The following is a 143401-nucleotide window of genomic DNA, read 5'->3' on the forward strand; positions in this document are numbered from 1 at the left end:
ACAAACCTGATTGTTTTTTTTCCCAACCCCCAGATTTCTTATTCTATATATGGGTCACTGATGGAGAGTGCCTCCTTTAGTTTTCAGGGGCAAAAAAAAAGATAAAAAAGGCAGTAGATTTCTGCAGACTCCAGATCTTTCAGCACTTAATGATTTCATTTCAGCTTCTTTCCTTTGGACAATTCAAAATTTCTGGAGTGGGTCAGAGCAGAATTCCCTAATGGGAATTTAAATTATAAGATTTCATGTTGGCCTTCTATTTATTTCAGCTTTCCAAGGGGGGTTTATTGTTTTCTGGGTTGTTTTTTTTTCTTTGTTTGCTTTGTGGTTTTTTCTTTATCCTTTACATCACAAGGAACACAAACTCTTCATATGCATATGCAAATATTTACTTCTAATTTGGTGACCTGATCCCTTAAGATGAATATTTTATAGTGATCTTTTCCCATATACAGACCTATGAGAAATGACCCATCACCGGATAAGGTTACTCATAGCCCACACTGCACATGCCGTTACTTACTCACCAATTAGTGGATGACCACCAACCTCTTAGTGAAACCACAGGCACTGTTAAACTTGTCAGCTTCCTATTTATAGCTTGTGACTTTTGCATCCTCTTGGGAAATGAGGTTCTTGCTAAATGTGCCACCTCACCAATAACTCAGGCACTGGTGTTGCTACATAAAAAGCACGACAATGCCGCTGGGGGGAATGCCACAATCTTGAACTGCAAGAGGAGGCTTTTTCAGTGTGGCAACAAGATCCCTGGTGTCAAACCACTGAAAGAGGATGTAGCTTTTGCCTGAGTTGACTTCTCCCCCACCATGGGTCTTCTTTGCTATCTGTCTTTATACAGAATGATGAGCAAGTGGATGAAGAGCCATGGGGGACTTGAGGTCTGGTCTCCCTGGAAATGCACCAAGCATATAAGAAGAGAGAGGGGAAGTGAGTCTCCTTGCTTTATTCTGGCTTTATTGATATCAATATCTTCAGAGAGATGCTATGTGCCCCAAATGTATTCATGCTCACTTACGTGTCGTAAACCTGCTTGCAGGCACTGTTGCTGGAAATCTGAAACTGGACCAGTGGGTAACTTCTGTGCACATCACAATGCTGTTATGCTGCTCATTCTGCTGGGTTCACACTGCTTCCCTTCCTCCATGTGCTTCAGAGCATTTTGAAGCAATGATGACTGGCACTGTGCAGATTTACAGCATTTAGAGAGAAGTAACCCTTTGCCATGCAGAATGAATGTTCCTGAATGAGAGGGAATAAGCAATTGGGGAAGATGCAGGGTCTCCTTTCCTTCTCAAATGTGGGATCACCTCTGTCCAACCACCCCCAGAATCCCCAGTACCCTCCAGCAGTCACTTTCAGGCTTTCTCTACTTTCCTTGCTCTTCCCCCAGAGCAGCGAGATCTCAAGCTCGTGTGCTTGCCTGCTCTCATGTGTCGTTGGAGATTCCTAGGGAGACAGGATACCAGATCCCCATTGCTCTTCAGCCCAACTACAAGCAAAGAGGGGTCATCCCCAGGGCAGGAGAGGATATTTGGGAGCCAGGAGAGGGGCAAAACCAGGAGAAGGGAGGAATGGACCTTCTTAAATACCCTTGGCTGCAGTTTAATCCCTAGAGCATGGTGAAATGTTTTTTTCCCTTCATTTTTGCAGATCCCATTTTGGTATTTGAAAGTTGCCCTCTGTCCCTGCAGACTGTGGCTATGAAACCTCCTTTGTAGAAGAGTGGAGGCTGCATTTGTTTTCAGCTGGCTTCATCATAACTTGTCTGCTTTGTGCACACCAAAAGCATGACAGGCTTTCCCACAGAGCTGGAGGCAAACACAGGAAGATCCCTAACGCTTGCCTACAGTGAGCAGCAGCCACATCACCCATCCGTGGCTGCTGTTTCCCTTTAAATTCTCTAAAAGCCATTCAAGTGTTGGGTTGCTCACTGAAATTTAATGTGGAGGCTGGCCAAGCGGTGGCAGCCTGCCAGAGGTTTCCATGTCTACCAAGAATGTTTTGCAGTGCACCTTGGGAGAGGAACATTACTTCCTTGATTCTTCTTTTTTTCCCTTCCCTCCCCTTAAAGTGAGTAAATAAAGAAGCTGAAAAGTTAGAGCAGGGAGTTTTCATCACCAGCTCCCCTTTCCATTCACATGGCTGCATATCCTGGCTGACAGCTCAACCCATGGTAAGATGGACTTTTTGCTCAGGCGGGGCTCAGCTGCTGGGAAATGCTGCTAAACTGCTGTTGAAGCGGTCTTGTGACAGACTGTGGTCCTATGGCAAAAGATTGTGTTCTGTGCCTAATGAAGATCAGGCAGTTATGGCTTTGGAAACAGAGTCATATTCAGTGTGTGACAGTGTCTCTCACCAAAGTTTATTGCTTGATTATTTTGTAGGGTTAGAGAAGGATGCATCTATGTTTAAGATGCAGGACAGTTCGGGGAGGCTGTGAGTTCAGCATAATACTACCATCTGTGCCTCTGTAAAACAGGAATGTTGCTCATTTCCTTGCATCGAGGCAAATATTCACAAATCTTTACTGGTGCTGATACTGCATATGCTGCGGGAGTGGGGTGTAATGGTGAGATTCACCATAATGCTGTGGGACAAGGTGTTTTTGTTTCTCCAGCACCATGTCTCCAGGCGCCTGGGCTCTTCATGTAGCCAACGTGCCTTGAGGTTGCAGGTGGCTTCGAGCCCAGTGGTACAGGGTTTTGCTATCCCCATTTAGCTGCTGAAGGGAGAGATTGGACACATCCAGTGTGATGCTGTGGGAAGGTGGCTCAAAGGCAAGGAGAGGGCCACCAATCTCATGTGGCTGCAAAAAGAAGGTATTCTTCTCCTGATGTGCTCTGTCTCCAAGAACACTGCTGTATCCACTCATTGCTGCTTTTACAGCACAGTTCTATGCCGCTATCCCAGCTGGGGATTTGGGAACTGGGAGGGTCAGGAATAGGGGGAAGACTGGGCCAAAACTTGCTCTGCTCTTCAGAGTTGCTCATGTGCTGGTTGGCCCTTGTCATTTTCTCCCAGTTTGAGGAGAACACTGCCTGTGTTTGAGGAGAACCTTTCCCAGCCCTCTCAAATCAAATGGTGTCTTTCTCAGGAAGTATCCATAAAACTTATCTGGCTGATGGGGGGAAACTGGTCTTGGCCACAAGAAATGTCTCATGCACTAAGAAAGGAAATGTAGTTGATTCCTGCTCTCTGCCCTCCTTAAGTGAGTCTCTGGCCTTCCTGTAGCTTCCCTTTCTTCTCTTTCATACCTCCACATGCCAGATGCCTCTGGCTATCAGATTGCTGTTATCCCCTGCCAGGATGCTTCTGGCACAGCTTCCTAAGGAATGAGAAGAAGGCCCCAGCACTGAAGCTGGGGTTGTGCCACCCTGCTTGAGCATTTGAAAGAGCCCTGGTAAAAGTCACTGTCCTCCTGCTTGAGTCAACCATGGCAGACCTTTGGGTCATTCTCCAGCTGGGCTGCTTTGCAGCCCAAAAGACTCAGGCAATTAAGTACCTGTTTATCTCACAGGTAACACTTCTCTGCTCCAACTCAGACAAATTTTCATGTTGTTTTCAGAGCCAGAAGAGTTGCAATCTTTCTGCTACAATGAAAGAACACCTTTCAATTATTATTATGCAGTTTTCTGGAGCTTATCCATCCAGCTAACCACCAAAAGGCTCAAGGTTTCAGGTAACTTTGCATAGAGCAAAGTTCTGAGCTAAAAGATGACAGCTTGGTACTAACATAGCAAAGTAAATTCCTTTTTGTCTGGATTTCTGACCCTCTGCATGTTATAGCATTTCCTATGGAATCAGGACAGACTGCCAGAGGCATTTTCCTCTTATCAAGTCTTCAGAGTAAGAATTAGAATTGCTTTACTGAGCAGTAAGAGTATTAGTCGTGTAACACCATGTGTTATGGTGTTCCAGATGAGCTTCTCTTTGATGTGGGACTTGATGTGATTGCAGTGGTGTTGGCATCTTCCCCAAGTGTTTGTAAACCACCTGTACTTTCCAAAGTTCAGAGAGCAATGCAGCACCCTGACTGCTGGATGGCAGCTATGGCCAGATGGGTGGGCATCCTGACTTGTTTCTCTGCCCTCAGAGCAGAAGCAAGTACCACAGGTCATATGGAGGGGGACATACCTTGAAATGGTGACAGTCCCCACCATGACCATCTAACTCTCCTGTCTTGGCATCCTAATCTTCTGTGCCGTGTAGGACAGGGGGAGGATGGGACCAGTTGGTGCAGCTCATGATGCAGTTTCAGCACCACCTTGTTGCTGCTGGTGTTTGTCCAACAGGCTAAGAAACTGGTACAGCTTGACTAACAGGCAGAAGGAGACATGTTACTTTTGAGTACTTTTTGGTCCTTGGATCAGGACCAATGTTTGGTTCCTTATGCTGATGGCCAGTGTATTCCTGTTTGGTTTTGTCCCTTTCCAGCCATTCCTTACTCTAAAGAGGACCAGGTGCTACCTGGTGAAGGCCGTCAGCCAACAGCTACTGTCTGTCCAAGGTCTTGTCAATGCCTTAGATGTCCTTGCACTTCTGTAACTTCAAAGCCATACCAAATCCCTGCTGATGATGGATGTTTGGCAGCACTGGTGCTAAGAACTGGGTCTACCATCGACCAGGTACTGCATGGACATGTCATTGTAGACACACCAGCATCAACTCTTGTCTAACAGAGGAGAGTGTGAGTGGAGTGGACTTGCCAAAGGTCATGTGAGCAGCTGGGGAAATGGTATCTAGATCATCTGGCTGCTCAGCTAAGGCTGAAATGTCTAGACTGTGCACACTTCATAGAATCATAAATTGTTTGGATTGAAAAGAGACCTTTACGATCATTGAGTCCAAGCATTAACCCAGCACTGCCAAGTCCACCACTAAACCATGTCACTAAATGCCACACCTACACATCTTTTAAATCCCTTCAGGGATCCAGGGATGATGATACCCCCTTCCCTGGACAGCCTGTTCCACTGCTTGGCAACCCTTTGGGGGAATAATTTATTTTTCCTGATACCCAATCTAACCTTCCCCTGGTGAAACTTGAGGCCATTTCCTCTTGTCCTATTGCTTGTTACCTGGGAGAAGAGACTGGCTCCCACTTCACTACAACCTTGTTTCAGGTAGTTATAGAGAGTGATAAAGTCTCCCCTGAACCTTCTTTTCTCCAGGCTCTACTCCTCCAGTTCCCTTAACCATTCCCTGTCAGACTTGTGCTCAGACCCTTCACCAGCTTTGTTGCTCTTTTCTAGACATGATCCAGCAACTCAATGTGTTTCTTGTAGTAAGGAGCCTAAAACTGAACACAGGATTCAAGGTGTGGCCTCATCAGTGCTAAGCACAGGGGACAATCACTTTCCTCATCCTGCTGGCCAAACTTTTTCTGATACAAGACCAGATTCTATTGTCCTTTTTGTCAGTGCTGTGACATTTAGTTTGCATCTGAGCTCTCTGATACTGAAACTGGAGATTGTAGGAAGTGTCAGTCTCTTAGCTTTCTATGGGGCTTTCCTTCACAAGGGATACCATGTGGTAAGGAAAGATGTTAAGCACATATTATTATCTGTTTCTATGCCTTTTCTCCTGTGCTTGCCCTGTGTCTGCCCTGCTTGTGGCCATTCTTATGCTTCAATCTGTCCCTGGTCTTGTCTGACTGTCATCTCTATCTGTCATGGACAGAAATACAGACACATGACTGTTTGCAAAGCCTGTTAACTAATTCTTCTGTGCATCCTAACATGAGTGTGGAGAAGTTCTAGAATTGTTTTATTTCTGTACTGGTTTACTACTGAATGGTAGCTCAGATGAAGAAAACATGCCTGTACCCATTGTTGATCTCAGTTTCTCATTCCTTGTTTTCTAATCACTCCTGCCTTGCATGCCTCTCTTACCCTTTAGGGTAAAAGCTTGTGTTGCCTCAGTGAAAAGAATCAGGACAAATTTGATTATCAAGAAGATTGTGAAACTTCTTTTGCATGAGATATGAATAATTGCACACTTAGCCCCTGTTTCCATGCATAGTTTCCCAATGGCACGCACAAACACCATGCTTCTGGGCTTGCAGGGCACTCGAGTTAAAGTACTTGTCTGGATCAACCATCCACCTCTATGTTAAGAGTCTCCTGCATAAGTGAATCTGAGTACTTGTTGCTCCTGTCTGGGGTGGGTGATGTGTCAGATCTTTAGCTGGCAAAAACATAACAGATTCAGTGAGGTTCCAGCTGCTATGACTGCCCTATCCCTTTCCAAAGCCTTATTTTTTTGAGGAAAAAAAATATATTTTTCTCACATCTTCGAACAGCCTCTCCCTGTGGGTAAGCAGGAGTCAAGGTTTCTCTGGGCAAGGTTTTAGGAATGAGAATCTGTTGACTGTTTGCTGCTGCTCTTGGGCATGCTTCAGTAACACTGTATAGGAGCTGGCATAGTCATGGTTATTCTTATAACTGAGTCATAAAGCAGTTATTTCCAGAATGGTTGGTTCTTGTTACATGGGGTGGTGTTGCTCTGGTGATAGAAAGATGTGCTGGCCAAGAGAGGTGACTTGGCATTACTGGCCCCAGAACTCAAGATTTTGCCTGGGACCTAGTTTCAGTAAAGGAACATGGACTATAAAGAGGCTTTGGTTAGAAAAACCAAAACAAATACTCCTTGATGGAAAAGGCAACTTGATTTGGGGAAGCTGTATTTGAAAGAAATTATGAAGGCGGTGAAACACTCTGCAGTGAGGGTACTGAGGCACTGGAAGAGGTTACCCAGAGAAACTGGAGATGCCCCATCCCTGGCAGTGTTCAAGGGCAGGCTGGACAGGGCTTGGAGCACCCTGATCTAGTGGAAGGTGTCCCTGCCCATGGTAGAGGGAGTGGAGCTAGATGATCTTTTAAAGTCCCTTCCAACCCATAGAAACACAGAATGGTTTGAAAATGAACATTTTCTCATGAGGTACAAGTTAGGGTGAGATTTGGTGGAGGCTTCTCTTCTCAGGTCTAAAACCCCTAAGTGGGAGGAGCAAGGTGAGCTCCTTCTCTTGATGTTTTCTTGATTATACCTTCTTTGGATTTCTAGACGGGTAAATGCTTTTACAGATAGTAAGCAACAGTTTTGTTAATAATGAATTTCAGGTAATGAGAGACCTAGAGTGACAAGGAAGATTTCCAAAGGCTTCTGTAGAAAACCACTGTGTTTATTTAATAAAAACTGTTAGTAGAAGAAACTTAGTTCTGACAAAACTCCAGGCATGAACTCCTTAATTCAAAAAGAAAAGCTCCATCTATCAATGTGTCCTGATTTTTTTGTTGCTATTGTTGTTTATTTTTTTTACAACTGAAGGTCTCTCAAGTCTCACTTTCTTATTTTAATTCTAACTCTGAAACCAACAAAAGTTCCCAAGTTAAAAACAGGACTTTTTGTCTTCAGGACAGTCAGGACCAAAACTTAGTTATTTGCAAAACATGCCTTTGGGTATGTTCTCTCCCATCCCCAAATCAAAGCAGGGTAGGGAAACAACTACAATATTATGTTTACAAGATAAGAAGAGTGTCTCATACACAGCCTTGGATGCTCTTCAAACATGTGTCCTCACCACTGTCCTGTCTACTGCAGGATTTTTTTGGACAGCAGAGCACTATTGACACTTAAAAATTTTATCAGCCTTTATCTTAAGAAATACTGTCTGATACAATACAATACAATATGGGTGATGGATCTTGCTGTTTCTCACCCTTAATATCCAGCACAGACCTAATCTGGTCTTAAAGGCTGGATGTCAAGGGATGTCAAGTAGCAGCAAATCACTGTCATCTTTTTGCCCAGTATTTTAAGGTAAAGCAACAAAAATTCATGCTGTAACCTGTGGCAATCTGCTAGCTGTTGCACAATTGAGCTGCCCATGCAATGGAGACAGGTTAGAGGATGGTGGTAAATAGCATGGTCTGGAAGCCGGAGGTCCTATCTCTATCGAGGACAACATGCAGGGGACAGGAATGTGAAGCTGTTCAGAGGAAGATGAAGTGAATTCCTGTCTATCTGGTTTGCTGCTGTGGGGCATCCAAAGGAGCAAGGGTTATTAGAACTGGGGAGAAGCTGAGAAAAAGAAAACCAGCAAATGAACAGTTGCATACGTGAGAAATGGGTTGCATGGATCATGATTTGCCTTGTCCACATCCAGAAGGAATGTTTCTGATCTGAAATGCAGAGGTGCAAACATCATGACTTGGGGCTTCTTCTGCTGCTCATTTGGGTTAAAGCTGAGAAGCAGCCTGGAGGTCTTAGTCCAAACATGATACTTGTGCAAATTCTGAGTATTTCAGGAAAACTAGCTGAGTGACTGGAAACAGAATTCTGAAGAGGAAACACAAGCAAAAGATGTGTCCCCAAACAAACTGTGTGCCAGCACAGTTTTAACACAGCTTTACCACACTGGAGTTAAAAAGAATAGTGTGTGTGGGGGGAAACATGAATCTGAAACGTGCACAAAAAGCCACTTTACTAAAACTGCACAGAAATAAAGCACAAAGCTGAGATTGAGGCCCAGACCCAAATGCACTCTGTAGGTTGAACCGGAAGACATTAGATGTTCCAGTATTTAAAGGGTGGCTACAAAGAAAATGGAGACTCCCTTTTTACAAGGAATAATATGGAAAAGACAAAGGGTAATGGGCACAAGTTACTCCTGGGGGGATTCTGACTGGATACAAGAGCAAAATTTTTCACAATGAGGACAATCAGCCATTTGGAGTAATCTCCTCAAGGAAGTGGTGGACTCCACAGTGTTGGAACACTGAAGATTCATCTGGACCGCATACTGGGTCATCTAGTCTAGGTCATGCTTTACCTGGAAATATTGGACCAGACTATTTTTGAGGTCCCCTCCAACCCACGGTTCTATGATTCTATAAAATGTAGTGTTAATCAGCATGGAGCAGAGTTCATAGGCCATTCATGCAATGCCAAAGGGGAGCTGGTGATCCCCAAAACTTTGTGTGTAATAAGAAAATGCTCAGCAGTAGAATCTCTGAAACCTCCTCTTTCTGAACGGTAGGCACTCTCATAAGTTGTGCCAAGGAGCAATCACCATCAGAGTTTGGAGCCTGGAAAGTTCTGGGATCAAGCACCTATGCAAAGACTTTGAAAAGACTTGAGGCATGTGTCAACCATCTAGTCCCTTGTGAGGAGAGCGCTTTCTCAGAATGTGGAAAATCCAATTTTATTCTGAATGTTGGACTGAAAGAAAAAGGACTGTAATTGTGCCAACATCCTAATCACCATCTCTTTGACTTCACAGCTTGCAGAGCAGGTAGGAGGCCAGCAGTGAGCTCATTGCGTACTCACCCTTTCCCTTCCCTGGCTGCATCCTTTCCTGGTATTGTTCCCTGCTTTGTAAAGGGTTGCTGCTCTGCCTGCTTGTGTAGTATAAACCATTATGCTAAGGCAGAGAGTGAGCACATCCTTCTCTGAAAAGACCCCAGGAGTCCAGGAAAGCGGGAAGGAAGTCAACACAACAGAAGAACTCCAAACAAAAGGTGATTGAGGCATCTTGTCTCCTGTTACACCCTGAGCATCCTCACTATAAAATGGACTTATCTTGATCCCTCAGGCTGCAGTAAGTTCCAGTAGTTTGTGAAAGTTGATTAAATTGTACAGCTGGGGAGGAGGAAGGCTGCTGAGCTGTAACATGTCAGAGAGCCTGGAAAAGAATGGGGCTTTGTTAGTTCACTTCAGCATGCATTGAAGCAGAAGGGGAGGGCATGGAGCTTTTATTGGGCAGCATATCTACTTTTTCTGGTGTGGAGAGTGAGCACATGGTGATGGCTGCTGCTTTGACAGAATGTCTGTGTCAGTTTGCTGTAACTGACCATCAACTGGAAGAATGCTTCTGTGCTTTAGGAGGTGGGGTGGTGGGTGAGCTCCAGTAGATGGGTGAGGGAGGATGCCAGGCCCTCCTGATAAATGGACTTGGGGGTTTGGGGTTTGCTTTTAATCTTTTTTTAGAAGGAAAGGAAATGGTTACTGCTGGCTGAAGTGTAGAAGAGGACAGACTTTGCATGCATGACGTGCAGGCTGTCACACGCTTCCAGCAGCAGGCTCTGAATAGGAGGAAATGTCCCATTTCCCAGGGTTTTTGTATGTGAGCTATGGCAAGTGCAGAAGTCCCACAAGAGGAGAGACTGGCAGAACAAGGAGAAAAAGCACAGGACCTTCATTTGGCAAACTGCTATGGGCATGAACTGTAGGTGAAAAGGGATTAGAGCTGAGAAATGCCACTGCAGAAAGGCAAACACATCCTGCCCTTTTTCTTTTCAGTTTGCTGTATTTTAAGTTTTCCTGACACACAAGCTGCAAGAGCAAAGATCGCAGAATTTCTTATCCTTTTAGAAAAGGCAAATAACAAGCAAATGCTTTAGAAATCCTATTTGCATGGGTTTCGTAACTGTCTCTCCAGGCTCTGTGGGTGTCTCATCTAATGAACAGGCCCAGATCTGTGTTGCAGCAAACGAGGCGGCCAGACGTGGGAGGGAAAGGTGGGAGGGGAGACCGGTAGCTCCGGGAGCTCTGAGTATTTCAAGACTCAGAAGCTCAGAGGAGCTGCTGCATAGCATTTACTACTGGAGAATTCTAATTGGCTGCCTTATGCAAGGTACGTTGCTCTACACGATGGTTATTTTTTGGGTTTCATGACCAGTGTTTGCTGGTTGGTTGTTTTCCCATTGACCTGAGGCTTGTTTTTATGCTTAGCTGCGTACAAGAGGGTTGTAAGATCAGCTTTAGCAGGCTAAAGGGATTACTGAAGGTAATATGCTATCAGTAAACATCCTAAAGTTTCTGAGTGTTTTCTACCGGTAGAAATTCTACCTGTGCAAGTGAGCAAAGGTGTGGAGTGCATTTTCCTGGAGCGTAACATGCACTAGTATGCACTGCTGTATTTATCTACTTTATTGAGACAGCACACTGGCCTTGCATAAAAAGGTACCTTGACTTCAAGGTATTTAATTTACAGTAAGGTCTATACTTGAGGCATTAAATCCTTTGCTTACTTTCACCTTGGGTTTTTCAGAAAAAGGATGCTGGAGAAACATGTGCGTGCGTGGTCCCTCTCCTGCAGGCAGCTGCCTGATCCTGGGTGTGTTGAGGCTTGCTCCTGTGTCAAGGGAGGGATTTTCCACCCGTGCCAGGCAAGCAGGCAGCCTCACCTGGTAACACAAGCCTGATGAAGTAAGGCTGGAAACTGCATTTGTGCTGGGGCTGTACAGCTTGCCTGGTGGAGTAAAGAAACCAATACTAATTAGTCAGGGTGAGAGAAGCTGATAAGCTCATTAGGGTTTTTGTAAGGGAGGGAAGTGGTCAAACGCTTGCAGATGTCTTAGGTGTTGAGTGAAAAGTCTGGGTCAAAGGCCCAATTATAGGGGAACTGTAACATACTTAAGACTCTGAAAAAGTAACAAACAACTAGATGTTTTGAGCCAGAGGAGGAGGAGCTTCAGTTCAAAGGAGGGACTCTTAAACTTTAGCTTAGTTTAATTTGGGCCTGAACCAAAGCTGTGTCTCTTTGTGGAAATTTCCTATGTCCTGAAAGCTTCCTAGACCTTGCAGCAACACTCCGAACTTCATAGTTTCATTACTGCTACTGCAATGACTTCAATTCCCAATGAGATGAAAGGTATTTGAAGAGCTGCAAGGAAATGAGGCATAATTGTCCTTCAAGATCCTAGCTTCAATTTAGTAATGCTCTTTGGAGGCAAGCAATACAATCAAGTTCAAGAGGAACAAGATAAATTGAGAGACAACAGGTCCATACTAGGAATAGGGTTGTATCTTTTGAGATCCCTCAACAGTTGGTTGTTGAGTGAATACAAGAGGAACGAACCTCAAAAAGTGGCTAAGCTTATGTTTGTTCTCTAAATAACAGCTCTTATTCTTACTGCCAGACTATCTGGACCACTGGCCTGACTGGGCTGGGTATTGTTTACATTCCTCTTGAATTGGAAAGGGCTCATGCAAAGTACTTCAGGCTGAACAAACAGGAATTTTCTTGTGAAACATTTTTGTCATAGATTCCGGGCAGCTCTTCAGGTCATCAGAAGTCCTGAGTTTTAGCACTCAGCGCACCTCAGTGAACTGTGGTGACTTGGAATGATGATCAGAGGTTAGGAAGCACCAGCAACTCTTTGAAAGTCTGTCTTGTCTCCAGTGGCTTATAATTTGTCTTCCAAGAGCATCTAAAGGTTTTGATGTGATGCAAGAAGCTTCCTGCTATACTCAGTCTTTTGTAAAGTCCTTGGGGACTAGAAGAAAGAGGAGTTAAAATTTGGCAGTTCTTCATTTAGGGTGATTGTCGATGTCCTGGATGTGAGTTTAAGGGACCCAAATGGAAAGGAAAGGAAGGCTAGGTGCTGGGATTAAACTGATCCAAGCAACTCTGTCTTTTTTTTTCCTCCATTCCTGTTCCTTTGTACATTCTTCAGTCTAGCTTTATTTCTGGCAGGTATTGGGAATGCTGTGAAGTGCCTAGGATTAGCATGGGTCACTTGATAGGGCAGCTCTGGGAAGTTTTGTAGTAGTATGTTGTTAGCTTTAGGCCTTGCCTCTAGTATTAGTGAATATTTGTGAGATGAGAGGAAAGGTAAGTAGTGGTGTTGAAGGCAGCTGGAGAATGGATCCAGAACTTCATTTCTGAATATGTGGTGGAGCCAGCCATCTCAAAAGTGGCTGTTGTCACCGTTCTGTGGTGATTTTCTGTCTTTTAGAACTTGACCCCATCTGTAAAGCAGTTCTTCTACCACCACTCCTGTTGTCCCAAGGGACACTCCTCTGATAGTGTTTGTGCATCTGGGTTTGTTTCTAGACTGTAATTTAGACTCTGATACTGAGGGTCTGGCTGAAATCTGCTTTGTTGTAGATGGTGACACATTTTCTAAATGCCGAATTTGTAGCTCTCTGTCTCTTTTCTTGTTTGGGTTTGGGTTTTTTTTTGAGGCTATGCTGAAATCCCATTTGCTTTAGAAAAGCAGAGTAAGCATATTGAGAGTATGAGGTCAAGGGAGAGGAGCTTCTGCTCTCAAAACTGGTACCAGAACTGGGACACAAAAATTGTCCCTAGCTGTTATCTTTTTTCCATATTTCTACTCCAATGGAAAATAAATAATGAGTTCTCTCTTCTCATGATATCCTTTCCTTTGCTGCCTCAATACAACCTGTGGTTGTTTCATTTTTGGCTTGGAGTTTCACCTAGTAACCCCAAGTTATTCTGTGTTGTTATCAAAATTACTGGGTCAGAATAGTTATGCTTCTGCATGCATAAGCTGCTTGTAAGTGATAACACTAATGGGAGCTACAAGGACATGGGGGATTAAACAGCTAAGTAAACATCGTCTCATCTGTGGGCCTTATCACACTTGTCTTGCGATTTGTAAAGACTGAATAATATCCTTAATCGTGGTGAGAGTGATTTTTCATTAGCCTTAGTTGTCAACAAGTAAAGGATCTTATTTGAGCTATTTAATTCTGTATCTCCTGAGAGAGACCAGGTATTCCCAAAGGTCTGCTCATCTCATTAAGGCTGGCTTAAATTGGTTACAAAGGGTGTCTGGGGTAAGTAGTTGTCCTGATTTCAGTTTGGATAAAGTAATATATTATTATATCAGCCTTCAGACACCCAGAAAAGGCAGATAGATTTTGTCCTTTTGAAATCAGCTAGAGGCTTATGTTTGTTTTTATTGTGCTCAGAGGTGAACTTCTTAAAGAAGGGGCATGTGCTTCCCGTTTGAGTTTGGGGAAGAAAGAGAAAAGCTGGGTCAAATAAGGTTTGTGTAAAGCCTCTGCATTCCCAGTTTCTGCAAAATAAAGGAGGAAAACACACTCCCCTCCCCCCATATAGCTTCCTGTTTGTCTGTGTTGAAGGTGGACAAAAAGACTGGGAGAAAAAAAGTTCTTTTGAGCTGAAAAACCAATGACTGCAACTTCAGTGCTTTCTGAGCAGAGCACTGAATGCTTGTTTGACCCTTTGTAAGCTCCCGGCCACATACTACTATCCTAAATTTGTTGAGATTTTAATGTGGTTGGCATTTTGACAGCCTTGCATTGTCTCTTCTTTCAGTGTTTGGGGTCCTGCCATGCAAGTGACCAACAATTTTGAATGGTGCCTAAAGTCAGCAATAAAAGCCAGGATATCCTACCTCTTATAATACAGAACATGCCTGGAGAAGACCACCACAAAAAGTGGAAAATGTTGTAGTAATACTTTGTCCATATTTGCTTTTTGCCTCCTCAGGGACTTCCTGAGGTGGAGCTGATGTTTGTTTGGGTTTTTTTTTTTTTGCCTATTTTCATTGTTGTCCAAGTAAAGAAAATATTGAGCCATACCCTGCCTACTTCATGTGGCTGGCATTGGCACACTCTCTGTATCCCATACTAAAGCTTAATCCAAGTAACTGCTACCTCTGTTCTTCTCTTCCACCTTTTTATGCTGCTAAAGGCTGTTTTGGGATTTGCAGTTTTATTGTCTTCCTGCTCTCTTTATTCCAAATTACCTCTTAACTCACACATTGTGTGTCTAGCTGCTTATGAGGTTGTTCCAGTAAGTTGAACTCTAATTCATCCCGAGTCGTGACCAACTGAGGCTTGATAAGAGCAGAGTCTGAATGAGTGAATTTGCTCCAGCGTGTTGGTGTTGGTTAAACAAAGTCTGGAATTGTTTTTCCACATGACAGAATGGTCTTTGTACCAGCCTGAATGCAGACTCAGCTGGAGCATGACATGTGAGGGAAGGGATATCGGCTGGGAATACAGTTACAATGCATGAGGATACTTGGCCCTAAGAGAAAAACAACAAAGGTTGGGACAGAAAGAGGAGCAATGCCTTGCCATTGGCCACCAGTTTGCCCCTGTGGCCTAAATTGCTCCTGAGTGTAGGGACTCTGAGCTGGTACTAACTGAATGAGGAGATCCCACCCTGCTCCTGGGCATGTTTAAGTAATGGTACCTTAAACTATGCTGGGGAAGGATTCAGGATAAAAAGTAATCTGGCAAAGAAAGCTAGGGTCCTTGGTCCATGCTCAGATAATCTTTCCCTTTATACCTCTTAAGACCAACTCTTAATGCAAATCAATCTCCCCCTCAGTCTAACAATGAATTTTTAACAAGTTCACCTTCTAATTTCCATGGGAGAAACTCCCTACTGGCAGATTTTGCTCAGAGTTGTGTGTTTTTCTGCCTGGTACCATGCATCCATTACAGCTACACACCTGCTTGGGGAAAGACATAATGCTCATTCAGAGGGTGAGTGAGTGATTAAGAGCAAGGGAGGAATTTGGGGCATCTAGAAGATTTCAAATGTTTTAGGCTGCTGCAAAATGTAGGGGCTTTTCCCAGTCCAAATCTAAGTGCCCAAGCTGTATATTGCATTCTTAGACAGCTTTAGATGGTTTAGTTAGAAGCAACACCATCACTGGCATGAGAGAAAGTGAAACACAATATATGAGGAGGAGTTTCAAATTTCTCCTGACAAAGATATATCTGTAATACCTCTTGGCTTCCATTTGGAATGCTTTTATTTACTTCTGAACCAGAGCTTGAAATAAAGCAGTTTTATCCTTGCTGCTGCAAAGATGATGTACTTACTTGATATGGGCTATCTATAGTAGGAAGGTACCTCTTCAGCTGCATGGCAGCAATAAATTGACAGCCTTTCAAAAGGCAGGGAAGGGAAAACTTGGCCTGTTTGAAGACTGTGTGTAATAGAGTGATGGACTGGTCCTATTTCTGAAGCAGTTAGTAGTATATAGAATATTAACTGCAAATATGGAGGAGACTGGAAGGGCTGCAAAAGCACAATGCCTTTTAGGGTGAATGATGCAGAGAAAGGGAAAAGTTTAAGGAGGGGAGGGGCTACAGCAAATGTGGTTGCAGCACATAACATAGAATCATAGAATCATAGAATAGTCAGGGTTGGAAAGGACCTTAAGATCATCTAGTTCCAACCCCCTGATTGAGTTAAAATGCCCTAAACACTTCCTAGATTAGGCATAGTTTGTGACAGTTTTCTTCCCTCTGATAAGTGTTTTTGTTGGCTGGTAATCTTAACTTTAGCACAGAGGGGGATTCACAAGAGGAAGATGGAGAATGAATAGTCATTCTATGGATTCCAGTTTGTTCCTTAATATACAGGAGCTGATAAGATTGTTTGACTAGACGTGTTTCCATGAGAAACCTTGTGTCACATCCAAAATATATGGGGCTTTCCAGATATTTTCCTGGTGGAACATCTGCCTCAGAGCTCCAGACTCCAAAGCAGAAAGGGGTTCTATACAAAGGTGACACTGAGCCTCAGCATTCCACCAGAATGTCTCTTTGCTTGGTTTCCTATCTGTTCCAAATACCCTTCTAACAGTTTTCTGAAACTGGGTATAACAACCCGATATGATTCCTTGCAACATGTATTTTCTTGCTGAAATGTTCATTTAGCAGCTGAGAACCTTTTGAGGATGAATGTACCTCTCGATGACCCAGGCTCCTCACATCCGTTGGATACTGAGCAACCACTTCAGCTGGTGTTAGCTGCTGCATCACCATTTTACCATTTTTGCTTCCCTCATTGCCATGCTGGCAGAAAGGCCAAGAATGTGATAAGCCACAGAGATCTGGTGACTCCTACGGAAGTTGTTTCTCAAGGTCTTTTTCCTGTTTTACATAAATACCATTTATGTGTGTTAGAGGTCCCTTCTGTAATTAAGGACCTGTGCTGTATGGCTTTCTTGTACCTTCATTTAAGGAGTATAAACAGATGTGTCTGATACTTTGGAAAATGTTTTGCTAAGGAGATCTCATTTTTCATGGCACCCTGAAGCAGGCTGGTGGTGGCTGTTTTGGTTTGCCAGTGGAAGCCTCTTGGGGCATCTTCAAGGCTGTAGACTTTCAGATTATGCACATAAGCCAGGTGCTGTCATGCAGTGTGCAGCTAGCAGACCCTTCATTGGAGGTGCACCTCCTTCAGTTCTGGCCATCAGGTGTGCACCATCCTCAAAGGTCTTTACTCTCTAGCGACAGAGCCGTGCATGAAGAGCAAAATAAAACCTTGTGAATAGGCTTCAGAGTGGCTGTGCTCAAGCTTGCCCTGCTCTGCATGGGGCAAATACAGAATTGCAAAACCCTTGGGTCACATGAGTGCTGTGTTCAAGCTAAGGGAAGCCAGCACATAACAGCCCCAGGTTGCTGTTCAGTGTTCCCATCACTCAGCAGCACTGCAGTTTGCATTCAGTTTTTCACACATGTGAATGTACAGCATGACCTCCACATGCCCTTGCACGTTCCCAATTGTTTCCTTTGCCCTCTGTGGCTGACCCAGTGTTGGGTTTGTTCTCTAGTTGATGAACTCTAATTTTTTTTCTCCTGACTGGGCTAGAATATAAATGTGCAAATACTGTTCTTGCAGAATTGATGGGGAAATGCTGGAAATGCTATCTGAAAGTTGTGTTTTCCTTATTGGGTGATGTGAATGTGGCAACTTACGTCTTTTTGTGGTACTGGAAGGGCTGTTTTGAAAGCTGACTGGTGCTTCTCATCCATTCAGTAACTGACCCCTAACTGTTGTGTTCAGGCTGGAAGTAGCCTAAAGATTTTCACAGAAAGGGAGAGAGCATGGTAGCTAAAAAGAAAAAAAAACAACACCAAACCTGAGTTAAATTTGTATCAGGTTATATTGGAAAAGAGTATCCAAATGCTTCTGGTTTTTGCTGAGTTGGCTTAGGTGTCTGTTCAGTATTGCTGCTGCAGTGGTTCCTCAGCCCATGTCCTGCAATCAAAGAGTCCTTTGTGGTTGTCCTGTAAGGTTTGAGCTGAAGTCTTCGTGGGTAATAGACCCTCAATGAATGAGGATTGTAGATAGGCAGGAAGCAGAGCATGGGGCTAGCTGACCAGTTGGGACCAGTTGGAAGGGGCGGTCCACATCAGTAGGTCCATTTTGGACATACATAGTTCTTCTTCCAGGTGGCCATTACAGAAGTAGCCAAATAGTACTTAGCTGGGGCAGTGATACTTCTACGGTGTTTGGCATGTGTTCTTCAGCCCTGAAGAGGCTACTGAGCCTTCTGTCTCTGCCCATGGACTTTTGTGGTCCTGTGGAGCAAAGCTGTGGGTACTTATGCCCTTGGTTTGAGTCATTCAGTTTACATTAATCTGCATGTAATGATTGTTGGGCTTCTCTGGTTGTGTTGATAAGAGTTTGGGAGCCTGGCATCTAGTACCCATTCTTTTTGTTTACCATAGGATAAAACATTTTTTTGCAGAATTAAATAAGGACCAGGTGGAGACACCCTCTTGTATTGGAGCCATCTGAAATAATGGTATCATCTTCCCTGTTTCCCTAAAACCAGACAAACCAGCCAGCCTCAAAAGATATAAACAAATCCACCGGACTGTTACTCAGTGAGCCTAATACGACCACAATGACTACCTGAGGGTCTGCTGAGCCAATTGAAAATTAAATGCTGCCACACATCCAGCCCAATTTTACTCACTGATTGAGCAAGCTACTTACGCTGAAAAATTTCTAAGAAGCTTGAATGCTCTCTAGGATCTCTGAGGAATAACTTTATCTTTGTGTCTAAAAGACAGCAGAGTAAGTGGTGGCAAAAAAACACAAACCCCTTTTAGATCTGTCCTGTCCTCTTGATACTTGGGTGAGAGATGCCTGGCTGCTGTTTGTTTTGCTGTTCCCCTGGCCCTGTTGCCTTCACTAGGAGCAGCCAGGAGGAGTTTGGATTCCAGCTTTTTGACCTGTTCGCATGCCTACAACTTTCCTCTGGGGCATATTGCGGTGTTCCTGCAAAAAGTAACCTTATGGTCATGCAGACCTTGATGTATGAAAATTTGCAAACTGATGAGATTATGGATTTTTTTTTTTAATGCTTCCTATTTTTCAGACAAGTGAAATATAAGATGCAGTGGTTACTAAGGAGAAAACATTGTCATTCATCTGCAGTCAGTTTTGTCTGGTTCTGAACAACCACTTAAAACCACACCAGCTGTTAAACTGCAAAGTGTTCCTTGCTCTAAGACATAGTTTCAGCCCAAACTCCAGGATGACCTGGAGAGGAAATCCCTAAGCAGAATTTGGTGGCTTTAGGGAGGTCAATCTCTTATTTAGCAAGGAATCCACCCACATGTGAAGCTTAAAAATGAGACGTTCCCACCCAACTTAGTCACCCCACCCAGGTGACCTTTTGATAGTTCATACTAAGATGCTTGAGGTATTTCTTCCCGTAAAGTACAAAGTACAAAGGCTTCTACGTCTAACTTCCCAAAATCTCAACTTAAGGAGAATGAATCTCACCTATTGTTTGTAGCAGTTGGGGTAGAGGTTCAAGATGTCTTAGAGTATACCACAACTAGATAGCTTCAGTTCAGCTCTTCCTGAAAACAATCTAAAGACTATAGTTACATCTTCATTAGTAAATAAATGCAGTCTATCCCATAGCTAAGTAGTCATTGCATAAGCTATACATAGCAAACTTCTCCTTACCTCCCAAACCAGCACGACTACGTGTAAGCTACCTGTTTCAAATGGTCCCTGGAAATTCTGGGAGAGGCACAGTTGGCACACAGCAAAACTGTGGCAAACTCTCTGCCGCTAATTTAGTAATGTAAATCTTTGTGTCATATCCTTGTTTGCTTACTATTGTGAATGTAGCCTTAAAGTGTGCACTACAAACAGGGTAAAGAGAGGATAAATGTGGACAAACCATACTCAGTCACTTAAGTTTTCTGGTTTGCTTCACAAAGTTAAAAGAATCTGAGTTTTGTATGCTTATCACCATTAGTAATGGTTATAATTCAGAATCAGAATAAACTGATTCTGCCCATTGTATCTCCACCACTTGGTCTTTTTCCAGAGCAGTGCTTTATAATGCGTTTTTAGCTGGCTGTGTTAATTTCCTCTGATAAATCTCTTTTAGGAGGCAGGGCTGCGAAGGAGGAAGCTACTGGAGTTTGCTCACTTGGGTTTGCTGGCTTTGTTGTTAAATGCTGCCAACTTCCACTTTAGGCTAGCTTTCCTTGTTGACGCAACACTTGTGACATATAACCAGCAGTGCAGTGTCTTGGAAAGAAGTAACACCAGACCCCTGTTCCTCTGGCAGATTGGATGTGTGGGCATGGCTGGCACAGCTCTACAGCTCCGTACTATAGCTTGTAGTGCCAAAAAATGTGGACAGAGGCACTGGAGAATAAAACTGGTGAGAGATATGGGAAGAGATGCTCTGCTTCATCCTTTGCTGACTTGTACTTCAGGGATTATTGTCTTTTTTCTGGGAGAAGGCATCTGGCACTGAGCAGCATTAACACATATAAGAAATGTAGGGCCTTTTCCAGTCATGTGGAAGAGATGATATGGACCACCTGAGAAGATCTTCAGTTTGGGGCATCAGGAAAATGGGCTGTTGCCTCTGTTGTCTTCCATGACACTGGCTTGTGTTGAGCTGTTTGATATCTGTATCCTCTTTCAACATTTTCAAATGCTTTGGTGACAGCAATTACACCTGTCTGTGCTGTCAAGAGCAGGAAAGGCTGGTTGTTTGCAATGAGCACTGAAGCCTTGTTAAATGGATTCTCCTGCTAGGGAGTTTATGTGTATTTTCTGTGTTGTGTCCAGGACATGTGCACAGCTGAAGCAACTGCATCTCTGCTCCAAGTGGAAGAAACCTTCTCAGCATGCCTGGCACGGATAGATGCTCTCATCCTCAAGCCTCTACTCCAGGCAGGTAGGTCAGAGAAGACTACTTTTTTGTCTATAGTCCTAGCCTTGAGTCATTGGCACAGCTATGAAGGGATTTGTAATTAAAACTCAGTGGCTGAGGACTTGCTAGAGGCTGTTTTACTAGAGTGAGTGGTATGTAAAGATATTTAATTTAAGATGATGAGCTCTTAAGGACAGCTATGGCCTTTCATTTAAGCTTAGGACCATGGCTCCTGTTTATTTAGAGGTTGATCCAGATTCTAACCAGTATCAACCTGCTGTTAGGCTTGTTTCCAGCATGGTACGCAAAAATCCAAACTGCATCTCACATATGCCACCCCTCATCCATGCCTATTCTGCTTCCCTGCTCTTGGTCCATGGTCATGCCTGTCTTTGAAGGTAAAACTTGTGGGTGCAGTTTCTGAGCTGGCAGTAAATCAGAGCAGCTCTACTGAAATAACAAACTCATATAAATATTCACAAGCCTGTCTGGCCAAAAGTGGTGTGACTGGATTAGGCCCATAGCGTGATTCCCTCTTATGTCACTGCCTTTTTGGTGTAAGCCTCCAAGGGGATTCGGAACAGTCCTTCAGGCCAGGGGCAGAAAATTTTCTGCTGGCACTCATATCTGAGCCTCTTGGGCTGCCCAGACCACGTGCCCCACAAGAATGTGGAGGACAAAGCCTTAGCATGTGTAGCCTATGCAATTACTCATAGGGACACAACCCTAAATAATCTTCATCTCCTTCCTCCCTGTCATTATTTTCCTACAAGAATGTATGTCCTTTACACTGAAAAATTGAAATGAATATTAGATGTAGGCAATGTTTTCCACATGATTTCTTGGAGTCAGGGGTTTCTGAGAGCCTTTTTCTTCCATCTTTTCATCAAAGAGCCTACTGATCAGAAGGGAAAGGAGAACTTAAAGCTCTTCCTGCTCCTCAATGACCAATTTCAAGCTCTCTGGAACCTCACAGAAGAAAACTACCGGATTCTGAAACAGAAATGTAGCACCTCTGAGTCATTCTGCATCCAGGACATTTACACTGTCTGGAAAGGAGACCTGTTTCTAAACCTCTACATCCAGTAAGTACAGAAGCATTTTCAGTAGCTGAAGGGACCAAATTATCAAATTTATCAACTTGTAGGTTGGTGCAATTAATTTGTACATTTAATTTATTCAGTCTTGTCCACTAGTGTTCAGTCATTAGGTCAGTGAAGTGGTTACATTCACTGCTCATGACAAGTGCTGTGCAGACAGCATAGTAAGTAGCCCTTTTTGTAGCTGTGAGAATGCTTGAAACCAGGGCAATGCTTGTAAGAGAATATTTTCTTACAAGTATAGGGTTTTTTAATGCATCTTAAAAGTGGAGAGAGGATAGGGGATAGAATTTGGCACAGTTCCTATTTTGTGTTTGTGCCACAGTTTTACGCTTTTGGGAAGGAAATTATGTGTATGAGCAAGTGATGGATGTAGTGTGGTGAGAAAAACATACTGCCCCATTGCTTTTTCTATAATTAACTACATCTGCTTCCCATCTGTCTGTAATGCAAAATAAAATGTTTACCAAAAGCACTGCAGTGTATATAACCTGTGTTGATGTCCTAGAGAGAGCTATCATTTGTGGACATCTGAGATGACATAAAAATCAGACAGTATTCAGTCCTTCATTCATCATGTTGATCATAAATGTGGCCAAGCCAACAGATGGGCTTGTACTGTCTGTGCAGTTTGGCACCCACACAGGGGAGATGGGCATACTGACTTCTGGGTGTTGTTCGTCTAGTATTGGTTTTAATGGTTTTATGCATGTGGAGGGAGGAGGAAGGATGGACTGCTTTATATTTTATTTTTACTTCGCATCATTTAAAAAAAGTGGTGTACAACAAGTTTTGCCTTTGTGTGAATGGGGTTTGGAGCAGTGTGTGTTGCTCATTTGGGAACTGACAGTGAATTAAAACAGATTTGCTTTAGGCATGTGAAAGATGAAAACTTGTGCTGAGCTTTCAGATGATATAAAGGAAAGTTTATCTTAAGATCTAATTTCCCCTCACTTCAAAATTAAAACCTGTTTTTGTTGTGTGTCATGCAAAGAAAAAGCTGGTTCCTACCCACCTCTGCTGACTCACTCTGTGAAATACTGATCCTAACAATGTCTCCTACTTCTTGGAGTAATATAGAACAAAGCAGAGGTGATGCTTATGGGCCTGAAAATCAGCAACAAATGCATGTCCCTGAAAAATGTAAATAGTGATAATTAGTCTGGACATTTTCGTAACTTACCTGGAAACAATACTGGGAGAAAGTGTATTTGCTGACAAAATGTGGCTAGATCTCCCCCTAGTGTGAGATGACATACATTGATGTGGGACACCTTGACTTTGCTATTAGTAATACAGGCCTGCTGCTTTTACTTCAGCCAGTGGAAATTCATACATCTGATGCTGATCTTAAGCTCAGCCTCTGTAGGTTAGCTTTCCAGGACAGTTGTGTAAGCTTACTTCTGCTTCTGCTAAATTCCAGGATGATTTAAACTTCCTGTATTGCAAAAATCAGCCAGGCAGTTACAGCAAGGAGCTGGTAAAGGAGACAAAAGGGGACTCAGCCAAAGTGAAAAGTACAGTAGCTATGTCTCTCTCTACCTTCCTTGGAAAGGTGGACCTGACATGATGTTTTCAAATTAGCTTCTTCCATTTATCATTTAAACCTTTTAGCTAATGTGCACCTCTAACTCAACTCATGTTTCTGTGTGTTTGTTTTTTTTTTCTTGCCAACAGATATTTTGTCACTTTCGCAAACTACGTTGTAGTCCATGGCTTTGAACATGCCACAAAGAGCAAAAGGTCAGTGGGATGGAAAATGCTTGTTGAAGGGGCTGATAGGAATACAATGATATTGTAAGGTTAAGACAATTGTAAGGTTAAACCAGAGCAAGCAGCACCTTGCACAGCACCTCGCAGTGATCTCTCTTCATGGTTCAGTGCCTCTGTTCTGAACTGGCCTTACTGGTTACTTCTGCCATCTTCTGAGACCATGGCAGTAGCTGTCTGAAGGCTTCCTGTATGTATCTGTCCCCATCTCTTTCTAACCATGCCCAACTCCTTTTGTAGGTGAGGAAACCTGTAAATGTGGAATTTGGAGGATTCAGATAAGGGGTGGGACCTGAGAAAGGGTGATATGGGAATCTGGAAGATTTCCACTGCTTGTCCCAGATGTTGTCAGATTCTCATGAAAATAGCAAATGAAAATATGAATGCTAGATGTGGGCAGATTCACAGCTGCTTTATCTATGTCACCCTTTCGGTGTGCAAACTATTGTGAAAGTCATGGTATATTCTGTATACCTGCAAGGGTGGTTCCTATTTGCAGAGACAGCTGGGCCAGAGGCAGGATGGATGGTGCTCAGTTGCCTCATTTCAGTGTGTTTGGTGTACAGATATATTTGCACTATGTTACCTCCTTCTCTCTCAGACCTTTCTATACCCTCTCTGGGGGTGAGGTGGCATATAAAGTTAGGGAGGTAGAGGAGTGGGAATTCACAGAAAAAATATTCAATGAACCTTTGTCTTAATTCACTATCTTGCAGTGAAGCCTGGAAGCATCATAAGACAGTGCTGAAACAATTCCTCACAGACTTCACCTCCGAGACCTCCATGTCACTGGCCTTATACACTGTTCTTCATAAACCTATCCGAGATCATATAATGCAATATATACTGCTCCTTACCAAGCTGAATGAGGTTCTCAAAGAGGTAGGAAGCTTCTACATGATGTTACTTGACTGGGTAATGCTAACACTTATGCTCGTGGGGCTCGGTGGGGCTTGCTGGTGGTGTCAGTGTAGGCTAGAAGGAAACTTATTTCCAGTGGACATCCGCAGTGGTAGTAACCAGGACCGGTAGAGTGCAGCCCACCTGAAGGTCTTAAAGCAATGTAGAGTGGCTGCTCCAGCATAGTACAAGCTACTCATCATATAAAGAAGCTGCAGAGGGTCAAGTAACTGGACTAAGGTTGCAGACTTCTGCTGGTCGCAAAGATAATGGTAGGTTTGGGAGGCTTTCCTAGGCTAGGTTTGGGAGAGGGTTGGACAAAAAATTCTCATTAGCCCCTTGGATTCAGAGCTGTTGAAATTGTTCTGCATCCATAGCCCAGAAAGTAATGTCCTGCACAGCTGTGCCTGAAGCATTGTTCAAGCCCTGCCTTCCTTTATCAGGGCTCTGAAAAGGACGTGGTTACCAGTGCCATCAAGGAATACATGAAGCTTGAGTCTTTCGTCAGCCAAGTCCTGGATGAAGCTTGTTTTACTAAGTCCTTATGGAAATCCTTGGGCTACAAATTCACAGTGAGTTGTGGATGTAGAAAGTGGCTTGATGGGGAGCATATTTAGACGTCCTACACTTCTACTTACCCATGGAGAAAATTTAATATGGATCAAGAATTTGAGGCTTGGTTTGAAGCCAACAGAGCAGGGCAGTGTGGAAGCCTTGGAGAAACCTTATGGTCACTGAGTGCTCTAGATGTTGAGTGCTGTGTCTAGTTATGTTGTTACAGTCAGCTTGTACCACCAATCAGATGACTTCTGCAGAAGCTGTTGGCTTGATTTGTCCTTTCCCAAATCCTGATGTTTCCTGATGCTTTTGGTCCTTCATCTTGACCTCTGCGGTTCTCTCTGCAGGACATGCTCTGTGTACCTGAAAGGAGGCTGCTGGAAGATAGCAAAAATCTTCCCATCTCTGCCAGCACAAATCGATCAGACCGCATCTTGCTCTTTGATGATGTCCTTGTGCTGATTCAGGCAAGTCTGCAGTCTTTCAAAGGGATTGGAAGGGCAGTGCAGATAAATGACACTAAAATTCATGTTTCTTTGATGCTGAAAATGAAACATAGCTTGGCTGTTGGCAAAACCTTGTCTCAGATCCATGCACATGTGGTTTGCACTGAAGAATAAAAGAAAGCATAATGAAGAAGGACTAGGGGAATGTCCACATTATTTTTTTTCCCTGGTAAATGTATGCTATCCAGCCCCCACAGGCACTTTTCTAGTAACCCAAGCCCATGCCTGCCTGCGAATCAGTCGATTTCTGTTCTTGTTTATGCAAAGGGGGGCTGATGATCAAATATATATATTGTAAGCACTCTTGCATGGGAATAAACATGACCTTTCATTGTTGACTCTTCTAGTGGCACATGAGCAGAAGTTGCAGGTGTTCTTGGGGCTAGTTCAGGGATTTGGGGCCTGGGTGTGAGGCAGACAGGGAGTGTCTACAGTCATGGATAGCTAGATGAATAACATGTGCTCAAAGCTGTTCTGCAGCATGTTAAGTAAGTTCAGCTTGGCTTGCTCTGATTGATAGCACCCATAATCTAGCAGGGCTTTTTTTATGTGCACCTCTCTCTGCCTGCTCTTTAGTCATGTGCCAGCGCCTTGGGCATCCAAACATGACTGTCTTGTGAACTGATACATCTTATGGGCTTCTCCAAACACGAGCCTTTGTGATAACGCTGGGCAGTCCTACTCAGCTTGCAGGGCCTAGGCCTGAGGAAATAGGGTGGTGATTATCTCATCCAACTTTACATTGTGTAGCACAGTCACGATCTGTGAGCAAGTGCCCCCAGGCTCCCTTTATAGTCAGGGGAAAGAAACATGCACTGCCTGGGTGTGTTTTATCTGACCTATTTCAGATGCCCAAATTAGGATGAGTTGAATCATGTCCTCAACTCCGTTGACTAGGAAGAGAGCACAGGACAACTAGCTCAAACAGATACTGACATTGTAGACATCTCTGTTCAGTCAATGGTTGTAAATCACTATGTCCTGTCTGCTGCTATGAGTGTTATTGAGGCTTGGGGAGATATAACTGGGATGGGATTAAACTGGTTAGCTTGGGCTGATAGCAGGGGTCTGATGATAAGGGTTCTGGTGCTGGGAATCTGAACCTTCTCTCTTTGCTGTTCCCCCAAATCTGCTACACACGTCAGTGATTAACTGTGGTGAATTCCATAGTGCTAGTCCTAGAATCATAGAATCTTAGAATGACTTGGGTTGAAAGGGACCTTAAAGATCATTCAGTTGCACGTCCTGCTGCCACAGGCAGGGACATCTTCCACCAGACCAGGTTGCTCAAATCCCCATCCCAACCTGCCCTTGAACCCTGCCAGAGATGGGGCAGCCACAGCTTCTCTGGGCACCCTCACAGGGAAGAACTTCTTCCTCTGATCTCATCTAAATCTCCCTTCTGTCATTTGAAAGCCATTCCCCTTTGTCTTATCATGGCATGCACTTGTTGAAAGTTCCTCTCCAGATTTCTTGTGGGCCCCCTTTAGGTACTGGAAGGCTGCTAGAAAGTCTAGTACCTAACCCTGGCCAAGTACATCATTACAGACAGCAAATCTGTAGTGTGGGCATGGGAACTTTACACAGAGAAGAGAGATGTAATATTAAATGCAGCCTTTAAGCAGCATTTCAATCATTTTAGTTTCTTCTTTTTGATGTACTATTGATCAAAATAGTGACTTCTTAAATGTACTTATGGGCCATTGTTGGCTGTGCCATCTGGAGTCCAAATCCTAGATAGATCATAAGCAAAACTGGGGCATGCTGGGTGCCAGTGGTGGTTTGGAGGTGTTGACATGTGATAGGGAAGATACTCCTGTAGTGCTATCTTCGAAGGTCTGCTACTGTTAGTTGTAGCCATGGCGTTATGGAACACCACTTACAAATGTTAAACTAAGAACTTTCGTCCTTCTCTTAACTTTCTTCAGCCTCTAATGTCTGTCGTTGTAGTGTGGGATAGATGTGGACACCAAAAGAGGGAATTTACAGTTCTGATAGTCTTGCTCTGCTGCTCAATGGGGCAAAGTGTGATGTTTACATCAATAACGGGAACATCTTCTGACTTCTGTTCCAGGGAAACAGCTTTCAGAGTTTTGATCTGAAGCTTGTGTGGGTAGATGAAAACTGCAGGAATAAATCAGCTCCAGGACTGTAAGTGAAATTTTCCACTTGGAGATTTGAAAAAAAAAAAAAAAGTGTTCAACTTGATTGTGAAACAAAGAAAATTATTCAAAACTTTGTCTCATCTCTTTTCTACCTAACAGGATTGGTTCTGGGCTATGGGCAATTGCAGCACCTCTTAGATGGGATCACAGCAGCTTGGAATTGGGTTGCTTACCTTTGCTGCCATATAGAAATCAGTAATAAAATTGTTTTGTCTCCAGACTTAGAGAACAAAGATGAGTTAACTAGATGAGTCAACTTCTTGAGAAGGAAAAACCCCCTGCAAAAGAGCTACTAGTTCCTAAAGAGGAATGGGAAGAGCAGGAACTGCTGTTTAACTGAGGATTTTGTGGTCTGTAATGTCTTTTTCTTCACAGGTATGGACTCCGCATTGTAACCCCAGAAGAAACATTCTTTCTCTCTGCTAAGGACCCACAGATGAAGGTTAGCAGTGGGCAGGGTGTTTCTATTCCACCTGAAATACAGCACACTAAGTTTTGAAATAGGGGAATAGTATGGAGAGGATGGCAGCTCTGTAGTAGAGGTAACTACTGAGTGGAAGTTGAAATCCTTTTAAGCGTCAGGATTTTAGCTTCCTGATCAGAAGACAGATTAGTGTGCTCTGTAACTGCTTAAATGCAACTGAGGTCTTTCCTCTTTGATTTTTGGTTTGTTTGTTTGTTTTTTTAATTTTTATTTATTATTTAAAGCAGAATAATAAGCAGTGTAGGGTTTGTTGGTTTGTTGTTGGCTTGGTTTTTTTTCCCTCTCTGTTGAACCAATACGGGATTAGATGGCCAGAGGTGGCCTAGACAGCTGATGGTAGATGAAGAATACCCAGTGATCTGGAAGTGATCTGCCCTAGGCAGTAGTGTATGCTACAGTCTCAACAGCATGGTTTTGTGTCAAGGCAAATTGGTGGTGAGAGTCAGCCTTAAATGGCATGGATGTGTGCATTGGTGCAGTATCCAACTTGTGTAATCCAAGATAACACCTCCTTTTGATGCTGTAGATGGGCCACAACTCACCAGCTGGGCCAGCTGAATGGCACAGAATCAATGGGAACCGAACAGCTTCTTGCAGCCTCTCCTGAAGTATCTCTTGTTGGAAGCTATTGCACTTTCTTCACTTGTTAGTCCAGCATTCTTCTTCCTCTGCCCACAGGCTGTTTGGCAATGGAAGCTGAACCAGGCTGTCCGCCAAGCACTGAATGGGAAACGAGACTTCCCGTTGTGGGGCAAGACTGGTGAAGGCACTGAGCCCCCATCCTGCCGCTTCTTCACCTATGTCTTCAAGCTGGAGGGCAAGTTCAAGAGTGCAACCTATGAAGGCGAGTGGCACTGGGGAAAGCCGCATGGCAAGTAAGGAGCTTTTATTGCCTCTTTCCTAAACAAGAACCTGCAAGGATTGTCCTGTCTTTGTGTAGCACTGCCTGGATCTATTGGTTGTACAGGTAGAGGTATAGATGTCACAGAATGCCTGTGGACATGAAGTGGTCCATCCCATGCTGAGGATCTGGACCACAGACTCTGGACTGGTGATCTCCCAGGGCATGTCAGGCTCTCTAGTTACTGCCTTACTTGTTTCCAGCGGGAAATCTGGTATTGAGGACAGATTCAGGGGGCATTTGGGACACATTTGCTAGATTTCAGGGCTTAGTCAAAGCACAAGTCCTAGCACATGATCTGTTGTATTGTAGATGTCTCACTAGTGATACTGTTTCATGCAGTATATTGTAAAGACTGCCCCTAATAATGTCATAATGATCACATAGAAGGCACTGCACTGGTTTATGCCTGTAATTAGGACTTAGACTTGAGCTAATGTTTATTTTCAAGATCTTTGCCTAAGGCATAAAATCTTAACAGCATCATTACAACAAAAAAACCCATCAAAACTTCAGTAAAAAGCCTTTGCTTGTGAAAGAGCCATTTTTTTTATCCTATGCTACCAAAATCTATTTTAACGTCCAAATTATTATCAATGGAATTAAACAAACAAATAACAAAAAGAGTCTCAAATGCATTTTTTTGAGAACATGAGAACTGCTCAGTAAATCCAACTGAAGTTTAAGAGCAAACTCTGCCAAAAGGGAATGGTCTGTAAATCAAACGTTAAATCTCCCCAACCAAAATCTTTTTGATACAGGATAGAACACAGTTTCTGTGTTTTGTGAAAACACATGAAATATAAGCAACCTCCTCAGACATGAAAACATCCTGGTTTGAAAGATTTATGCTTCCTGAGTTTTACACAGTTTGTTTATAGTTATTATTGACTGGAGCACCTCCCATATGAAGACAGGCTGAGAAAGTTGGGGCTGTTCAGCCTGGAGAAGAGAAGGCTGCGTGGAGACCTCATAGCAGCCTTGCAGTACCTGAAGGGGGTCTACAGGGATGCTGGGGAGGGACTCTTCATTAGGGACTGTAGTGACAGGACAAGGGGTAATGGGTCGAAACTTAAACAAGGGAGGTATAGACTGGATATAAGGAAGAAATTCTTTACTGTTAGGGTGGTGAGGTACTGGAATGGGTTGCCCAGGGAGGTAGTGAATGCTCCATCCTGCCAGTGTTCAAGACCAGGTTGGATGAAGCCTTGGGTGATATGGTTTAGTGTGAGGTGTCCCTGCCCATGGCAGGGGGGTTGGAACTAGATGATCTTGAGGTCCTTTCCAATCCTAACTATTCTATGATTCTATGAAAAAGGGTCTAGTGATTTGGTTTGAGAGAGTTAAAATAATGAGACTATCCCAAATCAAAAGTTTAATCCTGAATCTTTTGTGGAAAAGGTTGTGCCTTGCCCCAGAATAGCATCAGATAGGTGTTTAGAGGAGAGCTATGCCTGACTCAGTCCTTTACAGCATCTCCACTTCCCCAGCACCTGCACTCCTATTAGAGATCTGAAAACCACTGTGTGCACAGAGGGACAAAGACCTCCCCTAGCTCATTGTGTCCTGTTTTAGGGTTGAGGAAATGCAATTAATATCTCTGCTGCTTCAGATTAAGTCACTTGACTGGGAGATCCCAGCAAATCTGTGACAGAATTAGGTGATTTCAGGTGCTTTTAATACCTGAGGTTTTAATTGCTGAATTTCTAAGCCTTCTTTCCCACTCCTGAAACTATTCTTCTAGGTGACTTGCTACTAATAAAAGGTTACAGATCAGCAAAGCTGGCCTTGGTGGCTTGTCCACCTCCAAGGAGAGGCTGGCATGGCAAAGCATATAAGCAGAAAGCTGCAGCAGTGTGAATCAGGGCTCTTCAACAAAAGCATCAGCATTTTTCACTGGTCTGTCCCAGAACTGATGACCTTGTGCAAAAGAGGGAGATACTCCCAATGAGAAATACCTTAAACCATCCCTATGGCTGAAGCAGGCATTCTCTTTGGCTTTGTCAGCATTCATACTAGCAAAGCTAAAGGAGATACGATACATTTAGAATCCATTTAAAATTAGTCTGACCCTTTCCTTCTAAATATCAGGGAAAGACCCAGTCTCACGTGGGTGTTCTTACAGCAGCAACCTCGGTGAAAGTCAAACAAATGTGTCATGGTTTTGGTACTGCACAATCTTCTGTAGTCTCTGTTTGGAGAATGTGTAGGGAGCAGATTGTGTCTGGGGTGATGAAAGAATTAAAACAGTGAGTGGGTGTAGGTGGAGTAGAAGACTGGAAGCGAGGTACTTTGGCCATCATATTGACCGTTCCAGTCTCATTTTGCATCATTACCTTGTGTAGTCGTTCCTACAACTCCACAAACAAAACAGATAGATAGGATACTTTTAGGCCAGTGCTTGTCTCTTTCGTTTTCATAGCACTCAATATAATGAAGTTTTGGACTCTGGTGTCATTATGTTGTCTGAGGATGTGCCATGTTGGAACTTCGGCTGGCTTCATCACATGCTGCACTATAATTACAAAAGAATCATGTGCAAGGTCCTAAATGGATGACCCAGCAACTCTGCAAAATCTTCTTGAGATTAGAGAACTCGGAAGCTGATTCTCTCCAGTCATGCCAGGGCATGAAAACATTGAGGTATTAAAGCCTTAAAGTGCAAACCGAAGTCCCAGAGGTGCCTGGAGAACTGTGTCTCCATCCCCTGAGAAAGTGTTTTGGTGTTAGCCATTTTGGGGTTGCTTCTTGATACCTTCTGTTGCAGCTGTGAGTGTTGCTGGTGATGTCCTTTGTATAACACTTGCTTTGAATTGCAGGGGGACACTGAAATGGCGCGATGGACGAAACCATGTTGGAGATTTCAAAGAGGGCTTGGAGCATGGGTAAGCCTTGAAAACCAGGGAGTTTCTTGCTTTCAAAACAGGCTGAGAAATGGTTCCTCCCAGGGTTATAAGGACAGTGGTGTCTTGTAGGACTCTATTTACTATAGACCAATTCATCTGACCTATTCTAGACACCTGACTTAACCTGAGGTGAGTATGTTGACAGTGACCACAGTAAAAGAATTGTGGAAAGATGACCAATTCAGATGCAGATATTTCCATTCAGCTGGATGAACATGAGCCCTGATCCCTAAATCTACATGAATTTGTTCACATGAAATGCCTTGAAAAATCTATTTTTAGATATCTTTAAAAACCTCTTTTAAATGAAGAATGTTTGGGGCAAAGAAAATGTACAATGAAAAAACAATATTATTTTTCAAAATTTTTTTTAAAAGTAAGACTTTTAGATTTCTCATTTGTACATGAGTTCAGAATAGGTTAGGCTTTTAAAGGGAAAAATCTAAATACTTTGTGTCAGGATTAAGAAAACATTTTGTCTGGACCAAAGCAATTGCTTTTGTAGTCTATCTCTGCCCCTAAAATGAGGAAAGGGTAGAGAGGGGGCAAAACCAACAACACTGGAAGTGGCTCTGTAGAAGAAGCGATAAGAGACTGTGACTGCAGCTCACAAGGAGACGAGCTTTTCCTTGGACCGATTTCATTGACACCTAGAGATAGTGTCAGAGGTAGAGCTGATCCCAACCATGTAAATCAGCCTGGGAATCTGGAAAGTCCTTAGTTTTTAATCTTCATCCAGTACAACAGACCTGTCTTTTGTCGTGCTAACCTCTGCCATACGCATTTTGTAGGTTTGGAATATGTCTTGTTCCACGCCGTTCTGAAGACCGATATGACTGTTATAAGTGTCACTGGTACAAGGGCAAGATGAGAGGCTATGGAATCTGTGAGTAAGTAAAACCCAAAGACACATCTGGGCAAAAAGGGGACTCCATATATTTTAAGGGTGAAATGTTCCCACCTCACTGTGGAAGGCTCACAGTGTTAAAACCCAGGGTAATTCAGGTGCCAGAAGATTTTGCTTTGGAGATGGGCAGTATGGCTTCTTCACAAGCCCTGAGTCTCCTGGACATCAGAATAGTAAGAGCTTCTCTGCAAGCTGTGACTGTTGTACCTACCTGACATAGCATCCTCTGTGTGCTATATGTGAGGATATAATCTTGTATTCATTCTTGCAATTGCAGAGCAGGGAGAGACTTGATGGAGCACACAGCTCACTCTGTGTCCCCTGGCCATGCTGCCTGAGTTAAATCTTGTGTAGACTAGGTTCCTTAATGACGGATGGAGTTGTTGGTCTGGGAGTCAACTGTTACACTGAACTACTGAAGGGAGTTGGTTCCTTCAGTTGGCTCACTCGAATTCTGAGCTTAAACACAGAGCTTAATTTAACAAATAGAGTCTGAGATTTTCTTATTTGTTCATCAGAATGCTTCTTGAAACAGTCATTTGTACACCTGTGTTTCAAAGTGCTGCTGGGAATTTGGATGGATCCTGGTCTCTACTGTCCCAGCCTTACTCACCACCTACCTTCCATTTAGAAAGCTAGAAATGGCAGTGGAGGCCTACCCAGGTAGTAGGTATAAACTGGTTTCATTTGCAGCCTAGGGGATAAGTAGACAGGACCAGCTTGATTCATTTATCTAGCACTGAGCACAACAGTATCCCCATCTTTGCTTAGGTCACATGTGGATTGTGGCCAAATGGGCTGGCAAGTGTGAAGACTGGACTGCCTGCTGTTACTGCATGTTCTTGCCCCTGCCTTGATTGCACCAAGTGTGACAGAGGAAAGCACACAGCCCAGCTTTCCAGCTGCTTACTGTGGGATAGGCCATCTTCCTTCCTGCAGCCTGCATGTTCTGCTTCTTATTTATGAATCAAACTCAGAAATGCAGAAATCTGTGGGGAACTTGGAGCCATCTGAGCAGTGTTGTGCCCGTATCTTAGGTGTCAAATGTTAGAGCACATTCATAATTACATGACAGCTCTGCTTAGAATGTTTTCACTGTTGCAGCAGTGAAGATCTGCTGGCCAACATGGGCAGCGCTGAGAGAAGCTCTTCTCAGCAGGATGATCCCAAGAAAAGGGGGGGTTGTCAAGCAAAGAAAGGGATTCCTGCTTCCAGGGGTGGGGCATCCACAACTTCTTTTGGCAACCTGTTCCAATGTCTCACCACCCTCACAGTGAGGAACTTCCTCTTCATATCTCATTTAAATCCCTACTATTTCAGCTTAAAGCTATTCCTCCTTGTCCTATCACCTACATGCCCTTGTTGATCTGATCTGCTCCAACCCTGGATTAACCAGTGGTCACCGTGACTTGGCTGGTGAGAGGTCAAGGACTGAGTAGCCTCTCCCAGACTGGAAGCCTAAGTGTTTTGTCCTTGGGTAATATTACTGTGGAGTGATTAGCTTGGGTGGTGCACATTCCTTATAGTAAACAACTACCAGCTCCAGAGTTGTCAGTCAGATATTTAGAATGTTTAGCCAGCAGATGAGTCTAATCTATTTACTTTCCTGGCCTCCTACTCCAACAGTAGCTATTAAACAGTCACTGTCTTAACTTCTGTCTATCTGTCTCCATGCAGGTATGGGAATGATATGGTCTACAAAGGTTACTTCAAAGACAATGTGCGTCAAGGGTTTGGGATACTGGAAAATTGTTCAGCTGAGCATCCATTTAAATACACAGGACAGTGGGAAAATGACAAGAAGAATGGATATGGAGTCTGGGAAGACAAAGATAGGTAAAGGTGGTATGGATCAGAGCAGGCTTTAGGGGCCTGACAGATTTTTCCCCTCTATTGGCAGGGGTGAAACCTAATGTTTTGATGAGGAGACTTGGGGATGAAGGGGTGGTGTGTTCAACCTTTGCTATAAGGCTTCAGCTCCTGGGAAAGCATTATATGAACTGAGTTTGTGCAGTACGTCTGGCACTTGTGCTGCATAGAGCATTATATCAGGCAAAACTAGCACCAGTAAGTTAAACATAAAATCGACTTAAGATCTAAAAAAACAGGGGAAAAAATATTTTGTTTTCCGTTGCATTCCAGAGGAGAGAGATACATAGGGACATGGCTCGATGATCACAAACATGGTCAAGGCATTGTAGTAACCCAGTCGGGTGTCTGCTATCAGAGGACTTTTCATGCTGATAAAATGGTGGTGAGTACATACTTTCAGTAGACTCTGAATCAGTGGAATGTGGAATTCTCCATCAAGGGCAAGATAAAGATTTCACATCATAATTAATCTTTGAGGGAAAATGCAAAGCAAGAAAATATCAGCAGCGATGTTTTACCATGAAAATGTTTTTGAAGAACAAGACCTAGATTAAGTCTTGTTTCTTATCACTTTCCTAAGGTGCAGGTAGAAGCTAGATGTGGGACTGCTGCTTCTCCTTGCTCAACCTAAGACCACTTGTAGGTCTGGCTTTTAAACTGACCATCAGGACTCACATGTGAACTGCTCACATGTGAACTGCTGCACAGTTGTATATGATAATACATCTGTCTTGGAGACCAGTCTTTACGTTCCCAGTGTGAGCTTACCTATAACAAGTTGGCTGTCCAGTTCATTGAAAGTTTAGGTGTTGGCAGGGAAAGCAGAAGGGATTGGCATCACTAGAATTGGCTTGGAAGTAAAAACATTTCTTCTAACGAAAAATACATGCTTAAAAAAACAAACAACCCCTTCCCCACTCACCAAATTAGGACAAAATGTTTAGCATGGAAACTTTGTCGGAAGGACTTTCCATAAAACCTCCATCTGTGGGGAACCAAAATAAAGCTGTCTTTTGGTTTGCCAGCTGCCAAAGGCTTCTTTAACTTCACAAGGCTTCCGGGTGGGGAGCAATCACTTCAATTTTCCTAGTGGAAAATTGGTATGGCCAAGAAGCTTCCCTTGGAAACCTTTTATTTTTGCCAGGAAGGGTGCTTTCCATCAAGAAAATCATTCCAACGGAAAATGTGTTACAGCTCTAAAACTGACCACATTTTCTGGCTAGTATTGGTACATGTAAACCTTTGGGTCCAAACCATGGACTAAGCCCCACCAAGAAGACTCTTTCCCCATATAAATTGTCCTGTGTCTGTTCTGCATCTTGGTGCTCCTTCTCTGAAACGTGTGCTACTGTAGGCAGCCATGGGAGTTTGAGGGGTAATAGAACAAAGTCATTTAATGAATGCTTAGAAGAAGCTCATTAAAGTCCTGTTGACTGCACAGCAAGGGACAAAGCTAATTCTACATAGCAGCTGCCTTCCTCTTTTAATCATTTTGCAAAGAATGACTACAACCACCTAAAAGTCATAAGATCAGAAGGACCATGAGTTTGACCCCTATGACAGTTCCTGATGACCATTCTTAGTACAGAAGTCTGTCTTTTGTTCCTTCTTCTACAGAAATGAAAGCAATAGTACTGTTGTTTAAAACCTCCTGACTATTCTGGAACTTCTCTGTGCAGTGATTCCTAATGGGTTATCTCTAGAACACCTCCCATGGTTTTGTCTTGAGCACTGCAATGTATGTTGGGCTTCCAAAAAGGTTCTCAGAATCTACAGCCCATAAACAGTCCAAGCCAGTGTCTCTTTCTAGCTGAATGTAAGCAGATAGAAAATCAGTGTCATGTATTCACTACTTCTGCTTTGAAATGAAGGGTTCTGGGATTCTGCTCTTGGAGGATGACTACGTCTACGAAGGGAACTTCACAGAAGATCTAACATTTGTTGGAAAGGTGAGCACTTCCTTCATCTCAGCCTTTCTATACAGTAGCAGCTTTCCAGAGGGCTGAGAGATTAATCTTTAAAGTTCACAATATCCTACTCCACTTCGCCCCCAGGAAACAAGAAAAAATATTCCCTTCTTTTTTTTTTTGTTTGGTTTTCCCTCCCCCTCTCCCCCCCCCCCCCAATTACTAGTCTCATCCACAGAAGGAAAGCTGCAGCTGAGAGACTTCCAGTAGCTGCAGGCTTTGCGCATTGTTTTGTTTTTTTTAACATTTTGTTTATGTTGAGGGGTTTGGTTGTTTTGCTGTTGTTTTTTTTTTTTGGGGGGGGGGTGTTTATTGGTGGAGTATTCCTGGCTGTGCTTTGCAGCTGTAGTTGCGACGGTTTTGTATTCTTAGAACAAATATTTAAGCCTTTGTAGTGGTTGGGAACACAGGAAATGTTGCATAAACCAAGTGGAGTTGCAGTACCAGCACTAGAATGATGTAACTGAGATATGAACATAGCTAAGGGACCTTGGAAACTTAATTTTGCAATCTGGACACTGCATTGACATGTTCAATGTTTTGTGGTTGATCTTTAACAGAAATATCTGCTCAAAGTGTTCATAAAGTGCCCTGCTGCAGGGAAAACCAGCCCTCCAGCTTGTTACAGAAATCAGTGATGAGTCTAACAGGAAGTATGTGGTTATATCAGAACTGAGCGGATGTCAAAATGGACACTTAATAATGACTGCAAATGAGCCCTGTCATTTACTGACTTGTCATGGGAGGAAAAGGTGTCATCATCTTCTTCAGCCAGAAGACTTGGGGTGGATTTTGCAGAGACTGATTATATTGCTTAGATAATTCTTCCAAGATGAATGCTTAGTTTTAGTGGTTAGTCTTAAAAAATCTGTTCTTTATCTAAAGATGGTGTGCCTCCTGCTATTAGCAATGAAGATTTTAGGTTTGAGTTCAAAGTCGGACTAGTTACAATATTGTTTGGATTTGGATTTGATATAATTAACCTCTAAACCTCTAAATTTGAGTCAAGCTACTGTGTATCTTCTGTATTTGCCTCAGAGAATTTCAGGTTTGTCTTATAGCAGCAAACACTTTCAAAGTGTTTATGGTGAATATCATCTGAAGCCCCTACCTGTGAGGCCAAACATGCCTACAACTTTAATAAGCAGAGATAAAACAGGGGCGAAATAAAAGTTTCATGTGTTCACTCTAACTTAGAAATAGCTATTGTCAAATTTAAGCCATAAAAATTTATAACTCAAAGAAGATATTGGCTGTTTGTAATGCATAATTCAAGTATTTTACTCTGTGACTGTGGTGGTCTTTCTGCTTCAGAATCCTACGTGTGTCATTCAATAGTGAGGACCTGTTGTCTCCAGTGACTGCCATCTTAATGACACTATTGCTTTGGATGCTAAAATTCTGCACCTCTGCCCTGGAAGTTTTTCTGAGTCATCACTTCAGGAGCTGGCTCTGTAGAAAAGAGAATCTGTGATCTCAGTCCAGCTTGTTTCCTCTCTATAATGAGATGTTGGCAGAATAACCCTTTTTCTCCATTACAGGGAAAGCTGTCATTTGCCAATGGCTTCATTTTGGAGGGAACCTTTACTAACAAATCAGGCCAAGGCCTTCAGACGCATGGTGTCCTGAACACATCAAATGAGCAGCTGGATGACCGAATAACCAAAGCGTGAGCAACAAGAGCTTACTTCTTGGGTCATGGCTTGTGTTTTGACCCTACCTAGATAAGTACTGGATCAGTCCCTGCAGGGATCAAGGCAGCCATTGCTGAAAGAAAGACATGGATCTGTTGGAGCAAGTCCAAAGGAAGGCCATGAAGATGCTCTGAGAGCTGGAGCACCTCTGCTATGGAGACAGGCTGAGAGAGCTGGGCTTGTTCAGCCTGGAGAAGACTCCAGGGAGACCATAGAGCAGACTTTGAGTACCTAAAAGGGGCATATAAGAAAGATGGTTTCATGGTTTAATGGGGATAGACATTTTACTAAGACCTGTAGTGATAGGATGAGGAAGAATTACTTCAAACTGACAGAGGGGAGATTTGGATTAGGTATTAGAAAGAAGCTCTTTTGTGTGAGGGTGGTGAGGCCCTGGCACAGGTTGCCCAGAGAGGCTGTGGTTGCCCCATCCCTGTCAGTGTTCAAGGCCAGGTTGGATGGGGCTTTGACCAACCTGGTCTAGTGGAAGGTGTCCCTGCCCTTGGCAGAGGGGTTGCACTGGATGAGTTCCCTTCAAACGAAAACCTTTCTATGATTCTGTGATGATGATCTGAAAACTAGTTTATATGCAGTGAAAGAAAGAGCACAGTTTGTTATTTAATGTTAATGCCACATGGGAAGCAGAGAACAAACGCTCTACGCCCATTCTGCCACCATCCACCCAGAGATACTCCCATCCTCAGACTGAATAGAGTTTTGGAGGCTTAACATTTTCAGTGATTGGTACATGTGTGTGCATGTACACATGTTGCGCAGGTTGGGTTGGCCAAGGAAGTTGTGAATGCTCCATCCCTGGCAGTGTTCATGTCCAGGTTGGACAGAGCCTTGGGTGACATGATTTAGTGTGAGGTGTCCCTGCCCATGGCAGAGGGGGTGGAATTAGATGATCTTAAGGTCCTTTCCAACCCTAACTATTCTATGATGCTATATTTCTGTGTATACAGACAGATGGGTCTGAAGCTATGCAGAAAAAGGTGGGCAGCTAAAATGCATCACTTGCTCCTTTCCTGTCCTTCTGTGCAACTACATGGATATTATTACCACCTGATATTGTAGAGGTGGGAAAAAAAAAAAAGATGTGAAGCACACCACATGAAGCTCTGAAGAGCTTGAGTTGGATAGTGCTCTATGTAGAGGAAGGCTGTGGTGCCAGGATCATTCATGGGGTGCTGATGCTGCTTTGGCAGGCAACAGCGCAATTGCAGGGCAGGAGTAACTGATCTGAAGCTATCTGGCCACACTTTCTGATACAGACTCTTATCCTCAGGACTGAACCCTGCAAAGAGATGCTCTGGTTGCCAGGCTGTAGGGCCTGGGTTTAGTCAGTTTAAATGAAATGAGGGAGCTCCAGTGGGAAACACAGGTGCTATCCTCCGAGGTTAAATCCTCTCATAAAACCCAGTTCAGTTTCATCTCCTGTTTCCTGTGCTTTTCAGGCAGCAACAGCTACTGGTTGTGGTTGCTCAGCCATCTTGTTGCTGTAAGTCTTCAGGCTCTCAGCTGACATTATAGTCTATATTTAGAATGATCCATAAGTGGAGCAGAAAGCCTGTGATCAATTCACCTCAATTCACTTGCAGAGATTCAGATTACTGATCCACATTCCACCAGGATTTTTTTCTTCACCCAAAGTACCTTGTTGTTAGGACAATAGACTTGAGTTGCTTTTTGTTGAATCTGGTTTTTTTTTTCTTCAGTTAGGCACTGCCATCTTCATGGCTTCAATAATTATTGTGTTAAAACTGGACCCTGGAGAACCTTCCATATTTGAAAATGAAGTCTGAAATAATTGAGGGAGGTAGAAAAGCATAATGCCACATTGTGTTTTGCAGTCAGCTGGGCCTCAAGGAGTTTCCTGTGGAGAAGAGGTGGAAGGGAATCTATGATCAGTTCCTGGAGTTCATCCACTCTGGCTGCAAAGAAGAAACAGAGGAGTCTTTCATGGGGTTCCACATACAAACAAGCAAGGAGCTGCGGAAGTCTCAGGAGTACCTATTTTGCCAAAGGTATGAGTATTGCATGCCTTTATTGCAACAGAGGAACCCATTTGTATAGAGAGGATGGTGGTTTACATTAGGGTCTGCCATGTGTTAAAGTTACGAACCCAAGCGCTATCCATTTGTTCCTGTCTGTGAGACAGGAGGATGAATTTTATGCCTAAATTTATGGTTGTGCTATTGAGATTCATTCTTATACACAAAAATTTGGATGGGATTAATTTGATTAAATGTATGCATCTGCACATGACTCATTCATCACTGACTCCTCTTGTATTTGAAGGAAAACTAGCTGACATCATAAGCTGATCCAGAGTAAATCCATCTCTCCTTAAGAAAATACCTAAAATATTTCTGACAAGCATGTGCAGGATGCAGCTCAGGCTGGTTGTGAGATGAAATTGAGTTTAGAGAATCACAGGTACCATAAGCCAGTCGAGCAATTACACTGAAAAGGACAGAGAAAAATTAATTTCTAATAGTCTTATTGCCCCCTTGGAATCTACCCACAATACCAATTTGGATTTATCCCAGTGCTTCATTGTGTGTTTTTTACTTCCTCAACTCTCATCTTTTCAGGGGGACTGAGGACGTATCCTGGAGGACAGAAGATATTCTTGAAGAGCTTGTCCAGCACCAGGGGCTGGAGTCACTACCAAGTTATTTAGAGAAGGTAAAGTTTTAAACCATAGTGATCCATGTCTGTCCACTAGACCACAGACATGGATCGTAGCAATTTTCTATTGCTTTCTTTTAGCACATACAACTTTGCCAGTGATTTCAAGAATCTTCTCTAAATTAAGTGTAAATATATGTTTGTAAATAGGAGGGTTGTTCTTCATGCTTTTTGCACACTCATTTTATGTACAGTTATGCAGGCCAGGAAGTGATAATTAAGCTTCACTCTTGATTCTCAAACTGTGTCAGGGAATAACCAGGAGCTTGAAGTGATAAATAAACCTCCATGAATTCCCAGTGATTGTTTTTCACTCAACTAGCCTTTCCCCGAAGCACTCTTTGCTCTCTCTTATCTCATCTCATCAGAACAGCAATTCTGCTAAGCGTATTTTTGCCAAATAATGGGAAGAGAATGAGCTTGTGCCAGCAAAAATAGACTAAAATTATAGTTGATGACTTCTAGGCTTGTTCTTCTTTCCTGACAAGAGAAAGGGTGGCCTTTCCATGTTATCCTCTACTAATGGCAAGGGCTGACTTGCAAAATTTAATTTTCCTCTATCATGCAGGCATTGAAGTCTTCCCTGCACCCACTGGGAAAGCTGCTGAAGGCCTTGACAATAGCTTTTCAGGCAACATATTCTGGGATTGGGGCCAACAAACACTTGCTGACTATGGCACAAGAGGAAATCAAGTACTACGCAAAGAAAATATGGGAGTTTTACCAGTAAGTCAAGCACGTTGAGTCCTTCCAATGGGTATGAGCATAGAGGGCTTTGCAGTGTAGGCCACTGGGGTAACTTTTTTCAGGCGACAGTGTTGCTTTATTTTGCAGCATATTTCTTGGGAAAGTTGCTTCATAATGGTGCTATATAAAGAGTTATTTGCAATAACTGAGGTCATATAGACCTTGAAAACCTTTATTATCCCCATTGCTCAGTACACGAACCAGGGGCTTTAATGTTACCAAATCTCAATGAGCTGTTGCTCATAAGAAGGTTTAATTTAGATAAGCACAAATATGAGCAAGAAATCACACTACGTAATGACGGCACCAAAGTATATCAGAGCACACAACAGTGATGTTCAATGTATCTGTTTGAATAAAAAATAGCATAAGCTCAACATGCCTCAACTCAATGGGAGTTAAGAACATGCAGTGTAAGCATATTGGCTCGGCTGGTGTGGGTAGTGACTCTAAAATGAGGTTGCTCAGTTGTGTGGTTCTGCTTTTGGGTAATTAAAGATTGGATCAAATGCTTGATTGGGTTCTGTTGCTGTTTGAGCATCATTTGGGAGAAGATATGAGAAATGCTACAGTAGGCAGAGGTGAGGAACTCTGCCTCTAGCTGCACTCAGGGTGGTATTGCCTTAAAAATAAGAGGTTGGATAAAAGCTGTCATTATCAGTGTAGCCTTGTGTGCTTGAGGAAGGCTGCCAGCTTCCTCAGGCATGAGGGGTTGTCTGTCCTGGAGCAGTCTGGGAACAGCAGCAGAGCTGATGGGAACAAGTCAGATTTGATTCAGTTCATCTGAACTATGTTCATGAACAGTACATCAGATCTGACAACCTGAGTATTGGTTCATGTAAAAGTGCTTCTGAGCTTAGTGCAGACCTTGGAAAGTTTGCTTCATGTCTCAAGAACTTTCACATGCAGGGTGGGGAGGGAGACCTACTTTGCTCTGCTGTGCCCTTGGCTAAGTTTCCTAGGCCAATACTGCTACACCAAGAAAGACAACCTTTCCCTAATCCTCATTTTAAGATGATGAAGTTTTGGCTTGGAAATATCAAGACAAACCCAAGCCACTTTTTCAGAGTATGAACATCCACCAGTGTTCGTGGATGGATTAAAGAACTGGTTGGTATGGCAGGTCCTGAAACCTCATGCCCTACCCTTGAGTAACAATACAAAGAGATGGTGCTCAATACACAGCATCTTCAGAATGACCATTCTACTCTTCAGAAGCTATGGAGATTTTTAAATGCTTAGTCATTCCTGGAAGCTTCTGCTGGTAATGAAAAAAGCCCTGAAATAATGAAACAACACTGCAAAGATTACAGAGAACTTTACTAACAGCTCACTTGATGTTGGGACAGCTGATCTCCTCACTTGTGAATAACAAATTACACTTTAAAAAATGAGAGAGGGAATTAAACCTCAGTTTACAGAACCTCAGTTCTGCTGCTCTTGTAGGGGTTTGCTCCGCCTGGCACTGGAACAGAAAGGCCAACTGCCTGCAAAGCATGTGGAGGGGGATATAAGGTATGTATCACCACTGGTTGTTTAATTTTAAGATGTTCGGACATATGGGGTGTCTTCTAAAATACAGTGAGTGTTGAACTGATTATATTTGTCCATTTGGGTCAGGTTTAGTATCCACACTTCTCTCTGAGTGCAAAGCTTTCAGTTGTTATACTTGAAGTATAAGCACGATTTATTAATGTTCTGCAGCAGAACAGAGGTGAGTTGGAGGTGTGTGTGGTACACAGCCTGGCAAGATTACCCACACCAGCTACTGTGCAACAGCATGGTTGTGTGTGAGACAGCAGTCCTAGCGCCACCATGTGCTTTGCATTAGTCACAGGAACTTGTTCAGGGATGGTGACTTCCATATCTTTCCTGACAGAAAGGCAGGCCTGGAAATAGGGAGTACAGCATGGGAAATGTGAAAAAGGAGGTAGAAGACATGATATTCCTAGAATAATAAGGTAGGAATAATTGTGGGAGGCCCAGGTTTATGGTTTTTGTGGGTGAGAAGAAGCAGCTCTGTCTAGCTGTCCCCATTTTATTTGAATTTCTCTTTGCTGTAATCTGGAGCTATCCCCATACAGGCTGAATGAAGCCAGAAGATTGGTGGAATTGTAAGGAGCTAGAAAAAGGCTTTATCTGAATTTATTTGGTTTTTGTCCCTTAAGAAATAATAGGTCCTCTACTGAAACAGCTCAGAAAGAACAGCTTGACATAGGTCTCTAGTGCTCCATGTTTCTTTGTGATTAAAGAAACAATGGAGAAACCGTTATCTGTCCTGTCCTACAGCATAAAATACACTTGCATCTCCAGCTTGTGGACACATGCATGAGGGTGTTGTATAGGTCACTACTGTCCAACTGTGACATTGAACAAAAAGGTGGAAGAAGGCTGGGAGAGCAAGAACACCTTGCAGGCTCGGAAGCTGTATCTTCCATTGTGTTCCATGGGGCTTTTGGTAATATCAAGGTTATGGATCTCACTGTAGGACTCTGCTTTTCTCTGCCACAGTGATCAGAAGGCATGCAGCATGGTCCTGCCACTGATCTTGCCCTGCTTCTACCCTGAGCTTTTCATGCTCTACATGCTCTACCATGAAAGAGAAGATGACCTCTACTGCCAAGGGATTATGGACCTAAGTCTGTTTCCTGACATTAAGCTGCTAGAGTTTCTGGATGTGCAGAAGTAAGTGAAGTTTCTTCATACCAGAATGTAACCCCATGATACCAGTTGGGAAAGCAGCAGCCAGGGAAACCTCTGAGAGGTCAGGAAGAAAGGACGTGCAACCTTTTCCTGGCTCCATCATTGGCTGTAGTATGGAAGTTTTCCTAGGCTTCCAGAGGAAGTCCTGTCTGGAATGCCTGCAATACTGTCTGGAAGGACAGCATTGACTAACAGAAAGCTGCTACTAGCTCTATTAATGTTAATATTGTGCAGCAAAAATTTTATCTTCTAGCTTACCAAACAAATGGCTTCCTCCAGCTCAGGACCAATCAAACTGAGTTTATAAATGTGCCTTAGACAGGGCTGTAGTCCGTTCAATGGCATTTACCTTAACAATGTAGGGACAGAGTCTCAAGACAGTGAAAAGGCTGTGGAGACAGATGTTTCCTTCATCCATTCTTGCAGTTAGATCCATCTTTGGAAGTGATACCTGAGGATCAATGATATCTCAGACCCAAGAGGCACATGAGCGTTTCTAACACAACATCATCTGCAGCTCAAGGATTTGGCAGGGTAACAGGAGACCCGGAGTCTCAATCTGGCAGTTTAATTCAGTCTGAACTCGTGAGAGGAATCGATTCTGAAAGTGCCAAAACTCTCAACTGATTATTACAGGAGCACCTGTGAATAAAATGAATCCTGTACTCAGGTTAATGAGTCCAAGTTATTAATTATTCCTGTAGCAGAGTGAAGAGACAAGCAAACAGCCTCATTCACCTACAAGAGTGCATGAGTAGCATGCACTTATCATGCATTTAGTAGCATCACCTTGAATAAGGAGATGAAAGTAGTCAAAATTGACTAAGAGTGAACATATGGAGACTGGCATTCTAAATCTTTTCTCTGTTATCTCGTTTCAGACACCTCTGGCCTCTGAAAGATCTCACCCTGACAACCAACCAGGTAGGAAATAATGCTAACAGCTAGCTTTGGTGAGTTAGTGAACTGGCATCAGGCTACATGTTGGTGCTGGCTAATAATGGAGCTTCACCTAAATAATCACAGGGCAGAAACTGTACTCAGAAATCAGAGCTACATAATGTATGTTGATTAGTTATGATTTGTAGCTACTGGGTATGATTTTCCATGGATGGGAATGTGAACTCTGAATAAGATTGCTTTGTAATATTCTGCTTGGTGGTGTTTCAAAGATATCTGTTTCAGAGTGGCACTTCAGACATCTCAGTGCACTCAGAGTGGCATTGACTACAACAGCTTTATTTTGCCCTCTTTTATGGGCAGCAAACATGTTTATTTTGGGTCCAGTGATGAGGAGCCATGGGGTGGCTTTTCTAGGAGATACTGTTACAGAGGCACAACTCTTTGTCTCCCTTTCAGAGGAGGTCCCTTATAAAAGACAAGTGTTTCCTGTCTGCCACAGAATGTTTGCAGAAGCTCATGTAAGTCACTGCCCGTAACCTCTGACTGTTAACCAGGAATTTTCTGTTTTCTGAGAAGTGCCATACATTTGACATGGCTGTATTCATACTGACAGCACCACAGTGGATCCCCGCGAAAAGCTGGTGATCCTCCAGAAGACATACGAGGAGATTGAGAGCACAGTGTCCCGGGTGGTGGAGAAGGACTACAAGCTTCCCATGGATGACCTGTTGCCTCTGCTGATGTATGTTGTATCCCGAGCAAAGTAAGTGTAAGCTTTTCATTTCCTGGTGTTGCTGTTGTGTGATACCTTAATTGGAGAAAGAACAACCAAATTTCCAAGCAAAATAATTTACATTAAAAGCTAGGGCTTGTGTTTTGTACATGCTTTTACCTGAGCTGTACTGGGGTTTCTGTGTGCTACTGTCTGCCAGGTGTGGTGTGATGGTGTTGGCCATGATATGTGAAGTGGCTAGGGACCTCCTGAGTGTACATCTCTTAACTGAGAGGGTAATTCAGGGTTGTCATTGGAAATGTAGTCTTATGTGCATGTCAGATTACAGTACAAACTAGGAACATGAAGCCTTTGAAGGCCAATTGTTAATGCCTTCCAGGCATCATCTGTATACCATGCATCTTCTGTTTTCCATTCTCAATGGGGCACGGTGATCCATTTTGAAGACTAGGAAGGTCCTGAACACCGATCATCTAGTTATTAGACTTTCCCTGTGTAGGAATGACTTTGGCAGAAATGTATCACATTTACAGAAGCTCTGTGCTGCCTCAGTGTAACTGCAGGGACCCACTTACATCCAGCAGAATGAAACTGTATATATTTATTTCCTGGTAAATTTGAGTGAAAATCTCTCACTGGCTTCCTGGATATGTTTTGGTCACCCTTTTTTTCAAAAAAAGGTGAAATACTTGAACATGTGTCCACAAAATCCAGAAGCTCCCCCTGCTGCTGTCATGTTGGATGATACAGTTTTGTTTGCTAGGCAGTTTTCTTGACTGCAGGTGAGACAGGAGGGGAATAAGAGGCTGTAAATAATGAGTTTAAATTCTCATATGATTGAGTATCTTTACTGAGATCCAGTCATGTCAGATACCTCAAGGACTCAGCCTCCAGAAGGTCAAGGTGATACATAAGGAATCAGAAGTGGACTTGCAGATATGTGCTTCCTTCTCTCCATAATCTGATTTGAAGTACATGCCCACAAACACCAGATGCCCAGAGATTTGTTCTAGTTGTGATTTGTTTTTCCCCCTAGAATACAGCATCTGGGAGCTGAAATCCATCTGATTAGAGACTTGATGGACCCTACCAATCAAGGAGGACTGTACGACTTCCTGTTAACTGCCCTGGAGGTAAGGAAATGTTTTCAGCAGTTGCAAACTGCATTAACCTGTGTTGAATAGTAACAATACTGATGTGCTATATCCTTAATTTTAGGGGGCTGCTTATATGCCTAGCACATGAAGTTATTTTACTTCTAGTCTAGAGAATATGCCTAACATTCATTTGTAATGTGCAGATCTAATCCTGCTTTTGGGGGCAGTGTAGCTTTGCTTTGTGTGCAGGAGACCAGAATTTAGGATGAAGTTCCAAAACTTCTTAAAGGATTTCTCTGTTCCTTTCCCAGTCTTGCTATGAACACATACAGAGGATGAGGCTCCACCAGAGAGAGACCTGCCATGTAACTCACAGCTCCTGAGTCTGGGGACCAAAAGGGAGCCTCCTCTCTGCTGCACTTTTTGACCAAACACAGTTGGATGAAGAAGCAATTATGTCCCTTCTGTTCTGGCTGCTTTTTAAAAGGGAAGAATGATTATGTATCAGATGAGGGTTTCTTGCTGGGTTTTCTCTTAGACTAGCTGTGATTGTAAAGCACAGACATACAGATGCTGTGGACTAAAAGCCTTCAAGATAAAACTTCAGCTTGTGTTTGGGAATGTCTTTGCAGAAAGTGGCCAAGGTTTCTTTCTCCCTGTAGTTTTATTTCCCTTTCTTGCAAATAGTAACCTGCCTTGAAACCTCATTTAAATGTTCTTTTAGACACTGTGTTTGTTTTGCACTGGTGAACTGAGAGGTTATTTACAGAAAGCAGTCAAATTAAACCATAGGCAACTATTTTGGTGGGACTGTTTCTGGTTGGCAGAAATGTGGCATGGACAGGAGAGGCCATAGCCACCCTCCTAAGCAACCTGCTCCTGGAGTAAGGTGGCTTTTCCTGCATCCCTAAGAGGAAGGTTTTTTCTATTCCTCTTCCTACCTATGACAAATTAAGTACCTCTCCATTGCATTGTAAAGCTGCTATTGACTAACTTCCTTGTTTTATACTTACAAGTGTATATGTACACTCTGCAAACTCCTGTTAAATCTCAGGGATATCACACTTGCACCTTGAACATATTAATGCTGCTTTGTAATTCTGCAGGGGTTTGTGTGCCGAAGAGAAAGAACATGCATTGTTCTGGGGTAAGAAATCTCAAATCCTGGTGACAGAAAACAAAAACCACCTGGCTTTTTGCACTGACATTGCTGCAAAACCACTGGTTTTCTAAGGTTCAGAGATTTTGCTGACAGACCACCCACTAATGCCAGTGGGGTACAAATCAGATTAGAACTGGGCTGGGTTTTATGCTGCCTTAATGAAAGGCAAACAGATATTTGGTATCCTGCTACTCTCAGATAAAAGCAGTAATGTTGCAGTTGCCTGTTTAGAGCAAAAGCTCCTCTGAACTAGATTTTAACCTGCCCTTTTTCTAGTTTTTTTAAAGTTCGACTTGAAAGCCCACGTTTGTGACTTAAGGAAAACATAACAAAACTTCACAGGCAGCTTCCTCCTGTTTATCACAAGTATTATACTTTAATAAATAGTACATAGATTACAATAGTTAATATATTGGTATGATAAGACCCTAATGTATGTTTCACAGTAACTTTGTATTTAAATAAAACTTTAATTTTTAAGACTCCAGGCTCGCATATTTCTTATTCTGATCTTGTTGCTGTTTTCAGGCATTTGAGAATTTGCTTTCCTCTCTTTATCTTTAGAAAATACACGGCTCCCTCACTGCTTTGATCATTCACGGAAATGGAGAATTTGAACTACAAATTAGTTTCCCAATGTAATTCTAGCAGACTGAATGCATAATTTGTTCCCTGCCAACTCAGTAAGGAGGACATGGCTTAAACTTTTAACACAATTTCCTGCAATTAAATTACCATTTTTTTTTCCCACCATTGTCTTGCACTAAGTTTTAGCAGGCCTTATGAAGGAGGGCTCTTACACCTCTTTGGAGCTGAAGATGCTGTGGTGTAGAGACAGCTCAGGTAAAGATAGAATAAGTAGTTGAGACCCACCTTCCTTTACTTGAATGCCTCTTCATTCACCCTGTTTTCTTCCTTCTTTGACTACTTTCTACGGGGAAGAGGAATTAACTTGCAGAAATAATGCCTCTTCCCTGAGAAGTGATGCCTGGATTTTTACATTACAGCAAACTCATGCCATCCATCCAAATGAGGCTGTAGTCAGGTGGATATTACAGTGTCTAAACAGACCCTGGGGAATTTGAGATACTAGGTTCTTGGTGTAAAAGCTGGATTTGTATTTTTGCTGGTTTCACACAGCAAATCCAAGCAGTTCCAGCTTTGCAGGATGTGAAATGAAAAGTACTGTTGATCTAAGCAAGCCCTTGATAAAATTGCAGTGTTTAAAGGGGTTGGTGCCTATACCACTTGCACAGCATGCAGTGAGACAGCGGAATACAAGACCAAAACCATGCTTTCCAACCATTACACTGATTATCAGCTTTAAACCATTGTTCCTCACCTCTATGAAATCTCACCTGATTCATACAAGGAAGAAAGCTGCAGCTGCCTGTCCTTGAGAATGTAAACAGACATAAGTAACAGCTGTGAACTTTTAATTTCAGAGCTGCTTGAAACTGGCAGTTTTCCAGTCTAAAGAAACACCCTGCCAGAAGGTTGAATCACTGAGATGTAGTCACAGCTGTTTAAAGAAAAAAAGAGTTTGTTTTTTCCATATTGCATTTATCCATGCTCTGGGTATTGGTTTTATTTTCAGGTACCACTTCCCTACTCAAAATGCAAAAATTCTACTAGAAAATAAGACATGCGAAATGCATGCATGTACAAAGTCTACAGCATTATCTAGAAAACAGTGATTTTTCAACCTACTAAAGATTTCTACTATTGCACTAAACATACAATTAGTTGCTCTTACTAGTCATCTGGTTGAAAATTGAGGAAGTTCTTGAGCAGTAATTCAAGTGAGCCCTAAAGGGGCAACTAAGGTAACAGTGTGCAGCCATTTGTGCTTCTAGGCTTTCTTACCAGCCAGTAAAAGCAAGAGGGATGCTTCACTAGAAATACTCCTTGAGCCCAAGGGTTGCAAATTGTGCTAAGTAACCATGCAGTAGTGTTATTTGGTGTGGTAACAGCATGGCTTTTTTAGGAGATAATACGAGGCTACTTGCTTGCTCCCCTGATTAATCAAATCTCTGCTTGATAAAATACTGTGCCTTGAAATAGCATGTAGAAATGTGAGAGTACATTCAAGTTCCTTCTTTAGAGCTTGGGTGGAGCACATGCTTAAATTATCAGTGGCAGATTTGCTGTCTGCACTAGTATGCAACCAGGACTTGAGCTTCCTGATTATTATGTTAAATTTAAACCTGCAGGCCCTTGGAGCCTTATGAAGACTGACCTTGTCTGAGACTTGCAGCTTTAGAGAGATGCCACTTTACAGGACACTGGTACAGTCAGCTCTTCCACATCCAAGGTACAGCTGTTGAGCCAGTTCAGGCTTCAATGGAATCTAACTAACTATGGTCTCCTAAAAAAAACCCAAACCCATAAAAAAAGGCTGAGCTGTACCTGGAAGCACGACAGGTCTTACAGTAATTTAGCTGTGAACAGACAAAGCAGAGCTTAACTGTTGGAGTCTGCAATGCAGGTCTGCTGTCTGTATGCAGTGCTCTCAGTAGTAGGAGTATGGTGCAGACCACTGCAACATCAGTGTTTAGTCCTGACAGACCTAAGCTTGATCCACAGAAAATTTCTATTCCCTCTTCCCTGCAGGCACACTCATCAGCAGGGTTCAAAATATAATATTAACATGATTTGGATTTTTCTTTTATCTGAGGATTTTTTTTCCCTGCCCCATTACTCTAGGTATGCGAGTGGCGTAAACTTAAAAAGGATATGAATGTACTCTCTCCCCACTCTACATTAAGGCTCTCTATACTTCAACTGCAAGAGCTATTAAACAGGGGAAAGTCAGTCTTCTACAAACATTTTGCAAAAGGTGTTTTTTACAAAGAATGGAATAAATAGGAAGTTAGAGTAGTGCTGTATCTATTGCTGCTTTCAAGTGGTGGAGCAATGCCTCCGGAGGTGGAGAAAGTGACGTCAGGTCTAGTTTCTTGAAATCTTCATTAGCACTCAATGATGTTAACACCTTCACAGTCCTCTTTAAATCAAACACTGCATGGAGCATGCCCAAAGTAGAAATGGCAGCCTTTGGAGTGTTTTTTGCTGAAGCTTCATCATCGAGGCCGTTTTCCAAGACAGAAATTCTGTTCTCTGCAATAACTTTGAGGAAGTTATAGAACTCCTTGTAGTCTATACCAGTGCAAGACTTCATGATCAACTAGGTTCAAAACAAAACAAAACAACACACCACTGAAATGAAAACAACTCTTTTCTTTATAGTAAGAATAATAAAAACATTTTATCAAGCTAGTAATGAGCTGGAATCATAAGTCACTATGCTTAATCATATTTTTTGTAATTCCACAATGGCACTAAAATTCTTTACCTTACTTGAAATGTCACTAGACCCCAAAGCAACATTCCTGCTAAATGGCTGTGTTATTTGAAACACTTTTTGAAGGATATCAACCTACCAGCAATAACAGCCTCAAAAAATAAGCTTTACGTTTGTTTCATGCTTAAGATTTTGGAAGCATACAAGATACAAAACCCTGCTCAGTACAGCCAGATGTTCTGAAAGCATCACTCTGCAGATACAGAAACCTCCTGCCACCTTTACCTTAATTTTGCTTGTTTCAGATTCACTCTTTAATCATGAATGGTCTTCAAACCAGTTATTCTGTGTGGGGTCAGTCTTGTCAGATCTTCTGTTTACATGAAAAGCACTTATATTTTATAAAGGGGAATGTAAATACTACATAAAAGATTGATCTGGCTGCTAATACTAAGCTTGAAGAGCAGTTGAAGCAGCAGTTTTCCAGACAACATCCTAACCTCCCTGATACAGCAAATATGCACTGGCATAAGCATTCCCTATCTTAACAAAGTGATATTTCATTCCTACCACCCAGAGGTACCTGGACAGGCTTGAGAGTTGGGCTTGTATAAATCTTATGAAGTTAAACAAGACCAAGTGCAAGGTCCTGCACCTGAGTCAAGGTAATTTCAAACACAAAAACAGGCTGGGCAGAAACTGGACTGAGAGTAGCACTAAGAACTTTGGGGTGCTGCCTGACAAGCTCAAAATGACCTGGCAGTGTGTGGTTGCAGCCCAGAAGCCAACCATGTCTTGAGTTAGATCAACAGTAGTAGAAACAGTAGATCAGGGGAGGGGATTATCCCCCTCTGCTCCACTCTGCTGAGACACCCCCCTCCAGTCCTGTGCTTAGCTCTGGAGCTCTCAGCATAAGAAGGATGAGGAGTAGTTGGAGCAAGTCCAGAGAAGGCCACAAAGATGCTCTGAGGGCTGGAGCACCTCCACAATGGAGACAGGCTGAGAGAGCTCAGCTTGTTCATCCTGGAGAAGGCTCCAGGGAGACCTTAGAGCAGTTTCCAGTGCCTAAAGGGGCCAACAAGAAATCTAGAGAGGAGTTTTTTTAGAAGGACATGTGATGACAGGGCAAGGGGGAATGGATTTAAACTGACAGGGAAGATTAAGATTAGATCTGAGGTTGATGTTCTTTCCTATGAGGGTGGTGAGACACTGGCACAAGTTGCCCAGAGAAGCTGTTGCTGCCCCATCCCTGACAGTGGACGGGGATGGACGGGGTTGGCCAGGTTGGACGGGGCTTTGAGAAACCTGCTCTAGTGGAAGGTGTCCCTGCCTGTGGCAGGTGGGTTGGAACTAGGTGAGCTTTAAGGTTCAACCCAAGCCATTCTAGGGTTCTGTGATTTCCTGCAAAATGAAGTTTTCATCAAGAAGTAGGAACTGGGGACATGTACTAATTCCAGGTATGAGGTTAAGGACTTTTGTGTCTTAGAGCTCTAATAAGGTGGTGCAAAGCATCCCTGAAATATATGATTCCCTAACAAGAGTCATGCAGCCAGCATCGCATTGTTATACCTGGCATTGTAGGTGCCAATCATCCATAGGGTCTTTCCATTCATTAATTTCCCGCTGGACAGCTGCTAATTCATCCTGTAGGAAGCACCACATTATAGCCACATTGCAGCCATTCACCCAGTTGTGGTTAATGGAAATGGTATCCTCCTGAAAGAATAATTTAAATGGTTATTAGGCTCTATGAAGGAAAATGAGAAAAAGCAGCTGTATCATCACTGAGTTTGCAAAATATAAAACCATATTCCTCAGCAAGGGAAATGCTTCTTTGGCATCACTATGCTGAGGGACTGTCTCTTTCTAATGTCTCTGAGCAACCAAATCTTGTTTCACTCTGTAACTTGGCAAACATCTTGACTTCCTCTGTCTAAGCATAATTTTCAAGAGCACAAATGTAGGAGAAGGCAGTGGGGAGAAAGGAGTTAGGTTTTTAATTTTGGTTTGTAATCATGAAGACCAATTTGTTAGCATTTTCCATTATTAAATTACAATCTACGGTTAGAAACCAAGATTAACAGCCTCACCATAGGTCCATCTCATCTAGCACCCCATTTCTCAGTGACTAGTAGTAGAATCTAATGATGAAAAGTGTAAGAAAAGAGGGTGCAGACATCTTCTTCAGTGAATCAAGGAGCTTATGAACTCAGGCTTGCTTTTAGCCATCATCTTGAGTGGTGACCAATAGACCTTTCCTCTGTGAGTCTCTCTAAGCTTTTTGCAGCCCAGTTAAACTTTTGGCTTAAACCCACAGCATACTGCAGCAACAAAGGTTTGAACTGATTCAAGCCTGCTGGCTGATGATCAATCTGCGTGATGAAAATGACAGCATCAGTTACCTTACCAGATTGTAAACTTGATGATGCCATCCGCTGGGGATGAAGACTATCTCCCCTGCTTCCTGCACAATCTCAACAGGGGGTTGACTTTGGTTGTAGCGAGGGTAAACACTCCTGTCCTGAAGGCCAGGTGCAGTCACATCAAAGGGCAAGTTGCCGTGGCGGTCTTTCAGGTACTCCTCCTGTCCTGCAGGGTACAACAGCCATTTCTTTCTCCCACATATATTGGCTGACCAGCTATAGGAACGGAAGACATCAGCATGGAATGGAGTCCTACAGGGCAAATCAGATGTTTAAGTGAAGACAATGCTTAAAAGCTGTTAGATGAATTAAAATCTCTGAGAATTAAACACACAGAAATCAACCTTTACTATGTAAACCTGATCCAAACCTGTCATCCTTTAAATTTTGATTGTTTTATACATTAAAAGGCAACTATATCTACATAGTATTTCAGCTTTTTATACCCCATGTTTCTCCATCAGTTAGTTTTGAACCTGATTCACAAACACCTCAATGGCATAAGATTCTGTGATGTGAACTGATGAGACTACTCTAAAGACAACTTTATCACCAACACGAGACTTAATTTTTCACCTGCAAAATATGTGAACAACTCATCAGCACTGCTCCATGGCTTCTGCCAACTTTGCAAATCACAAGTGCTGGATGAATCCCAGGGAGTTTCTGCTCTGAAACTTTATGCAAGCTAGCTCATCTTGTGGGTACAATTCAGGGCTTTCTGACGCACAAAAAACCTCTAGCTGGCTGCAAAAGGACAGCTCAAACCCAGAACCACAGGAGCTGTGCTTGAGAAACAAGACTGCCTGGGTTCAGGTACAGCACTAAGCAGTAAGGCAACACTCCCTCTGCAGCATGATGCTATCCTCAAGAACAATGTGAAACCCCCTGCAATATTAATTAAAAAAAAACAGAATGTAAGAATGACAGAAACCACACTGGCTTACCATGAACCTTTAGGTCCCATGTAGACAAACCGGTAATCATCCACAGCTATAGCATCCCAGTATTCATTCAGCCAGTCAGATGAGAAATACACAGGGGTTGTATAAACATCTTGCTCAGGGAAAGCTCTTAAAAAGATGATGTGTTGGAAATGGGTCTCAGAAAAATGAAACATTTCTCTTTTTTACTTCAGTTTTCAAAACCCAGTTGCAAAGACCAAACAGGTCTCTAACAGGCCATTAATGCTTAGCTGCATCTCCTTCACATTATTTGTTGCAGTGTATCCAGAAGAGGCCATGAAGATGCTCCAGGAGCTGGAGCACCTCAGCTATGGAGACAGGCTCAGAGAGTTAGGCTTGATCAGCCTGGAGAAGAGAAGGCTTTAGGGAGACATTAGAGCAGCTTCCAGTGCCTAAAGGGCCGACAAGAAAGCTGGAGAGGGGCTTTTGACAAGGACGGGAAGGGACAGGACAAGGGGGAATGGCTTTAAACTGGCAGACAGGAGATTTACATGAGATCTGAGGAAGAAGTTGTTCCCTGTGATGGTTCTTCCCTGGCAAAAGTTGCTCAGAGAAGCTGTGGCTGCCCCATCCCTGGCAGTGTTCAAGGCCAGGTTGGATGGGGCTTGAAGCAACCTGGTCTGTGGAAGGCATCCCTGTCTGTGGCAGTAGGTTGGAACTGGATGAGCTTTAAGGTCTCTTCCAACCCAAACCATTCTATGTTTCTATGACAACATTGAGTTGTGTGTAAAATTAATGCAAAAGTGCTTTTCTGCCCCTCAGGAAAGCTGTGAAGGTAAACTGCTATTTGAGAGACTCTTAGTTATGGCAAAAACAGTTTCTAATAAACAAACTATTTGCCTCCAACTGGTTGACAGGCTGGAGGTGTGAAAGTTAGGAGAGAAGCCAGGCTATAGCATTTTTGACAAATGTGTGGCCTTTTCACACAGGATATGCTGCCCCTTTCCAACTGTAGGCTGCATGTCCAGGTTTTCTGTAGCAAGCCATGAAACCAAGAAAGCAGATGAACAGGGAGGCAGAGACTGACAGATTTCCTCTATTGTAAGTCACTGGCACAAAAACTGTAACAAGAGCTCATCACAAGAATGTTGGATTACGAGCAGGACATGTTTAAAGAAGAAAAGAGTTGAGTGAAAAGACATTTAAGTCCTACACCGACATGAGAAACAGACAATGTATCCATCTCACAAGCAGCAGGCTGGAGAAGTCAGGCAGAATACTGGGAAGAGAACTTTTAATGACTGGGAAGGTTAGCAGAAAAGAAAATGGGTAATAAAGGATTATAACTCACACATGCTCACTGAATCTTTTTTCTAACACAGAAATGTCCCCCTTCTTTTTAAGAAGGTTTGCACCGTAGAAGTCATACAAAGCCAAATGCTCCAGCCACATGGTTTCCACAGGGATAACATAGTCATTTAAAACATAGATGAAAAGGAAAGCACTCAAGAATGTCAGCCTCTTTCAGAAAACAATGGCCTATTTAAGGACCTTGCCATGTGAAATACCCCAAGAACAGTGCAGCATAAGGCAGGTATTTTGGCAGGAGGGCTCTAACAAACAGCACTGGTGGCATTTAAACTCTCACGTATACGAAGATGAGCGCTAAGGCTCTGTGGCAGCTGTTTGCTGTGAGTGGCATGCAGGGTTTTCCACAGCACTCTCTTACCTGCTCAAGTGCCAGTCCTTTAGATAAAGACATCCTCGGGATGAACGGTAGCCATTTTTAATGTACTCTTTCCAGTACTTGATATACTCCTTGAAGGGGAGCTGCTCCTTTGGGTTAGAATTGTACTCCTTGACATCACAGTTGGCAACAGGTACTACAGCCTCTCCTGAAATATAAACTACTTCAGCCCTGGTGGGGACAGATTCAATGATGCTAAAACTGAGCTTCCTTACAATATCAACTGCAGAGGCCTCTAATTTCTGGGCCCTATAATGTAATGCTAAGTACAGTACAAGTACATAAAGCCTAGCTCTCACTCCCAACACCATCATTCCAGGCAAACATGATTCAGATCAGAAGTTATTTATTTAATGTGACCTGAATTTTCCTCTTAAACTATATTAGGATTGGGGTATTAGTTCCTACTAAATATACTAAAATTTTAGCACCTGAAAAGATATTTCACTGTAACTACAAGGTATTTTCTCCTTGTCTGAGAAAAGTATCAGGCTGCTCCTCTGGTTAATGTTAAGCAGGTGTATACATTGGTATGGTTAAATTATAGAACACCATTTCATTGTGGGAATAAATTCAAGATTGAAAGCTGCAAAACATAAAGTATAGAAAATTAACGTATTCACTTGGAAAACAGTCTGAAGAATTTCTAGGTTTTGTTCTAGCTGTTCTATTCCTAAAATTAAAAATAAACTGTCATTTAGCATACAAAATTTTATTAAGTATTAACAATGCCATGACTTACCAAACTTCTGCAGCAGATAATCAAAGTTAGGCTTTCCATCCCAAGTCACCCAACTTCTCCTGCTGCCCCAGTCTTCAGTGAATTTAGCTGAGAAAATACAGGGATGGTTGGGAATCAAATAATCCCGGAAAAAGTCTGAGTAAGTGAACGATTCTACTTTTTCAATAAAGTCAACATGTCCTCCGGGGAGGCAGAATGCACCCTGAGATGAACTGCTATAGTCACGAAAAAAGGCAGTGGAACAGGCAAATGTTGCCCTGTCCATGCAGGCTGGATATCCTTCCTGGCTTAGCCAAGACAGCTTTGAACAGACGCTATCCCGTTATGCTACAGCAAACAAACTGCTTTAAAACATGGCTTGAGTCTTTAAATCCATGAAAATTCACAGGAAAATATAAACGGCTGGAGGTAAAACAAGAAGTCATGCAGGAACATCCCACCATGTTTGGCTAATTAGGATATTTCATAGTTTATAAAGTTTAAGGCTGATGGGATATTTGACAAGACCCTATGGATGGTGAAGATGTCACTTTTTCCTCATCACCTTCTTGACAAGGTGACCAGGCTGTCTGGGTTCCTTCCTGTAACAACAGAAATGTTACTTTCAGCGGGATATCCCTGTTAAACGAATTAATTTCAAGGCTGGAGAAAAGGAAACCTCCTAGACATCTAAGGCACTGGAAAACCACAGCAGCTCAGTGGCAGTACTGAGGCTCACCCTTCTGTCAGGTGTAAACTCTGGCACGCCCCCCCCCCCCCCCCCCCCCCCCCCAAACCTTTCTCTATGGGCAAGGCAGGAATTATAGGCTTAAAATACAACAACCAAAAAGGTAAATAATAGTGAATAAAAGGGAGGTGTCCAGGAAGGCAGGGGAAACGGAGCACGAAGTGGGGGAGAGGAGGCCCAAGGAGAAATAAGGTCATATAACCTGCAGGGATGGGCTTCAGGAGCGGGGCAACATCGAGGGTGAAGGGGAAGAAGAGACCCCTGTGCTTAGAGCGTGAAATGGGGCGGCCATGAGGCGGTTCCCCCTTACGGAGCTCCAGGGAGGGGACCCGGAACCCACACAGCATCGTACACGCCATCCCCAAGTTGGGCTCTCGGTCCACCCGCGCAGCCCACGTCCCACAGAAGCTTAGAGGACACCGGAGAATGTATACTCACCTCCAGCCCCCTCGGGGCAGCACCCCGGGGCGAGCGGTGAGACAGGATCCCGCGCCCGCTCACGGAACCTCAGAGCTCGGCAGGCGGGGCCCGAGGGGGGTGAGAAGGGGAGAGCACCGACACGCGGCTCAGCCAATAGGAGCGGGCTGCTGGCGCAGGCGCAGAGTGTCAATGCGGGGATCGCAGCACTGTGGGAGGTGAGTACGGGGTTGGTCTGGCGTTGGGGGGTTTCTGATGGGGTTCGGAGGTAAAGGGGGAGGTTGGTAGTTTCTGAGTAAGGGTGTAGGAAGAGCGGTTTGGTCTGAGCGTGGGAGGAGGGTGAAGATGGAGGGGTTGGGGTTTGACCTAGGGGAAGGGTTGGGGGTCTGGCTCAAAGTGGGAGGTGTGTTTATGGGAACCAGGACTTACAGGTAAGGGAAGGATAGACAGTAAGGGGAAAGTAGGTCTGGCCTTGGGGAAGGTGTGTGGGGGTTATCTTAGAGCTGTGGCAGAGGTGAGGATTGCAGTTGATCCTGGCCTAGCAGTGAAGGAGAGAAGAGGGTTTTGAGTGGCTTTCGCTAGTAGGGCTAGGGAAAGAATGGTGTCCCTTATGATATGGACAGGGACTGGGTAAATATCTTGTTGTGTTTGGGATGAGGAAGAGGAAGGCTATCTTTGGACTTGGGGAAAAAAGAAAAGAAATGGATGGAAATGCTTTTCAGGAGGGGGAGAGTGCTATCTTGGGGTAAGGAAATAGTCTTGGGGTTAGCATTGGGGAAGGAGAAGGTAGGGAGAGAAGGGGTGCAGAAGTGGGGCAGGGAATCGAGGTTTTGGAAGTGTACATATGTCTGTATTTTGGGTTGGAGAAGTTGAGACAGGGTTGAGATTAAAAGGAAAGCTGATGAAGTTTAACCTGGATGCTGTAAGGGGCTGGTGTGAGTTAAAGGATGAGAACTGAAGCAGTCCCATCCTTTAATGTGTTTAGCAGAGGCAGATGGTCTTCTGTTAAATTGCTTTGTATCAGAAGTGGGGTGGGATCAAAATGGCTTTTCCACAGAAAGATGAAAGTATGTTGATGTGGAGAAGCACCTCAAAGTAACTGATCTTTTGGGGGGGTCTGTTGTAATCTGTAAATGAGTGGAGCTGAGTTTTTCTGTGTACCATAGTAAGCATACTGTGTGTCTTTGCCTGCTGCACCTCTCGAAGGGTCATCCCTGAGTACTGTGTACCTTGTAGCATCATTTGGAGAAATGTAGAGTTAGAAACCTGGTGAAATTGTGTCTCAGGCCTTTGGGTAAAAAAGGTGGGAGAGCCACAGATTCCTAAAATCCCAGGTTGGAAGGGACCTCAGCCTTTCTAGGCAAAGCATGACCTAGGCTGGATGTCCCAGCACCCTATCCAGCCTAATCTTAACAGTGTCCAATGATGTGGAGTCCACCACTTCCCTGGAGAGATATTACAGTGGCTGACTGTGCTCCTTGTGTGCCCCTGGGGTAATTAGTGATGCTTACATTTCATTGAATGATCTCAAGTACTTCACAAGAGAGGGTGAGTCACCTCCTTTTTATAGAAGCAGCCACTCAGCTGTGTGTTAGCTAAAGAATTTCTACAATGTTGTGGTGATGCAGCCGGAAATGTAATCCTCATCTGTATGCTGCTAATCCTAGTTCTTGTGCTGCGTTGCTGTGTGTAGCTTTGTGTGGTGCTGCACTCAGTTTGGGGTGGCAGATGTATCATAAGGATGAAGTGTTTGCTTAAAAAAAAGAGGTGGATAGTGTCTTGGTGTTGTGAAGCCCAGGTTGTGAGAGGAGACGTGTCATCCAGTCTGTAGACACACGTGTAGGGAAAAGATATGTTTCTTAAATATGGGAGACCTTACTGTGAAATCACTTCGGGGTCTCCTTCCACTGCATAAAGGGAAGCAGTTTAAGGACTGTTAGTCATTCAAGTTTATAAACCTATTGTTGATTGTATTTACATGTACTTGAAAGCCGTATGTTTATTTAATTTTCAGTTTTCCTACCAACCTAGTCCTTTATATGATATTCTAATCTGCCCATTGTTTTTGGTATTTTATTTAATTTGTTTGGAGGTGGGTTTTTTTTTTGTTTGTTTGTTTGTTTTTTCTGGTGGGAATATTGGAAAGGGATGTTTTATTGCTGGTACGCCTTTTTTTCTGTGTGTTTTACAAAGCTATGAATATTGTGTCTTTTTGAGTAACTTTTAGCCGTACTAGTAGGAATAGAATGGGAGTTGACATAATGCTGAAAAAATGATTAAAGTCATGGGAGGAGGAGATACCCTGAATTTCAGGCAATCGTAGAATCACAGAATGGTTTGTTTTGGAATGGACCTTAAAGCTCATCCAGTTCCAAACCCCTTGCTGTGGACAGAGACACCTTGCATACACCAGGTTGTTCAAACCCTGTTGAACTTGGCCTTGAACAGTGCCAGGGATGGGGCAACCGTAGCTGTTCTGGGTAACCTATGTCAGGGCCTTACACTACCCTCACAGGTAAAAAACCTTCTTCCTTATATTTAATCTAAACCTACCATCTTTCAGTTTAAAGCTATTCAAACAGTTCCTTGTAATTAACCAGCTGTGCAAGTAGTAGAAGGACTATAGCTTGGTGGTTTTTGAAATGTGATTATTAAAACTTTAGGAAATACAGGGGGGGAAAGTCTTTTCATTTGAAGGACAGTGGCTATAATGATGAGCTCGCTGTTTACGTTAGAGATGATGTTGGTGTATTTAACTTTGTTTTTAATTTCATGTCTTAAGTATGATGAGGTGTCCTCCATTTAGGTGCTGTTAGAGCTAACAAGAGTTAAAGTTTTATTTTATAAAAGGCAAAGTGCTGCCAGTAGGCGAGACTGAGAAGTTTTTGTAATATTGACTCAAAGAGAGCAGAGTTGCAAAAGTAATAGGATGATGTTTTCTACCTGCTTTGAAACCATCGTCACAGGTTAATAGCCATTAGCGAATTATATGACAGAGTGTATAAATGTGTTGTGTACTTTTAAAGTATACGTGGTACATATACTACATGGGGATGTACATATTTAATACCTGTCTTGAGCTAACTTCAAATGATTGTGACTGTTCCTGCTCTAGTTTAACACTAGTGAAATTTCTTACGTGTTTTAATCCAACTCTTTGATGTCTGGTATTAAATTACAGTATGGTGTTGAATGTTCATAAATGATAGCTGTGTTCTTGGTGACTGTTTTCACTGGTGAATAAAATCAATCTTGGTTATCCTTGCGTACCTCTGTATTTCTGCAAGGTATGAATCCCTTCTATGTGAAAGGGAAAAAATAAAGTGCAGGTGTGATGGTAATGAAAGTGTCATTATACTGGGGAAAAAAATGTGTTGGAACAGCAAATGGATTTAATTACCAAATGGGGTTTTGCTTGGAAATTCTGGCCTTGGGCACAGAGAGGAGCTGACTGTCAGGCAAAGCTGTCAGGTGAGTCAAAAGTCATAAGACCCCAGGCATGTGTGCATATATATACACAGGTGAAGTTACTGCTTCATTTCTTCTGGACTTGGAGGACTTGCTTTACTTTTAGATCCAGGGTTAAATATACATTACCTATTATTTATATATTTTTCTTTTTGATAGTGGGCATAATAGGATTTTTTGCTGTAGTGTCTGTTTTTTTTACTTGCTGTTTTGGATTTTGAAGAGAAAGAAATACTGGGTGAAAAAATTCTAACTACAGATGGACAGCTCTGTAAAGGCAGCAGCCCACAAAAGGCTGTCTGAGAATTCTGCGTCTACAAACAGAGGTAAGGAGCTTGAAGTATAGTTTAGGAAGGTCTTTTTTTTTTTTTTTAATGACCCAGTGTTCAGACTGCATCAGATATTGATATTTCCACAGCCTTAATGGTAGAGTGTTGGCTTGAGAGGAAAAACGCTGTCTTGAGGAGGGGGTTAGTGGTAGTCATACGTAGTTTGTGGAATGCTTAGCATGTGTAAATGAACTCTAGGCTGAGATTTTACAAAACTTGGAGTCATTTAGTTATTTACAGTTTCTCCTTGTCTCCCTAGTATGGCTGTGCCAGGCTGAAGGTGGCTGTTGCTGTTAGCAAGATCTAGGAGTTATTTGTAGGTGACATGTTCTGTGGGTGCCTTTTCCAGCAGCGAGCACTGGGAAACCTGCATTTGGTTCCAGGTTTCCCTTGTGATGTTCTGCAAGGCATATAATCTTTCGGTGTCTTGGTTTCATCATTATTTATATACATTATTTATAAACTAATATCTCAGAGCAACAGCTTGTGAGCAGCATGTTAGTTGTTGAGCTTTTCAGAAGCTAGTGTAAGTAGCAAAGACACATGCAGGGTGGAGGAAGAGAATGTCAGTACTTCATGGGGGTTGGGATTTGCTGCTTTCCTGAATGTTTTGATAAATTGAGAGACTGCTGATTCATTCTAGTTTTTTATTTCTTCCCCTCACCACCCTCCCACCCCAGGTCTGATTGGAGCTCTTTCAGTAAACATCATTTGCCTCTGCAATATGTTTACGCTTCAGGGAGCTTGAGGATGTAATACATGATAGTTATTATTGCTTTTCTTCTGTTCATACTGAATTTACTTCATATCTAGGCAGTGTCAAAAAGTTACTCTTAATTTGGATTTGAAATTTATCAATCCTAATTAAGAGAAAACATTATTTAATTTCAATTGTCATTGATTTCAGCACGAACATAATTTACATTATTGTGATGTAAGAACACTTTGTTGTTTAACTTGACATAGTTGTCAGTTACAATAACAAAAAATCTACTTTATTAGCATAAAGCAGCACACAGCATTAACTGTGTATCCCTATTAGAAACATTTTCCACTTAAAGCCTCCTCTGAAAGCTCCTGTTCTGATGATGACTGTTGTGGAATCCCCCTGGCCGATTTGATTGTTTTTAGGACAGCTTTTCTTTTTGCTATTTCTTTGTGTATGACGGAAAGAAAATAACCTTTATTTAGAAATTATAATAATTACCTACACACAAAACCCAATAAACCTCTGGGGAAAAAAAATCCATCTGTCTGATCTAACCTTGTTGTATTCAAGGAACTACCTTCTTTTTCTAGATGGAGGAATCAAGGCCAGAGGTTTTAGCTTTCTCTCCAAATTACAGATATTTTATAGCAAAAGTCAATAAAATAATAATATTTCCTAGAACTTGTAATTGTTTTGTTAGCTATAGTTACTCATAGAAATCAGACTTCTGTGGGCGTTTTTCCTCTCTCTTTGGCCCAAAGTACAGTGTGAAGTTGTCACTCTACCATTGTGGTTTCATTAGGCCCAAACAGAATGAGAATTTTCACTTTGAAATCTAGCTTATTGGTGAACTTATGCCATGGTGGAGTTTGGTGGTGGTTTGTTTTTGTGTTCAGATTTTCATCACTAAAATTCGTAATGACACAAAATAAGGCACAAAACCATAGTACAGAAATACAGTTTTTTTGTGGAATATGGCAATCCATGAAGAGTCATTATTTCAGGAATACAGAAGTTTTAATATATTTAATAAAGGCATTGCAACTGAACTCTGAAGCAAAGCCCTCTAAAAGCCTGGCCTCACCGCCAGTGTGACTAACAGGTAGAGGGAGGCAATTCTTGCCCTTACTCTGCTCTCATGAGACATCCCCACCACACACCTTGCAGTCCTGTGTCCAGCTCTAGGGCCCCAACATAAGAAGCACATGGAGCTGTTGGAGGAAGTCCAGAGGACACCATGAAGATAATCAGAGGGCTGAGGGACCTTTCCTATGGGAACAGGTTGAGAGAGATGGGTTTGTTCAGCCTGGAGAAGACAAAGCTCCAGGGAGACCTCAGAGCAGCTTCCAATGCCTAAAGGGGCTGATAGGAAAGCTGGAGAGGGGCTTTTGGCAAGGGCAGGTAGCGACAGGACATGGGGAAATGGTTTTACGCTGAAAAAGGGGAGATTTAGATGAGATCTGAGGAATAAGTTCTTCCTTGTGAGGGTGGTGAGGCCCTGGCACAGGTTGTCCCAAAAAACTGTGGCCACCCCGTCCCTGTCAGTATTCAAGACCAGGTTGGACAGGGCTTTGACCAACCTGGTCTAGTGGAAGGTGTCCCTGCCTGTGTGTGTGGGGGGGGGTAGGCAGAGGATAGGGTGAGGCTCTAGATGATCTTTAAGGTCTCTTCCAACCAAACCCCTTCTATGATCCTGTGATTTAAGAGATATTACTGATGCAGCAACCTGAAAGCACTAGGACATCTTTAGTGTGTATTATCGGAATTCACACCAGCACTACCTGATAAAAGGTCTATTAGCTTTTTATTTGTATGAGGATTCCTAGACATTTCTTTAAGGGGAACAGATTGTATTGACGTCAAAAGGTGTAATTACTGTCAGTGTCAACTGAACTGGGGACTTTGTAGTGGAGATCTAATTTATTTTACCGCACAAGTAGTTGAACATCTTGAGGTAATGTGATGGTACTAATTTATAAATTGTGCCATCAAACATGAAAGATTTTGAGAAGATAATGAAAATATATGTAATTACCATTACTTAATGGGTGTTCACAAAGTAGTTGTGGAGCATAATTGGGTTTTGGTGTTCATGCTGAAAATGGTAACAGCGTGAAGGATAAATTACAGGAAACAGTCTAACCCATGGATATGAGGACACTCTTTGGGCTTGTGGAGAGGTGCTACTCCTGACATGTTTCATTGGATTTACTATTCCAAATCTGAGATTGTTTTGATGTGAGTAAACCAGGCCTGAGGCATATGACAGCTGTTTGTTTCCTTGTTGGGATTGCAGATACCAATGAGCAAGTATTACAGGATTAATATTATGTCATCAAATAGCATCACGGTCTCCCAGGAGAACAGAGCCTGTCATAGAGGTGCAATGAAATCACCAGTCCCTGAACCCCGTGTTCCTCACACTAAGTGAACAGTCAGTTCTGCTTGCTCCACTATCACCCTTGTGGAACTGCTCTGCAGCAGGCTAGCAGCACCTCTTCCGATAAATACAGTTGATGTTTTTCTAGTCTTAACTTCCACGTGGGTCAGTCAGGATTTTCCCAGCAGTGCTGATAAGCTGTTTACAGTTCTTCCCGAGCTCCTGTTTCCAAACATCTTTAATAGTAGCTAAGCAACAATGAATATTTTACAGAACAAATACCACAGATTTGAGGTGTTTATTTTGGCTGTGTTATTCTACCAGAAGTTCTAATATCTATTTGAGTTTTGTAAGGTAGATATTTTGTTAGGTTTCTCCTGAGACCAAGAGTGATGGTCTGAGGTAGTGACAATGTTTGAAGAGTATCCATTTGTGGCTGGGTGTTTCTGTTTTTTAATGGCTGTGAGTTCTGGTCAGTGGTGTTTTTGTTTTCACCTGCACTGTTTGGTGTGTTGGATAGACATTCTGGGTGTCTTAATATACCTCGATGTTGAAATATCAGTGTGGAAGGGGAAGGAGCAGTTCTTTCTTGTGATTGCTGTAGATAGGTATCAATGAACTTGCATTTGGTATGTTCTGGTTTTTCGTCAGTACCTATTCGTCTATGGGAAGCTGCTTCTGATGTTGCAGTAGGGAATGGAAAAATTTTTATGTGGTCAGTTTTCAGGAAAACTACATATGTGAAAGGCTCAGAAAACTTTTTCAGAATTCTGTTTTTTGTAGGTTCCTGTCCACCCAAAAATATGAACGTATGCGTGTGAACATGTAAGACTAATCAAATTATAAAGCATCTCCCCTGAGCAAGACAGCACAGTGCTTACTAAATATCCAGGACATTAATACAACAGTCATTTGAAGTTTGTGCTGTTGTAAGTCATGTGCTGATACATGATGAGAACGTTATAAAACAGAGGGGCAGTGCTGTTATGGAGTGGGCAGTAATATTGACAGTCGTGTTTAGAAAGTCCTGAGCCTTTCTGAATTAAATACTCTGATGGTTAGAAATGGTTACCAAATTTTGTAACCCATCCACAGCTATTTCCAAATCTATCAGGTATGTACCTGAAAGGTTACCAGGCAAGTGCTGGAAGCCAGCTCTGCGTAGGATTAGTTAGTTATGAGTGTGTTTTAATGTCAGCTTTTATAAGTAGCTAAGGATTCTTGCTTTATTTCCTTTCTCTTTTATGCTAGTTTCTCCTTCTGACTTTGAGAGTATTGCTCTTGACGGGGATCTGAACAGCGAGCTGATGAGCGAAGACATACGTATCCATAGCTGGCCTTGTTCTTACTACTTAGACACCAGCAAACAATGGGTCTCTGGCAGACTCTCACTGACTCCTGTTGCGATCAGATTCACAGCTGGCAAGACTGGGGAACTTTTGGTGAACTTCCATCTTTCTAGTATCAGTGAAATCAAGAAGGAATCTTCAAATTTAATCTTCAGCTCACTTACCATCTTAGAGAAGAACACGAAGCACTGGTTTAGTTCTCTGCAGCCCAACAGAAATGTGGTATTCAACATCCTTGAGCATTTCTGGAGGGAGCAGTTGCTGTCAAGTCAAGGAGCAGAAGCAGCAGCTTTGCAAACAACAAAGGGAAAAGAACTGACGGGATTACTGACTGGCTCACAAAAGCGGCTGGAGGACACAGCAAAAGTGCTGCACTATCAGGGCGAGCAGTTTGATAACATCATGAGAGGACTCAACAAGATTGAAGGGGATATGGATGTAGCAGACAGGTATGGTAATGGAGCATCCTCTGAGCTAAGCAGTACTTGTGGGATTGCATTGCTTATGCCCAAATTTTATGGGGCAGATCCGTGGAAGTCTTCAGAATCATAGAATGGTTTGGGTTGGAAGGGAACTTAAAGCTATCGACCTCCAACCCCTGCCATGGGCAGGGGCACGTCCCACTAGACCGGGTTGCTCCAAGCCCTTCCAACCTGGCCTTGAGCACTGTCAGGAATGGGGTAGCCACAGCTTCTCTGGGCAACCTGTGCCAGGGCATCACCACCCTCACTGGGAAGAACTTCTTCCTCAGATCTCATCTAAATATTCCCTCTTTCAGTGTAAAACCATTTTCCCTTGTCCTGTCCCTACCTGTCCTTGCCAAAAGCCCCTCTCCAGCTTTCCTGTCAGCCCTTTTAGACATTGGAAGCTGCTCTGGGGTCTCCCTGTATCCTTAACTTCTCCAGGCTGAACAAGCCCATCTCTCTCAGCCTGTCTCCATAAAAGAGGTGCCTCAGTGCTCTGAGTGTCGTCATGGCCTCTGGACTCACTCAAATGGGTCCATATCCTTATATTGGGATAAACTGTTGATTTTACCTGAAAGTTTAAGCTCACAGTGGTCTGTTGTGGATCTAGTTCTTGTTACAAGATGTGTCTATTTCTTTCCTCCCTTCTGTGTGGCGTTTTTTTCATACTTCTCTTTGTGCATATATACCTGTCCTCTTTTTCAAATAACTTTTCAAACCCTTACAAGTTTGATCCACAACTGGCAGAAATGGTAGGGATCTCCAAAATATGAACAATGTGTAAGTTCTAAGAGAACAGGCAACATTAGGTGAAGGAGGTGACAATTCATGTCCCCACGGAAGGATCAGGTGTGTCATTGACATTTTTATTAGATGTCTTTGAATATGTATAAATGAAAAATACTGTCTTTGGTTAATTTTGTGGAGCAGCCTGTTTTGTTGTTCCACAGCAAACATAACCACAGTTCTGCTTTTCTAGTTCTTCTCAAAGGAAATTTTGAAGATAACAGGTAGGCTGCTGACTTGGAGGCAATTTTCTGCCGTTATTGGGAGACAGCTGCCAGTTAATTCTTAGGTAGATTGTACTTCTTTCTCATGCATGAAAGCCAGCTCTTGAAGCTGCTTTTTGCATACATTGGGTAGTTGAGGGCTTTATATTTGTCCTTTCCTTCACATGAACTTACTTCCCAGCTACACGTAGCAGCGAGTATTTGGTCTGGTGTAGATGTAGTCAAGGAAATAGCTGTAGAAACAGTGCTCCCTCATTTGTGATATAAAACTGTACTACTTTGAACCTTACATGGAATATTCTCTGCCTTTAGGTCTAGGTGGAATAAAAGTTTTGAGGAAAAAACAAGCAGTGTGAGCTGCTCTGAACTGCTTTGTCTGCAGTGGGGCGGTGCAAGAATGGGAGAGACAGTACCAGACTATTTGTAGTAATATCAGTTGAGCACTTAAGCCAGTGTAGTCATTAAACTTAGACACTCAAGTGCTGCCTTTAGACAACTGAAGTAAGGAATTTGGAGCACATTTGAGGTTGCTTAACAAAGTTTTGCAGAACTCAATGTGAGTAGTAAAATGGTTGGTGTCTTGATCAGAATATTATGGCTTTAATTCACTTTGAATGCTAATCATTATTCTGTGTTGTTTTGTATGCTGCAGGTTTGATTTGATAGCAGTCCAAAAGAGGCAGTAAGGTAGACAGTAGTGTTGTAATATGTAGCTATGATGGCTTTTGTTGAAGCTCTGACAGTTGCATGAAAAAACAAACGCAGTATAGTTCAAACCAGTTGTTTTTGGAAGAAGCATCTGTTTTTAGACAGATATCATGTCTAAAAGAAAGTGTTGATTTTACAATGGTTCGGTGGATATTCTGCATACTCTTTAATGGAAAGCCAAGATAATTGAAATCTTCAGCAATAGCTTTTAAAGTTCTATAGCAATAAACAATGAGTAGGAAAATAAATACCTGCTCATTGTTTTTGGAAGAGAGTTTTGTTTTGGGTTAAGATGCACTGGGAGGTATTATTTGTCCTCATGAATCTGAAGAACTAGATGCTTTGATTTAAAAATGGAAAAATAAAGGAAGGCATTGACCAAATGTTAGCTGTTTTATCTGTAGTACAAAGAGTTTGGACAGCTTGCAGGATAAAATGTAGCCCAGAATCCATTAGGGAAAAGGTTTTAATCACCCTGTGCTTTTCTAACACTTAGTTTTCTAGTGTAGTTTGTGTGTAGTTTTTCTTGTGGAGATGCTTCTCAGCCAAAAGTCTTCTCTTAAACTGATGGCATCTCTCTTCTCCTGTCCTTAACCAGTGTAGGAAATGGGGAAGACCATGAATCCAGACTATTAACATAAATGGCCTCATGTCTGTAAGGCTCTTTGATTGTTGTTTTCCATAGAAGCTTGCTGAAAAGTAACTGCATGGGTAATACCATGCAGGACTATTTTCCATGTGTAGCAGATTCTGTGCAGAAGGAAACTTTGGTAACAAACTTCTGTGTCTGCTAGTTCAACAGCGCCAGTTTGATGGTATTGTCTATCATAAAAAGAACTAGGCCCCTTTATCTCCTTTTGTATGTTTAAAATTTTGATTAACTTTATCTTGCCTGTGTGTGTGGGCTTTTTTTGATTATTAATTCTGTTGTGTATGCATGGGTATATACAGCTGCTGTCAGTGAACCTGTGTTCAGATAAGCAGAGCAGAGTGTGATGTTCCAGCAGATGTTTAAAGACCAAAAATAAACAGAAACTCAGATTGGCTGTTTCCTTTTTAATATATTGCTATTAGATGACAAGGTACTTTGGTTGCAAATTTTCATTTGTGTACATGGACCGGTGGTATAGTTTGTTTATACAGAGGGGTGACTTCCCTGTAGAAGACTGGAGAAGTTGGCTGGAACCTTTGTTAGGGCTGTGCAGCAGAAAAGCTGTGACTGTAAATCAGACATTGCACAGCTAGGATGTCAGTCCCTGGGGAAAGAAGAGAGGAGGCAGGAGAGTGAAGAGATGAAGTGATAAAAATTAAGGTTCAAAGCTATCCAGAGTAAGTTGCCACAGTGTAAACAGAGGGTTAGGCTTGTCACGTTGCAGCTGCTTTTCAGAAAGTCCCTGAACACAATGAATGTGATGAAGTGACATAGGCATAAGCTGTCATTGCCCTGAAATAACTTTTTGTAACTCTTTCTGCTTTTAAGAGGACGGAAAAAGTGCTTTGTGTTCTGTAGAAATGAGATGAGGTTGTTTGTCTCTGCTTAGTTACAGTGGGTAGGTTAGAGCATAGCTTTAAATTTGGAAGATGTGTGCTAGTAGAGCCTGGAGCTTTAGTTTCAGAATTCATCCCTAAATCTATGGTACTATGCCATTTTAAATTCTGTTATGTAGAACTTTGTATATGTCCTTTGGTCTGCCTTCCTTATGCCTCACCCCTTTTTTAAGGAATGTTGCAGCATTTCCAGAGGGCAGTGGTGGGCTTCAGAACTGATACTCGTATTGCATTCTATCTACAGAAGTATCTGATCATGCTTTAGCTGGGAGTAGATTCTTGGAACAATTAATTCTACTTCTTCTATTCAAGAATTCAGTGGTTGACTCCCAGTATGACATTTTCTGCTCTTCCTAAAAGATGAGTTTATTTAAGTTGATGTGTTTTGAAGCCAGTGCAGAGCTTTGATGGCTAGTAAACAAAGCATGTTCAGTCAGAGCTTCCTCTTTCAGATTAGACTTTGTCTGCAGCCAAATTAAACAGGGTTTTAAAATCGCAGTCTTCTGTGTGTAGGCACACTCTAATTCTCATGGAAAATAAATCACTACAAAAGATCTTTAGAGCAGCATTGTTGTGATGCATATTTGATCAGGGAGTACCTTTCTAGGATAAACTTAAAAGTAAATTAAATCAAGCTGACTTTCCAAAATAGCAGTAAAGCAGTAGTAGTTTGTGTTTTGGTTTCAGAAGCCTTGCATCTCTAAGATTTAAGTTAGTGAATAGTCTTTTGTAGTAAGATGGCATTTTTTCATGAAAGATTTTACTATGTGTAGGCTGGCTTCTTAGAAGCATCTACTACAACTGCTGTGCCAGTGGCATATATCTGATCACTGGATAGTCTTTAAGATATTGGTGGAGATGAGAGAGCACACAATTCTGATCTGGATTGAACTTCCTTATAGCTAATATTTTTTTAGTTGATTTAAACATAACCTACTCCATCCCATTAGTTAATTGAAAATTCCTTTGTGCCTCCAGAGGCTGCTTTCCTGTCCTGCTCAGTGGCCAAGGAGTGGACTGAAAAATCTCTGTTTAAAACATCCTGATCTGGCTAATTGTCTGCAGGCTAGTTTAGTTTGTAGGATGCTTCCAGCCAGTTCAGCGCTTTTTTTCAGTGGGAGCAGGGTAGGGTTTGGACAGTCAATGATTCCCAGAGGGTTAATTTGCCTCTTCCTATGCCTGGGACTGGAGATGAGTCACTTTGGCTCAGATGTGACGTGTGTGCGTGTCAGAGGCTGCTGGTGGGTGAGAGAGGAGGTGACTGTTTACACTGCGGGAGGGAAAGGGGGATATGAAGTTTGTGTTAGCTGTGTGTGGAGACGTTGTTGGTCCCAAAATTTCTTTCCAGCAACTGAAGTGGAGTCATCTTGAAATACACAGTCCTCTGCTTGCAGGATGGGCCTGGGTGATACAGGCAGGGGATGAGAGGAAAGTGGGAGAAATGGAGCATCATTGGTGCTGACTGTGGCTCTGCCACCAACTCCTGTCTAGACGTGGAGAGGGATAATAACAGACAGGAGCACACCATGTGAAAAATCAAATCAAAACCATCCCTTTTCCTCTTATTCCCTCAAAGAGTAGTGGTCAGGCTTAGACCCAAATATCTGCAGTCATCATCCTTTCTTGGGAGATGACCCAGAAAACGGGAATGGGCTATGCTGATAAAAAAATATAACAGGAGGATTGTGTTTTCTATGTATCTATCTATCTATTTATTTATCTATTATCTATCATTGATTCTTTCTAACAGTGTTACATCTTTCTTGTTTGTAGCTGGTAAACTTGGGTGCCTGCTTAGGTACATGTTCTTGCTTAGGAGTAAGGGGCTTGACTCTTATTATTTCTGGCTATACAGTGGTTTTTCTAGGGAGCAGTTGCTTAATTGTTCCATAAAATCAGTCTGGTTACCTTAAGCTAAAACACCAGTTTGCCAGCAAGAAGGCCTGTGTCCTTCAGGAGCTATACCAACACTGATGGTGAGGCAGACTCTGGATGCCTGTGGCAGTCTCTGCTGGGCTTTTCAGCCTTAACATTGAACTCTTAGAGTTTTAACGAGAATTTGTGAGTGGAGGCAGAGCAAAAGGTGGCATCAGACTGTGGGGCTGTAGAATAAAGGAGCAGAAGAAGGCAGTGGTGCAGATGGCCAAGTGTGGGAATATTGAGGTAAATGGCAGTATTAGCTGAAGAACAGCTGAAGAACTGGCCTGATTAAGTCCAGATAAAAGTTGGATTTCTTGTGTCAGATCAGTGAGATTCTGGGTCCCTTTCCAGTGTGTTAGCAAATAAAGGAAAACTGCTTTTTAAAACAGATGGATCCTGGTAAGCTGTGGATATGTTTGAGGAACAAAATAAGAGGGCTGGATTCAGTATTAAAAAATCTTTGTCTGCTGTAATTTGGTTTGAACTGGAGGGGTAGCATGACCTCCCTGCTGGCTTTGACTCTGCTAACACTCTTTTCTCTGCTAGGTTGTTGACTGAGCTCGAATCTCCTTCTTGGTGGCCGTTTAGCAGCAAGCTCTGGAAAGCACCATTAGAAACCAAGCCAAAGGAAACTGCCACAGTTTCCGATTCGAAGAACCAGGAAGGAATCATAATTAGAATTCCAGTTATTATCACCCACAGAACAGACTCAAATGTCAAGCCAGGAAAACTCACGCTCTTTGCTTCTGGTCTGGAAATCAGTGACTGCAATTCTCAGGTCATTCACCGTTTTGAATCAAAGGATGTAGATGATATCAGAGTTCATACACCATATGAAATAAGTGTCCGTCAGAGATTTATCGGGAAGCCAGACACCTCTTACCGGCTCTTGTCAGCAAAGATGCCAGAAGTAATCCCTATCTTGGAGATGCAATTTAGCAAGAAGATACAGTTTCTAGAAGATGCCCTAGGTTTTGCTGGTGCCAGGAAGTCTCCTCAGGTAGATCTGGGGACCTCCATTTGGCAAGCAGGTATGTGACAAAGCAATCCATCTATAAGAGTAACAGTAGCATCAGAAATTTCTAGGTGGTTTTCAAACTCAAAAGTGTATAGTAGTTACAAGTCAAATTTTCTTCTCTTTGCCCCAGTGTGAGACAGTGTTGATGGTAAAATGAAAGAAATAACTGATAGGTGACCTTAGACCCTATTGCCAAGAGGGAGAGGGCAGAAATGACAGAAATGTGTGTCCCTGCTTTAGGTTAGTTGGATTTTCTTTCTCATGGCTACATTAACAGAACCTGTGACTGCAGATGCTGAAGCTGAGTGTCCCTCAGGAGCCTAGCAGCTGGGTTGCACCAAGCTCTCTTTAACATGGTGCTCTTAGCTGGTATTGACACTAACTCCATGCCACTTTGTGAAAGGATTAACTTTGAGTTTCAACTACTGGCCTGTGTTTTAACTACAGTGTTACTCTTTTTCCAGTGGTCACCAATTTGCTTTTGTGCCACTCTGTGGGGAAGGCATTAGAAATCAGTTTTCCTGATTGCATGCTTCACAGTCCCCTGTTGTTGTTTTTGCTTTGTAAGTTTGTAGCTGAAAATATATTAAATCTGTCATTCAGTTAACTGTAGAAAATTTAAAATATATTTCCAGTCCAGCAGGTTTTTAAAATAACATCTGGAATAAATATCACATTAATATTCTTCATATCTTAAAAAATACAATTTTATTATTTCAGAAGTTTAGTTTGGATTTAGATTTTAGGTCTCAGGTTAGGTTAATACATAGGTGAAGGAACACAAAGTGGAGATTGAAACCCTTTCACAGTAATAAGAATGACATTACTTAATACTGTTATGTCCGTTAAAATTCTGGGGAGGGTTGTTTTTTATGTTGTGTTTTTTTTGTAATCCAACCCTGGATTCCTTTGGAGAGCTGTTGAATTCTTGTCTGTTAGGAATTTAATTCTATCAAAATGTCTGAATCCTCCTTTTTTTCTTAATCATTAGTGACATAAGAGCAAATTGTATGGATTTATTGACAGTACATTAAAAACAAGTAGAAAAATTATACAGTAAAGCAATAGTTGAACCTACTTCTGTGCACTGAGCTAAAACTGGAGTTCAGCAGGGAGGATAATATCCTCTTGTTGAAGAGTCATTGAGGGCCATAGCTTGGAAAAGCTTGTTAATTTTTAAGGAAGTAAGTCTTGGGCATCTGGCACTAAAATGTCAGCACAACAACTTAGAGGAAAAACAACCTGCTGGTTTCTTAAGCACTGAGTTATTCCAGCAAATTGGTGTTCAGTTCCTGATGGTCTTAAGGCTGGTTACATAAAATAATTGGTTATACAGCCCTAGTGTGCTTAATTTCCCACTGCTCTGCTCTGTTTGCATCTGAGTCAGTGAGTCAAGGATATTGCTCTCCTACCCCCACCTGCATTTCGACTGTTTAATTTGGAAATGTCAGTAAAGAAAACTGGAGGTTATGGAAATCTTGACTTCTCCAGCTCCACCAAAAACCCTTGTTTGTTCCTTCCCTGGGGTCTAGCACTGTCTGTCTTCTGTCGCAAGATGGCAGTCACGGACTGTGTTTTAACCTCAGGGTTTTTTCCGTGGTTGTTCACATGGTGGAAATACTGATTTTTTTTTTAATTATTATTTTTATTTTTTTTCCTCCTCTAAAAGCAGGCAAAAAAAGTGTGTGTTATGCATCACTGTCTCTGCACACATAAAATATGTGTCAATTTTCAGATAGCGAATGTTGATTCGGAAACTTAGAGAAGTATCCTTGCAGCAGACGTACATCTGTCTCTGTGAACTGGCTCATTGCATTCTGTGCCCTCAGTGGTGAGATCTGAACATTTCCACCACTGTCATAATCTCATCTGGAGCTTGTCTACTTATACTAGTCCTGCCTTAAAGTTGTGCATATTGCATGTTTGTATGAGTAAATACAAAAAACCTCATCTTCCCTAAGAGTTTTGGCTTGATGCCACCTAGAAGAGGAATTTGTGAAGACTTTTGTACACACCAGATTATCTGAAAGTATTTTTAGCTGCTTTGCATGTTTTTTTTTCTGACTGTATGTGCTTGGACCAAGCCACATGGGTATTTAAATGCTTAGGACGGAGCAGTGAGGTTTGTTTGTAACAAAGGTGTTTCTGTGCTGTATCAAGACAGTACTCTCCTAGCCAATGTAATCCTCAATAGTGGCTGATAACAGATACCAAGCATTAAAAAGTGCAAGAAGTCCTACAGTGCCTGTGCCATATAGCAGTCTGGGGCAATGCTACCTCAATCCTGTAGCTGAAGACTGGTATTCGCTGTTTATCTTTTTTGAGACTGCTGAATTTTTCCTGTCTACCCCTGTGACCGAATGTTCTTATTATTGAGTTTCCAGCACTTTGTTCAGTGGTTTTGTACCTTCTCATCCTCACATGGTGGCAGTGAGTCCCACAGTCTAACTGGGTGTGACACAGAACAAAATTGCTTTTTAAACGTTCCTGACTTTCTATTCAATTCTGGGAAATGCCAAATCTTCTTCTTCATCCATTGTTTTTGTTCAGCTTTGTCACATCCTCCTTCTATTCTTTTCCTCAGTGAGATTAATGGAGTGAAACGGATAGATTTCTTGGTTTTAATGAAATAATTAGTATATGGTGACAGTCAGCTGATAAGAAACACAAAGAATCTCTTCTGGCTATTTGTTGCCATAGGAAGGACTGTCATTCCCTCCCCACTTTGCCCTCCGAGAGAGACCATGGCAGCGAGTTACCACAAGCAGCATTTTTCTGTGGGTTGTTTTTAGACCATCTGATTACAAGGAGCACTTGCACAGGGTAACACTGGTACAGTGAATTACTTGCTTGTCTTAAATCCTGATGGTGTCTGAGTCCAGTGACTCTCAGGCTGATAACTGAATAATTCCAGGGATTATGAGTTTGCAGTAATTCCTTGAGAGAGATTTAGGATTTAGTACTTTTGGTTTAGTTTTTGTCTTCTTTTTCATGGGGAGGTAATGCTGTCTAGAGCAGTTGGGTATACATTGTCAGCTGGGCACCAGCTCCTTGACCTGGCAATGAGCTCTGGCATCTGGCACCCTTTCTGTCCTGAGGTACATATGAGTTTTTGTCGTCATCCTGTGATGGGTCAGGCCATGTGCTCACAGGTGGCAGCAGCAGAATTAGCTTCTTTTGTGGTGCCTCTTTAAATGGGAGAGCTTCATAGATCCTTGAAGTGCCTCTAGGAGCCAAGATGTGTGTCTCGGGTGTTTAGCACCCATCTGCATCAGAAATAACAGCCTTGCCTTGCTGCATATCCCTGCTACCCTACTGGGTAGTATCAGATACTGCAATAAGAGCCGATGCTTTAAATAAAGGACAAGTGGCATGTTACATGAGGGGCTGCATCCACACTACTTAGCTGGGGGTGACTGTTAGCGTCAGTGTTGACCTTCTGTTTCAGGGGTTTGCTGACTTGACTCTGTCCCAAATCCATCACTTCCAAATTCTTTAATTAAAAAGATTAAAGAGAGAAGAAACAGCAGGTGGAGAATCCTCATTTATCTGATTGGAAGTGTGTTGCTGCTGCTTCGTGCTCAGTTCAGATGAATCCCCACAGCTCAAAATGAACCCATTCTCCAGATGCTGCCCTTAATAATAAGTCATCTCTCAGCAGCTTGGTCACTTTCAGGTTAGGTATTGTACAGAATACAGCTCAAATCTTTTCTAGAAGAAAAGTCCCCTTGAAAACTGCTATGGAGAAAAGCATAGAATCCCAGAATGGTTTGGGTTGGAAGGGATCTTAAAGATCATCCATTTCCACCCCCCTGCCATGTGTAGGGACACCTTCCACTAGACCAGGTTGCTCCAAGCCCTGTCCAACCTTGCCTTGAACACTTCCAGGGATGGGGCAGGCACAGCTTCTTGGGACAACTTGTGCCAGGGCCTCACCGCCTTCACAGGAACTCCTTTCTAAGATCTCATTTATATCTCCCCTCTGTCAGTTTAAAGCCATTCCCCTTGTACTGTCCCTACCTGCCCTTGTCAGCCCCTTTATGCACTGGAAGCTATTCTAAGGTCTCCCTGGAGCCTTATCCAGACAGAGGAAGGGAAGGGAGGATTGGGGGGAGAGAGAGAAAAAAGCAGGGGTCAGCCAATTCTCTGGTTCTCTCCATTGGTACAGGAAATGGCAGTCTGACCATGGGAATTTCTTTTGCAGCCACGGGACTCCTGGGAGGAGTGGTGCAGCCCAGCTCTCCAGTAGGAGGCAGAGAAGGAATGGACAGTGACCATGTCCAGCTGCAAAAGCAAGAGAAGATCTCTCAGGAAGAAGCAAAAGAGCTTAAACAGGTATAAATTGACATAACTTCAATAAGAATTGTTTCACTGCCTCTGATTTACTCATAAGATACATTTTCCTCATCAGAAACCTAGTCGTTGTCCTTAACAGAATATTCCTCAGAAAATTCCTGAAATTAAATGGGTATATTTTAAAAATCAGCTAATCAAGCCTGTGATTAAAATACACTGCTAACTTCATCGTTTTATTTTGGTTTGGTTTTTTTTTACTTATTTTGAACAAATCAAGGGTTATCACTAAAATATAGGATTATAACCCAAGAAAATTCCTTAACTGTAACCTGTTTTTCTGAAGATTAAGCACCTTAACAATTAAATAATTTTTAGCTCTTTTGTGTTTTCTCTATGCCATCTTATTCCTTTTAGTAAGTAGTAGCAGCTCTCTTTCAGAAGCATCCACAAAACTGAACAAAATGTTTTATAAACACACAGAAATTGTATCTGGGAAACACATATGCTGTCTAGCATATTAATAAAGAAAATATTTTCCTAAAAAAGAAACTGCATTTAAAGTAATCTAGTCTGATATTATTCATCTGAATGGCTTTTTAAGGAATTTCTCTTATAGTTGATGTTCAGGACTCTTAGTAAAGAATCCACCTTTGTAATAGATGGTTGATCTGAAGCAGTGAACAAGCTGGAAAAGCAAATGAGAGTGGTTTGAGAGGTTTTTCCATTAAAATAGATTTACTGGTGATGATCACAGCCATATCAGAAGATGTGACTGAAGATTAATTTTCATATTGCTTATTTTCCTCCCTCTAGCATTTTATTTTTTTTTATATTCCAGGCATATCTTGGTGATGGCATCATGTGAAGTCTGTCCTAATTCCATGTTTCTTAGCCAAGCCTGAAGGCTTCCAGCCCCCTTCTTTTATTTTGTAGTTGGGAATTAGAATACAGCAACTTCTGTTAGCCTGAGTGCATTTGAGAGTCTCAATCACTTAGTAGGGTCTTGAGTGGTAAAAGAGCTTCTTACATAAAAAATCTATTTATTAACTAAAAAGCAGTTGAGTAAGTGAGAGTTTAAACTTTGCTGAAGATTAATTTCAGAAACTTCTGATACTCTCTGTGCTGGATAGTAGGCTAGGAAAAGTGTTATATGGCCAGTGTGATTTAAAACAGAACACTTTCAAGATGAACTAGAGCTCAAAAGACAAATTTTGTATTTATTTATACCTCATGAAACCAAGAATTTTTAAGCCAGTTGATTATTGGGGGGAGTTTGTGGGGGAGTGTGGATAAGGAGAGGATCTGAATTCCAAACTTACAGGCCATGAATTGGCCTGATTTTTCTCCAGTAATTGCTGTACACCTGTTCCGTGAGAGCCAGACCTCTTTAATCATCATTCCAGCCATTAATAATGTTAAGGTATATGTTTTAATTCCTATAGAAATCCTGTTCCTTTTCCTTGCTAGGAGTCACCACGTAAATACACAGCCCTAGATCATAACTTGCTTCTGTAACCAAAATATAGGTAATATCTTTTGTTTGAAGTTTCTTATTTGGGTTTTTTTCAAAAACAAACCTGACTAGTCACCATTTAGTGATTCTCCCTTCTGATCTTTTAAAGAGCTTATCTCCATGATCTATTATTTTATCAAAAAATAACCATTTTCTGAAGCAGCATTGACCTTTTGGAGGATTGTAAGGGAGAGTATTTCTCAGTCATAGTTGTACAAATAGCAGCAATCTGTTCTTCATGCAGGCATGTGCTTTGTATGGCTGTTATGTATTCAGGAGGGCCAGTTGGTCCTTCCTTAAATGACAGCTTTTCAGCACTATAATTCTGATTTGTAGCCAGACCCAAAAAAGCTAAACACACTATGAGGGGTTGTTGGTCATGGACTACTAATGAAGGCACATTTTGATACACCTTGCAAAAAAAGCTTTTCACGAATTGCTTCCCCTCCTCATTACTTGTGATGTGGGTAACTCCAGGAGAACTTGTGAAGGCTGGAGAAGAGGAATTTGTGATGAACACAGGTAGTTGTCACTCTTTGTCTCTCCTCAAAAACAAAGTACTTGCAGTAATAACAATAGACGTTTTGCAGGAGAAATTGTTGAATGATACTAATTTCTTCCATTAGACCTGAAAGTCTTAAGTATCTGAAGTTGTGATTGGATGACTGAGTAAAGGACCTCACCAGGACTTCATGAGGGGACATTTGTGTCAATGTTTGTGGCAGTGTGAGCTGTGTTCTTTAGCTATGCTATACAGATGGAGAAAGAAGTCTCTGAAGTTACTGTGGTCTCTGGCTGAACTTCTGCCTCCCGCCTCGCTGTGGCTGACATAATGGCACTGGGTGTGGGAGGGGATGTGATAATAATTAGCTTAAGGGCTGTGGTCAAAGGGGGGCAGTTTACTAAATTTGAAATTATTTTGCCAAGCCGGTACTTTCTAATTTCTCAAATTGTTTCTGCCAAAGAACTGTCCTTATATTTACTGACTGGTGATCGCATACGCCATGAAGACAGGAACAGTATTAAAGAAGTTAATTCTTTAACATCTGGGGAAAGCCCTCATCCCAGTGTATATCTTTGGCATTTCCTTTTCATTGTCTTCTCAGGTCAAGGTTGTTCCATTTCAGTCCTTTGCTACTTTCAAAGTCTCTTCAGTGTTTATTCACCCTTTTATCGTACCTTCATCTCAGGAAATTACAACTGTTAGAAAAAGCATTTTGTTGAGGAACTGTTAATTCCAAATGCTAAATAGCAAATTTGCTCACAGGATAGCCTGCTTCTGTGGCCTATAGCGGTCAACAGACAACTGATCTTAAGACCCGTGAAATGACTATGCCTTAAGTTTATTTTTTGGGAGGCACAATGGAGGGAGAACTGAGGTTCTGACAACTAATGCTTTGTATTTGCTTTTGTGTAACTTAAGTATTTAATGACATGAAATTAAAAGGTGATAGTTAAGCCTGTGGAGCTGCTTGAGTATTTTTTTCCAGACAAGGCCAGCAGAATGTTAATGTCACCATGAGTGCTCCTTGAGAAAGGAAATAAGATCAGAGTTCCATATCAGGCCAAGAAGAAATAATGGGAGAAATCAGCCACTATGAATAAGATAGAAAACAATGATTCTTCCATACTGTCTGAATAGCCACTGCCTCAGAAGAGCTGATGCTTTAAAATTTGTCTGCTTTTGTGTGCTTCAGATACAGGAGACCTGCTGTCCTCTCAAACACGTCTATTCTTGTGTTATCTGTGCTCAGATGATCTGTTCCACAAGAGACAGCCTGATTTTCTAGAGCAGGCAGAAGCCCTTTTGCTATTGGGTGGTGTAGAACTTGGGTATTTGTACACTAAATGCAATTCTGCATATAGCAGAAGGAACCTCTGTGCTTTCACAGCTACAGGCAAGTACTGATAGTGGCAGTCCCAAACAGAAAACATATTCAAATAGAATATATTAAAATAGATAGGTTTTTGTTATGGCAAGTTGCACTTGCCTCTTGAGGCATTAACGAATGTTCTCTAGTAAATTGTGTTGTGGTAGTTGAAGATATTTCTGTGCTCTGATGTCTCCCTCCCCATTTCCAAGTGCAACAGAAGAAGATGGGGACAGGACCCTTAATATTTCTGGTGCAAGATCATAGAGTCATAGAATAGTTCGGGTTGGAAAGGACCTCAAGATCATCTAGTTCCAACCCCCCTGCCACGGGCAGGGACACCTCACACTAAACCATATCACCCAAGGCTTCATCCAACCTGGTCTTGAACACTGCCAGGGATGGAGCATTCACAACTTCCCTGGGCAACCCATTCCAGTGCCTCACTACCCTCACAGTAAAGAATTTCTTCCATATGTCCAGCCTAAACTTTCCCTGTTTAAGTTTCAACCCATTACCCCTTGTCCTATCACTACAGTCCCTCCCCAGCATTCCTGTAGGTCCCCTTCAGATACTGGAAGGCTGCTATGAGGTCTCCATGCAGCCTTCTCTTCTCCAGGCTGAGCAGCCCCAACTTTCTCAGCCTGTCTTCATATGGGAGGTGCTCCAGTCCCCTCATCATCCTCGTGGCCGTCCTCTGGACTTGTTCCAACAGTTCCATGTCCTTTTTATGTTGAGGACACCAGAACTGCATGCAATACTCCAAGTGAGGTATCACAAGAGCAGAGTAGAGCGGCAGGATCACCTCCTTCGACCTGCTGGTCACGCTCCTTTTGATGCAGCCCAGGATACAATTGGCTTTCTGGGCTGCGAGCACACACTGAAGCTGGCTCATGTACATTTTCTCATCAACCAACACCCTGAAATCCTTTGCAGGACTACTGTGAATTTCCTTTTTGCGCAACCTGTAGCTGTGCCTGGGATTGCTCCCACCCAGGTGTAGGACCTTGCACTTGTCATGGTTAAGCTTCATGAGGTTGGCATCAGCCCACCTCACAAGTGTGTCAAGGTCCCTCTGGATGGCATTCCTTCCCTCTAGCGTATCAACCGAACCACACAGCTTGGTGTCATCGGCAAACTCGCTGAGGGCACACTCAATCCCACTGTTCATGTCACTGACAAAGATGTTGAACAGGACATGTCCCAACACCAATTCCTGAGGGATACCACTTGTTACTGGTCTCCAGCTGGACACTGAGCCATTGACCACAGCTCTTTGTGTGCAGCCATCCAGCCAGTTCTTTACCCACCAAATGGTCCACCTATCAAACTGATATGTCTCCAATTTAGAGACAAGAATGTCACTTGGGACAGTGTCAAACACTTTGCAGAATTCCAGGCTGATGGCATCAACTGCTCTGCCCCTGTCCATCAGTTTCATAGCCCCATCTTAGAAGGCCAGCTAATTGGTCAGGCAGGATTTCCCCTTAGTGAAGCCATGCTGGCTGTCACCAAGCACCTTTTTGTTTATCATGTGCCTTAGCATGCCTTCCAGTGCAGTTCCTGTTGTGGGTTTGAGTTTATAATGGGAGTATGAATTGGAATATTTTACATGTTTTTTCCCTTTCTTGCTCACCTGCAGTGTGTTCAGCACAGAGGTGAAGCACCATATTAAATTGTGACAAGTTACCACTGTCAAAACCTCCATTTGCACCCCATTTCTGAGTACTGTGAATGACAGCTTTGTATTAACAGGTGAATTTGGCTGCATTCAAGAATCATTTCTGGTTTTATGTGTTCTGCTTTAGTTTTCAGATCTGTTGGACAGTAATGATAGTGTGATTCTCAGGGAGAATTTAATGGAGTTCAAGCTTCAATTGTCAATACTTCCTGCACAGTGACATTTTCTGTATCTTATTTTTACTGCTGGATACTCGCTGTATCTTATTTCTTAAGCTTCAGCTAAATTTCGTTGTTATGATGGCATTTCAGGCCCCAAACCAAATTGAGGTCTCCATTGTAAGATCTTTGGGATACAGTCTCTGTTTCTACAATGCCTAGCACTTAGAATTTACATCCTCAGGTGGTGTGGCAAAATGATAAAGTCACAGGGCTAAGTACTGAACAGGTTCACAGGCTTGGAGTCCTCTCCCATCATTTTGTTTGTGTCTGTGTTGTGACTCTCCTGCTTGGCTCTCAATTAAGCCAAAACAGAGAAGTGGGCAGCTCTTGAACAACTCATCAAGCAGGTACATAAAACAGAGCAGAAGAACTATGATCTAAACTGCAGTGTACTGATTGGGTCCCCATAGTCTGTGCAAGAACTTGGGATACGTAGCTTGGATAGACACCTCTTCCACCAAGGCCTGAGTCTGCTGCAGTTGAACACTTGACACAGGGCAGATTTGGAGAGCAGTGACAAATTTTCTTCCTTGTTTTGTAGAGTGAGAGCTCTGTGTAGGAATATTAGGTATTGCCTGAAGCTGCACAGAAAATCTGTGGCAGATCCATGAGGATTAATCAGACTTTCCAAATTATAATCCGGTGGCATAAATCTTAAGTTGTCTCACTGCCTGAGGAAATGTGCCTTTAAAATGTGTCTTTGATGGGCTCACACCTGCTGTTTGGTTTTGTGTAACATAGTTTCACACTGAATTTTCGTGTCTTGATTCACTGTCCAAATTGCATACTGGCACAGCAAGCTCTGCTACTTCGAGCAGTTGACAGAACTGGAGCAGTGATAACTAGGCATCTTGCCATCATTTTGCTTTGCAAAACTATTGACCAGCTTTGGCCAGACTTCACCTTCCAGTAACTCTTTCCAGCAAGCTCTGTGGGCTCTTCTGAAAGCTCAGTCTTAACCATTCCATGTGCCATTAGATTGAGTGGCAGTACTCAGTTGGAACAGATGAAGATGCTGCAGACAAAGGGTTAAGGGATTTATTACCAGACTTTCTGAGGCAAAGAGAATTAACAAATGAAAGTGAGCCGCTTGCTTTTTATTTTTGTGTGTGAGTAACCGCATCATCATCAACTGCTGTGTTTCAAGGCAGAGCCTAATTGGCAGGTGAACTGAGCAGAGCCCTGTAGCTGACTATGTTTCCATTTTACTGCTTTCGTATTTTAAAAGCTTTTCTGTTCTCAACAATTGTGTCTTTTTCTGTATTTTAAATGTCAAGTATGCTCTAATGAATGCAAAGCCCATCAAAAGTAATCTGTTTTGAAACTAAAAATAAACTACTTTCCGTGGCAAACCTGGGCCTTTTTGGCACAATTTTGATTTACAAATAAATTGGGTTCCTCTTGGAGAGGTAGGGAAGGAATGTTTCTGCTTCCTTTCTGCATACTCTCGTGCCAGCCTCTGCTTTGCTATATAGCAGTCTTGGAGGCTTGCTGCATATCACCACATTTACCTGATATACTTGCCTCTGCCTAGATGTGCTGGGTGAGGAGGTGGCTCAGGAAACCTGAAATTACCACACTATGAAGGGTGCTTAGTGGTAAGCCTGTGTCTGGCAGCAGCGGGAGGTGGAGGTGTTGGAGGACCAGAGGAACCATTCTGGAGCATGTGTTGTTCCATGATCTAGAAATCTGCTTTTCTTCTTCTGTTCTGGAAAACAAATTTTGGTATGATCTTGGGTAATCCTTTTTAGTAAACTTGCTGAGAAAATATTACTATGAACCATCTTTAAATCATCTTCAAATGATGAGACATGCTTCTTTTGCTGCCATCCTTTAGGATCTATGGAAGGAGTGAAGTTTCTTCTCTCTTAAACTGGTATAAAGAATTTAAACTTTATTGGAGCAGAGGCTGAAACCCTGTAATCTCTCAGGTGAACACTGAAGACAGCCCTGCTTTTAGTTGGATGGAGTGGACCAGAAGACCTTCAGAGGTCTTTTTCTAAATACACTGTGACTTTATGAATAGTAGGAGTCATTTCATGTAGTACTGCCTACTTTATTTTATGTATTTATATGTATGTTCTATATATGATACAAGCAGAAGAAGCTCAAATGAAAGACTGAGAAAAAGCCACCTCTGAACTTCCCATTTTCAAGTATGATTCTGAATTATACACATGATATATCTGCTATGTTTTCTTTTTGGTGCGTATTGTGAACATATCTACCACCTCCAGTTTGGGGAATTCACCCTTGCTTTCCTGTTACAGTGAAAGATCCTGAAATGTTCCATTTGAGATAGAAACAGAGGGTGGTTTAGCTTGTAGTTTTGGTAAGAACAGACAAAGGTAGATACAGCTTGGTCCATGGTTTGATTTGTTTTTTTTTGCTTGGGGTTTTTCTTTTTCCTTTGGCAGCCAAACTGCAAAATCATTTTTTTTTGCACAGCTCTGTTTCTAGCTGTTTGTGATTTAAGGGAAGTGCTGAGAAATATCTCATAGCAGCCATACAAGATCTGAAGGTGACCTACAACAATGCTGGAGAGAACTCTTCATCAGGGACTGTAGTGGTAGGACAAGGGCAGTGGGTTTAAACTTAAAAAGGGGGTGTTCAGGTTAGATATAAGGAAGAAATTCTTTACTGTGGGAGTAGTGAGACACTGGAACAGGTTGCCCAAGGAAGCTGTGAATGCTCCATGCCTGTAAGTGTTCAAGACTAGGAACACGGATGGATGGTTGGATGGTACGTTGAACAATCTGGTCTAGTGAAAGGTGTCTGTGCCTGTAGCAGGGGGGTTGGAACTATATGATCTTTAAGGTCCTTTCCAACCCAAACCATTCTATGATTCTATATGTTATGAGATAAATCTCACTACCATGACAATAAAATTAAATGTGTTTAGAGTACAATTCTTTTCCCCTGTTTTACTAAAAGCCACAGATTTATGCTGTTGGGCTGCAGTTCTAGTATCTTCTGTAGCATCACCTGGATGCTCACGTGGCACAGCAGGTGATGTTGTGGGATAGTGCTTGGGTAATTTGCTTTCTTGGAGACTTACTGCGATTGATTGGATAAACTACTCATATTAAGCAGGCAATGCAAGGATATCCTCATGGACCTCGCTAGGGATGCCTAAGGAAGTAGATCATTTAGGCCAGCAGAGGCCTTATGATCTGAAGTAACTTGGAAGCTGGATGTCCAATCAGTATGATACAGTGCTTCCAAATTTCCCTCTGATATATCTGAGAGAAGGCAGCTGAGGCTTGCCCATCAGGCAGGTGCTTTCAGTTCATGCATCCAGGCTTATTAAGGGAGTAGCCACAAGAGGGAAGAAAAAGCAATTGTATAACTCAGTCCTTGGTCTGCTGCTAAAAGGAGCCAATGTTACAGGGTGAGGAGTTAAGACAGATTTTTCTTGTGTAGTTTGGATCGCTGTGCATGGATGTGGTTGTATGAACTGATGAAAATGAAAGTTGAGTAGGCTTCATAACTCAGTGTATGGTATTGTTATGGATGGCTCAGCCTTGAGAATATATAAGCTTGGCTTTCTTCTTCCATTTTAGAGTCTTCTGCCCTGTTTGGACCAATATCTGTATGTGTTTTCAGACTACATGGTCCCCTCACAATTTTGGAGTAGCTGAGGGTGTTAGCTTGCAGTTCCACATATGAACAGTAATTTGCTAAATGTAGTGTAAACAGGTTAATATGTAATACAGTGCTTACAGCCTGGAGTAGAGCTGTAGCCAGTGCATCTGTTATCTCTCATCTCAGGTACAGCCTGAGCCTCCTGCCTTGATGTCTGTTCATACCGCAACACCCTCTAGTCCCTTGAAAATTATTTGCTTGGTTGCCTAATTTTCACTTTTCCCATCTGCTCCAACCACTGACACTTCTTTAGTGGGCTGTAGCAAAAGAACAGTTTCTGTCCTTTGACCTTGTCAGTGCCTAACATTACTATTGCCTTCAGCCATGTGATCCCCTTCTGGCTTTCTACCAGCTGTGCTTGCTTCCCCTATCAGCTCTCAACGTGCACATAATCTCAGTACAAGCTACTGCTCTGGAATGCAGACATACCAAGGAAATAATAACAGAGCCAACAAACAACAAATTAAGCTTAAATTATTTTATTTCTAAATTATTCTCTTCCCTCCCCTCTAACCAGTTCAGATTTGAATTTTCTGGTCTTTAGTTTCTTGTTTCATTCATTTCAATTTAGTTTATCAGAGTAAGAAATTTCTTTTCACTAGTATACCTCAGAGCAGACTCCAATAAATGAAATAAAATTACAACAATGAAATAACTAGTTGCCATGGGTCTGTTACATTTCTCAAAGCACCAGCTGGTCGATTGCTGAAAGTGCTCAATCTTTTCTTCTGACAGATACTAAAGAAGCTGAAGGGCCTTGCCTTGGAGACAGAAGCCGAGCTGGAGAGACAGGATGAAGCTCTTGATTCCATCACTACCTCTGTAGACCGTGCAACGCTGAATATTGACAAGCAGAACCGCAGAATGAAGAAACTAACGTAGCGTCTACAGGAACCAGTGGGGATGGTATCATGAGGAAGAGGAAGATCGGAGAACTGTATTTATCAAGACTGTTTCTTTAATAGACACTTTGTGTGGGAGCTGTTTGCAATATTGTCTGGAGTACAGTGCTGCTTTTACTGAGTTCCTGTGGGTTTTGAAAATGTTTCCAGACTTAGATGATGTTTGAAGGCTGTTTTAGGATTAAAAAGGCCAAGATTTTTAATTGCGGTGGAACAATGATAGTGGCTTCTTTACTACAGAAAATCTGTAAATATGAAAGGATGTGATATAATCTGAATCAACTTTTATGTGCTTTTTTTATGTTGCTGCTTTTGAAAGGTTCGTTTTTTTTTACTGCAATGAAGAAGTGAAGGAGAAATGAACTGCATATGAGACTACTTTAGATGATTACAGCTTATTAATTCTCTCTCAAGGTCTTTCTTTAAAAAAGTTAATAGCTGAACTAAAGACCAGATGTCCAACTGCAAGTCATTGAGGCTTTTGTTTGTAACTTAATGCTGAGGTGAGCAAATGATGGTGATAAAACCTTGTGTTCCCTAAGCAAATGTTTTTAATAGGTTTCAATTGTGCTTTTAATGTACCTAGAAATTTTATAAGAATCATGAAGACTTAGTGGCCACAGCTGTCTGTTGCCACATCCTGGAAAATGGAGAAGGTGGTTAGTTAATGTGCATGTATTGGTAGAGATATCTGCTCATTGAGCAGGTTTGGGGTTTTTTTTGCCATTTGATGAATGTTTTGCTGACTTAAGTCACTTATAAAAAGTATCAAAGTTGAATACGTTCACTTTCCAAAAGGAAATGCTGATCATTGATGATCATGTACACATTTTTGTGTGTTTATTTTCCCCTTTTAAACTGCATACGTAGTGAAGGAGTTGATTTTGGAGCGGAGAAAGTATTGTGGATGAATCTATGCAGTTCTTGGAGTTCATTGTTTGTACCCCTCACTTGCACAGAGTGGTTTTAGATTTTTGGTAATAGTCTGACATGGGATGTAGTGTCCTCAGGGCATCATGAGCACAATGTTTACTTAGTGTGGTCCCTAAATACCATGGTGGCGCTAGGCTGCCAGATCTCTGACGAGTGTCAGTGCAAGGTCTCTTGTCCTTTTGCTTCTCTGGACTTCATTTTCCAAGAATCTCTCTACTGTTCATTTCTGACTCCAAATGGGAACTTCATGAGTCATGTAGAGCATCATGCGGTTTTTGTGTGTCTCCCTCAGACTCACAGACTGAAGGGCCTGTTGCTGGAGCTGTAGGCATCTGTATAATATTTGGCAGTTATGGTACATCCATTAATTTCATGGCTTTTGTTTATTTGTACTAAATGGTGGTGAAACTTTTCAAGACTTCTCATAGACCTGTATTTCTGACAGAAAAGGGATTACCGCAAATTTGTTGCCTAATAAGTTTTGCTGAGTTCACAGTTGGCTTCATGGAGACCACAGGACAGTGAGACCTTTTCACCTCCTAACCTGCTTGATACTGCATAGGAGAGATTCCAGGTAATCCATGTAGTGTAGAATCATAGAATGGTTTGGGTTGGAAGGGACTTTAAAGATCCTTCAGTTCCATCATCCTGCACAAGCAGGGACACCTTCCACTAGACCAGGTTGCTCAAAGTCCCATCTAAACTGGCCTTGAACACTGACAGGATGGGCCAGCCACAGCTTCTCAGGACAGCCTGTTCCAGTGCCTCGCCATCTGCACAGGGAAGAACTTCTTCCTCATATCTAATCCGTCAGTTTAAAGACATTCCCCCTTGTCCTGTCACTACCTGCCCTTGCCAAAAGCCTCTCTCCATCTTTCTTGTGGGTCCCTTTATGCACTGGAAGCTGCTCTGAGGTCCCTCTGGAGCCTTCTCTTCTCCAGGCTGAACAAGCCCAGCTCTCTCAGCCTGTCTCCGTAGCAGAAGTGCTTCAGCCCTTGGATCAGCTTGGTGGCCTCCTTTGGATCTGCTCAAGATGGATATTTCTATCTTGAAATCTAGAATGAAACATTTAGAAAGAGCAAGCTGCTCATCATGATACTGGTGATGCAGCCCAGGGCACAATTGGCTTTCTGGGCTGTGAGCGCTCATGTCTGTCATCTGTGGCAGAGAACACTAATTTCTTCAGTTTCTACAGTTCAGCAGCTATTTTAGTTCAAAGTAGCTGTTGTAATATGTGTGTGTGTGGGAGGGAAGAGGGTTTGTTTGTTGTTTTGTTTTTTTTAAGTGTCCATATTAGAAAATTCTTCTTTTACTGCTTTCAAATACAACAATTTTGGTGCAATATTTTTAACTAATGAAGCTTTGAACTGTTTATTCCACTAATGGTTGATGTGAAAATTTCCTGTGTCAGGGTATTTCAGCTTACCTATTAAACAATGGTACAGTAAATCACATAGCATATGTTAATTTTTAAGATCTTACTCTGCCTTGTTTTATATTACTTCATGTTAGTTTGTTAGATTTGAGTACTACACTGCAAGTTCTCAATTTAACACTGCAAGTTGTTACTGGCATGCACTTTACTTACTTGCTGGATATGGCAATTACATGTACATTCACTGTGTGCAGTGAAATAAAATACAGTCTGGGGTTCTCTTGTTTGTTTCCGATCCCAAAATCACTGTTATTTTACTGTGAAAGGAAGATATGTTTGCACAACTAATTATTTAATGAATTTCAAAGTATACTTTGCACAAAATGCATGTGAACTGAACCTGGTGCTGACGCTGACTGGGAACAAATATCTGAACTGAATTAGTGCAAACCAGGATTGCCAAAAGTAAATCCTAATGACATCATTTAGTTTAGCATTCTTGGTGCCATGCTTGTATTGGTGTGGTTTTTAGCACTAGCTATTGCATCTTACTCAGTATTTTGTGGTTTGTATTAGTCCAACATTTCCATGATAAAACAAAAAATTGTAGTATTGTTTGTAAGAAGTGACACATTCTAGAGCTGTGTATTAGGTGAATTTCATGTGCCCGGAGGACTTCTTATTAAACATCTTTGAAAAATTATCTACTCCCTTTTATTCATTTGGCTGTGTAGTTGCAGTAAAAATACTCTATCCACCCCCTTGTCATACTGTGGAGCAGAATTTAATGTAGCATTTCTGTAGGACTGGTCTTTAGGATAGGAGGTTTTTCATTATTATTAAAAAAAAGGGAGGGACTGTTAACTGATGGAATGTTATCAGTGTGAATGTTTACTGTTAGCAGCTGAAAAATGAAATGGGTACACCGCACAGTGTACCTGGTGGCTGAAGACTGTGGCACAGGAGCTGCTCCTGCTCTTGGACAGTGGACTAAGATTCACAGAATCTTAGAATGTTTTGCGTTGGAAGGGATCTTAAAGATCATCCATTTCCAAACCTTGCCATGGGCAGGGACACCGTCCACTAGACCAGGTTGCTCCAAGCCCTGTCCAACCTGGCCTTGAACATTGCCAGGGATGGGGCAGGCACAGCTTCTCGGGGCAAACTTTCAGGGCCTCACCACCCTCACAGGGAAGAGCTTCTTCATGTCTCATCTAAATCTGCCTTCTGCCAGTTCAAAGCCATTCCTCCTTGTTCTGTCCCTACCTGCCCTTGTCAAAAGCCCCTCTCCAGCTTTCTTGTGGACTCCTTTAGGCACTGGAAGGAACCTTCTCCAGGCTGAACAAGCCCAGCTCTCTCAGCCTGCCTCCATTGCAGAGGTGCTCCAGCCCTTGGAGCATCTTTGTGGCCTCCTCTGGACTCAGTCCAACAGAACTCCAAGAACTGCCTGGACATGTTACTATTTGAACAGTGGTACAGAAGTATAAAGACTTTACTCACACCAAAGTTTCAATTTTATGTCATAATACAGCTTGTGTTGTTACCGAAATTGCTTAGAGCCTCCAAAGTTTCCTTCTACACTGAACCCAAGTGCTTTTATTAATGTCACAGATCTGGATTGATGCTTCATGGGGGAAGATGCAGCAGGTAATGTGCCAAACATTATTCTTGTGTTTTGTTCTTCACTGACATGTTAACAACATGAAGCTTAGAGACATACCTTAGAATAATTTTTGCCTTTTATATGCAGTTTGTTAGTTCTTTGTAGGTCTTTACTACAATGTGAAAAGTATGGGGCTTTGTCATTAAGAGACACAAGGAAAAACCTAATAAAAGACCTAAAAAAACCTAATAAAAGCATAAAATTAAAAGGTATCAATTGGCCAGGCTTTTCAGATCTTGCAAAGTGGAACTAGATTGTGTTGTATCATAGGCTAGGTTTTATAAACCAATATGTGTTCATGGAGGTGATGAGTCAGCCTGAAATGACTGGAACTAGATATATTTCTGCATAGGAGTCTGAGTTTCTCCTCTGGAATTATTGAAATGATGGTGATGAATGTAGCACTTTCTGGCCCTCAGACAAGTGGTGTAGGGAGCTTTTTTCAGGCAATTAATTGATTTAACCAAAGACTCATGATAGCTGTCTCTGTTTCCCAAACCATTGCTTTGAAACCACTGGTATGTTCTTCACAGAAGGAAATGAAGCAAAGCAGCTTGCAACCATCAAAACCTATCTCTGGATAGAGTTTTGGGGAGAAATTGGCTGTATTTACTCTCTAATATGACAAACCATGGCAGCGGTATCCCTTGCCTCTGTTATGCATGAGCAATGTCAAGCCTCTGCCTAGTAGAGGGAAAAAATAAATTTGTAATGGTCCTAGTCATAGGTTTAAGAGCTGGGCTTTGCAGAGCAAACAGTGCTCGGCTTACCTACTGTGCTTGGCCTGTGTGTTTGCGGCTTGGCACAAGGCTCCTGATGGACTGCCCATTGTGGACCTGGTGGGAAGTGTGCTGGCTCAGGTTTTGCCCACCAGTCTCATCCCTGTGCTGGTGGTGCAGCATGCACTCGTCCCACCCTGGTGAGTCCGTACTGTCATGGGCGAGGGTAAATATGCTGTGTGGGGGCACTTGTGTGTGAGCCAGGGTGCTCTGAAGACAAAACAAGTACCCTGGATTCAAGCTGCCTCCTGTTTGAAGTAGAGAAGTGTTTGCTTAATGTTGTGAAAGTCCAGCCTAGCTTCTGTCAAGTGGTTTAATTTTAAACCAGCAGATTTGAACCCTTTTATGGTTTGGCAGCAGAGGGGTTAAAGTAGTGCAAGACCAAAATTAAGAAGCCTGAGTTCAGGCTTCTGATGTTTTTTGTTTCTTAAGAGTTCAGTTGTAGAATCCCAGAATGGTTTTGATGATGGTATAATAAATGTTCACCTTTTAGCAGTTGGTATACCTTGAGCATACCAGGCTGATACAGCTCCTAGTTAGTATGTTAGTAGTTAGTATGTAGTTAAGCTTTAAGCTTTCTGGTTTCCAAAAGGTGCCTGCCTGGATGTTAACCTCATCCTCTGATGCTCTCAGCTTTCCTGCTTAGCACTGTGGAGAAAAGCATGGAGCTAAAACTGCCCTGACCAATTTAGGTGACCACTGAGCCATAAGGATACTCATGAGACAGTAATAAGAAAGATGGAGATCAATGGTGCTTTTGCCCCTCTAGAGGGTGGTGTAGATTTTGGTTTACACCCTGGTTGAGAATTTATTTAGGAACTGACAGTAAAGAATGAGCTGTAGAGGAAAGGGTTATATGAGGATGGAGTGGGGAAACAGTGCTTCCAGCGACACCTGGAAGAGGAAATTTGCTGTGCTGTGTGAGATGGCTTCAGAGAGGAGAAAGAGACTTGGGGTAGGAGAACTGCCTTAGTGTGACCATGTTTCATTTCTGGCACTGCTACCAGCTGTCAGTGTGCACGTTGCTTCAGATTTAAGTCAGATCATTTGCTTTGTACAGTGGTGAATATTGTTTACAGCCATGAGGACGAAACAGAGGCAGGAGAGGGTAATTGCAGGTACTCAGCAATGCCAAAGGCTCCCTCCCATGATGGCATCTCCATTCAGCCCTCCCTGTGTTGCCAAGCTACTGAGTGCCAGAGGCTGGACAAGGAATCCATGTTCAGTGAAATGGTTTCCAGTACTTGGATTCTTCAGGAAATGAACCTCTTGGGCTGCCTCCATTCTTTTCCTTGTAACTGCTGCATGAGATGCAAACCACACAGCAGGCTGGTTTTTTTTAATCTAAAACACAGTCGTAATTGTGTGTATTTAACACAGGCTTTGGGCTGAGTTTTTGACTGGGCTTGCTGGTTATGCTGCATGGGGAATACTGGAGGGTGTATCAGCCTTAAGTCATCTCACGGCATTCATAAAGTGTAAAAATCACTGCATTCATGGTACAAAGATGGTAATGGGTAGAGAAATTGGTATATATAATGGTAAAGTCTTAAAGATCGTGCCTTCCTAAACAGACTGCATGATTTCTAGTACAGTTCTTTGCCAAGCCTTTTTCTTAGTTAAAGGAATTCTGAACTGGACATGATGTTTTGTAGGAATGGAATCAAGATATCAAAATGCCATCAAGTGATGTTGGATGCAGCAAACCTCTTGGTCACCTTTTCTCTAGCCTGTACTTTCAGAGGACTTGCAGCTCTGACAGATTTCACATAAAGCTGCCTAATTCTGGACACTCAGCCAAGCCAGTATTTTCAGCTCTCTCACTGGTAATCCCACAGCGTATCAGTGCTGGCCACAACTGGAGCATCATCATCCTGCTTAGAAAGCCCATATCCGATCCCAGAAACCACAAGGAGACCCATTTTCCTTCTGTTCCTTGGTCATGCTAGACTTTAAATATAATGGGTATCTCACCACTTGCTAATCAGCATGCTGTCTGAGTGCAAGCTTTTTAGGAGACTGCATTTATAATGCACGTATCTCTGCACTTTCATAATTGCTAGAAGCGGTATTGTGGTGATTCTTTTTTTTTTCCCCATAAACATCAAATGTTCAGCTTGACAACTGGATCCAGTTCAGTTTTGAACTACTTAATAGATTCCAGCCTTTTCCTGCTGCACTGTGGGTGGAAATAAATGACAATCAGACCCCCGGTTTCATGCCGCATTTTTCTGTCCAGTTTCTCCTTCTTCCTCCTGAAATAAAAGGATGAAAAAAAGAACAATCTCGCAGTCTGTTGGTAAATTGATCCAAGCAGCTATCTCACAGCATTCTCTGTGAGCTCTCGACAGGTCAGCAGCCCTGATCATCTGATTTTATGTTCCTATCCTGTAGTAAAGGTTTTTTTCACGTTTATGCCTTTTAATGGGGACTAAGGGGTATTTTCATTTGATGGGATAAACAAGCACGTAAAACCACCTTGAGCAGCAGATGTGCCCTAGCTTATTTTACCTTCTTCCAAAGTCACATGCTACCCATTTGTAAACTCAAGTCTCTGGTACCATCAGTTATAGTACCATGAAATAGTTTGGGTTGGTAGGTACCTTAAACATCATGAAGTTCCAACTCCTCTACCATTGACAGGGACACTTTCCACTAGACCAGGTTGCTTAAAGCCCTTGTGCCAGGGCCTCACCACCCTCACAGGGTAGAACTTCTTCCTCAGATTCTTACCTCAATCTCCCCTCAGTTTAGAGCCATTCCCCATTGTCCTGTCCCTAGCTCTCCTTGTCAAAAGCCCCTTTCCAGCTTTCTTGTGGGTCCCTTTATGCACTGGAAGCTGCTCTGAGGTCCCTCTGGAGCCTTCTCTTCTCCAGGCTGAACAAGCCCAGCTCTCTCAGCCTGTCTCCATAGCAGAGGTGTTCCAGCCCTCAGAGCATCTTCATGGCCTCTTCTGGACTCATTCCAACAGGTTGTGGGCCCCAGAGCTGGATGCAGTCTTCCAGGTGGAATTTCACAAGTACAGGGAGAGAATCTCCCTTGGCCTGCTGGTCACACTGCTTGTGGTGCAGCCCAAAGCTGAATCACTGCATATAGCACTTCTCTGTACCCAAAGGATCTGGACTGTCCCTTCACCAGGGACTAGATGCTGATTTCTCTACTTGAACACTTTCAGACCTCAACAAGGTTATTTAGAGAAGAAGGTCCTGTTCATTGCGTGCTTTGGCAGCAGACTCCCTTTTATATCAAGAGAAGCTTCTTCTTGGGTCCAGTGCAGGAAGGTCATCCAGGGATCTTTGACTTTAATTGCAAGTAGGTAGGTCACTAGAAAAAAATCGTTCCTGGGACCGTTTTTTATGTTGAAGATGAAATTTTGGGGGCATCTGATATTTTTTTTTTTTTTTTTTTTTTGGTCATTAAAGGCCAGGTTTTTTAAATGTTTTTCCTTTTAATGCTTAAGGCCAAACCCTGCATGCTGATTTGCATGACCAGCTCCTGGTTGCCTGATTTTGCTGTCCTGCAGTGATCTGCTCAGGATCAGAACACAAATTAAGTCAAACAAATATTCAAATTAATTTGATAAAAAAACAACAGAACAAAAAACAAAAATAAAATCAGTCTTTGACAAGAGCCAGAGCCTGGACTGCCTTTTCCCAGACAGATAAATGCTGGAGGACTGTGGAGCACTCAGGTATCTTGTTCTGTGGGATTCACATCCTTATGTGAGCACACAGGCATATTTCTTTTAAGCATTCATAAAAATGTAAATTAAAGCAGCATGCTGGCTGAACGAAAGCATGAAAAGGGTCAGCACCAAATGCAGACTGTTTTAGAAATCATCTTTAGCAAGAATAGGCATTTTAAAAGTTATTATAAGCAAGAGACTTCTACACCATTCAGCTGTAAAGCTTTTCAGGTTGTATCAGTTACTGTGTTCTCAAATCTGTCAAGTCTATCACAAATAACATGTAATTTAATTTTTCCCTTCAAAATCCAGTTCCCAATTTTTGGTGATTGAGGATCTGATTTTTTTAATCCATTTGCAATTATTGAGGTTTTGGAGAATCTTTGGTTTCAGAACAACATTCAAAAGTTGTCGAGACCAAAAACGCAAGTTTGAGCATTGGTTTCCTTTAAAATTAAGATTTTGCTGCTGCTTCTGTAGCTCCAAGACCGGTTCAAAGTTAGGAAGCTCCTTCAGTAATAAGTTGATGGAGAGAATCTTCTCCAAAGAACTTGGAGGAGTTGCTGCTTTTAAAGGTTAGACGTGTTTCTGCCTTTCTGCTGCTGAGGCTGGCTTTTCTCTTGCTTTTTGGAGTCAGCCCTGGCTGTTTTAGGGGAAGGAGCTGTGCTGCCGTGTCTTTTAGTAGTAAAATTTCCCCACTGAAGAGGACAACAGTGATTTCAGGACTGGGATGCAGGTGGGCACTTCAGTGCCAAGTTCCCCCCTCAGAGCATCTCAGCAGTGACATCCAGCTTTGTTCCAGGTTGTACTTTGTTAATGTAAAAGCATTAAATGCAATAGTTGACCTCGGACTGTGTTACTGCTGCTCAGAAATCCCTGTTGCCTAAGCATGACACTTAATCAGGTGTTTGAGTCCCAATGCACTCTAAGCTTACTCTAAATGTTAAGCATATGTTTAAGTGTTTTGCTGACTAAGGTTGAGATTTAATAACAATACCTGGCTTTTATACAGCACTTTCCATAAATTTCACATCAAGGGGATTTTAGAGCAGAAAGTGAGGTGAATTGAAAACTCAGAATGGCCAGGCCCGAAGCAGGGTCAGCAGCAGCACAAAGTGTAGCAGAAGCCAGTAAACAGCAGCATACCCCAGGGGTTAATACTGGGTCCAGTCTTGTTTAACATCTTCATTAATCATATGGATGATAGGATGATTCCTTAGATATTAGGAAGAAATTCTTCCCTGTGAGGGTGGTGAGCCACTGAGGCAGGTTTCCCAGAGAAGCTGTGGCTGCCTCATCCCTGGAAGTGTGGGAAAACTGAGGAATGTGATGGTACAATAGCGGATAGCAGCATACAGCAGTGTCATGACCAAACCAAAAATTAATTCCTTGCTTCAATGAATTCCTTGCTTCCATCCCAGTGGATTGGTCACCATGCCTGGTGACTAGCCTAACTGTACAGGCACGCTTACATGGCTCCCAGGAGCAGTTCAGCCCTGGCCCCATCTTCCTGTGGCAGGCAGGGGACTGGGACCAGTTCAGGGACCTGTGTGTAATGTTCAGGACTGGAAATACCAAAATCTTGGTACCACTTGGTGCTGCTACTCCATCCATTGCATGACATAGAGACAGCTGCTAGAGGAAGGCTGCAGCTAGAATTTGATTGCTGACAAATCCTACGAGCTCTTACGGTGGGATCTGAGGAAAGGATCCCAGGGCAGGGTCCTAGGACTTTTTGTCTCCTTAATACTAACCACCCAATGCAGGGGGGCAGGGAGAAGCTGCAATAGCAGCTGAGAAAGGATCACTTTTTATTTGTGCATCTATTCTGCTTGTTTGCTGTACATACAATGCAGGAGATGCAACCTGCAGCCTGGGTAGTTTTTACGCCACTGAAGTCCCAGCAGAAGGCCACAACCAAAGGCATCACTGATGCAGTTTTTACCTGTGATTGCCTGATTGATTTAAGGTATCCTTCTTTAACTCTCCCCCTTCACATTCTCCATCATCCAGGCGTGAGAACCAGAGCTCTCAATCTGAGAAAGGGGCTCCATTGGGTGCTCTACATCTGCATAAGAGTGTCCCAGTTGGGAATTAAATAACAAAAACCAGGACAGGAAAAAATAACAGGGTACATGAAAGAAATTACCAGGTGACCCAGCATGGCTGTACAGAAGGACTTGTCCTGCAGAACTGTACTGTGCCTGAGCCCATGAAATGGCAGGCTGAGACCTGCATTTACCCTGCTTTCTTGATTTTTGCCTTCAGAAGGGTTTCTAGAGCACTTCAGATACAGCCTGTATTTCAAGCTTTCCTGAGCAATGTGTGTCCAGCTTTGTGTGCCTCAGCTTCTCCGCACATCACATGGCACTAATGTAATTGATCTTCACCAATTGCTTTGAGGCTTACAGTTGACAAAGACATGATAGGATCTCAGTATTATGATTTATTGTTGTATTTATGTTCTTAGCTTGCTGATACTACCCAACGACTGTGTTCATCTCTTTTGTATCAAGCTTTTCTCTTCTTACAGTGGCTGCAACTGGCTGATAAATTATTTTCTAGCCTGCTTTGTTATATCTGTAGAAACACAAACTGTTGCAGTTTCTGCTCAGGAAATGAAAGTATTCCATCATCCTTCACAATAGCTGGGAAATTCAGGCTGGTCAGCAGGACCAGCATTCCCAGGTGCCTTCTTGGTGCTGGTTGATGGCAAGGTCTAAAATAGCATCCACACAGGCCATGGTGGAAAGCCACTTAATGAAGTTCACAGTGTCCTTCAGAGGGGCAGCTCAAGTGTTCAGCAGAAAATGAAGGGGTTTTGACTTTCTGCCTGTGGCAGGTGGAAGGAATTTGCACTCAGATGTTAGTAACAGATGCCATTCTCCCTTATGATTTTCTTTGCATGCTCAGGAAGGTGTTTTCGGCTAATGTTTGGTATGTTGTCCCCTTGGGATTTCAGTGACTTTCACTATAATAGGATTTTAATTTTAGCTTCTAATATGAAATTATGCTGGTCTCCAGGTACATGACAAAATAATTTTCACACCAGCTCTATTCCATGGCTTCATACCTGTGAGCTGCAGCTGGGCAGGATGGTGGAAATGGGAGGCCAAGAGCAAAGTATACGGAGCCAGAGGTGAAAAAGTGCAAAAGGTGAAATGCATTACTGATGGTGCTTTAACATGACTCCCTGAGACCTCCAGAGGTATTAATTCCCTCTCTCAGTAAAAGTGTTCCCTCTGTCTGCAAGCCTGTGCCAAGTTCTGCATAATGGGGATGATCTTTGACATTGAAATGGCTGTGCCTTACACCTGCATTCATCCCACCTCACTGCAGACACATATCTGAGGCATCTACATGATTGTTTTGGTCATGTTAGGGTTATTGCATAGTCAGTGGAAAAAGAACAGCGACTCAGAAGGTGATTCAGCCTTCCTTGCAGAGGGAAGACTTACCCTCTGGTCGCAGCTGTCTCTCCTCATTGACTACAGAAGAGAGTGCCTACAGTCCGAATACTACATCTTAGGTGAGATAATTAGACCCTGAGCATCTAAATATTGCAGAATCAGATTTTTGAACTAAAGTAGAGGAGCTCAGCATCACTGCAGAAAGGATAGATGTTGCAAACGCCCCTCCAGGGATCAAGATCTAGCCAAAGTTCAATGCCCTCAGCATTTCAAAGACTTAGCCTCAAAGGGAGCTCAGAATTCTGAAAAATCAATATTTCAGGCTGATGTAATACACCCAGACTAAGTCCCAGCTATTATTGTAAACACAATATACATTTACACTCACTTTTAAATTTCTCACTCTTATTAAAAAAATAAAAATCTATGGGTTTACAGAAACATTAAACCCACATCAAATGGGTTGAAGCAATCTGTTCCTATTGTTTATCCTGGCCAAAAAAATCACTTCTGATGCCTTGAATGAATCCAGCAAAGCTGCAAAGGATTGGATACACTCAAATTGATCAAAATAATCACTATAATAGAGGAAGAAAGTGATAGAGAGCTCAATAGAACACAAAACCAGACTGTTAAGTTATTTCAGTGTGACTAATACACAACTATTCCTATCATTTGATTCTGTTCTCTCCTGACAGTCAAATAAGTGACCTGAAATTAAAATGTACATCTGCGCTCTCAAAACATTTATTATAAAAGAGTTTTCCCCAAAAATCCTGAACTCTTTTCCAAAAATTGGGTGGCATTTGGGATTTAGTACTCTTTTCAAAGGCTTCATTCACTCAAAGTTGAAATGTCCAACAGTGATGAAGCACAACTCTGTATTCCTTGTCATATTTGAAGAAGCACTTTCATAGTTGGTTGGTTGAGGTTTTCTGTTAAGGAAAATAGATATAGTCCAGTAACAATTTTCAGCCTGCGGAATTTTAGATGAAAAACAGTCATTCAGAAAACACGTCTTGTGGTCACATACTCCTAGTCTGCTTACTCCCTAATTTCAAAGGTCCTAAATCTGTAGGTTCCAGTCCCAAATTTTACTGTGTTTCTCCTGACCTTGCATTTTTAAGATCCTGGGAGAGGAAAGCAATGCATTCCCTGATAATGCTGCTTCAGGGACACCTGCAACTCTGTAGATTGTTTTGGTCCTGTCTTTCAGGCATTGCTGGAGCTTGAGGTTCTTCAAGCATTGTCCTGAAGGACATGGACTCATCATCACCCTGAAAGGCAAACTTAGGAGTCAAACACATATTCCAAGTTTTTCCAGGGAACCTGGAATAATTTCAGGTGTGTTATATGTGCTAAGATCTGTCTTCTCACTTTATTTTATCTTATTTTGTTTTGTCATATTATTCATTTTATTTTATTTTATTATTTTATGTCATTTTAAATTCAGAAAGCAAGAAGGGGAACCATCTCTCCCCATGGCATTCTTCAAATGCTCACTCATATCAGCCACAGATCTCTGTGGCTGTGTTTGACCTGCATTCTTTAAGCATCCCATGAATTTTGATGTATTTAAAGTAGCTTGGCTTGACGTGAGCTGGAACATGCAGCTTTACCAGAATGTTTCAATCACGCTGTGGTTTGGAGCTGGCTGGTTTAATGTTATAACTGAGGGCGCAATATGGAATCCATTGAAAAGCCCATAATAATGTTAGAGCTAAACAGATGAGAATATGATTATTTTTTGTCTGAATGACTGAAAAAATAAAAAATAAATAATCTAGTTCAGCATGAATCAAGGGGATGCCACTCCCAGAATAGTCTGGCATCCAGCTCAGCCAGGGTGGTGGATGTGCTGGAGGAGGGTAGCCTGAAGAAAAGGTTGTTCCACCGTAGCAGACAATACCAAGAGGTCGTGTGCTCCAAGTGCCCTTCAACAGATGTGAGGAGGGGTAAAGAAAGGATCCTGGTCCAGAAAGGGCCAACAGACATGAGGGCATACAATGAAGCACATTTCACATTATGCTTCAGTTATGCAAGGACTTGAGCTCCTTGACGCTATGTTCTCCTGTCTCTTTTTTCTCCCGGAGCAGGTGCGTCAGTCACTGCCTTCCTGCAGAGCAGCCACCCCAAGCAGTTCCACTGAGGTTTGGTGCCTGCACATCACAGCTCTCCTGCAAATTCACCTGTCTTCTCCTTTTGCTTCTTTAAACATCCCATTTGGCCCACCTGAATCCACAAAATGCTTTGGCTACACTTTGTCATCTGGTTTGCTGTGCCAGTCTCTGCTGTGCTGGCCTGCTCTGCCCCCCACATCTTCTTAATTGCAGTCCAGCTGGTGTGTGTCTTGGGGTACAGTTTGGCAAGAAGATTAAAAGGATTGTACCTGTTCTGCCTGTAAAATAGATGGTCTTCCTTTCCTGCTGTAGCTCCCAGCCCCTGCACCTTGCTCCATTGTTGGAGGAACCAGATGAGGAAACTGACCTGGCTGTTACCTGAGCCAGGGGAAAAAATGAAAATAAAACTAAATATCTCCCATCCACACCAAGAACCTGATCCAATGCATCCCACAGCCACCTGAGTGTTAGTGCTGGCTCAGGAAAATTGCTAGAATTAACAGACGTGCCAGAAAACAAGCATCCCTGCAGCATTAAACCATTAAACCATTATGAAACCAGGGGTTTCGTGTCACACTTAATCTAGTTATGGAGGGAATGACCTTCTTCCACCGCCTGCAACTCCTCTCTGTCCCTTGTGCTGAGCTTACTAATTGCACAGCCAAGAGGTGAATGCGATCGATGAGCTGATCTGGTGTGAACCTGTCTGATTTGCCACTCAGATTTACTATGTGGCAGGACAATTTCTGGAGTATCAAAATTGAGACTGTCCAAACCACATAGCTGGAGAAGGAGAAGGGGGATGGTCACCTCTCACAGGAGCAATTTACACCAGATTCAGTGTAACATCAACCCACATCCCACGCTGCAGCCGTGATGATGAGAAATGTGTATCAGCTGGCTCAAGCAGCGATGGAATAAGGTAGTTCAACAGCACAAAGCTCACCATGGACAGAAAGTCAGACTAAATCAGCTATGGCTGTGGTTCCAGTTGCTACCAGCAGATCCCCCATGGCCAGATGCTCCAGAAATACATCGTTGACACAGGTTAGGAAATACCTGGGTTAAGTAATTCCTAACCTGGGCCATTGCATTGATTTAGCAATCAGCTGGGACCCATGGCTTGCTCTGCCTCTTGACCCTTAGGTCACTTCACCATCTGCAAAGGGCCAGACAACATGAAAAATTAGCCTGTGCACTGTTAACCCACCCAAATGTTTTTGATCCAGGACAGTTCACTTATATTGATTTGGTGCTTTGTGCCTTGGGGCTGTGGTGGTTTGCACTCACCAGGAGGCTTGCTGCCTTGTGCTGTCAAAGCATGGCCTCAGTGCATTAGCCCGTGTTTTATTGAGTGCTGCAGAAAGAGGAGATACACTACGCAGCTTGTTAGTTCAGAGCTATCTGCGTAGCTTGGCGTTGTGACCATGTTTTTGCTTTCTTTTACTAGCTTTACATTTTTATATATCCTTTTGCACAGCTGTTCCATTAAAGGAGTCTCCATACTCTGCAATTAGGATGCTCAGCCCCTATCTTGTCTGGGGCCATCCAGGACAATTCATGCACCTGGTGTCTCACCTTCAACAATCTTCTTTCCCAAGGTAGCAAGCTGTGAACGGGATGGATCCTTTTGGAGGTGGGAACATTTTGTGTTCAGCTTCCATAGTTCTTGATGATGCCACATCTTCTCCCTCTGCAGGCTTCGTTTGTGTGATTGAGTTTGTCCAGGAGCTCCTTGTTCGTCCATGCAAGCCTTCTGGTGTCCTTGCCTGACTTTCTCACTGTAAGGGTGCATCGCTTCTGAGCTTAGAGGAGGTGATCCTTGAATAATAACCAGATTTCTTGGGCCCCTCTTCCCTCCAGGGCTTTATCCCATGGTGCTCTACAAAGCAAATCCCTGAATTCAGAGGTTGGAGACTGCTCCCCTGAAGTCCAGGGTAGTGCATCCTCCTCACTGCCCTAAGGATCTCAAACTTCACCATTTCATAGTCACTGCAGCAAAGACTGCCCTTGGGTTTCACATTCTCCACCATCCCCTTCCTGTTGGTGAGAACAAGGACCACCTCTCCTTGTTGCCTCCTCTATGACTTTGAGAAGGAAAACAACCAAAGGAGAGTTTGAAGGGTGTGCTAAACTGGTTTACTGTGATGCAGCAGGCTGCATAGCCAAGTAGACTTTCTACATTAGATCCAGATCCTGTGAGTAACTGTGCAGGTTATGGCTGGGATTCCCTGTATCAGGACAGGGTTCCAAATGCTTGTGTTATATTCCCAGATTTTCCTCATCATGGGTAATGACAGACAAATAATTTGGCTTCACCGGAAACTGGATTGGCCTCTATTCTTCCCTATGCTTCTACTTCCTCATCTGCAAACTTTGGATATAAGATTACTTCATTACAGGGTTGGGATCATATAGAACTATTGCATCTGTAAATTGCTCACTCATCCATCTGTTCTCAGCACATTACAAGCAACTCTTTGGCTATTTCTTTCGTTGGACTTAGCCCCTTGTCTCCCATTTATCTCAGCTAATGCTACGGAAATTGTCACTTGGGGGTCCCTTTATGGTTGATAAGGAGGAACAGTAACTTTTAAGGCATGATTCATCTGATCCTGTTTATATAGTTGCTACTGGATGAGATGAAGTCCACAACTCATGAATCCCACCCTTGCTATCACTGTGGGGTGTAGTTAGAGCAGGTCACGACCGCTCATGAATGGGGTAAAGCTGGAACAAGGAAAGGCACGAGCCTTTCTGTCTGCACATGAAGCTGGTTTTAATTTTTTGCCAGTAAGTTCTCCTGTTCAAGGAAATACATGATTTTGTATATACTAACAATTCTATTAATTAGGACAATGCTGGTTAGAGACATGTTTGCTCTACCTTAATTGAAATTGATATAGAACTGAGTAGGCCAAAAGTGGGATTTTTTTGTTTAAATTAATGACAAAAAATATTTTTTTCTTCTTTTCTATTTTGTTTCTTCTTATTTTGTTTATTTTCGAAAGAAAAGTCTAAAGTACTTTTCTTTCCATGAAACAATTAGTTTATTACAGTGCCAGAAGTCTAGTGTTGGCTCTTCTGTATTCTTTTTTTTTCCAGAATAAAAGAGAAAAGGCAGTATGCTGGGGAAAAAAGCTTTTTTTCCTTATTTGTGTCCTTTAAAAAGTGGAAAAATATAAACAAATAAAATGTTATTGAAAATAGATTTTTGTGAAAGCTTCAATATCTTAGCTTTGGAAAATATTTTCTGTTAGAGAAAAGATTTATATAAATTTTTGACACCTCTAACTTTATGTTGTAGGCATACAGAAAAGCCCCATACTTTATAATCTCAAATATTTTTGTCCAAATAAAATGATTGATTATACCATTCCAAAGCTTCATTTAATTTACGGGTGGAGACCTGGCTAAACAATGGATGCTGTGTCCATTTCTGAGTGAAATTCACCCATAATATCCATTCTCCAAAAAGTACTGACCTGAATCTGCCTAAGGAATATGGTATCCTCCTCACTTAATTTTATTTATTTATTTATTTAATTAATTAATTAATTAAAGTTAGATCTCTAACTCCAAGGTATTCTTCTGGGCCTCATGCTATGGTAGTTATTTCTTATCGCTGACTATACAGAGGCATGGGTAATTATTTCTGACTTTGAAGATAAATCCCACCTTCTGTCTAATTGATGCATAACTGACAAAAATCCTGTGTTTTGACAAAGATATGTTTAATAGAATCATGTATAACAGCCTTCCCAGATCATCAAGAAATAGTTTGTTGGCACTTACCATGTGCTTGACTCCAAATGCTGACATAGAGAAAAAAAAAATCAAAACAAAGATTGGAGAAACGTTGTACTCAGGGAAAAACAATCATACCAATTGATAGAAAAATTGTTCTGTTGATTTAACCGATATCTTGATAGCTGCCTCTTGATGGGCATCTCCATAAGTAGGCTGAGTGATGCCCATACAGCACCTTGCACAAAAGGACACCTGGAACCCAAGTCCATGCTTCTAGTCCTGTCTGTCTGGTTACCTATCTGTCTGACCTGGCCATAGCTACACCCAACTTTCAGCAGCCTTTTTTTTATTATTCTTTTATTTTTTTAAGTAATTTGGCCCAAAGTATTTCTTTGTAAGTTTGAATACTTTTTTTTTCTTTTTTTTCTGTAATTTACATGTGTTTAAAAAGAGGTCAAAGAAAAAAGAGGTCTGTTGGACAAAGCCGAAGAGAGAGGGGAAAAAAATCACCCTGTTCTCAATGGGTGTTTATTAGCTTAGGTTCTCTCCACCATTTGTTTTTATGGCAAGGTAAAAAATGATGCATTTCAGAAGCTTTGTGCCTTTTCTCCTGCCTCACCTTCAGCCCACTGCCCCCCTCTGCTTAGACTCTTTTCCCTAATGGCTCTCCGAAATAATAACCCTTGGGCATTTGCTGTAATAAAGTACAAAGACCTTGTTCCAAATGAGTCCAACTGCACGAGAGAAGCCAAAACCAACTCAAAATGAGATTTTTCTCACTCTGCGAATTTGCTATACTTGGAACTGGCAAATAATAAATGGAGCAGTATGTGGAAAAACATGCAGCCCTAAGGATATAAGAGAATGGTTGGCACTAGGTGGGGCTGTAGACTTTTCCTCCCTAGGTTACAAAACACTGGCTCCCAGCCCCAGCTTGTTTCCTCTCCTTTTGGGTTGCAGTTGGCGAGGTTGACTCACACTGAGAAGTGCTTACCCACCACAGAGGGATGGAAAGGCTTTGGAGAGGACATGTGGAGGCTAAGCAGGAGGAGATGCATGTGTCCTGAGTACAGGACTCCATAGGCTCCCTTTAAACATTAAAGATGTTACAGAAGGCGGGGCAGCTCTGCTATATCAGGACCTGAACTGGTGTGTTCCCTGAGAAGACCAAGTATCTCTGAGCCTTAATTTTACATCAGTCGAGGTGGGAAACTGAATTACCTTTTAGACAGCAATGAACCTTGCAGAACCAGCAGGACATGGGAACTCTGGGTCACTCTTGTGTGGTTTCTATGCATATCAGAGTAAATGTCTCAATCTGGTGTAGGGTTCACCAGCTCTATGTTGGCCACCTACAGATTTAAAGATCTACACCCAATGAAGAAAAACTGGGCAATGCCAAAGGGTGAATTATCTCATCTTAAAACAGATTTCAGAAGCATAGAACCATAGAATCATATAATAGTTAGGGTTGGAAAGGACCTTAAGATCATCTACTTCCAACCCCCCTGCCATGAGCAGGGACAACTCACACTAAACCATGTCACCCAAGGTTCTGTCCAACCTGGCCTTGAACACTGCCAGGGATGGAGAATTCACAACTTCCCTGGGCAACCCATTCCAGTGCCTCACCACCCTAACAGTAAATTTCTTCCTTATGTCCAATGTAAACTTTCCCTGTTTAAGTTTTAACCCATTACCTCTTGTCCTATCACTATAGTCCCTAATGAATAGTCCCTCCCCAGCATCCCTGTAGGCCCCCTTCAGGTATTGGAAGGCTGCTATGAGGTCTCCACACAGCTTTCTCTTCTCCAGGCTGAACAGCCCCAACTTTCTCAGCCTGTCTTCATATGGGAGGTGCTCCAGTCCCCTGATCATCCTCGTGGCCTCCTCTGGACTTGTTCTAACATTCCCATGTCCTTTTTATGTTGAGGACACCAGAACTGCACACAATACTCCAAGTGAGGTCTCACGAGAGCAGAGCAGAGGGGCAGGATCATCCTTTGACCTGCTGGTCACGCTCCTCTTGATGCAGCCCAGAATATGGTTGGCTTTCTGGGCTGCGAGAGCACACTGAAGCCGGCTCATGTTCATTTTCTCATCAGCCAATACCCCCAAGTCCTTCTCCACAGGACTACCATGAATTTCCTTTTTGCCCAACCTGTAGCTGTGCCTGGGATTGCTCCCACCCAGGTGTAGGACCTTGCACTTGTCATGGTTAAACTTCATGAGGTTGGCATCAGCCCACCTCACAAGTGTGTCAAGGTCCCTCTGGATGGCATTCCTTCCCTCCAGCGTATCAACCGAACCACCCAGCTTGGTGTCATCGGCAAACTTGCTGAGGTCACACTCAATCCCACTGTCCATGTCAGCGACAAAGATGTTGAACAAGACCGGTCCCAACACCAATCCCTGAGGGACATCACTCGTTACTGGTCTCCAGCCGGATATTGAGCCATTGACCACAACTCTTTGAGTGCGACCATCCAGCCAGTTCTTTATTCACCGAGTGGTCCATCTATCAAACTTAGATCTTAGATAGATAGATTGGTGTCTCCAATTTAGAGACAAGAATGTCTCTTGGGACAGTGTTGAAGGCTTTGCAGAATTCCAGGTAGATGGCATCAACTGCTCTACCCCTATTCATCAGTTCTGTAGCCCCATCATAGAAGGCTAGCTAATTGGTCAGGCAGGATCTCCCCCTAGTGAAGCCATGTTGGCTGTCACCAAGCACCTTGTTTTTCATGTGCCCTAGCATGCCTTCCAGGAGAATCTGCTCCAAGATTTTGCCAGGCACAGAGGTGAGACTGACTGGTCTGTAATTCCCTGGGTCATCCATTTTCCCCTTCTTGAAAATGGGTGTTACATTTCCTTTTTTCCAGTTGTTGGGAGCTTCACCTGACTGCCATGATTTTTCAAACAAGATGGACAGTGGCTTGCCAACTTCATTCACCAGCTCCCTCAGGACCCATGGATGGATTTCATCAGGGCCCATGGACTTGTGTATGTTCAGGTCCTTAAGATGGTCTCGAACCAGATCCTCTTCTACAGTGTGCCCAAGGTCTTCATTCTCACAGTCCTTGCATCTGCCTTCCAAGACTTAGGTGGTGTGGTCAGAGCATTTGCCAGTGAAGACTGAGGCAAAGAAGTAATTCATAACCTCAGCCTTCTCCAAATACAGGGTAGCCAGTTCTCCTGATAGCTTCCGGAGGGGACCTACGCTGTCCCTAGTCTGTCTTTTATTTGCTACGTACCTGTAGAATCCCTTCCTGTTATCTTTAACATCCCTAGCCAAGTTTTAATTATAACTGGGCCTTAGCTTTCCTAACCTGGTTCCTAGCTTCCTGGACAACATCCCTGTATTCTTCCCAGGCCGCCTGTCCTTGCTTCCTCTTTTTTCCTTTGAATTTTCCTCAGCAGCTCCTTATCCATCCAAGGGGGTCTCCTGGCCCTCCTGCTGCACTTCCTTCTAGTTGGGATGCAACACTCCTGAGCCTGTAGCAGGTGATCCTTGAATACCAATCAACAGTCTTGGGCCACCCTGCCCTCTCGGGCTATATCCCATAGAACCTTACTAAGTAGGTTCCTTTCTAAGCATATAGCATGATTTGTCCCCCAGGACAGTAGGTATCTCTGTATGTGTTGTTAATTAGGCTGGTCACATCATCTGGAGATGGCTGAAGCTGGGTGACATGCATCCCACCAGTGATATCCTATATGTAGTCCCATCAGCTGTACACCCAGGGATGTAACAGGGATTGCTCTTGTGCTGGGTGTCAAAGCAGGAGCCCACCAGCACACATACAGGGGCTGACGAGAATGCTGGAAAGGGACTTTTGACAAAGGCCTGTAGAGATAGGACAAGGGGGAATGGCTTTGAACTCCACAATATGGAAGGGTGGCTGATGTGCATAGAGACATGGTGCAATAGTTTTCTGCATCAAATCCCAGCTTGAAGGACCCTGTGCCCCGTTATATGTTCTTCTAACTCAGAAATAAATAATTACTTTATTAGGGTAATACAGAGGCTCCAGTTCAGTTTAGTAGAAGGTTAGCCCTGGCTAAACACTGATGCTATGTGAAACCAGGATGTTGGGAAATCCATGTAAGTGAGCATGTCCTTGGGTTTAACTCTGGTCCTTTGGGATACCCTAGCTCTAAGGACATCAGCCAATATAGTGGCTGCATTGCCAGCAGTGAGAGCACAGTGTTAGAGGCAAACAGAACAAAGACTGAAGTCTCACTTGTTGCCTTTTTCTTTTATTTCCCCAGCTGCATGTCTTATTTTCCCTGCTCTGAAGTAAAGCACAGATGTGCATGGCCCATGAAGGGGAACCCTTCACTTTTCCCCCAAAGCGTATGTGTTTTGGGAAGTGGTAGCCAGTCTCCATTCCTGAGGAATTCTCTTTTTTATGATGTGATAATCGGATATAGTTGGATCAGCAAGTGCATAGCTGATGCCCAGGGTAATGACTTCATGGCTGTATCATATTAAAGGTGTTCTTGTATGATACATTAAAAAATAAAAAAGAGGGAGAAAAAAAAGGTGGTCACCTCTTTTGGGGTGTTTATATACTGAGAGCATCGCACCTGCCAGTGTCAACTTGAGGGATCAGGATGAAGTCTACAGAGAGACATGGTGTAAAGCAACTGAAAAAGACAATTTGCACCAGTATTTTATGGTTTTAAGGACCAATGGGAAAACAAGGTGGATCTCTGTCCGTGTCCTCTCATCTCTTTTTGCTGCAGGTTATCTGTTCTTTCCTCCCTCTGTTTTGTACCACTCCAGACGCCAGACTGGCAGGCAATTTTGAGCAGCTATACTCATCCACAACTCACTGACACATGAAGGCCACGCTTGTGAATCTAACCAGACAAGCAGGGAACAGACCAACTGAGCACACTTCAATCTGGTTCAGTGCAAAGTTACTTAGTTCAAGCTTTCAGGCATGGCAGTTTGCAACAGTTACTTTCACTGTAAGGGTATAATTCATAGCTAGATGAAATAGCTTTTAAAAACTGGTGCAGCCAGATTTGCAAGAGGCTCTCTGACTATAAATCCATATGTAGATCTAGACTGAAAGTCCATCCATGTTTTTGGTAGATGGAAAGCTGTCCTTTCTTTCTTGGGACCAGCTCATTGTCATTGCGCCTGGAAATCAGAGAGGTTTTGTAATAGAGAACAGGGGTTTATTGTTCAGCAAAAGTAAGTCTTCCCACTGAACACAGAACATGGTCAAACATGCTTTTTGCAGACAATGAAAATGCCCAATCCAACAAAAATGATATATTTTGAAAAAGCTCCTGAACCAAAACTGTCCCAGTCATATAACTCCATCACTTTGAAGCTTTGTACCCCACAGAATTTCCCTATAAAAGATGTCAAGCATTTTGCAGAAGCAACCTGGGAGGTTTAAGCCCCATTTGATTGTAAACACCTGCTAATGTTTTTCATAGTTTCCCTTCCATTAATATTGCTTCTTCTTCTTTTATCTTTCTCTGTCCTTTTAAATTTTGTTGTTCTTTTCTGGCAGCCTCAATATGGTGATAGAAAAAAATAATCACGAGGAAAGTAAGAGAGCCTTGGGTAGACTGTGGAAGATGTTAAAAGCTGCAAAGTAGTCATCTGCTGCATGTAAGAATTTTATTGGTCCTATATAACTCTGATACACTTCACCCACTGGAACCTCAGCTACTAACAAAAGCTTTTCTGCATGGATAAATAACTGCTAGGAACTTCCTAAACTGAAGTAATTTTATAAAGAAGTCTGATACGATATTCAAAGGAGACAATCCCATGAATGCTGCTAAATTGGATCCACTTTAAAAAGGTCCAAAAGTATGTTTCATAATGTCCCTTAAGATTGTAAACCAGAACAGTTTTCTTCATGTGTTCCAACCCCATCCTGTACAGTCATTTCACAGAATCACAGAATCAACTAGGTTGGAAAAGACCTTTAAGATCGTCAAGTCCAGCCTTTACCCCAGGACTGCTAAGACCACCACTATACCATGTCACTAAGAGTCTCATCTACATGGTTTTTGAAACACTTCCAAGGACAGTGATTCCACCACTTCCCTGGGAAGCCTGTTGCAATACCTGACTACCCTTTCAGTGAAGAAGTTTTTCCTAACATGCAGTCTAAACCTCCCCTGGTGCAACTTGAGGTCATTTCCTCTTGTCCTATCCCTTGTTACTTGGCAGAAGAGTCCAGCCACCTGTAGTTTGTCCTGTTGTTGGCTTCTGTCAGTTGGCCATTCATTAGTGGCTTATTCTAAGCATACTGCTATTCCCAGCCATGAAAGATGCCCTCATTTAATTATTGCTAGAGCTTATGTCTACCAGACTTCTGACTTTTCCTTTCTAAATTAAACCCATTTCTGTTTGCACATAGCTCAGGCCTCTCCTGACTATAAAGGTTAAATTCCAGTAATATTTTCTCTGTGAAAGGTGACCAGTCCTAGTCTATAGGAGCGGTTTAACTCTCTGCTACACTCTTCCCTGCTTTAGTGCATTCCCAGGAGTCTGTTAGCTTTTTCCAGAGCACAGACTGAAACATGACATCGTGAACAAATGTCATCTGTCAGTCATGGTCAGAATGAATAACCTCAGGAGAACTGGAAGAGTTGCTCTTTGTTAGATGGAGCTGAAGTAGATTGCTACCTGATCTGGTAAGTGCTTTAGGCTGTGCACCGAGGTTTTAAAACATTCTAAGACAGAGAGTCAAAGTTCAGCACCAAATCCAATATGTCATTGGACCAAATTTAGCACTGGTCAAAGGCAGAATTGTAATCAAGCCTCACAACTCCTGATCTGCTAAGATTATTAAGTAAAAAATGAAAAATTTAGTTGTTTTTTGTTTTTTTTTTTGTTACCTCCTCTCTCCCCATTACAGTGGTACTAGTGATCAGTCATGGTTTAGTATCTGACAAAGAGATTCCATTTCATTTATCTCTGGTCTTTTAAAACTTATGACTTTATTCTACATAGCTTTTAATCACGTTGTTTTCTGTTCTTGATCTTGAGTTGTCATTCCACTTAACTGAGAACAGGAAAGAATAAAGGAGGTCACAATGGGATTTTTGGCAGAGCACAGGAAAGCAAAAAAAAAAAAAAGTGATTTTTTAAGAGTCCTTCACATAAGCCAGAATTTCATCTTAAAGAACATAATTGCTCCATTGCTCAATTGTGGTTTGGGGTCTTATTAGCAGAAGAAAAAAATGTGCTTCTTCAATAGTCGCTCCTCCAGACGGCAGCAGCTGTGCCAACTTTTTGGGGATACATCTGCAGAGGGGAATATTAATTCCTTGGTGCCTGTTTGCTATTAAGACCCTGCTCTGACTGTGCACTGTGCTAGATGCAGTAAAGCTGCACTCATGTCTCCATGGCGGCAGCAGAGGTGGAAGGCAGGAGAGGGAAATGAGGGTCAGACATGCTAGAAAACATTAGCTGGAGCAAGTAGAATCAGGCACTGCTGCAACACAGCAGTTCTTAGTACTTAATACATACCAAAGCTGCTGATTCAAACAAAACCCGCTTGAATGTGCTCCCATTACTTTCTCCAGTGCTGCTCTGGAAGAGTAAAACATGAAAGCCAGTGGTCAAATGCTGCATCCCTTCATTGCTCTTCTAAGAATTAAAATACATGCTAAACAAAATATTACATTGTGAGAGGATCATTATTTTGCTCTAGTTTGGTCACCGCTAGAGCAAATGCCTTATAGTGATGCCTTACTGTAGCCTCAGTGCATGCCCATGTTATTCCGTGTCAGTAATATATTTCCCATAGACACAATGTGGTGGAAGCAGTGCTACATGCACAAAAGTAGCCTTGGATTGGTATTCTTATAGTACTTTATTTGCCCTCTTTCTGACCCTGCCCTTTCCTAGATTACAGTTTTGTCTCACTCAGAAAGTATCATGACATCAACTTGGGTCAAAAACAACAGATTTTTTTGGCGTGAAGTGAAAAAATAATGAATTAAAAAAAAAAAGAGCAAGTCTTGGAAAAAAAAATTTTGAGTGTTTCCAAAATTATGTGTTTTGACTGAGGGTCTAGAGATGGGAAGCAAAACAACACAGTGTTTGCAAAAGCAAAACCCAAACTACCTTATCTATACCTTAAATCATTAGGACACTCAGCAAAAAAAACCCAACAGTGGCATGCTGATGTCAGCTTGTACATCTTTTGAGGCACAGCAGAGGGTATACCGGAGGTAGAAGTTCATGTGCAGAGGATCTACCCTAGGGTATATTTGAGCTCTTCAGCTTTTGAATGGGTTGAACTTTCTTTCTCTGTCCCAGTGGATATTTAAACATGACTCAAAGTGTAATAGTTTTTATAAGGAAGACCCACGCTCAGCAGATAAGATGTGTTCCTTGGTAGCAAAATAACAGGGATTTACATCAGGCAAAGGAGTTTTGCACAGCCAAAGCAAATATTCAAAACCCCCAGATATACAAGGCTTCATGTCTTCATGGTTAGGAATGGACACTCAGGACCCAATTAGCCAGATGGAATATTTCTGGAGGGATAGAAATACCTGGGTAATTTCTCTGCCAGTTCTTACCCATCACCTTATGAGGTCCAGTCTACAGTAAGAGGGATGCTTATGCATCAGGATTTAGGGCTGCTTCAGGAACTAGGGGGCTGTAGCTGCTGTTTCAGGAGGTCACTGCAGTCTTCCATAGGTCCTGTCTCTCATCTGCTTGCCCTTTTTTTTACCCCCAGGTAAACCTAGGCATTTGGCATGAAGAACCACACTGAGCCTCAACATGGTAAGTGGAGTCCAATGTGTGGTCCAGTTGTCTTAAGTACAGATGTACAGGGCCACCTGAAGCACCAATGGGTATCTGAGTTATCCACGCAAGCTGTATAGCATAGCTGTGCTCCTGTCCAGAGGCTGTAGGAGAGACAGTGTAATATCCCAGGGCACCTCAAATAACTACTTGTATTCAAACAACTAATGTGGTATAGATGACATCAGCTAAGCAGTATTTCTGTGGTCTTTAGATCTCATAAAAATTCTCTGTAACTTCAGCCCTGTGCATGTCCAGAAGGAACTCCTTGAGGCAAAGGTGTTGGTCTGTGAAAACATACTCTTTAAATTTCAGTTTTCTGAAAACTAGGACAAAATAACGAGAATTAAAATTATCTCCTCATCCAGCACACAACAGAATTAGGATATTTGTCTTCTGAAGGCATTCCTTGCCCCGTAGAAAAAGCGGTCTACATAAGGAAAGGAGAACCAGTTAACCTATTTTATAAATTGTGAGGAAAAAAGGTTTTGTGTGTGTGTTTGTATCAATATTAAGAGTGCTAGAAGCAGTCCAACATCCAGAAAGGGAATATCTGTAGCAAAGCAAAATTTCCTAACCACTGTATTCCCACTCCAGCATTTTAATCATAAGGCCATCTTTGCTTTTATTCTTGTCTAATTCTGACAGTTTTATACCACAGTATATTTAGTAACTGGACTAAATCATGCTTGTACAGAAGTGAGAATGCAATTTGGTAATTCATGAGACTACAAGCTCTCTCCTAGGGGAAAATATTTTGTTCTGAAGTGAAGCAGCTGACATGGTTTAATTTTTTCATCTTTGTTAGCAGGAACCTTGTTATTCTGTATCATGATATGTTAAATGATCAATTTCAGACCTTATGCATGGCAGCTCCCCTTTCCCCTCCCCAGCTACATTTCCAGATGTGCAAGAATGCCAAGTTTACTCCCTCCTGTAGACAGCTGGACTTGCCAATTTTGCTGTCATTGTACTTTCTGGCCCCAAAGGTCATAATTTTCAAACAGAGGTGGGAGAGCAGATTTGGATGGAGGAGCCATCAACCAGATGGAATATTTATGGAGGTGTAGAAATGCCTGAGACATTTCTCTGCCAGTTCTTACCCATCACCTTCTGAGGTCCAGTCTATAGTAAGAGGGATGTTTAGCCTTGTGCAGAAAGTTCAGATTGGGTTGGAGCACCAGTTCAGGCAGCATGGTTCACTTCTTGATCCACCTCTGCCTCAGAGAGTGATTTCAGCAGATTCCCCAATGGAGTAGAGATGATCATGATGAGGGATCACATTTCTGCTTTTCCCTGAAATGGGAGCTGGAGGCCATGTGACTACCTGAGGGCATCTCCAATGGCTCTACACACCTATGCTTTCCCTAGCTGAATTGTACCATGGAGGTCTACCTTGCCTGGGCTGGGAGCTGAGACACTCAGCACGCACTGATATCTACATGGAGGAATCTACATTTACATATTGCATCCTGTAAGCTGGATCCCAGCCCTCCCAATACCATCTCATGTACAAGTTGAGGCTGAGTCTTCTTCTGTATCTAATATGGTTTTTTTGCTTAGAGGGTTTCTTTAGGGATGATGTAATTTTCAAAGTAGTGCAGTGAGACACTGGAATTTTCAGGGTAGTTCTTTCCAGAAGCACTTACAAACCCTTTTGCAGAAACCTTTCTACACCAGGATAGAACAGAACACCTGTTTAACACAACACTGGGACAGTGCTGCCCTCAGACAAGGAATGACACTGGCTGACATTTTGAGTAGTCGAAGGCAGTAATGGATGATGCAAGCTGCTACTGGGGACAGATCCTTGGACCTTCAAGCCCAGGTGTGAAAGCCATTATTACTAGGATCTTAGCAACATGCCCAGCTCTTTGTAGGGGTGTCCACTACACTGTTTGCATCCTTGTCCTTCAGCTCAGCAATAGGGTTGTGGAAAACCTCCCTTTGCTGACATGAATAAAAGAAGTGAAACTAATGCTTATCACTTTGCACTTGAAGAGCAGGCTGGAGAGCACAGCCCTGTAAACTACTGCTCCAGAAGGAAATGGAGGGGAAAAATAAAGGAGAGAGGAGTGTTTGGTTCTTTTTCTTATCTCTGTTCTCCTACTTTTCCTTATCTCCAGACCTGGTTTGTTTTTCCCAGGTGCATGCAGAAGCTCCTCCAGGTTGTCATTTTTCCCACTAGGCTCTTCAGACGTCAATGGAAAATATGAGCACTCTGATGAACTCACTGGCAAAATGGAAGCAATAAGTGGAGCTTATCTCAATTTTGAAAAAGCTTTTTCAATAGCCCTCATGATACCTGTGTGATGTGATTAATGAGGATTTCATCCAGCTCTCAGAGATGCCTTTCCTTTGGTTTTAGAGGTCCAGAAAGAAGTATCAGGTTGACTTTTTGCTCAGGTTTAAAATGCTGGAGGTGACAAACACCCATGGTCATAGGAAGCAGATCAGTCAGCTACCATTAGAGCTGTTAAGAAGGGTCAAATCCACACTGGAAACATTCCTCCAGTTAGGAAAAATAGTCTAGACAATCCAGTGCAAGTCCATTTTGTGGGCACTTTTAACCATTCTTTTTCTTAATTTGATCATTTCTACCAATCTCCAGAAAGTATCAGCTGAGGGGTCACCACTTGATTGATTTGACACTGTTAGCAACCCTTTTTATTCAGATAAAACTTTATGAACTCCAAAGCTCCAGAAGAAATGACAGTGAAATTTAAAGATGAGTTGTTCTTTCCTCCCTGCCATTGTTCCTTCCCAGTGTTTTCACTGTTACAACACTAATATCACTGTTCTTTTAATCACTGAAATCTCACCAGTCCTTGGAGAAGATTAGTTTGAGCTTTGCTGGCTAACCTGGGTATTCACTCACCTGGTAGAAAGCAGGGTATTCATACCAAGGGAGCCAACATACCTCTTTTACTTCCTGAGACATGACCTAGGCCAGTCTCTGGGGCTCTTAAACACTGTCCCAGGGATGATGAGATATGCAGACTGGAAGCAAAAATCCTGAGTGGATGCAGCAGGGTATATTTTGGGGTGGAATGGGGAAGGCAGTCCTCTAGCCCACCTTGCACATTTTGTTGTGCTACATATTTTGTGGCTGTGACCAGGAGGGGCTACGACGGGACTGAGAGCAACTACAGAGAGAAATAGTACCCCCAGAAAAAGGGCAAGGAGTTGTAGAAAGCCTAACAACCCTGTGAAAGAAACCTTTATCAGGCTTTTCTGGGTCATTGGACAAGTTGTATACTGTTCTAAGTGCTTTACTCCAATTTCCTCTCTCCCTTCCAAGCCCAAAGGGAGCTTTAATGTCAATGCTGTTCTGCTGGGCATCAGCCACTGGTGAAGAAAACTCATTGGTATCTCTGTGCAGAGCTACCTTCCTTTGGCACACAGGCAGGAAAAGGTAAGTGCCATGTCCTCGCCCTGGCAATTATTTGGTCTATCATCACCAAATTAACCTTTCCACTCCGTAGGCACATGCATTTCCCCCCATTGTCCCTTCTTCCCTCAGGACAGGGACCTGTCACAGGGCCAGCATCACCTGCAACAGGCAGTGAGTGAGCTGCATGGAAAGATGATACAGCAGCTGTTCAGTTGTTCTTTGTGGGGGACAGATACTTCTGAGATCCAACATACAGGTCCTATGCTCTGTGCTCACTCTGCCCCTTGTATGGAGCCAGGGAAAGTGCAAAGGGTTTTTTAATGGTGCTTTTTAGGGTTTCTTAAAATGATGCCATGTGGAAGGGAGGGTTTAAAGCCCAGGTGTTCTTATTTCCTTGTGTTTCTGTTTTTTCCTTATGTTTCTGGTTAGCTGGGTTTTCTGTGGGTGTAGTCTGTTCTTGAAATCTCATTACTTGAGACTGTAGAATTAATTTTAGAATGGTTTGGGTTGGAAGGGACCTTAAAGACCATCCGGTTCCAACCCCCTGCCATGGGCAGGGACACCTTCCACTAGACCAGGTTGCTCAAAACCCTGTCCAACCTGGCCTTGAACACTGTCAGGGATGGGGCAGCCACAGCTTCTCTGGGCAACCTGTGCCAGGGCCTCACCACTCACACAGAGAAGTTCTTCCTCAGATCTAATCCAAATCTACCATCTTTCAGTTTGAAGCCATTATCTGATGGACTTTTCTCAAGGGAAGATTCTTGTTCAGCCAACAAGCCATTTCCATACTGTGTGATATCAGCCTGGAAAAAAGATGCTAGAAGATTCCATGTTTCAAGAGCAACATTTGCCTCTCCTTCTACACATAACCTTCCAAAGGAGCATCTCCTAATGCAATACACTGTTGTTAAAATTAGAAGAGAAATGATCAGCATTAGCTCTGCAGGGTGAAGTCTGCTGGACACCTGGGCAGTAGGAAGAGATGAGGTAGCCTTTACAATGACAAAGCCTATAGTGGGGTCAGTCAAGGCTAGTCAGAGATAGTGAAGAGCAGAAGGGTCTGTTAGAAAGAGAGAAGGACTGGCCAAGGAGGAGGAATCAGAAAAAGGAAGGAGAATGCCTGGAACAGGGAGACACTGTAGCTTACTCCCAGGCACCTTTTTGATAGAAAAGTTCAGAAAAAGATCAGGTAGTTCATCTGTTCCTTCCTGTATCATATATCCTACAACCTTATATCTCATATCCTTTTGACAAGTATCTCATGTCCTATTGAAAAGCCTACTGAGACTGGATCCATTTATGCTCCTCTGCAGTGCTGTGGAGAATATCTACTGGTTTCTTTGAATCATAAGCAGCTATGTTTCTTTTGAATTTGTCTGGAGAAGGAGATACTCTTTAGTTTTACTGTAAAAGCATGGACTATATATAACAAATTAAGGAGTCAAGGGATCATCTAGCTCTAAGTCCTATGGCACCTTATCTTTTCTGTCCACATTCCCAAATAGGAGACCCACATCCATATGGTCTGTTAGGAGCAATTCCTGGCTAAGGGTGACATGTCTTCTGATGAGTGCTAGTTAGCATGGACAGAAGAGGAACTGTGACACACTTTGTGAGCAAGCTGAAACATGAAGGCAAAATGTCCTGTCCCAGGTTGGACTGAACAGACAAATGCTGAACTGCAGGTCTTGAGTTGGAGGCTGAGTGGAATCCTCCTTTCTCTTCTGGAAAGAAACAAAGTAAGATTGTCTTAAACTTTTCTAAGACCTTCTTTATATATCAAGTTTGAGGCTTTGGAGCTTTTAGACTTTGTATTTTAATGTATTTCTCTGTGACCATCAGGACTAGAGCACCTCTGTTTTTCAACAGCTCTGAGAGTTTCCAACACCCTTAAAGTTCAGCCCATCCTGGAGGCAGTGCATCAAAAAGTCAAGGGAAGCATGAAGTGTCACTCTTTGAGGACAGGGACCAAGTTTCAGGTGTTGCTTGGACCCTGACTTTCTCTGGGACCCAGGAAGGTGTGTAGAAAAACACAGAGGGAAAAATCAGCCAATTCCCAGCATTTCCAGTGCCAAGGCGTTTGGCACTAAGCAGCTTTTTGCTGCGTGGTGTCTGGCAGTGCAGGGTTTTATTTTCAACAAGCCCCGTTAAAGGATTATAAGAGCCTAGTTAAAATAATGCCCTTCAAGCTTATTCGTTATTGGAAGAAAAACAAGAATAAACAGAAAGGGTTCTATCATCCACAGTGTTATTGCTTGTAGTGCTTTAAAAGAAGAAAAAAGAACAAAACTGGCAAGTATTAGAGAAATATATAAACACACACACTCTTGTCTACAAATATAAAGTGAGTTTTGTTTCATTTCTGGTTTATAGCTTTCAAAAAAAATTAATAACTCCCCCCTTAATCTAATTACTCCTGATATTTTGCCATTGCATTAAAAGTTTTACCTCTGAGAAATAATCAATTAAAAAAAAGAAAAGAAAAGGAAGAAATTCCAAAATGGAGTTGCTATATTTACACTTTTAATAGACTTTATTAAACATGCATTGTAAAGCCAAGGATTTCACATCAGCCGGAACAACAACAACAGAAAATTAAATTGTAAATACTGTTTGCCACAAGTAGTCATGTTTTCCAAATAAAACAGCCTTGCATGGAAGGTTGGATGGCTTGATGGAGACCTAATGGACTGGGGAGCCTTTCCTCTTAAGGCTGCCAAGATGAACTTCATCCAGAGTGGGACAACAGCAAACATGGGAGGTCCCAGTTCTGCTGCTCACAGACCCCAGGCCCTGATGAGGTCTCCTGAGCTCTTCAGCAGATGAGATAGTCTATCTCTCCTGCAGATCAAGAAATCTAGAACCTCTAGTGAATGGGAACTGATCAGGGTTCTCTGGAAAGCCACCCCAGCGCAGCAGCCCAAAACACTCTGGGCACCCTGGTTGCTTCAGCTTTGGTCCATCACCAGATCATTTCATCTCCAGAGCACAGATAGCATCATGCCAGGCCACATATCTCATGCACATCAGAAGTAAGTAATGGATCTGACACTTTGGGTCCCCTAAAGAGGAAAAGCTGCTATAGTACAGTGTGATAAGGGCAGGAGTGGTGATGGGTTTGCTGAAAGTGCCATGCTAAGCTGCAATGAGTCCAGAGGAGGCCACAAAGATGATCTGAAGGCTGGAGAACCTATCTGATGGAGACAAGGCTGAGACAGATGGGCTTGTTTAGCCTGGAGAAGGCTCCAGGGAGACCTTGGAACAGCTTCCAGTACCTGAAGGGGCTGACAAGAAAGCTGGAGAGGGGCTTTTGAGAAGGGCAGATAGGGACAGGACAAGGGGGGAATGGCTTTAAACTGACAAAGGGGAGATTTGGCTTAAATGTTATGAAGTTCTTCCCTGTGAGAGTGAAGAAGCACTGGCACAGGTTGCCCAGAGAAGCTGTGGCTGCCCCACCCCTGGCAGTGTTCAAGGCCAGGTTGGATGGGGCTTGGAGCAACCTGGTCTAGTGGAAGGTGTCCCTGCCCATAGCAGGAGGTTGGAACTGGGTGGTCTTCATGATATCTTTCAACCTAAACCATTCTATGATTCTATGACTCCATGATTCTATGAATGAGTTTCTGAGTCAGGACTCTGATAGATGATTTATCATCAGCAGATGGACTTTCTTCCTCAGAATCCACCCATGGGTAACAGGCAAAATCAAAGATTGCACCTATGAGCTTCTTCTGTCATATGGAGTCAGTTAACTGGAGAGATACTGGAGCTGGAAGTGAAGGAGCAGGGGGCATGAAGGATGACTGAGAAGCTTCATGACTGGTGAGGTGGAAAGAAGAAGTCATAGACAGTGACTGGAATTTCATTTACCCAGTCAGTTACTGGATTAGGTTTCTCTCCTCAAATCCATGTCTGACCATAGAAATGGCCACACTGGGCCACTCAAAAGATCCTCCTTGTTTAGGACATCAACTGGGTCCTAAAGGGAGGAATGTAACAACTGGACAAGTGTGCATTGCTTTACTTACAAATAATGCCTTGGCTTCCAATAATTCATGCCCAGAAGTGGTATATTTGTTTAAGAGTTGTAGGTAAATCTGCTTTGTGAATCATGATGACTATAGACATCCACAGATTCTTGTAACAAAGAGTTCAAAGCTCTGTGGACATGCCACATGCCAATTTAATTTGACTCCCCCTGATTCTTGCACTGGAGAAAACCAGTAACAGTCCACTTCTTTTCACTTTTTCTTTTCTCTTCACAATTTTATAGCTCTCTATTATCTCCCAGCAATTCATTCTGAATGGTTCTATTGTTTTTAATGATTCCTCACAAGCAGAATGTTCCTTCTTTCTGGTCTTTCATGTTGCCTTTATCCAAAATTTTATTTTAATCTTATCTATTAAGGTTTTCAGATTTTGTTTAGCTTTATGACATGCAGTGAACAGAAATGCTTGGAAGAGATATACTGGTCTGAGGAAAGGTGGTATTTTCTTTAGCTTAGTGGCCTGTTCCAATGTGTCTGCATCACGCAGTCACACCTGCACTGGCATCTATTCCAACCAATTTTAGAAGCCTACTTTAATTAGATTAACAGAGCAGGCAGAAAAGCTCACCCTTTAATTTAATTATAGATATATTACGATGAGGTCTATTATTTTCCACTATTGTTCTTTTGCCTGAAACTCTGGAGGCAGTTCTGCTGTAACAATCACAACGAGGCTTCAAGGCTTATCTGCTCTCTGTTCCCGAGGCCACGGTATAGAAAGATCTGTATTTGCACTACTAAGCTTTTACTTCTAGAAGGGGGTTGCCACATCCTGAATGCCTTTAGGTTCAGTCCCTGCAACAAATTCACTGTTTCCAGGAATGGTTTGCGAAGGTGGTAGTTGACCAAGACTAAAACTGTGCCATGGATTGTTCTAACAGTTTACTAGTATTTAGTTGGAGTTGAGTGCCTGGAGACATTCCTTGGCACAATCAATTTGTTAAAATTGGTACAACCATCCAGCCTTGTGGCTGAAGACCAAAAAGGTCAGACTCTTCTTGAGACCTATCAGGTTTCATTTGAAGTATGAGAAGCACAACTGTTCTTTTCTCAAACTTCCTCATGCCTAGATCAGTGATCCCTTGGTGAAGGGGCAAAAGCCTAACTATGCCCAAATTGCTAATATGAGATTTAATCTGATATAATCTCAGATGGAGCCACTGGAGAGTTCAATCAAATTATCACTTATAAACCATTTCTTTCTTCAGCTTTGTGGCTGCATAGTAGGTCTCTGGCTGCATAGAGGTTGGCTTCCAACTTTTAAGGTTATGTTTACACATTATATTTCTTCCATACCTGAGAAGTTCCCCTAATTTGCATTCTTTCATATCTTTCTCAATTCCTGATGCCACACTTTCTGTCTTCTTTTCTTGCCAGAATATGCTATATCAGAGTCTCTTTTCTGAAAAAAATGCAGTGAGGCTTTAAGACCTTTGCTCTTCTATCCTTTTGGCCAACATGTGGCAAAAATAGGAAGACATAGGACAGAATGTGGAAAATACTGGAAGTACGTTGTCACCAAGAATGGAGTTCTCAAGGCATATGCATACCACATCTGAAACAGCAGCCCAATCCTTTTTATTGTTCAGAATGGAAGAAAGCAACCCTTTTGCCAAACAGTATACAACGCTGTTAGATATATTTAACACTATATTATTTACCAAAAACCTTGCAATTGCTTGCAGTTAAAGAAGAAAAAAAATCTGCAGGCCAAGCAAGCCATTGTATAAGGGAAGGGCAATATTTCTGAAGACAGTATTTGGCATACTGTCAAATTCATGTTTTGCACATTCAACAAGTATCCAAAGTTAATCCATCCACAAGTAGGACTGAGAAAAGAGTAAGCTCCTGAGATCGTGAACTGCAAACATGCTAGGGTGGCTGAGTCCAGTAATCTTGATTTAACAACTTCACCAGCTAATGGAAGCATGACTGTCGTCAGGGATTGGGCCTAACCCAAACTCTTCTGTAGTTAGGTGAAAGAAGATCATTATTTTTGGGAGACTTCAGTTTCCTTAGAATGAATAGGTGGTGAGGATGTTCCTGAGGTCAGGACTCAATCTATAAAAACTCTTGAAGTTTAACCCTGTCAAAAGTAAATAATAGATAGAAAATAAGCAAAACTTGGACAAAAGCAGAAGGAAAATTTTCTTCAAATTTGGCAGAAGAAAAAGAGAATAGAAAGTGGAAAATACTAATAAAAGTTTTAGTTTCAATGGACATGTGGGTGGCATAGAGTGGATGATTCTACAGTCTTACAGACAGCAGAATTTATACTAAAATTTTTTCCTTTATCTTTGTTCCAACAAAGCATTTCTAAGCATGTGCGTAACTTTGTGAAGTTTTCAGCATTCTCTTAGAAATCAGTGGTACCATATGTTCCAAGACAAGCAAATGTTTAAGCACTTCAAACATTCAGAATTCAAAACAGATCAGAGACAACAAAGCAAGCATGCAATAAACACAAATGCTTAGTCCTAAGCAGAAATTTTCAAGTATTTTATGTTTCTTTCTGTTCTTTTTCTTTTCTATGAAAATCACAGCTCTTGGGATCTGGCAGTTTGAGGAAAACCTCAGATTTCAGTGGAAGCCAGGAACATATTCCCAGCTCATGTAATTGCCAAGAAAGTATCAAAAATGCTACCATCAAAGACCAAAGTCTTAACTTTTTATTGATGAAAATGCTAATGATTTTAAAGACAATCTTATGATCTTTCGAGGTCCCTTCCAACCCTTGGGATTCTGTGATTCTGTGACTTCTTAACCTGAGAGTGTAACGGCAGAACACAGAAACTGCATTTGCAGCTTTGCACGAGCAAAGCACAATGTGCTTCTTCTCTTTGAGGCAAGAAAGGAAGACAGGAGCAGGACCTCCAGGTTTAGCTGTGCAGACTTGTCAGGCTCAGATATTTAGTCTAACAGCTAAATTATGTCAGACATTGTCATAATGTTAAAATATTTTTAGGGAAACGTACCTATATTTTGGGAGAAATGCAAAAGAATACCCATTAAATTTCTTCAAAGAATAAAATATGGAATTATCAGACCCTCCTTGTTAAGCTGGAACTTTAGTCATAGCAATTTCATTTGGGTTTGGGTGAAATTATAAATGCAAGTGTGTATTTAGGAATGCCAAGGAGACAGAGAAAAACCCTATGATGTTCATATGAAAATGAGAGAAAAAAAAAAGAAATAAGAGAATATTTTTGCTATCTAGACAAAGATTTTGAATTGTGAAAAAGAACCTTTTCCTGCCACCTTCTGGGAAATGTAATCTTAGCTGCAGTCACTGTAATTTCACAGATCTCATCCTGCAATACCTGATGCTTATTTCTCAAAATCCTAAATATTAGCTGATTTCCAGCATCAGGAACATCAGTGTTGGCACTGGCAGTGAGTTCCAATGTCCCAAATGGGAAACTGTGGCTTGTTCTTCATGAAGAAAATAATGGTGCAACTCATGGAATGTGAAAGCATCCAGGACTTTATGAAAGAGACTTAAAACTACAGATCAAAGAACCTCAAGCTTTGCAGATAGAAAAAAAAATTGCAATGTGAGCCAGCTAGAGAGAATGAAGTTAAAAAAAATATCCTCCAACAAATATATTTAGCCTCAAAATTGAGGGAGCTTGAAAATAATATGAACTTTGAAAAGCATTTATGTTAATGTATGGGAGTATTCAGAAAACTGCCTACCAAGAGAAGACTTTTTTTTTCCTTGAAGAAAATGCAAAGCTTGCCTAAGACTGACCATCTGTGTTCACTGTGTTTATGCAAAAGCATTCACCCATTTTCATAAAGAGGCACATATATAAACTGAAAAAGATCAGATGGAAAAGCTGCATCCAAAATTTGGAGGAACAAGATTTAACTGCAACTTCGTACTTGAGCTTTAGCATAGAAGTCAGTATCAGGGAACGTTGGGGTTGCACAATATTTAACAGATGTGAAAGGACAGAGAAGCATTGAAATTGGCTTAAATCTGACAAGCTTTGCAACAGGAAGAAGACAAGTGGAGACACAAAACTGAACCTTTTGGTCTATTGCTAATAGAGATAGTCATTAGGGAATGTGTACAACTCCAGAAGTGGGAAAAACTGAGCCTGAAATTTAAACAGTTGCAATACAAGATAGCCCAGCAAGGTGGTGAGCTCCTAATCTGTCTGGATTTGCAGATGGCTAATAACCATGTGATTGGTGCCCAGAAAAGCTGTGGAAATTCCTTTCAGAGATGTGGTCCATTTGAAGCTAATGATTTGTAGGCAATCTCTTTGCAGCATAAAAGTGCTCTTGCTGCCAGAATCAGGAACTGTTACACCAGACATGTTCAGGGATAGTTGTTCAGGAGAGTTGGGAAATGCCAGAAGGTTTCAGATTTTTGATTTTTAACTGTTAAAATTCTCCATGGCTGGAAGCAAGTGGAAAGTCCTGTTTCCAACCCAGTGGATGGCGCTGGGTTAGAATGTTTAGCTGCTCCTGACAAGTAAGTCATGTCTAGCTGCAGAAATGAATCCAATTAATTTGGATTGAAATGAGTTAGGAAATGATTGTACAATCACCTAAACTTGCGTTTTCAAGAATGAAAATATATTTCAGCCATGACAGCTGGGGGAGGTAGGCTGTGAAGTGTCTGTGAACAATCCCTGACTCAGAGTAGCTATAACCTCCTGGCTGCTTCATACCACCCAACATTTCTTCCCTCAGTTAATTTAATATTAGGTAAATATTAATTTAATATTAGGTGAAATTAATCAAGCCCTAATTAATTTTCACAGCTCACCACCTTCTGGAGAATATGAGCAGCCCCTATTTTGTAGTAAGGGACACTGAAGCATAGAGGAAAGATACGTTGCCACAGTTTATATTACAGCTCACTGTCAGGACCTGGAAGCAGACTCATTGTACATAGAGGTAGTCCCAACCCTGGGTTTCATACCTGAATCACTGCAGGCCAGGTGAATTTTACGGTATAATACACATACCGTCTGTTCTGTGAAACACTCATACAGAAAGGAAAGAAAATAGCTGTGGACAAGCTCAGGGATTTTAGACATAAAACTCCAGGCTCTGCTCTGAGAGGTGTAAATCCCTGGAAACCTATGCAGTTCCTCAAGGTTCGTACAAAAGCTTTTCAGACCTGAATTTGAGTTTTCAGCCTTCAAAATATTGCACAGAATTCCCACATGAAAGTGAGTAGTTTCAACCATTTCAGGAAGCTCAAGTCACTCAGGTCCTGGAGCAAGAGTCCCCTTCCTCTTCTCTTGATGTCACAAAGAGATTAAAGTAAGGCTGCTGACTGAATACACCCACATCACCACTGCCTGTAACAGGGAGATTTACAGCACTCATTACATGCCAGAGGAGTTAAAGGCCATGCACCTCATCAAGACCTGTTCCCAGTTTACAGCTGTCGCCCACCAGCTCCGCTAATGATTCCAGATAATCGCTTCTTGAATGTTCCCAGTCACCTTGACTTACTGCACTCTTCCCGTGAGTCATGCTATGAGTCTACAACGTGGTGTGCAGGGGAAAAAAATGTTTTTTTTTTCTTGCATCTGGCTTTAATTACATTCAGTTTTAATTAAGTTCTGTGGTTTTCATATCAATAGTGCTGGCCTGGAAAGAATTGCTTTGCTTGGATGTTTGTTCTCCATATGAGCAAATACTGCATTTCACTTATCCCATCCCATCCTCTTTGACCTCTGAAGGTCTTTGTCAAATGCTACTGGTATTCATGGAGCTCCTGGAGAATGTGGATCATACAGACTAGACTGGGCAGTTCAGTATCCTCTTATTTGTCTTAAGTCAACTGCAAAGTCCCCTCTCTCTCTGACTTTTGATTTCAGTGGGTGATAATTCCTCATGTGGCAAAAAATACCGATTGAAGCTAATGGTCTTCTCAGTGGATGTGAGAGCTGAAGGGGACAGCTGGAGTAATGAGTGAGCTCCCCTGGACAGGACCATATTGGCCTGTCTGTGCATGCATAGACACTACTAACATGTTGACCTACAGCAAAGGCACCTTGGTGATACAGTGAGCATAGATAGACAGTGAAATTAAAACCTGGTGAAAGGAAATGCTTTCCCACACACTATGGAAGTCCACCATGGAGACCACTAACACAGGAATGTAACACTGGACTTTTACCTGTCACTCCATCACTAAATGTGATGACAAATATGAATATACTTAAAGGTTTTATTTAACTTCAAGTTTGACACAATCTTTATCTATGAAAGACCTGGGTCAAGCCTTAGCAGTCACAGATTTTTCCGAAGTCTCCTCTGCAAGTGCTGGCACTGCTCACAGTATAAGAAGGAGTGCACAACAGAACCAGACTCCTATGTCCCTATACAGATTTCAAGGACAATGAAACAGAGCAGAGATGTCAAAGCTAGGCTCTTAAAAGTTGCTGAAGTGTAAAGAGTTGTTTAAGCTATGGCTGAGAATTTACATAGCAATTAGAAAGTTACTGTTCATTATATTAGAGTGCAAAAACTGGGTGGCTCTTCAAGCTCAGAGAACTCCTTCACTTTTAGACATCCTTTTAATGCTTGGCAGCATTAGGTTCCCCAGTTGAGTTCACCAGTTGGACTCACCAGTGTTGAAAGAGTTAATATCAGTGTGACATTCCAGGACTCACCAGCACTGGTGAATCCATCACCAAGTTGGACTTGATGATCTTAAAGGTATTTTCCAGTTTTAATGATTCTATGATTATGATTCTGGTGGCCAAGCCTGTAAAGTCAGATCTTCAAAGAGACTGCATCTCACTTAAAAATCACTGCTTGAAACATATGACACATGTTTCAAGGCCATGAATGAACCAAGGGACCTTAATCACCCTGACCATCTGCAGACCCCCAACCCCTCAGTTCAAGAGCTGGATAAAAGCTCAAGCTCCTGCTCCTGATCAGTCTGACCTGAGGTGGATGCCACAGATGTGGCTGATAAGGACAATTAATAGCCATTGGTGTGGCCTGGGCCTTAATGACATGCACACAAAACCCATGGCATCCTCCAGCTACATCCTAGCTCAGGCTGTCCTGGTGCACTTCTTGGGAACTGGGGCTTGTAACCCCAACTGGTCATCTTCATCCAGCCACCTCTGGCAGGCCTCTCACCTCTGAGGCTGAAGTAGAACTTGGGACATGCCATATGTTAGTGCTGCTGATACCAAGCTATGGGAAGGTGCTCTAGCATGAGTATGCTGAAGGAAACACAAAAGGGATTATCAGCAGCTTGACATGCTACCTCTTAATTAGCAGATTGCATGCTGGCACCATACTCTCAAGCTACACTCAAGATAGTTCCGGCCATCTGATACCCTCTACAAATGTCTGGGGGAAGTCCCTGTGCCCTCTGTTACCTAGAGAAGTGAAGCAATGGCTCAAGGTACCAGGGAATAAATGAATAACGTTGGCATATCACCATACAGCACAGTCTAGCACTCTAACCAAGTGGAAGACCATTGTACCCATTAACTAACCTATCATATTATTTCAAGGACCCGTGTTTACACCTTGGTTCAGCTCTGGGTAATGTAATGCAATTAGTGCTGGGATCTCTCAGAAGTTGCAGGTAATAAAATGTCAACAAGGTAAAAGGGTTGATAATTTTAATAGAAACACCTATGACTTGTTCCAGTTTTTAAAGGGTAGCTATGAATAAGATGGAGTGTCCCTTTTTAGAAGAAGTCACATGAGAAAAATGAGAGATACTGGGCACAAGTTATTCCTGGGGAGATTCTGAATTTTTCACCGTGAGAACAACCAGCCATGGGAATAATCTCCCTGGTGAAGTGGTGGACTCAGCAACACTGGACCCTTTTAGGATTCATCCAGGATGCTGGAACATCTAGTTTGGGTCATGCTTTCCTAGAAAGACTGGACCAGGTAACCCTTGAGGTCCCTTCCAATCTGGTACTCTCTATGATTCTGTGAATCTATGACTTTGGGATTATGAACAATGTCGAGAACCAGGAAAAGGGCTGAAATATTAGGAAATAAGCAGAAAGGAGTAGGATATAGTTGGATGGGTTGAGAAAACCTCACTGAACTAGAAAAGAATCATGAGGAATGTGTGGGAGAATATAAAATTAGCTAGTGCAAGTCTGCAAACCTTTGTGGCTTAAACAGCCAGCAAGCAGAAAGCATCTTTAAGAAAGCATCTCTAGAAAAAGAATTGAAAATGTTTAGCAGCCAATGCCAAGAGTCTGCTGCCCAAAATGCCGGGGGGAAATTCCAGGGCACAATGGCTGGTTTCAGGTTCCCTAAGCAGCTGCATTTCAGCTTCCCAGAAGAGGTCAGTCTTTCCCAAGGATTTGTGGTGGGTTGCCCAACTCTTGCAAAGGAAAGCATTACAGTGAACGATGCCTGGGTGGATAAATATAGGGAATAGCAAAGGTCTGCCAGGAACCCATTTTCAGCCTCCGGTGAAATCAAGCTCATTGCAAGTGTGAACTCACCTGGGTAATTTGACAAACAATTGACCTAATGTTCCCAGGATGTGGGAATTAACACTGCCTGGAACAAGCTGGGGGATGAGATGGGAACAACATGCTCAGAAAAATGCTTAACTCAAAATTCACACTTTTGTTCAGCAAAATCTGCTTTCATATGTGTGAACAGAGAAAATCCTTTCCCCTGCTTTAATGCTCTTGTCTAGTCCTGGAAGACTCTGTCATCAAAGATGGGTCTTAAGAAAACATAACAAAGCCATGTTCCCTACACTGAAGTTGTGCAATTACTAAATCTGAATTATGTATCAAACCCAGGGGAAAGTCATCACACGCTGGTCCTCCAGCTGTAAAAACACAGGACCCTTGCACCTGCACTATCAGGTAACAATTTTACCTTGTCCCATTCATGTATTTCTAGTCCTCCTATGGGCTAAGCTTTCACTGTGAACTATTACAAGCCCTGTAGTGTAGACCTTCTGGGTTTATATCTTTATAGTCTCTTGCTGCTGTGATAAACTTCTCAACAAACCACTACTGTCATAATTGCCTAAATTTAAAGAGACCCTGAAACATTTTCTCTAAAAGATCATCCCCTCTTACCATGTCTTATTTAACTTTTAGCTTGAAGGCCCTGGCAGGTGACCCTGATAGTAACTGTTCCACCTGTGATTCCAGTGGATGTAATGGCTGTAAAGGTGGGCATAAAACCATGTGGACCTTGGACTTACTGCAATGAGAGACATAAAAAATGAAGGTCCAACATAAGAAACAACCGAAGAGAGGAGGAAGCAAGTGATACTCAAGGGATGCTTTGGTTGGTCAAAGCAAGAACAAACTTTCTCATTGCATGGTGAACTGAGCTATAAATCACTGGGTAAATAATAGTTAAGAGACATATTTAAAAAGACATTTCAGTCTTTAAATACTGGTACTAAATATTTCACCTCATAAAGACTAATGCTTTCTCCTTGATCTCCAAATCTCTCATTGACTCTGGACTGCTTGCAGAACACAGCCCTTATTTGTACCCAAAGCCATTTCAAATGCAGGATCCTGCCTGCTTCCTTGTATGGGTTGGCATTGCTGGGCAACCCGACACTCGTGTTACAACACAAGCTTGTCAAAATCTTTTAAATCAGGTCAAAATGTTCCAATCAGATATTTACAAAAAGCAGAGGAGAAATGATTTTCCTTTCCTTTTAATGTTGTTCTCTTTTTTTCACATGTCAAAATGGCAGACACAAAAATGTTTTAATTCATTTCAGTTATTTTTTCTCCCTTGTTATTAAAGTACATTACTGTCAGGAGGGCAATATCTTGGTTTCAAAACTTTATATGTGGTTATCAGAACTGCGTGAGCAAAGGCAGTAACTGTGTGATTTCTGACTTTGGTCTGATCATGCTGTCTTTTTCCATTTCTTTGTGTGTATCATATGACGGTCTTAAGTACATCTTGCCTGTATGCAACTGTGAAGACCTTCCTTCTAACATGAAATTTATCTGATTAAATACAGACATATACATCTGCACTGATATACCCATTTTCTTCCATGTGGATGAAGTAAAGTCTGCGGATGCAGCCCATCCCATCCTAAAATAGGAATAGGAACTGGATGAGAAGAGACATGCTCAATACTCATTGCTTGTTTGTAGGTTATTAGGGGAATCTGCGTTAAGTAGCTCGTTTATAAGCACCTGAATTTAGAGGAAGTTAATCTCTCTGTAAATATTCATCAAAGCTCTGTCATTAGCAGGAAGTCCAGGCTAAACAGTAATAATTGGAGCAGAACTGTTGCAATAACCTGGAAAAGGTTTTATTTATATGGAATTTATCTGGGGACAAAAAAATGCTATAACTCCATGAAAGCATAGAAGCACAGAATGGGCTGGAAGGGACCTTAGAGCTTACCTAGTTTCAATTCCCCCCTGCCATGGACAGGAGCACCTTCCACTAGAACAGGTTGTTCAAAGCCACATCCAACCTAGCCTTGAGCACTTCGAGGGATGAGGCAGCCCTAACTTCTCTGGGCAACCTGTTTCAGAGCCTTACCACCCTCACAGAGAAAAACTTGTTCCTAATATCTAATCTAAATCTATATTTTTATCAGTTTGAAGCCAAATTCCCAGACGTCTTTCTTGCAGTTCTTACTTCAAACTTAGAGTGAAAGAGAGCTGTCTTTTCCCCATAAATGTTCATCTCTATCTCCTATGTGTTGTCCATCCTTTGACTAAAGGGTTGACATTTCAACTTGAACCTCCTTTTCTGGTTATCTTTCTCCTAATCTGAATTAGATATATCTCCTATCTTTTCCACAAACTTTCTCATAGGGAAAAAAGTTGCTTGTCTCATGTTTCAGTTTTCCTGGTAAAATGGGAAGGTAACAAGACTTCCTTTTTCTGTCTGAAAAATAACATTTTATTTACATATATTGTGTCCTATTCTGATTTGAATGGTTAGGTATTAGACTGATAGAAATCACAAATTCAACAGTGTGTATTTCAGATGGTGAGAAAGATAATGTAATGAGTAAGATCAGTGTCATCACATTTTAGGTAATTAAGCTAGTTACCCCTAGTTGACTTTATAGTCAGTGGAAAGGATGATCACTTTTGAAGGAGATGGAATGCTCTCCTCAAATACCAGTCTTAATCCATATAGGAATGTTGTCTAGATAGCAATATTTATGTTGCAGGAATCTATACATTGTCAGCTAAACTCTTTCAGCAACAGGTGGATAAACAAGAGAGATTGGAGTGTGAGCAGGAATTCTTTCCATAAAAACAAATCTAACAACAATGTTTAGACCTTGAAGGTATTGAATATACATTGTCAGTGAGGATAGTTTTTTAAGGGAATAATTTAATAGGTAGCTTGGGAAAAAACAGTGATTTACCCATATATTCCACACTGCCCCCAAAGTTATTCTAGGTACATTCCAGTAAATTAAACAGCGATTAAGACCTGGATCAAGTATGCTAAGTAACGCTAGATAACAAGCATGTGAGTCTAAAGGATAGCTTTTAAACTCCTAACCCCTTTTGAAGACACAGTACAGAACTTTAACACATTATTGAGGCTCTGCTTACGCTGCTTGTATTTCATTGCCGCATTGGTCAAGTATGATCACTATGGTGGGTTGAGCTTGGAGGCCTGCAGGTACCCACAAAACTCACTCTCTCACTCCCCCACCTCAGCAGGACAAGGTGGAGAAATATCTCTTAACTTTTATTGCTGATCTCATCATATGGTAGGGAATATCTCTTTTGCCAGTTTGGGTCAGCTATCCTGGCTGTGTCCCTTCTCAGCCTCTTGTCCACTACAGCCTACTGGCCTTTGATGGATGGGTTGCAGAGACAGTCTTGATGCTGTTTGAGCACTGTTTAGCCTTAGCCAAAACACTGGGGTGTTACTAACACCCTTCTAGCAAAACAAAGCACAGCATTCTGAGGGCTGCTATGGGGAATGTTAATTCCATACCAGGTAGATTCTATACAGCCAATCTACTTAACTTTGAGAAGTCCATCAGAATATGCCAATGATGTGGCAACTTTTACAGGCTGTGCCAAGCAGTTACTATGAAATTTGGGAAAAGCAGTTAGTGGTAAATTCAAACTGTTGCTGTCAGCAGTAGACCTCATGATCAAGAACTGAGGGTGGGTTTTGACTCACCTCACTTTAAATCTCTACAGTTGAATTATCCAGGGGAGAGAAATGTTTAGTGTACGAAGTATCTGATCTACTTAAGATATCAGCTTTGGTGATGAAATGCACTTATGAAATTGCACTGATGTTCAGTGTAGGGTGGGATTTCTGTTTAGATCCATAAACAGGAGCTGAAGGAGCAGAAAAGCTCAGTGAGAAGTTTCCATTGTTCTTGAACAGAGTATTTTGATTATTTAACAGCAAAATATTTTTATTTGTTAGGTAAAAATGAAGATTGAAATTGTTTTGCTCCAAGATTTAACATTCTTTTCTATGCTTTCTGTTTCTTTGGTTTTGTTTTCAGATCATGAGAAGACATCCTTTCTGCGAAGTGTTGGAGTTTATTTAGCCAAAATAAGCCCCCCAGGATTCTATCACAGGTTTGGAGGGAAAATTTATGATCATCCTTACTTTCTAAATTTGATAGAGAAAACATGACAAATTTTAGTGAGTTTTAAATAACCTACTCAGCAGCAGTCCGTAAAAGTTCCAACCACTTCTGACTCACAGCTCAGTGATCTTAATACTGCATAATACCCTCCCTCTGCAGGTGACTGTTTCAGGAATGAGTGGTGCATGTACTGAAGGACTGATCATCTCACTTGTTTTTGTAGAACATACATCTCTGACCACATAACAGATAGCATGCATGGGCAATGACTCAGTTTAGTCTCATCTGTGGATGACCCTTGGACAAGTCTTCATTATCATATAATTATAGAATGGTTCGGGTTGGAAGGGACCTTAAAGTTCATTCAGTTCCAACCCCTGCCATGTGCAGGTACATCTTCCACTAGAGCAAGTTACTCAAAGTCCTGTCCAACCTGGCCTTGAACACTGTCAGGGATGGGATAGTCACAGCTTCTTGGGGCAACCTGTGCCAGGGCCTCATCACCCTCACAGTGAAGACTGGTTTTGTAATATCTAATCTAAATCTTCCCTTTGTCAGTTTATATCTTTCTGTTTAAATAGTTGCAGTTTATATGTATATTATATATATGATATTTAGTTTATATTTTAGTTGATTTCCATCAAAACCAAGGTAAATAATGAGAAGCAAGAACATTCAGACAGGTTACTGAAGTTTTTCTCAGACAAGCAGTTACTTTCAGTCAGTTTGGTTTCAAGACAAGTTAGAATCACAAAAGTTAAAGCCAAAGTGGTTTGTTTCCCCTCCATCTTAGCTCTCCATGTCAACTACAAAGGCTGTGGTATCTAGTTTTCAAGATGAGGAAGAAGCATTTTGGTCATATCCTTGATGTTGTCTCCTGCTAAGTCTATATCAAAGACCAAAGAGCTCTGTGTAATATTCCTACAAGCCTCTGTGCCAGGTATACCATGTGTGTGGTGAACTTTGGGTCCACATTTTCCCTTCCCCTTTGTTTTGTCCTTGCTACAGCTTGTACTCTCTCTACTTCTTCCAGGGTAGCCAGCGCCTCACTCCCCTTCAGATGCAGCTTGGAAGTGAGATTTTTAGTTCTTTCTTTCTGCTTCTCCATAATCCCCAATTTATTCTTTTTATCTTCCCCACACCAAGAACAAGTTACTCTTTTTTTTCTCTTCCTTCCTAAAGAAAAATATTGATTAGAAATGTAAATACTGTGTGTCACTACCCTTTGCCCCTTTTTCCCCATCCTGCTTTCCCTTCCCCCACCATCCCAGCTCTTCGAGTATAAATCATTTTCTGTGGTCTGCAGCTCAGCTGGAAAAACTAACAAAATGGGTCTATAATGTCACCAGCATCTAATTTGGTGGATTTATGGGGTCTGGCCTTAAGCACTTGCTGCTTTACAGCGTGTGAGTTCACTCCTGCAGGAACTCCCTCCAGACTACAGCTCTTTATCCTCAACTGCGGCTGTCCACAGTCTCTAGAGTTTTACAATGGGCAGATCCTTCTTCCCTTGGAAAATGGAAGCTCTCCTTTCTGCCCCACCCATTGCCCCTGCTTGATGGGCCCAAAAGAAGATCACAAAACATTCTGGCAGCCAGGAAGGGCTTAGCATTGGTGATGTGCTGGTTGCAGCAGGCAAATGTAGTTGTCGAGCAAGCATGTGTGTCGAGGTTCGCATGTTGAGCAGAAGTCACATGGCTGGCTCTCTCTTTGGCCTCCATCACACAGAGGCTTGTTCTTAATTTTTTTACTTCTAATTTTAATCTTTTTCGGTGTTTGGCATCGTCAGGTATAGAAGTGCCAAGTAGAAGCAATTGTTTTACTGAGGGCCCACATGTTTATGAAGTCCTGCTTTCAAAATGCACTTTCTGGAAGGTGTTGCAGAGCTTGACCTAGGCAAGGGAAGCACAAGGTGTATAACCAAGTAGTGGCAAACATCCCTCAGCTGAAACGTTTCTGTTTGCAGTAGCATTGTGACAATCTTCCAGGGGCAACCTGTCGTCTGGAAGACCCAGTGCTGGTGAGCATTAACTCTAACAGTCCACTAACAACCTGGCTTTTGCCCTGGAGGAACTAGCTTAAAGTTTATTTGAGCCAATCGATGCATCCAAGCCAGATGGTGTTCAATGACAAGCCTATGTTTAGATCTCCAATTCTGTTATCACAGACCTCATGTAAATGGGACTGTTTTACTGCCTGTAAATTTGGGTTTAGGCCCTGACTGAAAATAGGTGGCACTCTCCTCTAACTCAAGTTAGGCCCATAACCAGCTTGGACCTGGTACTATTCTTGGGATAGCAATTCTCACAACTCAAAGTATTGACGAACAAGAGCAGGGACCCCAGAGTGACTTTGCCTGGACCCAGATGGCAGAATTGCTGTGACAAGTGGAGTACAGACACCTGGGTATCTTTGAAGGAGCTCAGCTCACAGTGGCAATGATGAAGTGCTGGCATTAAATTCACTGGTTGCAAGCTGGCTCTGCCTGGGTGAATGCTCTGGAGGGGAATCTACATGATGTGCATGATATTCCAAGTGCAGGACTGAAACCAAAGTGGATCTGACAGCAGGAGAGCCATCTTGTCAGTATTTTCAGCTATCTTCTCACATCTGTGGCTGCACAATTATGTGTGTATGTGCATTTGTACTCACATATATAGGTATTTATATCCCAGGTATAAAACCTATGATAATTCAGATACCAGGATCTGAAGTCAAGAAGTGTTGGCTCTCTTTCCTATGTTTTCACCTACATATTTGCAATCTGTTTTCCAGTATAAACATACTTTTGGACACAAGTATGTTTTGCAGAGTGGGTCAGGAAAGGGATGACAGACCTGATTTGCATGCCATTTCCCTTGCCTTAGTGTGTTAAGCAGGTTTCTTCTCTGTCCACCACCCCTTCTCCCTGGGGCATCACATCTCATGGAAACCAGTGTGGTTTTTGTGGAAAGCTGGGAAGAAGGCTCTCTTTGGAAGGCAGTCTGTCTTGTACTTAAGCTAAGCATGGCATGTCTTTGCCTTAAGTCCCTGCATGTATATTTAAAGGGATGTCTCATTCAGTCTCTTGCTATAGACACTGATAAGATATGGATTTAATACACAGCTTTACCCATCCATGAGGACCATGGATGCAGGTCCTCACTGAGCCTTGATCTACCAAGTCTAGTTGTTCTCCCCACCTTCAGGAGCCTATAAAACTTCCCAGATGCATGAGAAAGGGAGTGTAGTGACCCTCAAAGGATGGAGAAATTGAGGAATAGATTGTGTATGGGAATATATCCAAAATTACACCATGAATGTCTGGGAGAGCCTGAAGGAAAAGCCAGATTCGTGGACTCTCACCGATTTACGTATGCATGCAAACCTCAAAGACCATCCAGACTAACTTCTGAAACCCACAAAATGCCCACAGCTCCTGTTGCTGTGCCAACACCATTCTGAATAATTTTACTGGTGCTGTTTGCCTTTCCTATCATGCTCATTCCTAAGGGAAAAGATGATCTTATGGTGAGGGCATTAATCTAAGATTTAGGAGGATAATATTCTTTCTTTAAGTGACAATTTTTAGTAGACCTAATAAAATGCTTGCCAACATTAATTTTTGCTTGATGTGTGATGTGTTACATTCTGATTTTTTCCTATTTAAAAAATGTCATCAGAATATCAATTGTACTTATTTTTTAACAACTTTTTTTTTTTGCCTATTCACAGGATGGAATGTTTTGGACTTTGTTCACCTGTCAACTTCTCTCCCAGTGAAAAACACTAAGTGTTGGAATTTAAAAAAATAATAAATTGATAGACAAATAAACATATTTTTTTCCCTCCAAAATGTTAGTAACTCAGTACAAATAGTTTTTATTACTTGGGTTCTTACCAGACCCATTCTCATCACAGAACAGTTGCTCAGACAGATGAACCCATTAGAGGAAACAGCACTGAGATTTTTATAATAGTAGGACTCTCCCCTCAGCTTCACAATTTCTGCCTCCATCAGTTCTTAATAAGTGAAAAGAGATGCCACCATTTCTTTTTCTAGTGATACAGGCAGCAAATGGCTCAATTTGTGACTGGTAATACTGATGTCATTTAAACAGCTGCCTCTACAGAAGCCAGGCTCTTGCAAATAAGTAACCCTTCTGTCATTCTTTGGAAGCTCTGGAAAGCTTTTTAGAGCAGTAAGGAGCAAAATTATTGCAACAGCCATGTCTAGATAATAAATTGCCATTAAAGTCTCTCGTTGCTGAGTCTAGGATTGTTTAACAACGTTGAATTCTGCCAAAAGCTTTGAGAAAGTTATTACTTTCTAGTACCTTGAAAAAGGGGATTGCAATAATGAAGTGAGATTCATCCTGCTTAGGGTCAGTCAATTCAAAGGTCCAAGATAAATCTGAGCTCTTTCTAGCCAAGGGACACAGGCACTTCCAGGAGATGATTTGCCTCATCTGCATTTAGGCAAGATGCATCCAAACTCTGTGGGTCTCTTTTTGACTCCCCAGAGTGTGGAGGGAGCCAAAAGGACTGGCTTAAACTGTCTGCCTGCTTTAGTTGGCTAAAGGTGGTAAGATAAATCCAGTGCAAGGTGTCAAGGAAATAAGGGATACATTGAACGCATTACCTCACCTCAGTTAATTGCTTATTTCTTAGGATATTTTTCTTTTCCTTTGTCCTGCCCCTGTTTGAGGGAGGATACTGCAAGTGAGTTCTTCATTAGTGGCCAGTTGTTGACCTTACAGTTGAAGTGAACTTGTGGCATGGGAGCTACCAGCAATAAGACCCAGTTTTATGTGTCAAGCACACAGAATTACACTTGCTGAGGCTTGTGGCGTTGATTTGATAGATCCGAACTCCTCCAGAGCTTATGGAAGTAACTTCTGTTGCCAAGTCTGTGGGGCTTCAAGAGATGGATTTGCTCTTTCAGACTCTTTTATGTCTCTGTGATGATCAGAAGGCAGGAAGGAAAGACCTCAGAAGTGAAATTGTCTCAACAAATCCCTCAGAGACATTCTACTCCCTTAGCAGTCCTTGCAGCAGTGGCATGCATTTTCCTGTCAACACCTTCAGAGAGAAATCTGAGCCCCAGTGTTTAAAGCCAGATGCTCAGCTTCCTTCCCTGCCTGCACACATGCCAATCTGTTAGGCTGGCCTCTTGCCTGTTCCCAGGTGGTGTGCCAGGATCAACAAGACCCAGATACTAAGGAAAGAGATGTGGCCTAGGAGAGCCTCTTGAAACCCTCGTGCTGACATACCCTCTGAAAGAGGATCCTTACAGTGACGACTCATAGCAAATGGGTGCCCCATGCTTCCTGGTAAGGAACATGAGCGCTTTGCCAGCTAGATGTCTGACCTGCTTTGCTATTTTTGAACCTAGCAAGGGCCCAAGTCAGAGGGGAAGGCCAGGCTCTTTACCATGTTTGGAAGAATAAATTCTTGGGACCAAACACTGTGCTACTGGACTGTATTATGGTCAAATGGCTTCTTTCAACCTATGTGTGCCCAGCTGAGGCACTGACTCAGGACATGAATTCTGTCGCTCCTCTATCACTGCACTGCTCTTTAACCTTGGCCAGGTCTCTTTGCTCTGCTTTCTTTCATACAGTTTGTCTTTCTAGACAGGGTGGCAGATTTCAGATACATTTTGTCTCTACAATATCTCACCCAGTAAGACCTGGATCTTAGCTGAGTCTCTGACAGGATCCTCCAAAAAAAAAAAACCCTTGGAAAATACATATATATTGGAAAATTTCCCATTGTGAAGGAGTCCTAGCTCCAGCTAACCAAAACCACTGACTTGTGCAGACACTCCAGAAATAAATGCAGGAGTAAAGAAGCTCATGTAGCCCAGCAGCCTGTCTCTAAGATTCATAAGCAGTAAAGTACTAAGAAAAGTTGAATTGCAGAAATCATTATGGTTCATGTTTTGAAACTCAAAGTTTTAGTGACTTGTTGATATTATTATATTTGCTGCTCCTCATGGACTCACCCTTTGGGTGTTTGTCTATGCTTCTTAGGAATTTTCTTCCTAGAAGTAGTTGTTCAGTCCTTCCCTGTGCTTAATAGAGAATGACACCTGCAGGAGACAATTACCCCGACAAGGTTCAAATACATCTCAGAAGATAGGATGAACCAGCTGTCATCATATGAACTGTCTTACAGGGTTTCAAGATGTGGCACCTGGGATGTAATTTTCTTAGGAAGGTCTCCAGTACATGACCACTGATTTCTCCCTGGACTTTTGGGGAGAGAGCTCCTCCAGGGAACTTATCTCTCTCCAGGAATTGCAAATGGAGCCTGGGGTGATTAGTTCGGTCACTTTGAAGATAACTGTATCATGAATCTCATCCTTTTACAATTCAATTCTGCATCAGAAGGAAGGGACTCAAAAAGACAGACCCCTGCCTACACCAGGCAACCCTATGCTGCTCAAAACAAGAGCTCTCTCTTAATAGCTGATTACATCCACTAGATGGAAGTTTACTGGGAATACTAGCCTCTGCTCATCTTCTTCCAGATGATCTGAGACCTCTTTATATTGAATCATTTCCGGATTTCTGATCAGTGTTTAGGGTTTCTGTTTCTCATCAACTGCGTAACACAAATCTGACCAGATAGTTGGCTTATTTTTAAAAATGTTTCCAAGTAAAAACAAAATCTGAAGCTTAATTATACAGCAGTAAATTACCCATTGAAAACTTCTGTTCATGAAAAACAGCAATTTCATCTCCCAACACCACCACCTCCACCCTTGGGATAAATCTTGAGAAGTATAAATGGTGAAAAGCCAAAGAATTAGAGGGGATGCTAAACAGTGGGACTCTTGTTCTGTAACACTGAAGTGTGAAAACTGAGGAAGGTGAGTCTGTCTGGGTGAATCATGAGCTGACCATGTTTTACTTACAGTCCATTCGAGCTGACCATGTTTTACTTACAGTCCATTCCTTAATGTATAATCTCATTGCCTTCAGATGTGAGACTGTTTGCCTGCAGACAATCGATCAAGGAGAGAAACCAATGCCTTGGGATTTTACATGAGAAAAGTGACATACAATAGATTGAACATCTCTTAGATGTACCAGAGGGCAAACTTTTAATTAATACTGTTTCGTAATAATGATGTAGGCCAGAGAAAGGTACCATTCGTTACATCTATACCAATTAAATATTCACAGGGCTTCTATATGGCAGTGAGGCCAGCTTGGCTAAAGTAGGCAGTGCCCATACTATTAAAATGTCCTACTTCTCAAATCAGGATGGGATCATGCAGGCAGTAAGTATGAAGTGCTCCTTATCTCACACTAATTTCTAGATTGATTTAAAATCTTTTCTCAGTGCTTTTGTATGGTGCTGGGCCCACACAGCAAATGGATTAGCTCACTGCTAGCTGATCTCCAGTTTCACCTCCAACTGGCATGGAAACTGAAATTAGACTATTAGATATGAGTTCTGGATCTTTTTCTTGATAAAACCTGGGCATGATTCAGCCACCAAAGTATCTCAGTTTATTGAAAATACTTATTATAGGATTCATCTTCTTAACTTCAATCTCTAAAATGTGTGTGTCTTGAAGAACCTATATATTTAAACTCCCTTCACTGCTGATAGTGAAAGGAATCTGCAGATGGAAATTTTTCCCACCAGTGATGGTTTAAAAAATGTATCAGCCTCACTTGTATTTATGTCAAGAAATTAAGCATTGCAATGTTTTTGGTTTGGGCTTTGGGGTTTTGGTGTTTTTTTGTTTGTTTGTTTGTTTTTTGCTTTGTTTTTTTTTATCTAGTTTAGAATATAGCTATCAGAGAAGAGAAGCATAGGTCAGTAAACTGAGAAGACCACAGAGTAAAAATGGTTAAGGATACTTAAAATTAATTTTGGCTTCTGATACCAATAAAAACGAGGTTTATTTAATAAAAATTTGAGTGATAAAATAATAAATTAGTGATTTTAAATTCCTGAACCCATGGAATGGGTAGTTATTTCTGCTACTATCAGTGCCTCCATCTTAGTAAGCCACCCTGGGCTTCCTTTAGAGCTGAGGAATTCTGGTTAGCACAGCTACAGAAATAAGGATATGCTGCTTGGAAATTATCTCAGGAGACTGCTAGTCCAACCTATAACTCAAAACAGGGATAGATAATGGTGTTGTTGGTATTGTCATTGGACATATCATCAAGGTCCAGAGAATTCCAGGCTTATATAGATGAAGTTTATGTGTGATACTATGTACATGCGATACTCAGATGTACTCAGCTTACATAAGGGTGAACAAAACCCAAGAGCTTGGGGCTGAAAAGTCACACAAACATAGTGCATATAGAACCACTTTGCTTCAGAATTTATTTAGCTGCTTCTTAAACTGAGTTAGGCTCTTTTCCCCAATTACTCTCATGGAGATATTATTTCTGAGTGCCTTCTTTGACAATTAGAAAACATAAGCAAGGAAAAATAAAGCCCATGAGGCATTGCAACTGTACATGTTTACCAAAATACTTCCATTTTGTATCTCTCTTACAGTTAGGTTAAAATACTTTCCCCATCTTCTCTCCCTCCCCCTCCCCCACGAAACAGGAGCATTTCACAAGTCACAAAACCAGAATATAAAAGTCCGATTTCCCATTAGGAGTCAGGGTTGATGAAGCATTTTGCAAAGCCACAAAATTGCAGGACAGAACCTGTTTGTGTTTTTTCAAAGTTAGAGTGAGCACAAAAAATAACAAAGACAAGAGACAAAGGCGGGCAGCACATCTGACCTGTCCTATGCCTGCTCTTGAAGAGGTTTTGGCTAGTCTGACCTGTCCACACAGCTTTACTTCACAAAGCTGAAATGCCTACCTCCCATTCTTTCTCAGCAGCGCAATGCAGACCCGAAAAGGCTGTTACTCTTTTGCCTTTCATGTTGATGAGAAGGGCAGGTCGGTGTTAGCTATCCCTCTGCAACTCTAGTTTGATGCCTTGCTGAAGGGCGATAACATTTCACTGCTGAAAGGCAGGGGGGTGATTAGCAGAGGTATAATGAAGGTAAGTGTGCGGTAAGGAATGCTTCAGTGCAGTTGGTCACTGATATCCTCAAAGCCTCTATT

At 42.2% G+C, this 143401-nt stretch overlaps 3 protein-coding genes across 8 annotated transcripts; 2 read left to right on the forward strand and 1 right to left on the reverse strand.

Moving 5' to 3' along the window:
• The first annotated feature begins 2174 nt into the window (after positions 1-2174).
• On the forward strand, positions 2175-48995 carry ALS2CL (ALS2 C-terminal like). Of its 4 annotated transcripts, none has more exons than XM_031044567.2 (26): positions 2177-2194; positions 20660-20768; positions 21637-21829; positions 23522-23587; positions 24331-24496; positions 24958-25086; positions 25420-25539; positions 27653-27729; positions 28119-28185; positions 28906-29102; positions 31948-32013; positions 32826-32924; positions 34619-34777; positions 35084-35195; positions 36685-36762; positions 38322-38449; positions 40328-40501; positions 41072-41165; positions 41737-41894; positions 43362-43430; positions 44427-44600; positions 45500-45542; positions 45978-46039; positions 46135-46284; positions 47291-47387; positions 47663-48995. In XM_031044567.2, the coding sequence occupies exons 1-26, from the start codon at positions 2192-2194 to the stop codon at positions 47732-47734; spliced, it is 2862 nt and encodes a 953-aa protein (XP_030900427.2). In that variant the 5' UTR covers positions 2177-2191; the 3' UTR covers positions 47735-48995. The 4 variants fall into 4 exon arrangements, with proteins under 4 accessions (XP_030900430.2, XP_030900427.2, XP_030900428.2 ...); XM_031044568.2 differs by having other exon boundaries at positions 35084-35192; XM_031044569.2 differs by lacking the exon at positions 2177-2194 and adding an exon at positions 10546-10654.
• Positions 48865-58876, reverse strand: JMJD4 (jumonji domain containing 4). Of its 2 annotated transcripts, none has more exons than XM_005143970.3 (7): positions 58797-58876; positions 57632-58212; positions 56872-57037; positions 55185-55310; positions 54222-54489; positions 53384-53530; positions 48865-51697 (listed from the first exon to the last, which is right to left on the reverse strand). In XM_005143970.3, exons 2-7 carry the CDS (start codon positions 57894-57896, stop codon positions 51386-51388), a joined length of 1284 nt encoding a protein of 427 aa, XP_005144027.1. In that variant the 5' UTR covers positions 57897-58212; positions 58797-58876; the 3' UTR covers positions 48865-51385. The 2 variants fall into 2 exon arrangements, with proteins under 2 accessions (XP_005144027.1, XP_030900431.1); XM_031044571.2 differs by lacking the exon at positions 58797-58876 and adding an exon at positions 58561-58638.
• Positions 58877-58965: 89 nt separating this feature from the next.
• SNAP47 (synaptosome associated protein 47) lies at positions 58966-89513 on the forward strand. 2 transcript variants are annotated; one of them, XM_031044591.2, is made up of 5 exons: positions 58966-58993; positions 66913-67459; positions 73207-73691; positions 77883-78013; positions 87641-89513. In XM_031044591.2, the coding sequence occupies exons 2-5, from the start codon at positions 66969-66971 to the stop codon at positions 87785-87787; spliced, it is 1254 nt and encodes a 417-aa protein (XP_030900451.2). In that variant the 5' UTR covers positions 58966-58993; positions 66913-66968; the 3' UTR covers positions 87788-89513. The 2 variants fall into 2 exon arrangements, with proteins under 2 accessions (XP_030900451.2, XP_005144026.3); XM_005143969.4 differs by lacking the exon at positions 58966-58993 and adding an exon at positions 62333-62569.
• The last annotated feature ends 53888 nt before the right edge of the window (positions 89514-143401 follow it).

Source organism: Melopsittacus undulatus, chromosome 1 (genome assembly GCF_012275295.1).
Source record: "Melopsittacus undulatus isolate bMelUnd1 chromosome 1, bMelUnd1.mat.Z, whole genome shotgun sequence".
Lineage (NCBI taxonomy): Eukaryota > Metazoa > Chordata > Aves > Psittaciformes > Psittaculidae > Melopsittacus > Melopsittacus undulatus.

What these genes read in the sequence shown, in the direction of transcription:
- SNAP47 (XM_005143969.4), top strand. Translation starts at nt 62,503, where the DNA reads ATGGACAGCTCTGTAAAGGCAGCAGCCCACAAAAGGCTGTCTGAGAAT. An exon ending in TTCTGCGTCTACAAACAGAG is followed by an intron (nt 62,570 to 66,912) that starts GTAAGGAGCTTG and finishes CTTTTATGCTAG; the next exon opens with TTTCTCCTTCTGACTTTGAG. An exon ending in GATATGGATGTAGCAGACAG is followed by an intron (nt 67,460 to 73,206) that starts GTATGGTAATGG and finishes TTTCTCTGCTAG; the next exon opens with GTTGTTGACTGAGCTCGAAT.
- ALS2CL (XM_031044567.2), top strand. An exon ending in AATAAATCAGCTCCAGGACT is followed by an intron (nt 27,730 to 28,118) that starts GTAAGTGAAATT and finishes TTTTCTTCACAG; the next exon opens with GTATGGACTCCGCATTGTAA. An exon ending in CATGTGGAGGGGGATATAAG is followed by an intron (nt 43,431 to 44,426) that starts GTATGTATCACC and finishes TCTCTGCCACAG; the next exon opens with TGATCAGAAGGCATGCAGCA.
- JMJD4 (XM_005143970.3), bottom strand. Translation starts at nt 57,896, where the DNA reads ATGGACAGGGCAACATTTGCCTGTTCCACTGCCTTTTTTCGTGACTAT. An exon ending in TTATCTGCTGCAGAAGTTTG is followed by an intron (nt 57,038 to 57,631) that starts GTAAGTCATGGC and finishes TTTATATTTCAG; the next exon opens with GAGAGGCTGTAGTACCTGTT. An exon ending in ATGGGACCTAAAGGTTCATG is followed by an intron (nt 54,490 to 55,184) that starts GTAAGCCAGTGT and finishes TTTGCCCTGTAG; the next exon opens with GACTCCATTCCATGCTGATG.